General features: G+C 43.9%; 2 protein-coding genes across 7 annotated transcripts; both read left to right on the plus strand.

Annotated features, from left to right (window-relative positions):
* The first annotated feature begins 43,014 nt into the window (after window positions 1–43,014).
* Window positions 43,015–94,990, plus strand: NAP1L1 (nucleosome assembly protein 1 like 1). 6 transcript variants are annotated; one of them, XM_073327717.2, is made up of 16 exons: window positions 43,015–43,135; window positions 62,222–62,258; window positions 63,218–63,306; window positions 65,675–65,777; window positions 78,761–78,902; window positions 79,367–79,447; window positions 79,721–79,849; window positions 80,406–80,477; window positions 81,195–81,334; window positions 83,020–83,165; window positions 83,257–83,276; window positions 84,701–84,823; window positions 89,029–89,061; window positions 89,564–89,614; window positions 93,434–93,489; window positions 94,271–94,990. In XM_073327717.2, the coding sequence occupies exons 2-15, from the start codon at window positions 62,242–62,244 to the stop codon at window positions 93,476–93,478; spliced, it is 1,191 nt and encodes a 396-aa protein (XP_073183818.2). In that variant the 5' UTR covers window positions 43,015–43,135; window positions 62,222–62,241; the 3' UTR covers window positions 93,479–93,489; window positions 94,271–94,990. The 6 variants fall into 6 exon arrangements, with proteins under 6 accessions (XP_073183818.2, XP_073183819.2, XP_073183815.2 ...); XM_073327718.2 differs by lacking the exon at window positions 43,015–43,135 and adding an exon at window positions 43,440–43,508; XM_073327714.2 differs by lacking the exon at window positions 43,015–43,135 and adding an exon at window positions 50,925–50,949.
* Window positions 94,991–105,633: 10,643 nt separating this feature from the next.
* PHLDA1 (pleckstrin homology like domain family A member 1) lies at window positions 105,634–107,764 on the plus strand. The gene has a single exon (XM_073327732.2). The coding sequence runs from the start codon at window positions 105,924–105,926 to the stop codon at window positions 106,368–106,370; it is 447 nt and encodes a 148-aa protein (XP_073183833.1). The 5' UTR covers window positions 105,634–105,923; the 3' UTR covers window positions 106,371–107,764.
* Window positions 107,765–144,179: the final 36,415 nt, after the last annotated feature.

Raw genomic sequence — 144,179 nt, forward strand, 5'->3', positions numbered from 1 at the left:
ATTACCCCTTTTTCCTGATCATTTATGAATATGTTGAATAGGATTGGTCCCAGTACAGACCCCTGGGGGACACCACTAATTACCTGTCTCCATGCTGAAAACTGACTATTTATTCCTACCCTTTGTTTCCTATCTTTTAACCAGTTACCAATCCATGAGAGCACCTTCCTTCTTATCCCATGACAGCTTGCTTTGCTTAAGTGTCTTTGGTGAGGGACCTTGTCAAAGGCTTTCTGAAAATCTAAGTACAGTATATTCACTGGATCCCCCTTGTCCACATGCTTGTTGACCCCCTCAAAGAATTCTAGTAGATTGGTGAGGCATGACTTCCATTTACAGCAACCAGGTTGACTCTTCCCCAACAAATTATGTTCATCTATGTGTCTGACAATTTTGTTCTTTACTATAGTTTCAATCAGTTTGCCCAGTACTGAACTCAGTCTGTAATTGCCAGGATCACTTCTGGAGCCGTTTTTAAAAATCCCAGCAGCTTGTGCTTGTTGGCAGTCTCTGCAGAGGCCAAGGAATTAATGGCTCCAAAGAATGTGTTACCCTCTCACCCTTCACCATACAGATAGGGTTGAGCCCCACTGGTTTGACAGATTAGGGAGGCAAACAGGTGAACAGAAAAGCTTAGTTTCCAAGGGTGTCAATTTGCTTTAAATTCAAAGCAGGTAACTTTGCTACCTATCAACCTGCTCCAATTAAATGCCTTTTGGTAGGAACTTCCATTTGAGTAACTTTAAATATGAGAGACAACCACAGTGTTTCAAATGGAATAATATATCAGTTCTTTTTTGTCAGGGGAAAAAATGAACTGGCAAAAAAAATTCTAGGAGAAAAATATAATTTAATCCAAATAAAATCTTCTATATAAATTTAGTATTATTTCCTTTTCTTCTGAGATGTGATTGGGATAGTTTCATCTGAAGGTTATGCAAGTTGTGAATTAAATAGATCCAGGCAAGGCTAATGTATTTTCTATTGTCCAAGAATGTGTATAACAACATAAATCTACATAGGAACAATGGCAGAACTACTGCAAGGGCTGAGAGGCTAGAGGGTTGGGATTACAGGGTTTTAAAGTATCCTCTGACATCGGTGGTTTGTAGTTAATGAAATGAAGACAACAGAATTAATCATATTTTTTTTAAAATACAGTTTGCTTACTTATAATAACGTATTTCAGCATGTGACTACATAGCTTTTGTATTAGAGTAAGAAAGACGTGTTTGATGGCTATGCATAAAGATAACTAAAAGATACAGGATCTTAGATGGCAGTCCTTATTCAGGAGGTTTTCCCATTGAACTGAATGGACATATAGCTTTGAGGACTACGGAAGCAGGTTCACATTTTTAATGGAAGGAATCCTTGGTTGAGATGAAGTGATCCTATCCTTCCTCATACATGTTAATTAAAAGAGTTTTTAATTAATATGTATAAGTACTGCACATATTCTATTTTATAGCATATTTTCACATGACCCATTTTTTTCCTTACCCTCCATATCTGTATGGGTTTGTACAGTGTGAAAATCTTAGTGCAAAATTTAAGCTGAAAATAAAACCTACACAAGCAAGTGTCTTGACCTGCAGAAAACCTTTCCATCTGAGCTCCATGGAAAACTCAGCATGTAGCTGCCTCACTCCCTGGTCTACACTGGGGGTGAGGGGGGGATCGATCTAAGTTAAGTTAAGTGAATAACGTAGCTGAAGTCAGTGTACTTAGATCGACTTACTGTGGTGTCTTCACCGTGGTGAATCAACTGCTGCCGCTCCCCTGTCGACTCTGCCTGTGCCTCTCACAGCACTGGAGTACAGGAATTGACGGGAGAGCCCTTGGGGGTTGATTTATCGCGTCTAGACTAGATGCGATAAATCGATCCCCACTGGATTGATCTCTGCCCACCAATCCAGCGGGTAGTGAAGACAGTAGTATTTAACTGAACCTATAAAGCCATGGCATACATTTGTGTGAAAAGGGCACATGGCATTGGAGAAACATACTCCCCCTTTTTCAGCAGATGATGGTTGCATGCAATATTCCATTCAGAACAGATTAAGGTCCTCTGTATACACAAATATTGGGTTACACAATATACCCATAGAGACTACTGAACATGGGAGCAATAGGAATGTGAAATAACAAAATTCTATGCTCCAATCTTAACTCATATGAGTAATCTTTGTTTATGCAATTAGTCTAATTGAAATCTGCTCATGTACATATCTTCAGTGCAAGGAGGTGATGCAGGACTGGGCCCTGGTCCTGTAAGGTACTTACTCTGTCATAATAATATATAACTGTAGAAAAGGGATACAGGGAAACAACACTGAATTCTAATTTCTAAGCAATGTGTATCTACCCAAGTACACAGAAAATACATGATCATAGAAGTGTAGGACTGGAAGGGATCTCAATAGGTCATCTAGTCCAGTCCCCTGCACTCAGGGCAGCACTAAGTAGACAAACACATGTCAAGAATGGTCTAGTTATTAACCTGTTCTTAAAAACCTGTAATGACAGAGAGTCCACAAACTCCCTAGGCAATTTGTTGTAGTGCTTATCTACCCTCACACTTAGGAAGTTTTTCCAAATGTCCAACTTAAAACTTCCTTGCTGCAATTTATACCCCCATTGGAGGAGGAGAAAAACAATCTGATCACTGTTTGCTGATTAAATATATTTAGCCTCGGGGGTGGCATCCTCACGCCACTGAAATCAAATGCAAAACTCCCATTAACTTCAATGGGGCTAGGATTTCATGCATGACGTGCTATTGCAAAAATATTGCAAATCCGTTTTCTGCTGACTTGTTAGTTCTTCTGTGCTGCTGTGCTCTCAACAAGATTACCTAGGGATTATGAGTCCATTGTCTTTCTCCACAAGGTAGCTAAAATGAGTAGCACTAAGCAAAACATTCCCCAATTCATTGTTCACACTTTGTATATCACAGAACCAATGTTGCTTTCATCTGGAGATGGGTCCCAGATGCCAAGTTTGGAGCTGGATCGGAATTGTTTTGGATTTGATGTTTTGAACTCTGCTTTAATCATAGAAAACATGCCCTTCTGAACAGAGTTGCTCCTGTAACTAAAATCAAAATGAAAGCAGGCCGTTTTCTCTTGATCCCTGAAAGCAAGAATCCAGTAACATTTTTACCATGAGCTACTTCCCTTCATCATCTCCCTGAAGTGCCTGAGGAATTCAGCCAAAATTCACCCTCAAACTTCCCTGCTGCTTTGGAGGGAGAGGTTTTCTGGCAATGAACATTCTTCCCCCAGGTTCCCTACAGCTCTGGGGAGAAGAGGGACAGTGTTAGGATCCTAGGTGAGCTTCCTAGGTGAGGATCTCTGCTGTTCTTGGGGGAATGGAGAGAATTAGGTATATAACTTCTTCTGAGAATCGCTGTTGCTCTGGAAGAAATAAGGCCTTGAGTAATCTCTCCCTGAGGATCCCTGCTGGATCCCTGCTGTAGCATAGTCTATCGGGTTATGATACCTAATGTATGACTTGTTTCTATATATATAGCAGTATTAGACCAAAGTCATATCTACTTATCAGCATGGGTAATGTGGCGAGACTTCAGTGTATCTAATCAGTAGCAGGCTGCACGCTCTAAAGAGCATAATTTTAGTCTGCTAAGGAGCATGCTGTGGTAAGTTCCACTTATCACACTGCTCAGGTAGGTTGTAACTCAGGACACAGTTTAGGAGAGGTTTAGTAAGGTGTGTATGAAAGGGTTTGGCTAACTAGGGGAACAGGAGAAGGGTACCCAGTCCTCCTACAGCTGACTGAAAATTTTCAAATTTTGAATATTTTTGACAAAAAGCAAACAATTTTTGGTGTCACAAATGATCCCACTTTTTTACTAGCTCTACTTTTGCAACCAAGTAACACCCACCTCTTCCTCCAAGTCATTCTCACAACCCTTAGCCCCTCCTCTTTTTGGAATAAGAACCGTGATAGGTTTCAGCTAAAAGGCATAATAGAAGGATTATAGTTTTCACCCCCCTGTGTCTCCTTCTATGTTCTCCCAGACTCAGTTCTGTACGTATTTTCTGTCCTGTATTTGAAGGCTCAGATCCTTTTCTTTTAGGGATCTCCCCTGTTTAGAGTCCCATCTTCCCATCTCCCCAAATTTCCTGCTCTTCTCCTTTGGTTTCTATACTCTCCTCCTGGGTTTTCTCTTCTTATACTTTCTATGCTGCTTCGTCTTCTTTTTCCTTTCTCTACCTTTCCACTCTGCTTCTTCCTTTTCCTTTTCCTCCCATCCTTTGAGCTCCTCTCACATTCCTTTTCCTTCCCTAGCTCTCACTTGCCTATCTCCCCTTCACTCTTTATGTGCCCTTTATCTGTTGCACATTCACTTTCAGACTTTTGTTTTCTTCACTTCTCCTCTCATCAGAAGTAGGTTCTCTTCCGTCCCTCTGTGCCTTGCCGCAATGTGATGTTCATCTCTTGTGCAGGGGAGGTCAGAAGAGACATAGATGATGGCACAAGTTGAATCAGTCGCCACCTGCATACAGACAGGTTTCAGAGTGACAGCCGTGTTAGTCTGTATTCGCAAAAAGAAAAGGAGGACTTGTGGCACCTTAGAGACTAACCAATTTATTTGAGCATGAGCTTTCGTGAGCTACAGCTCACTTCATCGGATGCATATCGTGGAAACTGCAGAAGACTTTATATACACAGAGACCTGCATACAGTGACTTAGAGGCTGTTCTAACTGCTGGCAGCCTTACTGGCTGTGTAGGTATGAATTCGGATACAATCTTTGATTGTGTGATTACAAACTCTTTGTTTCACAGGACCCCTGCCTTATTAGGACAGGACCCCTGAAATAGGCAGAAGGTTGCAAGAAGGGAAATAATTTTGTTTTGTGTATAAGACATTTGACTATGACTCAGAAGAACTATGCTCTGTTCCTGCCTCTGCCACAGCGTCCCTATGTGATGACAGGAAAGATGTTGGGCTGAATTAAGGTTGCATAGGCAACCTTTTAGTGTATCCTGAAAAGAACTGTCCCTACTTAGAATGATGTAGATTTCCTCCAATGTCTGGTAGCACTGATCAAAATCTAAAGGCTGAACACTGAGCTCTCCTGTTCAACCAGATGTATCACATGTAAAATGTATTCAATACAAATTAAGGAGCAACCCGTCAGAGGGCTCTTTGGATAGTATTTTTCCCTCTGGTGTTGTTAAGACATGGGGTGATCATCTTTTCAGTGGGTGTAGGTAAAAGACAAGGACATCATGACCTGGTCTTGTCGTCTCCTGTTTGCACAGAGGGTTAATATGGATCAGTAATAAAAGCAGCAGTCTGAAAAATTAATAATAAAGTGCTGAAGTCAGAACTTAATAATCGTTTGCCTTGTGTGTCTAGTTTCTTTTTATTCCCACCCTGCTTCAACATGAGCCCTCCTGTTTTGCTAGCCCCACCACAGATATCACCATGACCAGCAATAGAAGTCACCCTGAGCAGGGAAAAATCCTTACTCCCCATGCTCATTTGCTAACCTAAACGTCAACACAGAGCCAGTCTGGGCTCTGTACCGGGAAATCCAACTCAACTGCAGCTCTGAGTTGCCTGCATCCCCTCTAGGTTCTGGGCTTGATCCTGTGCCCCTGAAGGCAAAGCTTCCAGAACAGGATGTCTACACATGAGGGAGCAGGAAGAGAGACCTGCCAGCGGAGGTGGGCTGGTAGGAGTTCAAGTGGAGACCAAGGAAAAGGGCGGCTCTTTCCTGGCAGAGAGAGAATGGGTTCTCTTGTGGCATATTGTAGGCAGGAGTCTACACCTGGCCTTGTTTCCCAGATGCCTCCTTTCCCTTCATAGCACCCCTTAGATAATTACATTCTGGGTACCTATAATGCCCCTGTGGTTTCAAGGGAAATGGTATTTTTCTCTTCTTGTCCTAAATTCTTGTGTAGTGTAACACTGTGCTGGGGCAGTGTTGTCATGTTTCACCCCACAGGTAGCTACACTCCAGTAATGGGTGAAGTGACTCCTATATATAGCTTGTAAAGCCCATTGAGATGCTCCTGGCTGAAAGGCACTATAAAATGCAAGGTTCAAATCACCTCAAAATGCTCCAAAAAGCATGTAACAAAATTAAAAGATGTATACGAAAGGGGACACACGTCCAGCAAACCAGCACCCCATGAAAACAGACTAACAACCGCTAGTGAGCATCCATCAGATGGTGGAATCTCCTGCTGCACAGTATGTCCATAGAAGGACAAAGGGATGAGAATTAAATTATTGTAAAGCCACCATTAACGTGTCTGCAATTAAAAACCTCCATCCCCTAGAAGAAGAAATCACTTTGGCAGGACACTTGGTCATACAGAGTAATATGTTATACCAATAAAATAAAAACCAGCAGGATCTTATTAAAGGGGAAAAGGCAAAATGCCACATTTATTGTGAATACAGAAAGAATCATAGTAAGCAGTTAGTTATAGCTATAACATTCCATTCAGTTTCATATTTATTCACACATTCATTCATACACACACACACACAGAGGTTCTGCAAGGTTGTTATCATAGTTACCAGCCTTAGAGTTGCTCATGCCAAGCCACTGGCTAGGTAGCCTGGACATGAGGAGGCAGCAGGGCCTTGTCAGATGCTCAGCTGATGCTCCTGGAAGTTGGTTTGCAGAATCAGACCCCTTATGTTCTTTTAGCAAATTTGACTAAATTGTCCAGTCAAATTATTTTAATCAGTTTATTTTTGCCTGGCTAATTTACGGACATTCTTTTGGAAAAGGGCCCACTTTTCCTTCAGAATGGCTGCAAAGAAACCAAGAATGCTCTTTCTCTAACACTTTTCCTTTTTAACATTTTCACAAAGTTTAGCTGCTTAATTCCCTCCAGCCTCTGCAGAGTTAACATTTTCACTCTCTTTTCTTTTTGTAATTATGCCTGGGGGTGCCGTACATAGGACTTTCTCCCCCTTCACCTACTGTAATGGCTGCTACCTGTTTAGAGGCAAAGCCCAATTTTTGTCTCAGACTCTTAATTAGTGATTCACAACGACTATGATTTGCGGGTGCTCTGCCCTGCTTCAAGGTTAATTTCTTTACCATACCTTGGAGCACAAGATTCTCTCTTTCAGTTTTCTCAGAGGCTTTAGCTTGGTCTGCCAAGAATCATTCTCTCTCTCTTTTTGCATTCCGGGAGTGCCTCTTTCACTATTTTCAGCTGACTTTGGGTATTTGTAGCCAGCACCTTCCAATTTTGTCTGCTCCCTTTTCCGTTTGTGCCTTTTCCTCTTTAATAAGATCCTGCTGGTTTTTATTTTATTGGTATAACAAATATACCTGGAAACAATGGAGCAGAATGGCAGCAGTGGTGTTCAAACTGTGAAGGCAAAACTATAAATTCAGCATGTGGGACTGAAGATTGGAAAGGACCATGAATTTGTTTAACTGCACACCATTATGCTATGGGTCATAGTGGACCTCTGCAAGTAACTCACAGTCAGCAGTTATATAGCACCTCCATGGCAGATGAAACAAGTAAAACACAGACACTCATTTGAAAGAAGAAATCAGCTTTAATTATGCTGTTCCGTGGCAATAATCTCATTGCACATAAGCTGCATACAAATGTACCAGCAATGGCAAAGACATGAATAATAGAATGAAAAATAAAAATATCTATGTAACCAAGGAGAATATCTTAGATGTTGTTGAGTGATGATGAGTCAGTCCAGCAAATATATGTAAGTATTTTTGAGGGGAAGGGCAGAAGTATTCAGCTAGCTTCTTCCCTTCAGCTGGGCATGCATATTACACATAGGTTGCACACAGATATGGATAAATTGCTAAGGATAAGTACAAAAGAATACCAGATGTCAGAAAGGCTAAGACACAAAATGAATTATACCTAGCCAGGGACATAAAAGTCAACAAGAAGAGGTTCTATAAATACATTTGGAGCAAGAGAAAGACAAAGGAAAGTGTCAGTCCACTACTTAGTGGGGAGGAAGAAGAACTAACAAGAGATGACATCAAGAAGGCTGAGGTGTGTAATGCTTATTGTGCTTCAGTTGTCCACAGAAAGGTTGACTGTGACCAAATGCTGAACACAGTTAATATTAACAACAACAACATCAACAGGGAAGGAACATAAAAACCAGAACAGGGAAAGAACTGGTCAAATTGTATTTAGATAAATGAGATGTAAAAACAAGGAGTCCGGTGGCACCTTAAAGACTGGGAGCTGCAGGGCTGAATCCTGGAGCCCCAAGCCCTGTTGCTCCCTGTAGGGCAGAAGCCCTGAGCCCATAGGTGGTGTTGGGAGGGCACAGGGGCATGGCACCCCCCAAACTGAAGTGCCAGACCCAGGGGCAGCTCCACATACACACACCCCACCTCCTCCTCTCCCTTCCCCTGAGGTCCCACTCTTTGGCCAAGTCAGAGGCAGGAAACTGGAGCTGGTCAGAGCAGGGCAGCTGCTGCTCCGGCTGGTGCCATGGAGAAGGCAGCTGTGGTGTTCCCATGTCTTCTGCTGGTGATGGTGCTTCTCAGCTTCCAGCCCCCTTTGACTACTCACACAGCCAGAAAGAGCTTCCCAGGCAGGGGACCTGGCTCAGTGGCTGGAAGAGCCCTCAGGGAGCAGTGACCGCACACACAGCCCCTAGCTAACTCTTCCCTGCACCTTGAGCTACCCCCACACCTGTACGCAGTCCCTAGCTACCCCCTCCCTGCACCCTGAGCTACCTCCCTGCCTGCACCCTGAGCTGTTTTCAAACTTTTTGAGCTGAGTCCCCTACCTTTGAGTTATAATTTTTGGTTGTACATGTCCCCCTCCCATGACCCAGACAGGCTGGGTGACCTGTTGAGGTGAGTGAGGGGGTGGAGGTGGCACTCCCTCCTCAAGCCCCACTGGCCCCTGCTCCCCCCAAAATAGAAATCAAACAATACATATACCTGAGCACCCCACCAGCCCCCCACTTCCTGCTAGGCCCTGGAGTTTTTATAGCATGTGGGGTCGGGGAGCTCAGTAAGAAAAAAGTTGAGAACCCCAGCTGTAAGGGGCTGTCCTGGATCTGGTACCATTTCATTAACGACTTGGATAATGGAGTAAAGGGTGTGCTTATACTATGTATGAATGACACCAAGCCGGGAGCGGTTACAAGCGCTTTGAAGAACAGGGCTAGAATTCAACATGATGAAGTTCAATAACAAGTGCAAAGTACCTTGACTTAAGAAGAAAAAAATCAAATCCATAACTACAAAATGGGTAATGACTGTTTAGGTGGTACAACTGAAAAAGATCTGGGTGTTATAGTGGATCACAAACTAAATATGAGTCAACAATGTGAAGCTGTTGTGAAAAAAGGTCATATTCTGGGGTGTATTAACAGGAGTGTAATACGTAAGACATGGGAGGTAATTGTGCTACTCTACTCAGGACTGGCAAGGCCTCAGCTGGAGTACCATGTCCAGTTCTGGAGTCCACACTTTTAAAAAGATGTGAACAAATTGGAGAGAATCCATTGGAGAGCAAGAAAAATGATAAAAGATTTAGAAAGCCTGACCTATGAGGAAAGTTAAAAATATTGGACATGTTTAGTTTTGAGAAAAGAAGACGGGGCCAGGGGGGAGAACACCTGATAACAGTCTTCAGATATCTTAAGGGCTGCTACAAAGAGAATGGCGATCAACTGTTCTCCATGTCCACTGAAGGTAGGACAAGAAGTTATTGGCTTAATCTGCAGCAAGGGAGATTTAGGTTAGTTACTAAGAAAAACTAATTCCAACTAGCTCTCTGGTGCCTGGGTCTCTGGCTCAGGGTTTGGCATGCCAAAGAAATCTTTTGCTTTGAAGCTGGTCCTCGTCCCAGGAACGGCCCTGTCAGCTGGTTGTACATCGTGGCATTTCAGCAACTGCTGTTCAGATGGGACTGGGCATGTTTCTCTTCTTGGAGGGCAAGAAAGTCCAGGACCTCTTGACAGGTCCACATGGAAACACAGGGTGTGGCTGCTATAACTGGTATGTGGCTCACCCCAGGCTGGACTCACACAGGGTGTACGTAGCTATGTTCCTGTATTTAAACAGGGAAGTGACATCTGAACAAGATGTCCCCAGAGCAGTGGAAGGTACACAAATAAACAGACAGACTGATCCAGTGTGAAGGTAAGTAGTGTGGGATAGGAGCAGGAGGACTGCCAGAAACAGAATAGTTAATCAGAAATATAGATGTGTCCACAAGAACCTTAGCTCAAAAAACCTCATTCTGGAATAGAGTTTCCAAAGCAGATTAATGTGAAATAACACAGCAGACAATAACCAACAAAAACAACAACAAAAAGGCCACTTCTAAATGTAGACACAAGGCTGCTTATACTGAAAAAAAAACAACAACTATATTCCAAAGAAATTTCCTCTGTAGCCAAGGCCTATCTACTAAATCTCTGATATTGTTTTGTTTTTTTAATAACTGACCAGGAGTCTTAAATCCATCTCCAATGCACAATGAAAAATAATAAAATTTAATATACATCATTTATAAGCATTAATCATTGGCAAGACCAATGTGGTTAATAAGAACTCCTGGTCCCAATTTTGGTAAGGGAAAGGAATTGTGAAAATGCAATTGCATGATTTCTTCTAAATTCAGCTAATTTTTCTCTGTGATTTAAGTATCTTTCAAATGATTTTTACACACTTTAAGCACTCAGTAAATTCTGGAACTTACCTACCATTCAATGTACATTATGACAAAGGCTATGATTTAGTCACGGAGGTCGTGGAAGTCACGGAATCCATGACTTCCAGCAACCTCCATGACTGGGAGCTGCAGGGTCCCCCACCGGCCGTGGGGCCGGGAGCTCCGGGGGCCTCCAGAGGTGGCAGGGATACCCCGCAGCTCCTGGCTGCCACAGGCGGTACCTCCGCAGTCCCTGGCATTCTGGCAGGGTACTCCTGCAGCTCCCGGGTTGCATGGGGAGTGGGGGAACCCCCGACCCCACAGGAGTCAGTGCGAACTGCCGAGCTCCTGACCACAGCGAGCCCCCGGAGCTGTAAGCGGCAAGGGTTCCCCACAGCGCCCAGCCCCCTGTGGTTCCAGCCCAAGCCCAACCATCTACACCACAATTAAGCAGCCCAGCAGCCCAAGCCTTGTGAGCCCAAGTCAGCTGCCACGGGCGTCTAATAGCAGTGTAGACATACCCCTAGAAACCACTGGGGTTGGAACTGTGGACCACTCCAGTGTATGGTCTCAATAAGGGAACAAGCAGGTCATCTTCATTGAAACCCTGTGACTCAAGCTGTAAATCTTTCCTGCTTGATAAACACCATTATTTATCAGTGGCATATTTCATGATTAAAATTTCTTGTTTTCTTTTTAGTTCTTTGGCTTGTTTGTAATGAATTAAAATTGCACTGGAAAAAGTACTATAAGGAACAATTCTGTGATAGCAGGAGATGGACTTTATGACCCAGTCATGAATTTTCATTCTATAATTGCTATTAATTTATCTGTGTTTGGGATTGACTACTGAAGCTTTCATGACTGCTGTACATGAACCATGTTGTATTTATGTTGCCTTATTTAGATAAAGAACAAAAACAATACAGTAATTTATTGTTAAGTTAACCTAGATGCAATCAAGCATTGGTACCTTATATAGGACGGCAAATAAAATACACAAAATATTACATTTTATAATAATGATATTATACTGTTTTCAGCTATTGCTCTTCTGTATTAGATTGTTCAGCTGCTGTTGTTCTGTTAGAATATTGTAATTTAAAAATTATACAGTACTTTATAAAATTAAAATTGAATAATTTTAACACATTATCTGATGTCAAAAGCTTAAAGGATTTCAACAGAAAGGGCCACATTTTCAAAAGAGCGGCTTTTCATTTTGCCAGTGTTTTTGCACTTTTAATTGAATTGTGAACACAAGTATTAGTATTTGTACAACTACCAACCTGATTTGCTGGCACAAAATTTGCAAGTCCAGAGAAGGGAATTTAGGACTCAACCCTTTGGAATTTTACACCACAGTACTGGAAAGGCCTATTCCATTGAATTAGGGGAGGAGTACAGGAGAAAAAAAATAATTAGTTCAAGTATAGACTAAATATAACCTCACAGGCAAATATAATCTCCCAGTATTTACAAATATGCTACTGATTATCTGAAATGATCAGCCTTACTCCTCCCTTCCATCCCTGCCCCTTACAAATGTGGTTCATTCGAATTGGCAAAATATCAATGGAAGCAATATTGCTCGACAGATTTGTTTTCTTGGCATCCAGAACACAGCAGGAATCCAACCTTGCTAAAGCAGACACAAATGATACTGTGAGATACTGCGGCTATCCCCATAAAAGATGTGAGCGTTTACCCTCTTACAGGATCAATAACTATAGCATCTAAGTACAGACTACCTTATTAGTGTGACCCATAATTGATATTATAACCTACCTTGAGCTGCAAATGTAGGGCCAAAGAACATCAGATCAATACTAGTGATGTAAGCTTAATCTATGTATAATGAAACATGTCTTCAGGGACCATTCCAGTCTTAGGACTTCTTGGAAGATTATATGTAATTTTTTTTTTTTTTTACATGCAGGATAATAAAAAACTTTCTGATGAACCTACCCCTTTCCTCGCTCACATCTCTAGATTAGAGAGGGGTCAAGGTGGACACACAGAGCAAGTGAGAGAGTTTCCCACTCCCTGGGACCACACTGTATTTCCCTCCGCAGATTTGGTCTCCTCTGCACCACACAGCAGGGGAAGCAACTGATCTGTAGTGGCCAGTGTCATCTTCATCATCAGTTAATATGATCTAACAGTAGGTAGAATGTACGGTTAAATGGAAAGGATGGTTCCCTGCAACTGTTATTACAAATGAAAATCCCACACATCTTGAAGTCAGCTGGGCAGCTACTATCCTCCCACCCCTTTTCCCAGGATACCTAAAGCTTCCTCATGTACCACATTTTCAAGTTTCTCAACAGATACGGCAAAGCTCTTTGCCATCTCAACTGTGTCAGCCACAATAACTTCTCAGACAGTTCTTTGCTGCCATCTCTAAGAGATTAATTTATTTGCTCATATAGTCAATCAAGTTTAGGCCGTTGCAGTCTATCAAAATACAACCTCAATGTTTTCATCATCAGTCTCACATATATGAACTTTATTTTGTGTCCCTGATCAAAGTTTCAACGTGTTGAAAAAAGCAGAGGCTTTCCATAAAGATGTCCTCACAGTGACAGCGTGTGAATAACAGACTTGAGCCCAGATTCCTAAGGGTATTTAGGTGCTGTCACGGGGTCCTCAGTCACCGCAGGTGGTACCTCCTCCTGGCCACTCTGGGGATTAGCTCTTTCCAGATCCAAAGTATAGACTAAATATAACCTCTGCTCACTGCACATCCTGCTGCTGCTGCTCTCTCTCACTCTTTGGGACTTAGGGTGCTCCCTCTTTATGACTTCGCTTTCCAGCCAGATCACTACGCATATCTACCCCTTCTGGAGTAACAAAGTCTTTCCTTACCAGTAGTCTTAAGGAGTCTTCTCATTCATTGCCCCTATGGTACCACTTCCCCAGTTGCTGGTAGGGGAACCCAGGCCTGCCCTCTACTCCAGGTTCCAGCTCAGGACCCCTCTAATCAACAGCCAAGGTCTGTTCCATCCTGGATCTTACTGCCTTTTCCCTGAGCCTTTCCTTACCTTCTGGTTCTCCCCCCTTCTCTGGGTTCTCCAGTCCCAAAACTCCCTCCTCCCAGAGAGTTACTGTGAGCCACTTGCCTTCGTAGCCCCAAACACACCTCCCTTGTCCCAGGGAGTGACTGCACTGCAGCCTCTCTCTGCTATCAGCTTCCTAGCATTACAGAAGCCCTGCCTGTTCCTGCATAGGTGAGCTTTCCCTAATTAAGGCTTTTCTCTCAGCCTTAATTCTCCCAGATTGCAGACTAATAGATTAATTGGCCCATCTGATCTCCATTAACCCCTTCAGGGTGAGTGTGGGGTGAACACCCTATCACATACCCTTCTACTCAAGACTGCAATCCTCAGGGGTGCAGGAACCTGCTACCGCGCTCTTGCCGCAGCCGGGCTCCCAGGTACTCTCTTTCTTGTTTTATGGTCCCTGACAATTAGCCGCAGCCTGCCCTGTTCCTCCATTGCATCTCTGAAGTTTTCTTTATGAAACTCCTTATCCTGAGTTTGTTCAGCAGCTCCCAGTTTCTCCTGCAACTGCTTCATCTGCTCCACCTGGTCCCCCAGCACCTTCACTCCCAGGGTCTCAGTCCCCCTCTCGCCACTTTATAGCTCTTTTAGTCCTCCATCTTTCAACTTCTTCTCTCCTCTCCTGCTTCTTCTCAAATTCTGGTTTTACCACTTCCTTGGCTTTCTCTGCCGCTTCAGTGGTCTTGCTACAGGCCTCTGGTTCTTCTTCACTCTTTTTCCTTGGAACCGTGCCCTTGTCTTCCCTGCTCCTCTTTTTCCTGTGGGGTCAATGTCTCTTTATATGTCCTCTTTCCCCATGCCCCCAAACAGATCCCCTCCATACCTAATCTTCTATTGGGTGGGATTCTCCTAGGCTTTACATCAGTCCTTACTTCCTGTCAAGATTCCTTATTGCCGTAGAAGTAGGGACAGTCCCTCTACAGTTGTCCCTGCTGCCCACAGGCATAACAATACCTCGGCTGGGCCTCTGTCCTCCTAATCCTGGAATCCCCCTTCTGTTCCTGGCACTTATGGCTTCTCCTACTTTCTTTTTGCAATATTGCTGTTGCTTAGCTACCCTCATTAAATAGTCCTGCAGGTGTACTTGAATTTCCCACAATCTCTGCTGGTTTTCCAGCACTTGCTTCATAATGGCATGGACCCGCTCCTGTTCTTTACCCGTTCCCCTCAACAGGAATGGCAACTCTGAAGTCCATCCCAGGAGGGAGTAACTTCCCTCCACCCTAGGCACCTCCATGCTTTCTTCCTTTTCTGGCATCTCCTACTACCATCCCCCTTACTCCCCTTCTATCGGGGTTTGACCTGCTTACACAGTCTCTGTCACAGTCCCCTTACATCAAAGGCGACCAAGTGCTGGCATTTCCACCATGTTGTCATTGGATCCACTCATTGCAGGTCGTGTCTCCTCCTGGCCACTTTGGAGATTAGCTCTTTCCAGATGCAAGGTCCCCTTCTGTTGCTTGCTGCACACCTTGGTGCAAGAAACCCCATAATGGAGAATTATGCAGTAAAGTGCCCATTCGGGACGTTTCTTTGGAAGCCCAGGCAGTTAGTGGTTGGTTTATATCCTGAAGCGTAAGGGTTTATATCCCCTATACATATTTAACCTATATAATGCAGCTAAATGGATAAATTGGCATTTAAAATTTGCTGGATTAAACCATACTTCCATCAATAAATTGAAGCAGCACTTGGATAATATTATGATGGGGAAAAAATGAAGACTGATAGAGAGAAGCTATACAGAGCAACAGTAGGAAGTAACAAAGGAAAGAACAAGAGAATATAGACTGAAAAAAACAGGATAGGAGAGGAAAAGTACAGAAGAAAAATAACTGAAAAAAGGGAGAGTGAAAGGAAAGAAAACAGAAGAGAAAGCATATTCAAGAAGATTAGACAAAAACAGAAAAAATAAAAGACCAAAACAGAAGAAAAGGAAATATAAGAGAAAACAGAAGAGAAAAGAGGTAAATATACAAAGGAAAAACAACAGGAAGAGGAGAATCTTGCTGGAATTGATGTCAGTCCCTGATGGACTTTTCCTTCAGAAGTCTTAACATAAATTACAGAACAAGCAAGAATTCAAAGAGAAACTGAAATTACTTGACCTATGCTCAGAAATCTTTTGTGAAATAAATAACCCTTGAAATACCAAAGCTACAGAGGAAGAAATGAAGGGAAAAAAGAAAGAGAACAGAAAGAATGGTTGTTACAGTTCTTTTGTCAATAAAACTGTTTAAATCTGGATCTTTTTCTATATAGTAGAACCTCAGAGTTACAAACAGTTTGGGAATGGAGGTGGTTTGTAACTCAGAACAAAACATTATGGTTGTTTTAAAAGTTTACAACTGAACATGGACTTAATACTGCTTGTAAACTTTACTATGCAAAAGAAAAATGCTGCTTTTAACCATCTTAATTTAAATGAAACAAACACAGAAGAATTTCCATACCTTGTCAAATCTTTGTTTTTAAACTTTCCCTTTATTTTCTTTGGTTTCAGAGTAACAGCGGTGTTAGTCTGTAGTTTACATATAACATGCTACTGTACCGTATTTGCTTTTTTTTTTTTTTTTCTCTGAGCTGCTGCCTGATTGCATACTTCCGGCTCCAAATGAGGTGTGTGGGTGACTGGTCAGTTTGTAACTTTGGTGTTCATAACTCTGGCTATGTCTACACTACAGCCGGGATCGATGCTCTGATATCGATCCACCGGTGGTTGATTTAGCAGGTCTAGTGAAGACCCGCCAAATCGACAGCAGATTGCTTTCCAGTCAACCCCTGTACTTTACCCCGACGAGAAGAGTAAGGTAAGTTGACAGAAGAGTTTCTCCCATTAACCCCCCTGCGGTGTAGACCTCATAGTAACTCAACCTAAGGTACGTCAACTCCAGCTATGTTATTCACTTAGCCCTGGTCTACACTAAGACTTTAGGTCGAATTTAGCAGCGTTAAATCAATGTAAACCTGCACCCGTCCACACAATGAAGCCCTTTATTTCGACTTAAAGGGCTCTTAAAATCGATTTCCTTACTCCACCCCTGACAAGTGGATTAGCGCTTAAATCGACGTTGCCGGCTCGAATTTGGGGTACTGTGGACACAACTCGATGGTATTGGCCTCCGGGAGCTATCCCAGAGTGCTCCATTATGACCGCTCTGGACAGCACTCTCAACTCAGATGCACTGGCCAGGTAGACAGGAAAAGAACCGCGAACTTTTGAATCTCATTTCCTGTTTGGCCAGCGTGGCAAGCTGCAGGTGACCATGCAGAGCTCATCAGCACAGGTGACCATGATGGAGTCCCAGAATCGCAAAAGAGCTCCAGCATGGACCGAACGGGAGGTACGGGATCTGATTGCTGTTTGGGGAGAGGAATCCGTGCTATCAGAACTCCGTTCCAGTTTTTGAAATGCCAAAACCTTTGTGAAAATCTCCCAGGGCATGAAGGACAGAGGCCATAACAGGGACCCGAAGCAGTGCCGCGTGAAACTGAAGGAGCTGAGGCAAGCCTACCAGAAAACCAGAGAGGCGAACAGCCGCTCTGGGTCAGAGCCCCAAATATGCCGCTTCTATGATGAGCTGCATGCCATTTTAGGGGGTTCAGCCACCACTACCCCAGCCATGTTGTTTGACTCCTTCAATGGAGATGGAGGCAATACGGAAGCAGGTTTTGGGGACGAAGAAGATGATAGCTCACAGCAAGCAAGCGGAGAAACTGGTTTTCCCGACAGCCAGGAACTGTTTCTCACCCTAGACCTGGAGCCAGTACCCCCCAAACCCACCCAAGGCTGCCTCCTGGACCCAGCAGGCGGAGAAGGGACCTCTGGTGAGTGTACCTTTTAAAATACTATACATGGTTTAAAAGCAAGCATGTGAAAGGATTACTTTGCCCTGGCATTTGCGGTTCTCCTAGATGTAGTCCTAAAGCCTTTGCAAAAGGTTTCTGGGGAGGGCAGCCTTATTGCGTCCTTCATGGTAGGACACTTTACCACTCCAGGCCAGTAACACGTACTCGGGAATCATTGTAGAACAAAGCATTGCAGTGTATGTTTTCTGGCATTCAAACAACATCCGTTCTTTATCTCTCTGTGTTATCCTCAGGAGAGTGAGATATAATTCATGGTCACCTGGTTGAAATAGAGTGCTTTTCTTCAGGGGACACTCAGAGGAGCCCATTCCTGCTGGGCTGTTTGCCTGTGGCTAAACAGAAATGTTCCCCGCTGTTAGCCACAGGGAGGGGGGAAGGTTGAGGGGGTAGTCACGCGGTGGGAGGAGGCAAAATGCGACCTTGTAATGAAAGCACATGTGCTATGTATGTAATGTTAACAGCAAGGTTTACCCTGAAAGAGTGTAGCCACTGTTTTATAAAATGTGTCTTTTTAAATACCGCTGTCCCTTTTTTTTTCTCCACCAGCTGCATGTGTTTCAATGATCACAGGATCTTCTCCTTCCCAGAGGCTAGTGAAGCTTAGAAAGAAAAAAAAAACGCACTCGCGATGAAATGTTCTCCGAGCTCATGCTGTCCTCCCACACTGACAGAGCATGGACGAATGCATGGAGGCAAATAATGTCAGAGTGCAGGAAAGCACAAAATGACCGGGAGGAGAGGTGGTGGGCTGAAGAGAGTAAGTGGCGGCTGAAGAGAGTAAGTGGCGGGCTGAAGAGAGGGCTGAAGCTCAAATGTGGCGGCAGCGTGATGAGAGGAGGCAGGATTCAATGCTGAGGCTGCTGCAGGACCAAACCAGTATGCTCCCGTGTATGGTTGAGCTGCAGCAAAGGCAGCTGGAGCACAGACTGCCACTGCAGCCCTTCTGTAACCAACCGCCCTCCTCCCCAAGTTCCATAGCCTCCACACCCAGACGCCCAAGAACGCGGTGGGGGGGCCTCCGGCCAACCAGCCACTCCACCACAGAGGATTGCCCCAAAAAAAGAAGGCTGTCATTCAATAAATTTTAAAGTTGTAAACTTTTAAAATGCTGTGTGGCGTTTTCCTTCCCTCCTCCACCACCCCTCCTGGGCTACCTTGGTAGTCATCTCCCTATTTGTGTGATGAATGAATAAAGAATGCATGAATGTGAAGCAACAATGACTTTATTGCCTCTGCAAGCGGTGATCGAAGGTAGGAGGGGAGGGTGGTTAGCTTACAGGGAAGTAGAGTGAACCAAGGAGCGGGGGGTTTCATCAAGGAGAAACAAACAGAACTTTCACACCGTAGCCTGGCCAGTCATGAAACTGGTTTTCAAAGCTTCTCTGATGCGTACCGTGCCCTCCTGTGCTCTTCTAACCGCCCTGGTGTCTGGCTGCGCGTAACCAGCAGCCAGGTGATTTGTCTCAACCTCCCACCCCGCCATAAACGTCTCCCCCTTACTCTCACAGATATTGTGGAGCACACAGCAAGCAGTGATAACAGTGGGAATATTGGTTTCGCTGAGGTCTAAGTGAGTCAGTAAACTGTGCCAGCGCGCCTTTAAACGTCCAAATGCACATTCTACCACCATTCTGCACTTGCTCAGCCTGTAGTTGAACAGCTCCTGACTACTGTCCAGGCTGCCTGTGTACGGCTTCATGAGCCATGGCATTAAGGGGTAGGCTGGGTCCCCAAGGATACATATAGGCATTTCAACATCCCCAACAGTTATTTTCTGGTCTGGGAATAAAGTCCCTTCCTGCAGCTTTTGAAACAGACCAGAGTTCCTGAAGATGCGAGCATCATGCACCTTTCCCGGCCATCCCACGTTGATGTTGGTGAAACATCCCTTGTGATCCACCAGAGCTTGCAGCACTATCGAAAAGTACCCCTTGCGGTTTATGTACTCGGCGGCTTGGTGCTCCGGTGCCAAGATAGGGATATGGGTTCCGTCTATGGCCCCACCACAGTTAGGGAATCCCATTGCAGCAAAGCCATCCACTATGACCTGCACATTTCCCAGAGTCACTACCCTTGATATCAGCAGATCTTTGATTGCGTGGGCTACTTGCATCACAGCAGCCCCCACAGTAGATTTGCCCACTCCAAATTGATTCCCAACTGACCGGTAGCTGTCTGGCGTTGCAAGCTTCCACAGGGCTATCGCCACTCGCTTCTCAACTGTGAGGGCTGCTCTCATCTTGGTATTCATGCGCCTCAGGGCAGGGGAAAGCAAGTCACAAAGTTCCATGAAAGTGCCCTTACGCATGCGAAAGTTTCGCAGCCACTGGGAATCGTCCCAGACCTGCAACACTATGCGGTCCCACCAGTCTGTGCTTGTTTCCCGAGCCCAGAATCGGCGTTCCACAGCATGAACCTGCCCCATTAGCACCATGATGCATGCATTGGCAGGGCCCATGCTTTCAGAGAAATCTGTGTCCATGTCCTGATCACTCACGTGACCGCGCTGACGTCGCCTCCTCGCCCGGTATCGCTTTGCCAGGTTCTGGTGCTGCATATACTGCTGGATAATGCGTGTGGTGTTTAATGTGCTCCTAATTGCCAAAGTGAGCTGAGTGGCCTCCATGCTTTCCTTGGTATGGTGTCTGCACAGAAAAAAGGCGCGGAACGATTGTCTGCCGTTGCTCTGACGGAGGGAGGGGCGACTGACGACACGGCTTACAGGGTTGGCTTCAGGGAGCTAAAATCAACAAAGGGGGTGTCTGTACATCAAGGAGTATTTCAGGCAGGACTTCACGGAGGGTTCCAATAAGAAATGGTGCACCTAAGTTATCGTTCTTATTGGAACAAGGAGGTTAGCTTGGCCTCTGATTGATACATGGCTAGATTTACCTCGCTGCACTTTCTCTGTGAGTGACTGCAGTGTGACCTAGAGGAATGAGTCCCCTAGACAGGGGAGGAGGCAAATGGGTACAAAACAAATCTGGTCTATTTCTTGTTTTGACCCACTCCATCTATCTTTTACATCTTTGGCTGGCAGCAGACGGTGCAGAAGGACTGCATGCCATCCACATCTCATGGTTGCTCGGCAGAAGATGGTACAGTACGACTGCTAGCCATCCTCATCTCTTGCCTGCCTGGCAGAAGATGGTACAATACAACTACTAGCAATCCTCATCTCTTGCCTGCCTGGCAGGAGATGGTACAGTATGACTGCTAGCAGTCCGTATCGCCTGCCTGCTCACCATAAGACGGTTCAATAGGACTGACTGCAGGACTAAAGAGAATGACCTGGTCAAGTCACTCCAAATTTAGTCCCTGCGCCCATGTCTGCCCAGGTGCTCCCAGCCGACGTGGCCAGGAGCACCTCGGACACGACGAGGATGACTACCAGTCGTATTGCACCGTCTGCTGCCAGAAGGCAATGGGTTGCTGCTACTGTGCAGCAAAGCCATACCTGATCTGCCAGCACCCAGGAGACATAGGGTGACGGTTACCTGAGCGGGCTCCATGCTTGCCGTGGCATGGCGTCTGCACAGGTAACTCAGGAAAAAAGGCGCGAAATGATTGTCTGCCCTTGCTTTCACGGAGGGAGGGAGGGAATGGGGGCCTGACGATACGTACCCAGAACCACCCGCGACAATGTTTTAGCCCCATCAGAGTGCTCCATTGTGACTGCTCTGGACAGCACTCTCAGATGCCCGATTGTTTGCCGTTGCTCTGATGCCGGGAGGGGCGACTGAGGACACGGCTTACAGGGTTGGCTTCAGGGAGCTAAAATCAACAAAGGGGGTGGCTTTACATCAAGGAGTATTTCAGGCAGGACTTCACGGAGGGTTCCAATAAGAAATGGTGCACCTAAGTTATTGTCCTTATTGGAACAAGAAGGTTATCCTGGCCTCTGATTGATACATGGCTAGATTTACCTCGCTTTACCTTTTCTGTGAGTGACTGCAGTGTGACCTAGAAGAATGAGTCCCCTAGACAGGGGAGGGGGGAAGCAAATGAGTACAAAACAAATCTGGTCTATTTCTTGTTTTGATTCACTCCATCTATCTTTTACATCTTTGGCTGGCAGCAGACGGTGCAGAAGGACTGCATGCCATCCACATCTCATGGCTGCTCGGCAGAAGATGGTACAGTACGACTGCTAGCAGTCCGTATCGCCTGCCCGCTCACCATAAGACGGTTCAATAGGACTGACTGCAGGACTAAAGAGAATGACCTGGTCAAGTCACTCCAAATTTAGTCCCTGCGCCCATGTCTGCCCAGGCGCTCCCAGCTAACGTGGCCAGGAGCACCTCGGACATGACGATGACGGCTACCAGTCGTACTGTACCGTCTGCTGCCACAAGGCAAGGGGTTGCTGCTACTGTGTAGCAATGCCGTACCGCGTCTGCCAGCACCCAGGAGACATAGGGTGACGGTTACCTGAGCGGGCTCCATGCTTGCCGTGGTATGGCGTCTGCACAGGTAACTCAGGAAAAAAGGCGCGAAATGATTGTCTGCCCTTGCTTTCACGGAGGGAGGGAGGGAACGGGGGCCTGACGATATGTACCCAGAACCACCCGCGACAATGTTTTAGCCCCATCAGGCATTGGGATCTCAACCCAGAATTTCAATGGGCAGCGGAGACTGCGGGAACTGTGGGATAGCTACCCACAGTGCAACGCTCCGGAAGTCGACTCTAGCCTCGGTACTGTGGAAGCGCTCCGCCGAGTTAATGCACTTAATGCACTTAGAGCATTTTCTGTGGGGACACACACACTCGAATATATAAAACCGATTTCTAAAAAACCGACTTCTATAAATTCGACCTTATTCCGTAGTGTAGACATACCCTTAGCTGGAGTTGCGTAGCATAGGTCGACTTACCACAGTAGTGTAGGCATAGCCTCTGAGGTTCTACTGTAGGTGCATTCAAAATATCCAGCTTATGCATTTTCTTGCCTTAGCATCTCTGCACCTCAGTTTTTGCACCTATGATTGTCCCAGCACTGGGAGCTACATTCCTCGTTGAGGTGTTTGTTTTAGAACGCTGAGAGAGCTCTCTCTCAGCGCGGCCCTGTGACCGCACAAGGCACGTTAAAGCACTGCCGCGGCAGCACTTTAGCATTTCCCATGTAGACTAGCCCTCACAACAGCATAGCTATGTCTCTCAGGGGAGTGAAAAATCCACATCCAGGAGAGGCATAGCTATGCTGATCTGGCCTTAGGCCATGTCTGTGTTACACAGTTTTGTTGACAAAGGGGAGTTTTCATCAACAAAACTATGGCAGTGTACATACTGCAATGCTCCTTCCGCCGATTTAACTCCCCTGCTACGCTGATATAATCAAATCAACTCAGTGAGAGTCATAGAGCTTTTTGTGATGAAGTTCAAGTGATGCAGTTTGAGTGAAGGCACTGTGCTTGCTTATGTCACTCTAAGGGGCCTTCAGGAGGTGTCCCTCAATGCCCATTGTGACCACTCTGGTCACCAGTTTGAACTCCGCTGCCCTGCAGCCAGGTACACAGGCATGTGCCCCTTCCCCTTTAAAGTCTTGGGAATTTTTGAAATTCCTCTTCCTGTTTGCTTGGTGTGGAGAGTTCACATAGCAACTTCCCAGCTGACCATACCGGCTCCCTACAGCAAACACGCTCCCGCCTCAAGTATACTAGAGTTGCTGGATCTGTTGGGTGTGTGGGGAGAGGAGGCTGTGCGGTTGCAGCTCTGCTCCAGCTGTAGGATCTTTGATACCTATGGGCAGATTACTCGTGGCATGGAGGAGAAGGGGCATGATAGGGACATGCAGCAGTGCTGTGCTAAGATCAAGGAGCTGAAGCAGGCATACCAGAAGGCAAGGGAAGCCAATTGTTGCTCTGGTGCATCGCCAAAGACATGCTGCTTCTGCTAGGAGCTGAATGGCATCCTTCACAGCGACCCCACCTCCATAACCAAGAGCCCCATGGATACTTGGGGGGTCTGGAGACAGTTGCCAGCAGAGTGAACCCTGAGGATGAAGTGGTGGACAAGAAAGTGGAGTTGGAGGAGGATGGGGGACAGGTGACAGGGTCATCTGGTGGTGTGGTGAGCCAGAACCTCTTTTTATCTCTGAGGGGTCTAGCCATGAGCACATAAGATGGGCCATACTGGGTCAGACCAAAGGTCCATCCAGCCCAGTATCCTGTCTACCGACAGTGGCCAATGCCAGGTGCCCCAGAGGGAGTGAACCTAACAGGTAATGATCAAGTGATCTCTCTCCTGCCATCCATCTCCACTCTCTGACAAACAGAAGCTAGGGACACCATTCCTTGCCCATCCTGGCTAATAGCCATTAATGGACTTAACCTCCATGAATTTATCCAGTTCTCTTTTAAACCCTCTTATAGTCCTAGCCTTCACAACCTCCTCAGGCAAGGAGTTCCACAGGTTGACTGTGCGCTGAGTGAAGAAGAACTTCCTTTTATTTGTTTTAAACCTGCTACCCATTAATTTCATTTGGTGGCTCCTAGTTCTCATATTATGGGAACAAGTAAAAATTTTTCCTTATTCACTTTCTCCACACCACTCATGATTTTATATATCTCTATCATATCCCCCTACTTAGTCTCCTCTTTTCCAAACTGAAAAGTCCTAGCCTCTTTAATCTCTCCTGATATAGGACCCGTTCCAAACCCCTAATCATTTTAGTTGCCCTTTTCTGAACCTTTTCTAATGCCAGTATATCTTTTTTGAGATGAGGGGAACACATCTGTACCGTGGTGTGATGAGCCAGGACCTCTTTTTATCTCTGAGGGGTCTAGCCATAAGAACATAAGAACGGCCATACTGGGTCAGCCGTTCTTACATCTGTATGCAGTATTCAAGATGTGGGCACATCATGGATTTATATAAGGGCAATAAGATATTCTCTGTCTTATTCTCTATCCCCTTTTTAATGATTCCTAACATCTCGTTTGCTTTTTGGACTGCCGCTGCACACTGTGTGGACGTCTTTAGAGAACTATCCATGATGACGCCAAGATCTTTCTGCTGATTAGTTGCAGCTAAATTAGCCCCCATCATATTGTATGTATAGTTGGGGTTATTTTTTCCAATGTGCATTACTTTACATTTATCCACATTAAATTTAATTTGCCTTTTTGTTGCCCAATCACTGAGTTTTGTGAGATCTTTTTGAAGTTCTTCACAGTCTGCTTTGGTCTTAGCAGTTTAGTATCATCTGAAAACTTTGCCACCTCACTGTTTACTCATTTCTCCAGATCATTTATGAATAAGTTGAATAGGATTGGTCCTAGGACTGACCCTTGGGGAACACGACTAGTTACCCCTCTCCATTCTGAAAATTTAACACTTATTCCTACCCTTTGTTCCCTCTCTTTTAACCAGTTCTCGATCCATGAAAGTATATTCCCTCTTATCCCATGACAACTTAATTTACACATGAGTCTTTGGTGAGGGACCTTGTCAAAGGCTTTCTGGAAATCTAAGTACACTATATCCACTGGATCCCCCTTGTCCACATGTTTGTTGACCCCTTCAAAGAACTCTAATAGATTAGTAAGACATGATCTCTCTTTACAGAAACCATGTTGACTTATGAACAACAATTTACGTTCTTCTACATGTCTGACAATTTTATTCTTTACTATTGTTTCAACTAATTTGCCCAGTACTGACAGACTTACTGGTCTGTAATTGCCAGGATCACCTCCAGAGCCCTTCTTAAATATTGGCATTACATTAGCTATCTTCCAGTCATTGGGTACAGTAGCTGATTTAAAGGACAGGTTACAATGTCTCTGGCTCTGGCTCTCCAGCTCTCTGGCTCTGGCACACCTGATGCAGGAAAGAGGAGTTCCAGTAAGCACTCATTGTGCTTTGACACTGTAGGAAGACATGAGATAGAGCGCAGCTGCTGAGCCAGTTGTTGAAGCGCTCGTTGTTGGTTTCTGATGTAAGGCTTCATGAGCCACAGGAGCAAGGGGTAGGCTGGGTCCATAAGGATCACTTTGGGCATTTCCACACCCCCAGCTGGAATCTTCTGGTCTGGAAAGAAAGTCCCTGCTTGCAGCTTTCTGTACAGGCCAGTGTTCATGAAGATGTGTGCGTCGTGCACCTTCCCTGACCACCTCACATTAATGTTGGTGAAAAGACCCTGGTGATCCACCAGAGTTTGCAGTGTCAGAGTAAGGTATGACTTTCTCTTGATGGACTCTATTGTGAGGTGGTCTGGGGCCAAAATGGGGATATGCATGCCATCTATCACCCCCCCCCATATACAGTTAGAGAATCCCATTGCCGCAAAGCCATCCACTATTTCCCGCACATTGCCCAGAGTCATAGTCCTTCGTAGCAGGAGGCAATTAATGGCCCTGCACACTTGTATCACAACAACCCCCACGTTGGACTTCCCAACTCCAAACTGATTCGCAACTGATTGGTAGCAGTTTGGCGTTGCCAGCTTCCACACAGTGATCGCCACTCACTTCTCTATCATTAGTAAAGCTCTCGTTTTGGTGTCTTTGTGCCAGAGGGCAGGGATGAGATCCACACACAGTTGGTGTCATTATCAGATTTGCAGCTCATGAAATACTGCAGGATCGGCCATGTTGTGTTCATAACACTCATCACAAGACTGGTGAGCAATGCTGGATCCATGCTCTCAGGCAGCAATGGTGGGTGCAAAGTTTACAGTGGCTGTTGAAAAGTGGCACAAAACATAGAAGCTTATAGAATGATGGGATGGAGAAAACTGCATCAGGAGATGGTAAGCCTGCCTCCATGATCCCTTCCCAGAAGTACCAGTAGCAGATGGTGACGAGTTGCCCAGTGGGATAGCTACCCACGGTGCATTGCTCTCTGTTGATGCAAGACCACCAACTGTGGATGCGCTCTGCCATCACAAGAAGAATTGTGTGGACATGCAAAAACGGTTTAATTACAGTGGTGGATGATCGTCAACATAACTTAAGTTGACTTAATTTTATAGCGTAGACATGGCCTTAGATGTAGACAGTGCAAGGTCAATGGAAGAATTGCAGGTTGCAGCGGCAAGGAAAAAAACCCCACAAGGTTAACCTTACAGAACATACATTGCTGAAAACAGAAGGTTAACTCTTGCAATGAATGAAACGCTTCACAGCAGTAAATACATTCCCTGAGGTACATGGCCACATTTTGTCTTTTAAAAGAAGCACGTACCAGGAAGGTACAATGCACGGTAGAGCACTGGGCAGCAGATTTCAGTTTGCAGGCAGGCATGGTAAGCACACAAGAAAAGGTAGGAGGTGTCAGGGCACACCCGGGGACATTTTTGGTGGGGAAACTCTTGGCACATAAACAGGCTTTTCCGGGGAGCACCCTTTGCATAGCTGGACTGGCCACCACTGTATCCCAATTGTTTACCGCCGATTAAACATTAACCACAATTGCATTTAACCTCTGTAGTGTGATTACAAGTGTGCAATCACCAGACGTGCCTTCCCCACCATCATGGTCCCGCTGTTGGATCATATTAAAGAAGTTCTGTATTAAAATCACAAATGAGTTTGATTCCCCAGAGTTTAAATTCCAGGGTATTACTAATTAAGAGGTCTCTTGGTTTTTGGTACTGTTTCTCTCCCTCTGTGTGTGAAACTTGCAAGCTGCTAATTGTGTTAGTACATTCTAAGACAGAGTCTGTTCTCAAAGCAATTCACAGAGAGAGAGACTCAAAGCAATACTCTAACAACAGAAACAGCACCCAGAGACTCCCCGCCCTTTTGTTGTATTAACAATTGTGATTAAAATAGAGATAGAGGATGTATGTGGATGGATGCTTGGTGTGGATAATAACTGAATGATCAGGGAGGTGCCAGCCTAAGAATCCAGTGTCCATCGGCTGAAGAAGGCGTCAAGAGGAAATAACCAGAGGACCCCCGGAGGGCAGACTGGAATCCATCCAACAGCCTCAAGAATGGGAGAACCAAAGAACAAGATAACATCTGTCAGCACGGAGCCGTCAGGAATGTGACATCTGCTGATTGATTCAGCAACAGCATGATGAAGCAATTCCCATAGACTGGCATAGGAAGAAATTCCTATAAAAATAGACTCTAAAAAGTGAGAACTTTGGGGTCTGATTCTGCAAACCAACTTCCAGGAGCACCAGATGAGCATCTGACAAGGCCCTGCTCCCTCCTCATGTCCAGGCCACCTGGCCAGTGGCTTGGCATGAGCAACTCTAAGGCTGGTAACTATGATAACAACCTTGCAGAACCTGTGTGTGTGTGTGTGTGTGTGTGTTTGTATGAATGAATGTGTGAATAAATATGAGATTGAATGGAATGTTATAGCTATAACTAATTGCTTACTATGATTCTTTCTGTATTCACAATAAATGTGGTATTTTGCCTTTTTCCCTTTAATAAGATCCTGCTGGTTTTTATTTTATTGGTATAACACCGCAACAGTAGGCCCTGGGAGGGGATAGGCTCCAGAGTTAGGGAAAGGTCTGGCTGCTCGTTGAGAATGGATCCTTCGCTTGCCTGCTGCACATTCTCCTCCTCCTCCTCTTCCTTATCAACAATGTCCTCCTCATTGTTGCCCGAGGCCACCTGGGGCCCTTGGAAGGTATCCATGGAGAGTGTTGGGGTACTGGTGGGGTCCCCGCCTAGAATCGCATACAGCTGCTCATAGAAGCGGCATGTCTGTGGCTCGGAACCAGAGTGACTGTTCGCCTCCCTTGTATTCACGCGGCACTACTGTGTGTCCTTGGTGTCGCCTTTGTCCCCCGTGCCCCTGTGTGATTTTGGCATAGACATCAGCGTTACTTCTGCTGGTTCGGAGCTCTGCCTGTACAGACTCTTCTCCCCACACAGCAATCAGATCCAGTGTTTCCTGTATGCTCCATGCTGGAGTGTGTTTGTGGCCCTGGGCAGGCATGGTCAGCTGTGCTGGTGAGCTCTCCATGCTGATCAAACAGGAAATGAAATTCAAAAGTTCCCAGGGCTTTTCCTGTGTACCTGGCTGACGTGCAGTGGAGTTGAAAGTGCTGTCCAGAGTGGTCACGTTGGAGCACTCTGGGACACCTCCTGGAGGCCAATCCTGTCAAATTACCCATTGTTGTGTCTACACTACCCCTAATTCGACCCAGGAAGGTTGACTCTAGTGTTACGCCTCTTGCTGAGGTGGAGTACAGGCGTCAATTTTAGAAGCACTTTAGGTCAATGGAAAGGGCTCGGTAGTGTAGACACACACATTATAAATTAGACCTAATGCAGCATGTGTCGACTTAACACTATGGTGTAGACCAGGCCTCAGGGAGGTTGATTAACTACAGTGAAAGGAGAATCCCTCCCCTCACAGCAGTGAGTGTCTGAACTGAAGCACTACAGCTGCGGGTGGTTTAAATGTAGACATAGCTGAGACAGAGAAAAAGGAAAAGCAGATGAAGGGAGGAGTGAGTGGGTGTTTGTGTGTGTGTGTGTGTGAGAGAGAGAGAGAGAGAGAAGGAAGAGTCATAGATTCATAGATTTTTATGGCCAGTAGAGACCATTAAATCATCTAGTCAGACCTCCTGTGTCTCACTGGTCATAGAATGTCATCCAGTGACCCCTATGTTGAGCCCAATACTTGTGTTTGATTTAAATCTCTTCCAAAAGGAATCCAATCTTGATTTGAAGACTGTCTGGCTTCTGCTCCCAACAGTGGTTCTTTTTATGCCTTTCTCTGCTAGATTACACAGCCCTTTAGAACCTGTAAATGTATTTATACACTGTAATCAAGTCACCTCTTGATCTGCTCTTTGATAAACTAACCAGATTGAACTCATGCAGTTTGTAAGGCATTTTTGCCAGTCCTGCAATCATTTCTGTGGTTCTTCTTTGCACTCTCTGGTTTTTAAAACAACCTGATTAAAATATGGACAGTAGAACTGGAGGCACGTAGGGTTTCCTTAATACATTTTTGGAGGGGATTTCCAGTTCATGAGAAATTTCAAAAAGTCAGAACTTCTCAGGACCTGCAAAACCCTAGTGTCACCCAGCTCTAATAATGCCTTATTTAGGTAATATTAGAGGCAGGTATTGAAAGGACACCATGCAGTGCAGGAGGGAAAGGCAGATAGAATCATAGAATATCAGGGTTGGAAGGGACCTCAGGAGGTCATCTAGTCCAACCCTCTGCTCAAAGCAGGACCGATCCCCAATTAAATCATCCCAGCCAGGGCTTTGTCAAGCCTGACCTTAAAAACTTCTAAGGAAGGAGATTCCACCACCTCTCTAGGTAATGCATTCCAGTGTTTCACCACCCTCCTAGTGAAAAAGTTTTTCCTAATGTCCAATCTAAATTTCCCCCACTGCAACTTGAGACCATTACTCCTTGTTCTGTCATCTGCTACCACTGAGAACAGTCTAGAGCCATCCTCTTTGGAACTCCCTTTCAGGTAGTTGAAAGCAGCTATCAAATCCCCCCTCATTCTTCTCTTCCGCAGACTAAACAATCCCAGTTCTCTCAGCCTCTCCTCATAAATCATGTGTTCCAGTCCCCTAATCATTTTTGTTGCCCTCTGCTGGACTCTTTCCAATTTTTCCACATCCTTCTTGTAGTGTGGGGCCCAAAACTGGACACAGTACTCCAGATGAGGCCTCACCAATGTCGAATAGAAGGGAACGATCACGTTCCTCGATCTGCTGGCAATGCCCCTACTTATACATCCCAAAATGCCATTGGCCTTCTTGGCAACAAGGGCACACTGTTGACTCATATCCAGCTTCTCATCCACTGTACCCCCTAGGTCCTTTTCTGCCATAACTGCTGCCGAGCCATTCGGTCCCTAGTCTGTAGCTGTGCATTGGATTCTTCCATCCTAAGTGCAGGATTCTGCACTTGTCCTTGTTGAACCTCATCAGATTTCTTTTGGCCCAATACTCCAATTTGTATAGGTCCCTCTGTATCCTATCCCTATCCTCCAGCATATTTACCTCTCCTCCCAGTTTAGTGTCATCTGCAAACTTGCTGAGGGTGCAATCCACACCGTCCTCCAGATCATTTATGAAGATATTGAACAAAACTGGCCCCAGGACTGACCCTTGGGGGACTCCACTTGATACCGGCTGCCAACTAGACATGGAGCCATTGATCACTACCAGTTGAGCCCGACAATCTAGCCAGCTTTCTATCCACCTTATAGTCCATTCATCCAGCCCATACTTCTTTAACTTGATAGATAGAGAATGGGTCTAGAGAATGGGTCAGATAGGGTTTGTCATGTCTAGCTAATGAAGTGAACTGTTGAGCTGAGTGAGAAATTACTCATAACTGCCTAATCTCTAGATTTTGTGGAATTCTTCTGGCCCTCAACATGTCAGGGCTCTCAGTAGTGCAGCTGTGAAAATGGCACTGAATAAAACAGAAGAGGAATAGAGAGATTGGTCTTACTTAGTCAAGATGGAAGACTGAGCTTGAGATCCACTATTGTCTGAAGTCACTTAAAGAAAGAGGCTATATTATTTTAATTGTTTAAAAAATGCATTTCTTGCATGTCTTCTCTTTTTTTTTATGGTAGAGAGGACAGGAATGCATGGAGCAGCCAAAATAAAACTCTCAAGATTTTCCATTTCCCGCTGTAGGCACGCATGAAAACACTCCAGTGGGGGTGACTGTAAATTAACCACCAATGAAGGAGAATAACTGTTGGGAGGTCTTATTACACTGGCAATGTAAAAAACAGAAAACATAAGCATTTTTAGTCCCAGTTACTTGTTAGTCCCCACTGCAGCTACTGTTTTTACCTGGAGAATCTGAAGCCAGGAATGCAGGATATAGCAGAAGGCCCCAAGTCTAGGTGGTGAGTTTTGTTGGTTCCCATTATAGAAGATGGCAAAAAGGACAGTATGGGCTGGGTTCCATGAGATTTTCAGCCCCCATGGGACTTCCAGTATGTTCTTGAGGTTTCATGGGATTTGGCAGGAGATTTGGAGCCATGAGATCTTGTGGGATTTAGCATGGGATGAACCATAGATCTTGAGGTATTTGGCATGAGATTTGGAACCTTGGTAAGAACCATCTGCTCAAGGCCACTTCCTGTTTGCTGGTTTCCAGCAGTCAGCCATGAGTGGTGCATAGCATAGGCTGGAGAAGGCAGTGCCTCCCCAAACAGCCTCACGTGGCTGCACCCATGTTCTGCCCCAAAGCCCCCTCCTGCTTGCCGCTGGTTGCCCCAGCCCAGGCAGGCTGCCTCCTCTTCCGGGAAGCCTGCTGGGTGGGGCTGGGGCTAGGGTGGTCGGCCTGTGGCCAGAACTTGGGGTGGCTGGGACTGCCCAGCTCTGGGGGACCCCCAGCGCTAGGGTCAAGCCACCCAGTACTCTGGGATTGGAAGGGGGCCATGTGACATCCACCCACACTCCAGGGCTGGAGGTGCTTGGGTGGCCTGGGGCTATGGGGCTGGCAGCCACGGCAGGTGCGTCTGGGCTTTGGCAGGGGAAGGGGGATGGCAGGGGCGGGGCCTCAGGTGGAAGGGGCGGGCTGGGCTAGGAGCTAGCGTCCCTGTGCCCGTGGTTCACCCACTGCCCATGCAGTCAGCCCACCCTCCATCCCTTTACTAGGTCCCTTTGGGCTACTTGCCACTTTGGGTCTGGGAAGGAATTTTTCCCCATACCACCAGATTGGCTGAGGCTGGTAAACTGTTTGTGTTTTTTTCCTTCCTCACAGCAAAGCCTAGGATTGGGTCTTGGGCAACCAAAGGGCTGGAATTTTCTTCTTCCTAGAAGTCACAGTTTAAACTTATGCGAGAGTTGTTTAGTTGTTACAACTTTTGGCAGGTGCCCAGTGCTGCAGTACAGGAACTTGCTGATTTAGGCTCTAGATCCAGACAGCTAAGATACAGTAGTCGGTATTCCGAGGGCATCTCCTTACAAGATGGGGTCATTGGGTAGAGCGGCTACACTAGAGAGCTTTCAGTGACACAGCTGCATTGGTGCAGCTGCACCACTGTAAGCTCTCTAGTGTAGCCATAGCCTTGGACATCTTCTTAACACCCTCATCTCTTAATTTTGGCTCAGGGCTGCAAGGACTACTACTAGTTAGCACAGTGTCAACAGCTCTCTATCTGCACAATCCTGCACCCACTGATGTCAATGGAAAAGTTTCCATTCACTTCAGTAGTTCAGGATCAGCCTTAAGAGTGATTGGAAAGGAAATGATGCTGTACCAGTTAGTGGTGCTGAGAAGATCTGATTGAGAATTTTCCAATAAAATGTTTTTTTCATTGGCAACTACTGGTTCATTGAAACTGTTCACAGGAAAGTGTTGGTTTTGACCAATTATCTGACTCAAAAATGTTGAAAAAATCATTTTCACATTTTCTAAATGAAATATTTGGTTTTCCAGTTTGAAATGGCTTTTCATTTTGAAATTTAAGCTAATCATAGTCAAAATTGAAATGAAATGTTTTGAAATTCTCAGAAGAAAATGTTTCAATTAACCTGGACCAAACTAGTTTTTGAATATTCAGATTATAGCGATTTTTGTCCTGATTCAAGATAGATTTTTTTTTTTTGATATCGCAAAAATTTTCACAGGATGAGAAAACTGTTTCTTGCCAAGCTCTAGTGCTGACCCCTCCAGGGCAAAGTACACACTGCACTCTCTCCCATGTTTGTGCAATGACTATTTCAGGTGGGGTTCCTGCAGCACGGGCTTACCGTGGATTCTGTTGCAGTGCAAAAATTGAAAACAAGTTGGTCTACAGTGAAAACTTACAGTGCCATAGCTATGTCTCTCAGGGATGTGAAAAATCCACCCCCCTGACAGATGTAGCTATGTCAACCTAGCTTCTGGCGTAGACAGTACTCCAGCTACTGCCTCTTGGGGTGGTGGATTACCTATGCTGAGAGGAGAATCTTTCCCATCACTGTAGTGAGTGTCTACACTGAAGTGCTACAGTAGTGCAAATGAAGCTCTGCAGCTGTGCCACTGTAGCATTTTAAATATAGACATACCCTGATCATCAAGGAACCAGCCAGATAAAGGCTAGTGAAAAGTAAAGTAGAGTGAGAAAGCTAGATGGTCCTCACACCTTTACATAATAAATTAACCACCTATTTAGGAGTTGTTCCCAATGCAGTCACACCCAGGACCATGATACCACTCATATCAGATGAATCTTAACTGCATCACAGTAAATACCCAAAGGCACTGGTAGATTGTGATGCTGTCTGGAATATGGGTGACCATTTATACTATTATTGATACCAATATTAAAAAATTGCTATTAATCTTACAAGATATGCCATGTAAGGTATCAGTGGAAAACTTATGATTGCTAAATATGATAATCATGTTTATACATATGTATCATCTTTTTTTTGTGAGTTATAAATACATGTGATGTATTGATATCTCAAACTTGTGCTGTGTATCTGGGTGACACCCTCAGACAGACTGGCATCAGCATTATCCAGACTGCTTGATGGCTTATTGAGGGCAATCAGCTATCCAATGAACTCATTGAAAAAAGCCTGGGGCTACACTTATGAGTCAGCCGAACATGTAGGGACATGCCTGTGGACTGAGGACTCCAAGTGATTTTCCATGCCCATGTGCTGTGAGCTTGTGTTTGGGATGAAGGATATACAAGCCACATGGAAAAGGATATAAAAGGGCAGCTGCATCTTCTCCATTTTGTCTACAATCCTGCTTCTCACCTCTGGAGTAACTTCTCTACAAACTGAAGCTCTGGACTGCTAGACCCATCCAAGCTTTGGATGTATTCCAGAGAGAATTTACAAGCCAGTAAACTCACTAATGCAGCTTAGAATCTGATATATGGATTCTGAAGTCATATGTTTGTATCTGATTGCTTTGACCATTTAACAATTCTCTTATTGTTCTTTTCTTTTATAATAAAGCTTTAGTTTTAGATACTAAAGGATTGGCTGGCAGTGTGGTATTTTGGGTAAGATCCAAACTAGTATTGATCTGGTAATGTGGCTGGCTCTTTGGGGATCAGAAGAACATTTTGTATGGCGAACAGAGTTTTAAATAACTCCTCACCTTACTGGATGCGCTGATTGGGAGCCAGAGAACTGGAATGCAATAGAGGAGTCTGTGTGATTTCTTTGTTTTAGCTTCTTGATAATCAGTGTGGGGGATCAAGAGGACAGTTTGTGATTGGTTGGTGAATTGAAGGCCCTGTCTACACTGGCAAATTTCTGTACAGTAAAGGGACCCAGAGGCAGAGGACGACTCAGAAGTCAGAGATGCATGCAGACAGGAGCTCTTTTCTACCCCAGAGGAGGCTAGCCAGTCACAGCTGTTGGACCTGGCAAAGCGCAAATAGGAGAGGAGGCCCCTGGTAAGTGGATTTGATTTTGGAAATCGCTGAAGTGAGTTGTTGGGGGCAGGAGGATTGCAGAAAGCAGCCTTGTGTCTGTATGATGTGCGTACCACCACATGCCTACTCTGAGTGGCGGAACAGGCTGTTGATTGACTCCCTCACTTCACTGGGACACTGATAATCTTCACAGAAATCTGTCTCAGAGATCTCCTGGCTCCAGTCTGTACCCGCGACATTCCACTCCTCCACCATCACAGTCCAGCACTGTGGACTCCCAGTACCCACTGCACTCAACACCTATCCCTCTGCAATTTGGCCCTGCTGAAGTACAGTACCCGCTGCACTGTACTCCAAATGAGAAGGTTGGATATGATCCCTGAACATACACAAATCTTTAACTGTCCCGGGACCCCACCTCCTCCTGGGACCTTCCCTTTCCCCATCCCCCTCAGTGCTGATGTGGTTTTTTGTTTGACTCTCTCCTCCGGTTGTTGTTTTTTAATAAAATAATTGTGTTGGTTTGAAAGCAATCTTTATTCTATTAATTGAAAACAAACAGAGCCCTGCAAAGCAACAGACAATTCTCTTAAACCTTCATATTGCATCATCTGCACCAATCACAATTACCTCCTAGCATTACAAGCACTGCACTCCCGAGCATAGCAACAAATATTAGTGGCTTTCAGCTTCAAATTGCTGCCTCAAGGCATCCCGGATCCTTATGGCCCCTCTAATAGCCCTGGTCTCTGGCTGTTCAAATTTAGCCTCCAGGCACTGAGCCTCAGCAGTCCAGCCCTGAGTGAAGCTTTCACCCTTCCCTTCACAAATATTATGGAGCATATAGCAGGTGGATATAAGCATAGGAATATTGTCATTGGCCATGTCCAGCTTCCCATATAGGCAGCGCCAGCGAGCCTTTAAACAGCCAAAAGCACACTCAGCAGTCATTCTGCACTTGCTCAACCTGTTGTTGAACTGCTCCTGGCTGCTGTCAGGGTGCCCCATGTATGGCTTCATAAGCCATGGCATTAACCGGTAGGCAGGGTCTCCCAGGGTCACAATGGGCATTTTGACTTCCCCTACAGTGATCTTCTGGTCTGGGAAAAAAGTCCCTGCTTGCAGCTTCCTGAACAGGCCAGTGTTCCAAAAGATGTGTGCATCATGCACCTTTCCGGACCAACCTGCATTAATGTCTATGAAATGCTGTCATAAACATACAGCTAAGTGTAGCATAAAATCCCTCCTTTACCTGTAAAGGGTTAAGAAGCTCAAATAACCTGGTTGGCACCTGACCAAAAGGACCTATAAGAAAAGAAGATACTTTCAAATTGGTGCGGGGAGGTTTTTGCTTTGTCTCTTTGTGTGGGTTCTCTCGGAGCCAGAGAGGGACCATGGGCAGGAAAAGCCATCTCTTAAAACCCTGCCTGAAATAAGATCTAGGATTACAAAATTGTAAGTAAAGCAAGGAAAGGTGTTAGATTATCTTTTGTTTTAGTTTGTGAATTTTCCCTGTGCTAAGAGGGAGGTTTATCCCTGTTTTTTGTAACTTTAAAGTTTTGCCTAGAGGGGAATCCTCTGTGTTTTGAATCTGATTATCCTGTAAAGTTATCTTCCATCCTGATTTTACAGAGGTGCTTCTTTTACTTTTTTTTTCTCTTTTAATAATAAAGTATGTTTTTTAAGAATCTGGTTTACCTATTTGGTTGGTATATTATTCTCAAGCCTCCCCAGGAAAGGGAGTGAAGGGACTTGGGGGGATATTTTAGGGAAACAGGAACTCCAAGTGGTCCTTTTCCTGAATCTTTGTCTAACTCACTTGGTGGTGGCAGCAGTACCCATCCAAGGACAAGGAAGGATTTGTGCCTTGGGGAAGTTATTAACCTAAGCTGCTAGAAATAAGCTTAGGGGGTCTTTCATGTGGGTCCTCACATCTGTACCCTAGAGTTCAGAGTGGGGAGAGAACCCTGACAAATGCCCACAGGGATCCACAAGTACCTGGAGAACCATTGAGAAATACCCCTTCCGATTAATGTACTTGGTGGCTAGGTGGTCTGGTGCCAGAATTGGAATATGCGTGCCATCTATCACCCCTGCGCAGTTAGGGAAGCCCATTTGTGCAAAGCCATCCACAATGTCATGCATGTTGCCCGGAGTCATGGTCTTTCAGAGTAGGATGCGATTAGTGGCCCTGCAGACTTCTGTCAACACGAGTCCAACAGTCAACTTTCTGACTCTGAACTGGTTAGCTACTGATAGGTAGTGGTCTGGAGTAGCCAGCTTCCACGGTGCAATCGCCACGTGCTTCTCCAAAGGCAGGGCAGCTCTCATTCTTGTGTCCTTGTGCTGCAGGGCTGGGGCGAGCTCATCACACAGTCCCATGCATGTGGCTTTCCTTATCCTAAACTTCTGCAGCCACTGCTCATCATCCCAGACGTGCATGATGATGTGATCCCACATCAGTGCTTGTTTCTCTAGCCCAAAAGCGGCATTCCACTCTGGTCAGCACCTCCGTGAATGCCACAAGCAATCTCGTGTCATAGCTAGTATGTGTGGCGAGATCAATGTCGCACTCCTCTTGCCTTTGTAGTTTAAGGAATAACTCCACTGCCACTCCTGACATGTTAGTTAGAGTGAGCAGCATACTGGTCAACATTTCAGGATCCATTCCTGCAGACCGAAGAGGCAGAGCATGCAGTACGCAAACCGTTGAACAATGGCGCCAAATGCGGACGGGAGGCACACGGATTGCTGGGATGCGCAGCAATCCATCATGGGGCACTGGAACAGGACCCAGGATGCCCCGCGACGCCCTCTGCTGTCCCACAACTCTTAGTGGCAGAAGAGGAAGCGATGCTTTGTGGGATAGCTGCCCAGAATCCACTGCTCCAAATACCATTGCTAGTGTCGCAAATGTGAACAGGCTATTGTGCAGGCAGCTGACAGTGTGAACACACAACAGCCGTTTCCCTTCAATACTCTCTGAGCAGCGCTGTAATTGCCGGTGCTGTAACTCTGCCAGGGTAGACAAACCCTAAACTTAAGTGTTAACCACCAGTTTTGGGAGAATCTGCTCTCTTTTCGCTGCCTGTCCTTTGACATTTTCAGTGTGGGCTACCCTAGGCACCTCGGGTCACATAATAGTGCATATCACATAATAGTGTTATATCTAATATTTTTCACTTCTGAAATTATCACGACAGCAGTGGACATCAGATCTTAAAATTTCTTCTCATATTTCAACTTATTTCTGTTGTTTTCGTTTTCTTGAGTTTGCCAACTTCACATTAAAGCTCTATCTTCTCCACATCCTGAGATTTATTCAGGTCTATGTCTAATGCCAATTTCTATTGTATTACTTTTTGGTTTCTGTTTTCTATCTCCATGAGCAACCCTAATGTAAGACAAGAATCACAGTTTATCCCTGGAGAGTTAAAAATATTGAGAAATGAAAGATGTTGAAAGTCTATTATGTCAACGGGTGTATAATCACACCCTAGCATTTCATTGTGTCCATACCATGTCATTTTCTTTTGTCGCCTATTACTGTATTTCAAAAGTTCCATACAGTAGATTTCTTTAATTTGCTGTTTCCACTGCTTGAAAATATGCTTCTTGTGGGGAAATTTGCTCTCATTTCACAGAAGCAGAAACAAATGCAAAACAGAAAGTTAGGAGGGAACTTCATTCAAATCTACATAGGAATTTGCATGCTTTGCTAGCTCTGCCATGTGACAGTTCAACTGCACTTCTGTTGTGGAGAAATGTTTATACACTATGGGTTTTTTCTGAGTTGGTTTTCTTCCATTGTTGCTAAAAAGACAGTCCATCTGAAAGTAAATAATAAGTGGGAGAAATAGTAACAGCTCTAACTTTCATCATTCTCTTGGCTATCCTTGTAACTTATGCTAATTATTCAATAAATGCTAAAGTGTATAGCTCTTACCACAAGAATGTGGTTCATTTTTTTGAAAACCTGCCTTGTGAGAGGAGACTGAAAGAGTGTGGCTTGTTTAGAAGGATGAGGGGAGATATGATTGTTTTCTATAAGTACATCAGAGGGATAAATACCAGGGAGGGAGGGAGTTATTTAAGTAAAGCACCAATGTTGACACAAGAACAAATGGGTATAAACTGGCTATCAGGAAGTTTGGGCTTGAAATTAGACAAAGGTTTCTAACCATGGGCGCCAGGTTTGTTTAATTTTTGGTGTTGCCCAGAACGGGTCCAAGCAGAGCCGTCCTGTCCATATGGGCAGGGACAACTGCCTCTGACCCTGCACTTTGGGGGGCCCCGCGCTTCAGGGAAATGCAGGGTCCAGGCAGAGCTGTCTCATTTATAGGACGGACCGGGGCAACCATCCCAGGCCCTGCGCTTTGGGGGGCCCCACGCTTCAAGGGGGATTCGGGGTCCAGGGCGGTCTGGCAATTTAGCGGGGGGCCTGGCACTGGCAGGAGTGAGCGACCTGGCCCCAGCCCGCCCCTGCTCCACGGCCTCCCTGCCCCCATTCCACCCCTTCCCCCAAACCCCCGTCCCGGCTCTTTCCAGCTTCCGCCCCCTCCCCTGAGCGATGCCACGAGCCGGCAGGGCAAGGCAGGCTGGGGTTGGGTAGTTTGTTGCTGACGGTGCCAGGCCCCCCACTAATTCCCCAGGCTGCCCTGGACCTCGCATCCCCCTGAAGCGTGGGACCCCCCAAAGCGTGGTAAGCCCAAACATTGGTGGAGCCGGGCCCACGTTCCTAAATATTGGTGAAGCATGGGCACCACGGGCCCATATAACTCGCCGTCTATGTTTCTAACCATCAGAGGAGAGAAGTTCTAGAATAGCCTACCAAGGGGAGCAGTGGGGGGAAAAAAACTGACTGGCTTCAAGACTGAGCCTGATATGTTACTCGAGTCAATGGTATGATGAGACTGCCTACAATGGCATATAGTCCATCTGCGAGTGCTAGTAGCAAATATCTCCAACAGCTTGTGATGGGACACTAGATGGGGGGGCTCTGACTTACTACAGAGAACTCTTTTCCAGGTGTCTGCCTGGTGGGTCTTGCTGAAATGCTCAGAGTCCAACTGACCGCCATATCTGGGGTCAGGAAGGAATTTTCCCCTGGGTAAGATTGGCAGAGACCCTAGGAGTTTTCTGCCTTTCTCTGCAACATGGGGTACTGGTCACTTGCTAGTTTAAACTAGAGCAAATGGTGGATTCTCTGTTTAAATCAGGATTTGAGGATATCAGTAACTGAGTCAGAGGTTATGGGTCTTTTACAGGAATAGGTGGGTGACGTTCTGTGGCCTGCGATGTGCAAAAGGTAAGACTAGTGATCATGATGGTCCCTGCTGGCCTTAAAGTCTATGAGTCTATTGTCTCTGGATGTATTATTTTCATTAGATAGAGGTACAGGTGGTGCTGCAGCCCTGCAGTTCATGGCCATTTGAAAGAGAACTAAGGAAAATGCATCCCTTTGTGACATCTGGTGAGTCTTAAGCTTTTTGGTGTTATTTCACAGTTGGTTCACAGTGCGACTCATCTCTTAGCCTCTTTAGTAATAGCTGGTTCAGAGGTGAGTCATCTCTTACCTGCATTAGTGAATGATTGTAACTTGGGCCTTGTACACATCCAAAAATGGCACCAATTTAACTAAAATGGTTTAGATTGAGGGAAAAAATCAACTTAAATTAAACAAGAATAATGCACTAATTTAAGGGTGTCCATATGAGAAGGTAGCACTAAGGGCTTGTCTATATACAAAAGTTTTAAGAGGTGCTCAGCTCCTCACATAATCAGACCCTAGGACTGAAACTGTGCAACCACCAGATGGCCATATTCAGACCCATATTAAGGCAACTTTGCACTTCCCTGGCTGCACAAAAACGGCTTATACAGACAGCTGAAGATTCTGCTGCCATAGAGGAATTCTTGGCTGGTCTAGCATCTCTTCCAAGCATCCATGAGGCTGCTCTAAATCATTCTAAGGGTCAGACCTGCACCTGGCTGGCCATAGATTTGGAGTGCGAGCAGAAAGGTGACTTATAGGAGCCACCTTTGCTTCCCACGTATTCCCAGGGCTGCTCCAGTGCACTTAGGGTTGCCAACCGTCCAGGATTGTCCTGGATTCTCCAAGAATTAAAGATTAATCTTTAATTAAAATTTATTTTGTGTGGTGAAACTTCCAAGAATACATCCAGCCAAAATTGGCAACCTTAAGTGCACTTGAGGATTGCATTCCAAATATTTAGTTGGTAGCAGGGTTCCTAGTGCTACCTAATTAATGTGAACAAGGATTTCTCCCCGGCCACTGAGGAGATCCTGTAATTAGTAGATCATCTGCTACTGCCAGCTTCACAGACGCTTGGACCGGTTGTGGGATGGAAAGTTTCATGAGGAAGAAATGAACTGGCTGTTTGAATGTTAGAAAATCACCACAGCAAGGTAACATAAGCCAGTATGTCTGCAGATTACATAGTTGCGGTGCCATTTTAGCTGCTTGAATAAAATTAACATGTTTACAATAAAATATAATTGATGTTGCAGAATAAATATTGATTAAATTACTTGTTTCTATTAAAAGTATGGCTATGCTATGGCAACACAGTGGGAGCACTGCAGCTATATCATTGTAGTGACATAGAGTAGGAAGGGGTTTTTCCATTGCTGTAGTTAATCCACCTCTTCAAGAGGCGGTAACTAGTCAATGAAAAAATTCTTCCGTTGAACAAGTGGCAACTACACCGGGCGTTAGGTTGGCTTAACTATGTCAATCAAGGGCGTGAACTTTTTTACATGTAGCTATGTCGACCTAAATTTTAAAGTGTAGACCTGGCCTGATTCTCACATTTCATCTGTTTTTTCAAAATTCATACATAATACAGATTGTATCTCAGTTGGTACACGATCCCTCCTGCTCCTTCCTCTGTCCTTCTCTGTTATTGTCATTTCCACTGTTAAATAACCTCATTTGGATTGCAAAATTTTTAGGGCATGGACATTTTTTATTTCTGTAAAATGCCTTGCAAAATTATAGCATTGCATAAATATTAAGTAAAATAAATAGTATCCCTGAGTTGTTTTTCTGGGAGCGTAGCCTATGTGAATATGATTTCCATACTTTGTTGCAGGTGAGTTTGGTCTGTTTTGGTACAGGGTGCTGCTATGGTGGCTTAAATGAACAGCCTTTTACACAGTGCATGCAGGAAGAGCAATACAATTTATTTAAAGATTTCCATGGAGTACCATGGCACTGAAACTCATTTAAGCATCCATAACAACAACTAGCCTAATTTGGTATGGGTCTGTCAGTTCTAGTAGTCTGGTGAAGTGGACCTGGTGTGGCTGGCCAGGAGAAGAGACGAGTCCCTGCCTGAGAGCTTAGGGTGCAAGTGTTACGTTTTGCCATAAGGGGGAGAGGTTTGGATGTGTTTGTGTGTGTCACCCTTCAGCCCCTGGGGTGTGTGTATGTTGTGTTTTGGCCTGGGGAGTGCAGGTGTCATGTTTCAGCCTGCGGGGGATGTGTGTGTTTTACACTCGGGCTTTGGCTGTAGGAGGTGTGCACACATGTATGATCACACTTGGGGTTTGGTGGGGTGGCTGCGTGTGTTCATGCTGGGTTTGTGAGATCATAGCTAGGAGCTGATGATGGCTGTGAGTGTTCACAGTGTGTGTGAGGGATCACACGTGGCCCTTGGGACTGTATTCGGTAGGTTTCAGAGTAGCAGCCCTGTTAGTCTGTAACCGCAAAAAGAAAAGGACCTGTGGCACCTTAAGAGACTAACAAATGTATTTGAGCGTAAGCTTTCGTGAGCTACAGCTCACTTCATCGGGTGCATGCAGTGTGTGTGTAAGATCTCAGACGGGGCCTGGGGGATGTCTCTTCTCCTGGCCAGCCACACCAGCACACACACTGCATGCATCCGATGAGTGTGTGTGGCATGAACACACTCATCGGATGCATGCAGTGTGTGTGCTGCTGTGGCTGGCCAGGAGAAGACCCGCGCGCCTTGTTGTCCGGCCCATGGGGGGCGGGGCTGATGCCGGACAGCTCCCGCCTCGGCGCTCACCCCGGCGCGCGCGCGTTGCCTGGGGACAGGGGCGCGCGGGGAGGGGAGGGGGAGGGGGGGTTACGTGGTGACGTTATTTCTATATGAGCGCGAGCGGCGGGAGCTCGGGTCTTTTTACCGCCAGTCGCGCGGCACCTCCTCCTCGCTCCTGAGTCACTGCGAGCCCCGGTTCGGCGCAGGTACTGAGGAGGGGGAGCGGCTGGCGGGGGCCGTTGCGGAATCACGGCGCCCGGCTCTGGGCGGGTGGGGGTCCGCTCAGCTCTCGGGGGAGGCGCCCCTCAGCCTGGCCGGGCCGGGCCCCTGTTCCGGGGTCGCCAGGCAGGGGTGGGCCGGGACCGGATGCGGCTGGGACTGGGCCGGGCCGGACGGAGTCGGTTGTCCCGGCGTCTGCGCGGCGCGGGGGCCCTCCCCTCCCGCGGGGCCTTTCTGCTTCGCCCCGGGGAGCAGCGCCGGTTGGTCGCCTGCTCCGGGGCCGCCATGGCCGCTGGGGTCGCACTAGGCCGCGCTGCCCTGGGCCTGGCGCGGGGTGGGGAGAGGTCGGTCTGCCTGGTAGTAAGTAGCACGTGGGGACGGGGCTGCCTCCGACCTTCCCCCGGGGCGCTGCCCCGCCCGATGCTGATGTGCGTGTGTGGGGTGGGGGGGAGAGTCGGGGTGAGCAGGGGAGGCTGTGCTGAGGTGGATTGGCCGGGGGGGGGGCGGCTGTGTGTGGGGTGTGTGTCTGTGGCGGGGGGAGGTTGTTGGCGTGGGGCAGGCGATGCCTCTGGGGAGGGTAGTGAAGGCCGCCTGGTGTGGCTCCTTGCTCTCTCCCCGGGGAGCGTCGAAGCTAATGTGCTGCGCAACTTGTTACTGACAGGGGGACCCAGCGATTCAGAGCCTGGCGGTGGATCGCTTGCGCTCCCTGCCTTGTCGAAGAGCTCTGTCCGCTCCGTTCCTAGCCTTCCCCGATGCATGGTATCTAGTGAGTTGAGCGCAGCCTGCTAGTCCCCTCTGGGCTTCGTTCTTGGCGCTTACTCACAATTCCATGTAAAGGTCGCGTTTAAAGTACCATTAGTGGCTGTAAGTGATGATGAGAGGTAGCTTCCCTTGTCAGAAAGGAAACTTGACGTATTAGTAATCTCCACCCCCGGAGCAAGTTTCAAGCAGTGTTGATGGGTTGTTTTTATACTGTTACCGGTTGCATAATATTACTGGTGATATCAGAATTTAGACTTCAAAAAATCCACTTACTCCAAGAAGCCAGGGAATGCACTTACAACAGGAATTTCTATAGAAATTCAGCTTAATAAAAAAAAATTCTGTCTCTATTTGGTTGATAAAATAACTCTCCAAAAGTGAACAGAGGGTAATCAATATGCTGATGTTTTCCTTAGTCTGTAGCCAGACATTCAGTGCCTCTGCAGCAGTAGCAAAGTGCAGTTCATAAGATTTGTTAGATTCCTTGCTGCTGTTTGGAACTTGGTGGAAGACTTTTGTACAGCATGCTGTAGTTCCTTGGGAAAAGTTACCACCAGCAACAGCAGAGGTAGACACTGAGATACTCACAGGGGAAGAGGAATCAAAAGACCAGGAGACTGGAGTAGTGGCGGAAGGGTACCAGAGAATTCTGCTCCTCCTCACATCAGGCATGAAGCTCCGGAGGGAGAGAGAAGTGAAGATTCTTCCCTTGAGAGCAGTTTAGAGGTTCTGGAAAGTGTATGGAAGCACTATTCTTAGCAGCTTTGGATGCTAGGTTTCTTACCAGGGCCTTGCCCTGTGTGTGTATTTTGTGTCTGGTAAACTTTTCAAGCTCTTATCAGAATTCTACTGAACTTAAAATGAAATTATAGACTTGTAAATTATAAATTTAGAAAATTTATTGTTTTAATCTGTCATTCACACAAACTTGTGAAGATGTTCTCTTATGTGAACTGATGACATTTAGCAGAGCTAGGCATTGTACAGGTATGTTGCAAAGCTTCCCTGCAGCACTTCTTTCTTGATATGAGACTTGGTTATTCTAGGCGGAGACTGCATTCCTGAGAATGTCGCCATATTCTATTAAATTGAATTTCTGCAAGTCAGTGACATGGTAAAAAGTTGTCCATTATCTGAACTTTCAAAATACAAAGTAACCACATGAAATAAACGTATTCATTATCAGAGAAATGTCAGAAACTAAGTACACCTCTACCCCGATATAACGTGGTCCGATATAATGCAAATTTGGATATAACGAGGTAAAGCAGGGTTCTGGGGGGCGGGGCTGCGTGCTTCGGCAGACTAGCGCATCAGTGTGTCTGGCTCCCACATGCTGCTGTGAGGGGCATGTTAAGGGTGCCAGGCCGGGACCGAGGGGTTGGATAATGGGGCCATGGGGGGAAGGGGAATGGGTTGGTTCAGATGGGGCTGTGGCGGGGCTCGGCCAGTCTGCGGCAACCCGGGGGGCTGCTCATGGCTGGAAGTTCATGCCCCAGCCCGAGTGCCTGCGGCCGGAGGGAGTGGGTCCGTGCTGTAGCCCCAGCTCCGCGCCCTGGCCGGGGGTGCTGTGTGCTCCACCGGGCTGGGCGGTTTTGCCGCCGCTTTGCTCAGCTCCTGCCTCCCTCCTGCGCACCGGCCAGAGGGTGCTGCGTGCTCCGCCAGGCTGGGTGGTTTTGCTGCCACCGCTTCGCTCAGCTCCCCCGTCCCTCCTGCGCCCCGCCTGAAACCCTCTGCCCCATTAACAAAAATGATTTAGTTTGCAAGCTTACAAACATTTTTATCCTAAAGGGATAAAAATATCTTTCCTAGTAAAATTTCAAAGCACATTATTTCTTTGTACACTCTAATCCCTCTACCCCGATATAACGTGGTTTCACTTATAACGCGGTAAGATTTTTTTGGTTCCCGACGACCGTGTTATATTGGGGTAGAGGTGTAGCTGTTAAAGTAATAAAAACAATTTTTGGAGCGGTTGAGTGTGTTGTGTGTGTGTTTTTTTTTTTTTTTTTTTTGCATTATCCCAAGGGATGCAAGACACGGCTTCCATCTATGGTTCATCGCTCAGGGAATGTCAATTAAGGTCCAGCAGATGTTGTTTCAAACATTTAGGTGTCTCTACTGGTACAGTGTTTGAACACCAACTGATTTTGTGGTCTGCAGTCATACGGCTTTGGGCTGTGCACATGTTCTATTTCAAACTAAACTGGTTTAGGCCTGGTCAATACTTGTATGGGGAACTTAAGAAACAGCTGGATGCTGCAGAAAGTGGTAACATTTGTTGTATTTTAAATATTGTCATCCATTATTCTGTGAGCATATACAAAATCCGATTAATCCACAAAATGGGTGGCATACTTGACTCTAAATTAATATTGAACCAATACTTCAGCCTGTCACTAGGGTTTAAGAAGGTGCCACCAGATGAAGTGTGAAAGCTGGTTCCTAATTGCTTGTGGTTAGAGCCCATGACTTTTGAGAGTAGGATGTTGAACTTGTTGTCTGGTCACTTCCTAGTTTGGGTAACTGCATTCTAACTACATTCCATCTGTCCTAAACTGTAGATTTGCTCTGCAGTATCTTACAACAGCTGTTAGTACATGTTGTAGATCAGTTTGTTTGCAAATTGCTTTGGGATTCTTTGCACTCAAAAGTTGTGTATAACTAAAGTTAGTTAACTAAAAATAAATTGTTAATGCCACTAACTGACCCTGGCCTGCAGAAGCATAAGGTTAATGAACTAACACTCATTTCCACCTAAACCACATCTAGGTTTTAGCTTTTATATACAAATGCTTTTTTACATGTAATCCAATCAACATATGTATGGAAGATTTTACAGAAGGTGCTTGAAGACGTCTCCATTTTAGCTCCTGATTGACTTAATTGGATTTAAAAACACAATGTGGGCAGCCTGTTGAAGATTTCTTATGTGTTTAGCAGATTTTGTAGATGCAATAAAATTCAGTGCAGAGGAGGCATGTAATTGTACAGCTTAGGCCTCATGTACTCCCCAGCAGGCTGGACCTTAAATTTGCAGAAATATTCCTGAATTTTATGATAGACTAGAAACTTTGCAGCAGCATCATTTATTAGAATTGCCCAAGCATTCTAGGGGGCACCAGGAAGCTGAAAAATTCTGTTTTGGTTCTCTCAAGCTATATGTTTTTTCTTAAACCCTTCCCGTGAACTTTTTCATGTTTTTGGTGGTTTGTCCCAGTTCAAGACACCCCCCCTCTCTCCCCCCACAAAAAAAGAAGGAAATCTTTCAGATGTGAATTTTTCTCGACAAATTTTTTTTTTCCTGGCCAGCGCTATTTAGAGCTCATTCAAGTGTGTGAACAGTTCAGAACATTTGAATTTCACCTGCCATTGTGTTGCCCATTCACCCAGCAGGTATCACATTAAAAGTGGGAACTTCGGAGCTCTCTCCTAATGCTGGTGCTGCGACTACACCATGCGGCAGCACTTTAATGTTGCAAGTGAAGACATACCCTAAGACAGCAGTAACTTTCCTTAGACTTCAACTCTCAAATTATCTACAAGCAAACTACCATTTAAGAACTCATGGAGCTTCAATTTCGCTCCTACTATCAAGGATAAACAAGAACTGCTCAGATTAATAAAGGACAAATATCTACATGGGCTTGTACAGAAGTCTTCTGGGCAACTCCTGGGCTGGTTCTAACAAAAGGGTTTGATTTTTTTCTACATAAAAAAAGCTTCTCTTGCAAGTTTCCATCAGATAATAAACAATTCCGTCAACAAGCGCTCAACAACCCCTCTGCTAGTTTGTAGCATTCTGAGGCTAGGTCTGTATGATACTTTACATCAGTGTAACTACGTCACTCAGGGGTGTGAACAATCCACACCGTTGAGCAACGTAGTTATACGACCTAGTCCTGTGTAGACAACGCTATGTCGGGAGGCGACTTTCTCCCACAGACATAGCTACCACTTCCTGCAGAGGTGGATAAACTATGCTGATGATAGGTGCTCTCCTGTCAGCACAGGAATGTTTTCACTTATGTGCTGCAGCTGTGGTGATGCAGCATTTTAAGTGTAGACCTGCCCTGAGTGCTTGTAATTTACCCTTTCTGGGAAGATAGAATAGGATCCCAGACTCTGGTCAAGTGAGTAAGGAAATGTACTACAGAATTAGTTTAAAACTATGACAGACAATTAATTCTACCCCTTTATTCTATTACGGATTCAGACTCTCTGAACTGGTTCTAAAAGTGGGGTAATTAGAATGTAGGGACCTAGAATATAGGCCACACGCTCTCAATACTCGCTATACTGAACAAGCTTTAATTCTATATTAATAGAGAAGTACCGTATAATCTAGTGGTCTAAAACTAGAACTAAGAATCAGGGACTTAAACGCTAATTCCAGTTTTAACAGACTGCCTCAGTTTCTCCATTTCACCATCAATAAAAAGGCAATAATGCTGATCATGAAGGGATGTTGTGAGGGCTAGTTACATCATGTATTGGAAAAAATAACCCAAACTATCAAATATTCATCCAAAGACTTCAATGTATTGTTTATTCTCCATGCCTAATTCTGCAGAGGAGTTATCTGGGAGTTGGCAGAGATGCCAGAAAGGGATACGCACAGTGGAGCAATTTGGCAAAACAATTTAGGGCAGCTGGGGTCAGTTTAATAGTTTATCTGACAAGATCAGTTCATACCCATTTCAAAACCAGCTGAAGGAAAGGATAATGTCAGCTGGCTGTTGAGGTCACTTACAATCAAATGCGACAAAGGTTGACAATTACACAGATATCTCATATCTGCAAGCCTATGGAGCAGGGGTATGGCCTGCACGTGGCCTATCAGGGTAATCCGCTGGTGGGCCATGAGACAGTTTGTTTACATCAACTGTCCGCAGGCATGGACGCGGTTTGCTGTTCCCGGCCAATGGGAGCTGCGGGAAGCAGCATGGGCTGGCCGCCGTTTCCCACAGCTCCCATCGGCCAGGAATGGCAAACCGCAACCACTGGGAGCTGCAGGCAGCAGTGCCTGCGGAAGGTCATTTACATCGACCAATCTTGTGGCCTGCCAGTGGATTACCCTGACGGGCCAGATGCGGCCCACCACTGCTTTGGAGCATTGTGCAACATGAAGGTGGATTTTCTTCCGCTCTCTTATAGTAAGCATATTTTTAACAGCTGTACCTGAATAAAGCTTTTTAAAAGTCTCTTAAAATGTTGAAAAGTGCTTCAAAATTAAGTTCTTCAAAGAAGTCTTTTGAAACCTAGGCAGAAAACTCAACAGCTCCAAGCCTGAAGCCACTGAGTAGCTAACTCCTCTACTGCTGGCTGCAGTTCATTCCTGTTCCCATGGAAACTAGTCTTTTAAACCTGATTTTTAAAAAGAAACCTTTCCTTTTTTCAGCAACCAATTCACTGTTTGTAGAATCAGAGAGGGTAGCCAGCAGCAGTCTTGAACTTTTGTAAGTTACAGTTACTGCAGCCTGGAAAAGCCACTATAGCAATAAACCACAACAAAAGCATGCACATATTAATTGTAAATGTCAAGTGACGAGGTCCATGGCAGAGTAAAAAGCACACCACTAATCTACTAATGATGGCCATGTTCCAGCTTTATTACAGAGTATGGCTCATTTGCTTAAAATTTTAAGAGATTCTGAGGTGATTATGGCACACAACCTTCTGCTATGAAAAACCGTTCTAGTATAACAAACTAAGTGTGGCATATAATTGAAGACTTGGAAAAGATTCCAACACTTTTACAGATTTTCCCTCTCCCACCCTATGTTGCTTCTATTAGCTTCTGTTTTCATGCCCCAAATAACATTTCCCACTCACTGATCTAACAAATGGCAATAAAAAGCCCTAATTCACAAACAAAATCCTTAAGCACTGGTGCATGGGGATGTGAGCAAAAATATCTGAGGAGCCCGCCATAATGGGGTTTTGAATCCTCTGTAACCTCATTCATAACCATAGTTGCTAAAACCCATTAGCTACCAAGTGTTTTGCAGCTTTATATTTTTAAAGCTTATTACTATTTGGCAGCGGGATAACTCAGTGGTTTGAGCATTGGCCTGCTAAACCCAGGGTTGTGAGTTCAATCCTTGAGGGGGCCATTCTGCCTCAGGCTGCTCTCCCAGACAGCAGCACAGTCTGTTGCCAGCCTGCCCCTTGCTTTCCCCTCCTCTCGCTCCATGAAGGCAACGGCCAACAATCGTCATCCACCAGCCGGTTCCGCTCCCACTCTGTTCTCCTGCTTGTGCCATATCACGGCAAGCATGGAGCCCGCGCAGATCACTGCAGCAGTTGAGACAGCTCTAAACACCACGTGCAGTATATGCAGAATGAGAACCTGCAAAAACAGGCGAGTAGGCGACGGCAGCGCAGTAAGGAGAGTGATGAGGACATGGATACAGACGTCTCTCAAAGTACGGGCTCCGGAAATTTGGCCACCCTGGTGTTACTGGGGCAGGCTTATGCTGTGGAACGCCGATTCTAGGCGTGGGAAACAAGCACAGACTGGTGGGACAGCATAGTGTTGCAGGTCTGGGATGATTCCCAGTGGCTCCGAAACGTTCGCATGCGTAAGGGCACTTTCATGGAACATTGCGACTTGCTTTCCCCTGCCCTGAAGCACATGAATACCAAGATGAGAGCTGCCCTCACAGTTCACAAGCAAGTGGCGATAGCCCTCTGGAAGCTTGCAACGCCAGATAGCTACCAGTCAATCGGGAATCAGTTTGGAGTGGGCAAATATACTGTTGGGGCTGCTGTGATGCAAGTAGCCAACGCGATCACTGAGCTGCTGCTATCAAGGGTAGTGACTCTGGGAAATGTGCAGGTCATAGTGGATGGCCTTGCTGCAATGGGATTCCCTAACTGTGGTGGGGCAATAGTCGGAACGCATATCCCTACCTTGGGACCGGACCACCAAGGCAGCCAGTACATAAACCAGAAGGGGTACTTCTCAGTGGTGCTGCAAGCACTGGTGGATCACAAGGGATGTTTCACCAACATCAACGAGGGATTGCCGGGAAAGGTACGTGACGCTTGCATCTTTAGGAACTCTGGTCTGTGGGAACGGCTGCAGCAAGGGACTTACTTCCCAGACCAGAAAATAACTGTTGGGGATGTTGAAATGCCTATAGTTCTCCTCGGGGACCCAGCCTACCCCTTAATGCCTTGGCTCATGAAGCCATACACAGGCACCCTGGACAGTAGTCAGGAGCTGTTCAACTATAGGCTGAGCAAGTGCAGAATGGTGGTAGAATGTGCCTTTGGACGTTAAAAAGCGCGCTGGCGCAGTTAACTTACTCGGTTAGACCTCAGCAAAACCAATATTCCCATTGTTATTACTGCTTGCTGTGCTCTCCACAATATCTGTGAGAGTAAGGGGGAGACGTTTATGGCGGGGTGGGAGGTTCAGGCAAATTGCCTGGCCGCTGATTATGCGCAGCCCGACACCAGGGCAGTTAGAAGAGCACAGCAGGATGCGCTGTGCATCAGAGAGGCTTTGAAAACCAGTTTCATGACTGGCCCGGCTATGGTGTGAAAGTTCTGTTTGTTTCTTGATGAAAACCCTCCCCCTTGGTTCACTCTACTTCCCTATAAGCCAGCCGCCCTCCCTTCCCCCCCCCCTTTGATCACCGCTTGCAGAGGCAATAAAGTCGTTGTTTCACATTCATGCATTCTTTATTAATTCGACACACAAATGGGGGGATAACTGCCAAGGTAGCCTGGGAGGGGTGGGGGAGGAGGGAAACACCAGGTGGAGTGGGGGAGGAAGGGAGGACGGAAGGACAAGGCCACACTGCACTTCAAACCTTATTGAATGCCAGCTTTCTGTTTGGGCAGTCCTCTGAGGTGGAGTGGTTGGATGCCCAAAGGTCCCCCCACCGCTTTCTTGGGAGTCTGGGTGAGGAGGCTATGGAATTTGAAGAGGAGGGCAGTTGGTTACACAGGTGCTTCAGCGGCAGGCTGTGTTCCTGCTGCCTTTTCTGCACCTCAACCAGGAGGAGATTAGTCTTTAAAAAGAGACATTTTAGAGAGCAATGGGTAAACTCTTTCACAGTGAACCAAGCTGTTAACATTACATAGCACGTGTGCTTTCTTTACAAGGTTGCATTTTGCCTCTTATATCGAGGGCCTGCCGGTATGGTGTGAGAGATCACGCACGTAGGGCCGGCGGGCAGCAGAATTCGGCTTGCAGGCAGACCTGGTAAGCCACAGTCTTTTGGCTTCTTTAACCTTCCTAACGTGTGGAAATGGTTTCAAACAGCAGCACCCTCATTTTGCATACCAAGCACCGTTGGGTTGGCCCTTTAAAATGGGTTGGCCATTTAAAAGGAGGGGCTACAGTTTTCGGGTTAACGTGCAGTACAAATCAAACTAAGCCTCCCTTCCTCCCCACACCCAATTCTCTGGGATGATCGCTTCACCCCTCCCCACACCGCGTGGCTAACAGCAGGGATGACTTCTGTTCAGCCACAGGGAAACAGCCCAGCAGGCATGGCCACCTCTGAATGTCCCCTGAATGAAATTCCCCTATTTCAACCAGGTGACCATAATATCCCTCTCCTGAGGATAACACAGAAAGGTAAAGAACAGATGTTGCTTGAATGCCAGCAAACAGCAGGACCATACGCTGCCATGTTTTCTTATGCAATATTCCACACTACGTGCTGCTGGCCTGTTGTGGTAAAGTGTCCTATCATGGAGGACAGAATAAGGCTGCCCTCCCCAGAAACCTTTTGCAAAGGCTTTGTGAGTACATCCAGGAGAGCTTCATTGAGATGTCTCTGGAGGATTTCCGCTCCATCCCCATACACATTAACAGACTTTTCCAGTAGCTGTACTGGCCGTGAATGCATCCCAAATCTTCAGGGCAAATTAATCATTAAATGCGCTTGCTTTTAAACCGTGTATTATATTTACAAAGGTACACTCACCAGAGGTCCCTTCTTCGCCTTCTAGGTCCGGGAGCCTGCCTTCGGTGGGTTGGGAGGGTATTGTCTCCGGGGTGAGAAACAGTTCCTGGCTGTCGGGGAAAACGGTTTCTCCACTTGCTTGCTGTGTTCAACCTCCTCCTCCTCCGCCTCCTCATCTTCCCCGTCCCCAAAATCTCCATCCCAGTTTTGGAGAGTCCGTTGACGGAGTCCACGCACAGGGCTGGGATAGTTGTAGGGGCACCCCCTAGAATTGCATGCAGCTCATCATAGAAGCAGCATGTCTGGGGCTCTGACCCAGAGCAGCTGTTTGCCTCTCTGGTTCTTTGGTAGGCTTGCCTGAGCACCTTAAGTTTCACGCTGTCCTTCTGCAGGTCCCTGTTACAGCCTCTGTCCTTCATGCCCTTGGAGATTTTTTTCAAATATTTTGGCATTTTGTCTTTTCGAACGGAGTTCTGATAACACGGATTTGTCTCCAGTACCTCCCGTTTGGTCCATGCTGGAGCTCTTTTGCGATTCTGGGACTGCCTGGTCGCCTGTGCTGATCAGCTCACCAAGCTGGCTAAACAGGAAATGAAATTCAAAAGTTTGCGGGGCTTTTCCTGTCTACCTGGCCAGTACATATGATTTGAGAGTGCTGTCCAGAGCAGTCACAATGGAGCACTCTGGGATAGCTCCCGGAGGTCAGTACCGTCGAATTGCGTCCACACTACCTCAAATTGGACCCAGCAAGCTCGATTTCAGCTCTAATCTACTCGTGGGGGGGGAGTACAGAAACGGGGTTTAAGAGCCCTTAAAGTAGCAAAAAATGGCTTTGTAGTGTGTACAGGTGCAGGGCTAAATCTGACCTAAACCCGTAGTGTAGACCAGGGCTAAGATGCTGATGTCCAAAGCTAGCACACGGCCATGGACTTTAAGGAGCTCAACTGATCTCTGACCTGCCATTGAAACTCTTGACATATCTCCAGTCTTACTGCTAACTCATTACAACAAATAGAGTTGTTACATGCAGATTAGCTGTAGAGGACGGTGTTTGGTTCTGTCCTCTGATCTCAGTGGACCTATTTTAATTACCTGAGCTACTGACCTAACTCTTTTTGTAAGTGTATATAATAGAACAATTGGACACAAAAAATTAATAATTTTGATTATATCTGATGAGTTATGTTTGTAGACTATACATAAGATTTCACTGATTTTAATAATATGGAAAATATAAAGCCTGCACTCCTTTTAAGATGATTCAGGAAAAAGACTGATGCAGATATTATTTAATGAGACACAACTTTTAGTTTTTTTACTCAAACTAATAAATTGAATTTGCTGAAAACTAACAAATCCTTCTGTACTCAAAGCATAAGAACTATAAACTTCTGGAGGATAATCCCATGTTTTTATAATACAGAGTGAATCTATGCTTTAAATGCAAAACAGAATTCAGCCATAACTATGGAGCTGCATTTGGCACTTCCATACTTTGGTTATGTAACATATTTTTCTTTGCTGTGAGACTTTAATATTTCTAGCATCGTGCTCATTTAGCATGAACTCACATTTTAATCTACTAATTTAGTCAAATGTATGTTAATGACTTCAGTACCGTTTTTGGTTAAAAATGTTTTTCGGCCACTATTAAAGTACCAAAACCAAAACTTACCAGTGTTTCAAGTGTAATTGAAAACTGTCTCAATTGTTTCATTAAATTTGATGTTGAGATCATATCCTCTTTCTAAAATCTTCTTGATTTTTAGATTCCTTTAAAATAAAACCAATCAGACTTGTGAATTTATGGATTGAATGTGTTTGCAGGCAAAATACACTTCAGTGCGGAAAACTGTTACTCTGAAGCAACAGCAGTTGCACAACTGGAGGAAGGGGCCACTGAGCCGCCTTGCTTGCATGTGAAGTCAGGTTAGGGGCAACTGTGACTACTTGTCTCCAAAGCAAAGCAGCAGCATACCTCATGAACTTTTGAGTATTAATAACACCCCTGATGTCAGAGTTGGCTTTCCTAATTCAGTTCCGTAATCTATCCTACCTCTACCTCATCTATCAGCTCTTGTTTCTTCTCCATGACCCTTCTACTGCCCATAAGTAAATTGCTCCTATGGAGAATGTCTTTCCAGGACCTTTACACTTGTACCCTTCTATTTCCACCCAGATAAACCTTTTTTTTTAGTTTTGCATATCATTTTTTATTCCCACACACAATGAAGTGTGCGCATGTGTGTTTTGATAGATGTTGATTCTTGAGTGAATGGTAACCTTGCAGCAGGTTAGTTTCCATTGCTGAAGAGAAACTGAGGTCACAATCAGTCAGAGTAAAGTGAGTTCCTAGTTTTTTAACATAGATTTACTGTTACAGAATATACGTTTCTAACCTCTAAATTGGCTTTAATTTCAAAATGAACATATTTCAGAGGTCACATTCATTGGATGCAATTCAGTGGGAAGTTGTGGGACACTTGATGAAATATATGGGGTTCCGATGAACCTCAACTCTACCATTTGGACAAAGTGTTATCTTTTTACTGACTACTTTAATATTAGAGTTTAATGACTTGGCCAAAACTTTGTTCACGTAATTTTCATATTTGTAGTTGGCTAAATTAGTGTAAACTCAAGTTGACTAGATTCTTATGCCTGTCCTAAAAGTGAACATATTGTCCTTGTCTTACTGGAACAGTCATGGCGGCCCATTTCATCATCGTAACAAAAGTTTTTGTTGTTTTTAAACTAAAATCTTTGACCTTGCTGTAGGGAATAGAATGGGGGTGGCCAAACCATGGATTGCAAGCCACATGTGTCTCATTTACAGTTAAAAGGGCAGCTCGTGGAGCCCACCATGCGTGGCCCCCCTTCCCCCCCCCATTCTCTGCCTACCAAACAGGTGGATGGTATTCAGAATCCTGTATGTTGAGGATGGATTCTCCTACACAAAATAAGTCAATGCAGTTATTTAATTATTATTACCATACTGCTCATTTAGTATTACTCGTATTACTCGTTGCATTCACTGATACTCAGTATTACTTTAAAGGTGAAATTGTAAAAGGATAATTGGCCTATTTCAGCTATTTATTTTTTTTAATCACAACTGCATCTAAAATGATAGTACCATAGAGTAACAACTATATTTTTTGCTCAAACATGAGAATTCAAAAATAGTCCAGAAGAAAGACAGGCAGTCCTTAAGAAAGAAGTATGAAATAAAAACATTTACCAACCTGCATGTTCAGACATGTTCCTTTCATCATCTTCAATGCAGCTTCCGCCATAGAAGGAACACTTCTCATGATGTTTCATTCAAGCAACTATGCCTTGCATTTCTTTGTTATGCTGTTCGTATTTTGCATGCATGCCTATCTTACCCACAGGTAGAGGAACTTCATTAAAATATTCCCAGACTGGGTCTCTTTTAAGGCCTGCTGCCATTATAGGTTTTCCCTTCTAATGATAAAATGGTATGGTAGATCTCAAATCCAATGAAGGCTACGCTACATTCAGAAAGACCTTAAGACTTCTGGAATGTGCTGCTCAAACAGTTTCACTTTTGTTTCTACTGCCTGTCCCTCCCTTCTCAGATTTATCTCCAGACTTCTTCTCCTTGTCCAGATCTATTTCCACCCCCAACAATCTTCTATTCATTGAACTTTTTGAAACTTTGCACTTTTAGAGAGAGGTCAGGGATTGACTCTGTACACAAATTTGCAGAGGGACAGTAGGGTTGAGGTCTGTTGTTTCTCACCTCTCTGTATGTTTATTTAAAAACATTTTTGCTGTTATCTCTGGAGACGCAAATCCACAGTTGGCGAATTGCAAAACTAAGCATCTCTAATGGTATCTTCTAGACTGAGCACTGAGTCCCATTGGGTAGATAAAAAGATTAACCTAAATCTATACCGAAGCCCCTGGAACCCCATAAAATTGGGTCCCTAATCCATGAACTATTGGAACTCATTTACAAAGCTTCTCTTAAACATTACATGAATATATTGTTTCATACTATAGAATTAGAATTTATCATCCCTATTCCATGATCAGACATTATGGCTCAAAGATGTATCTTAATTAAAACTATAGATAAAATGCTTTTTGATAAAAAAAAAAAAACTACCAAAAAATCTGATTTAAATCAAAAACAGATTAATTTTTTAAAAAAAAAAATTCCTTGATTTTTATCCATCCTGCTGAAAATTAAAAAGGAATCATACAAAGAGTGGAAACATAGTTTAGTGACTAATGCAATGTTAACTATGTTGGTGAGGATAGTGTAGGCCAGCTATACCTTGCAGCCAGTTAGCAGTATTTTGGACCTTATCCAGTATCTATCATCTGGGGGTTAGAAGGGAAAGATAGTGTACCTCCCTATCCCGTGATGCAAATGAATAAAGAAGAGAGAAGAATAAAGTAAACAGATGATAGCTTTTATTTAAAACAGAAACAGTGAGATGTGGTTTGACCATTTGGATTTAAAATCCAGGTCCAACCAAACAGACACCTTGGCAATAAACAAACCTAAAACAAAAATACTCCAGATACTGCACCATTTCTAGGTGTTGATAGGCAGTAGATGGTACGACACTATTGTCACAGGCAACTGATGGACCTTGGGTCTTGACTGCTTCTTAAGAGAGGCCTGGTTCTGCCATCACCCAAGGGTGAATGATCAACAGGACCTCTGTACCTTTCTCTGAAAATGATGTGGAGTTCAGAGATTGGTAAGCACAGTCACAGTTCTTAATGCTGATGTCTTCAGATGCTGGTCTTTTGATCTTCCTGTCCCCGTAGCCATGCAAATACAACGGTACTGTGGCTGCTGCTAGGATGGACAGCAACTAGGCAGCGGACGCTCAGAGTTTATATAGGCACAAGTGTGCCAAAGTTCTGAGGTAAAACTGGCAGTTTCCCTGCTGGAACCTGTTTGAACCAGTTCTGTGCTGACTGTTGGCTGCCTTTCTTGCTAGAGTTCCAAAAGGGCGTGAAAACTTCAACAAGAAGTTAAACAAAGATGGAGTCGAGCTGTTTGGCAGGCACGCCATTTTGAATTTTAGACTCCATATCGAATACATGGTTAACCAAGTGTAAAGGTATAAAGTATAACTTATTCTAAAGCACAAGACCATTTATAATCTTTCATATACAAAAACATTCTTACAAGGCGTATAAAAGAATAACCCAAGCATGTAGGGACAAAATTAGAAAGGCCCAGGCAGAAGGTTAATTACACCTAGCAAGGGACATAGAAGGCAATAAGAGATTCTTTACATTAGCAAGAGAAAGATGAAGAAAAGTGAAGGTCTCCTACTTAGTGGGAAAGGAGATCTAATAACTGATGACATCAAGAAAGCTGAGGTGTTATGCTTAATTTGCTTTAGTCTACACTAAAAAGGTTAATGCTGATGAGGTAGTTAACCGCCAGGGGAAAGGAATGCAAACCAAAATAGGGAGAGAACAGATTGAAGAATATTTAGATGAGTTAGATGTGTTCAAGTTGGCAGGATCTGATGTAATTCACCCTAGAATGCTCAAGGACCTAGCTGAAGCAGTCTCAGAACTGTTAGCAATTATCTTTGAGAACTTCTGCAGGATGGTTGAGGTTCTGGAAGACTGGAGAAGGAAAAACATAGTATCTGTCTTTTATAAAGGTGAATAAAGAGGACCTGGGGAGTTATAGACAAGTCAATTTAACTTAGATAACCTGTAACAAATATTAATCAATTTGTAAGTGCCTGGAGAATAATAGGGTTATAAGGAATAGCCAGCATGGAAGTTGTCAAGAACAAACCATACCAACCCAATTTCCTTATTTGACAGGGTTACTGGCCTAATGTGATGTCTTGGGTGTGGTTTTTTTGTTTTGTTTTTTTTTTTGGGTAAAGTGAGGCATTTGACAGTCCCACGTGACATTTTCAAAAGCAAGCTAGGGAAATGGTGGTCTAGATTAAATTAGTATAAGGTGGGTGCACAACTGGTTGAAAGACCGTACTCGGAGTAGTTATTAATGGTTTACTGTTGAACTGGGAGGTTGTCTAGTGGGGTCCTGCAGGGTCTGGTGGAATTTAATGAAAATAGTGACGACTTGAAGTGGCAAGTATGCATATAAAATTTGCCGAGAACACTACGTTGGGAGGGGTTACAGCAAGCACTTCGGAGGAGAGGATTAGAATTCAAAATGACCTTGACAAATTGCTGCGTTGGTCTGAATTTAGCAAGATGAAATTCAGTAAAGGCAAGTGCAGAGTGATCGCTTGAAAATTTAAAAATCCAATGCACAACTATAAAATGCGGAATAACTGGCTAGGTGGTAGTACTGCTGAAAAGGATCGGGGGTCATAGTGGGTCACAAATTGAGTTTGTCAACAATTGATACAGCTGCAAAAAAGACTGTCATTCTAAGGTATATTAACAGAACTGTCATAGGTAAGACATGGGAGGTAACTGTCCTGTTCTTGGCACTGGTGAGGCCTTAGCTTGGATTACTGTGTCCAGTTATGGGTGCCACACATTAGGAGAGATATGGACAAACTGGAGAGAGTCCAGATGAGCGCAACAAAAATTATGAAAAGTTGAGACAACCTGACACATGGAAAAGCTGCTTTTTTTTTTTTTTTTTTTAAAGGGACATGGCTAGTTTTGAAAAAACAAGACTTAAGGGAGACCTGATCGTAGTATTCAAATATGTAGAGCTGTTATAAAGAGGACGGTGATCAGTTATTCTCCATATCCACTAAAAGTATGTAAAGTAGCAATGGGTTTAATCTGCAGCAAGGAAGATTTAGGTTAATATTAGGAAAAACTGTCTAAAAGGTAATGAAAGACTAAAATAGTCTTCCAAGGGAGGCAGGGAAATCCCCATCACTGGAGGTTAAGAACAGGTTGGACAAACACCTGTCAAGGGTGATCTTGGCTTAGGCCTGGTCTACACTTTGGGTTAGGTCAAATTTAGCTGTGTTAGGTCAATTTAAAAATGACTGGGTCCACTCAACCAACCCTGTTCCATTGACCTAAAGAGTTCTTAAAATTGACTTCTGTACCCCTCCCCGATGAGGGGAGTAGTGCTAAAATCGACCTTGCTGGGTCGAATTTGGGGTAGTGCGGGTGCAAATCGACAGGATTGGCCTCCAGGAGCTATCCCAGAGTGCTCCATTGTGACTGCCTTGGACAGCACTTTGAACTCCAATCCACTAGCCAGGTAGACAGGAAAAGCCCCACAAATTTTTGAATTTCATTTCCTGTTTGTTCAGTGTAGCGAACTCAGCAGCACAGATGACCATACAGTCCCCCCCGCAGAATCGTAGAGCATAGAATGTTTCTACACTCCCCCTATCATCTCTGTCCCTGATTTTATCGCAGATTAGAAGGCGGGAAAAAATGTACTCGCAGTTGCATGTTTTCCGAGCTGATACAGTCCTCCCGCACTAATAGGGTACAGCTTAATGCATGGAGGCATTCAGTGGCAGAGACCAGGAAAGAATTAGTGAGTGCGAAGAGCGGAGGCAGGACGCGATGCTGAGGCTAATGGGGGAGGAAACTGACACGATGAAGTGTCTGTTGGAGCTGCGGGAAAGCTAACGAGCACAGACCCCCGCTTCATCCACTGTATAACCGCCTACCCTCCACCCCATGTTCCAAATCCACCTCACCCAGATGCCCAAGAACGCCGGGGGGGGGGGGGGGGGAAGGCTCCAGGCACCCAGCCACTCCACTCCAGAGGATGGCCCAAGCAACAGAAGGCTGTCATTCAAACAGCTTTGATTTTTAGTGTGGCTACAATAAGCAATGTGGCCTTGTCCTTCCTTCCTCCCCCCACCCCACCCGGGCTACCTTGTCCGTTATCTCTATTAATTTAAAAAAAAATAAAAATGCCTGGTTTCAAGACAGTAGTTACTTTATTTCGAAGGGGGATGGCGGTTAGTTTACGGGAAATTAAAATAAACAAAGGGGGCAAGTTTGCAGCAAGGAGAAACACACACAACTGTCACACTGTAGCCTGGCCAGTCATGAAACTAGTTTTCAAAGCCTCTCTGATGCGCAGCGTGCCTAGCTGTGCTCTTCTAATTGCCCTGGTGTCTGGCTGCTCAAAATCGGACGCCAGGCGATTTGCCTCAACTTCCCACCCTGCCATAAATGTCTCCCCCTTACTCTCACAGATATTATGGAGCACACAGCAAGTAGCAATAACAGTGGGAATGTTGGTTGTGCTGAGGTCTGACCTAGTCAGCAAACAGTGCTAGTGAGCTTTTAAATGTCCAAAGGCACATTCTACCACCATTCTGCACTTGCTCAGCATATAGTTGGACTGCTCCTTACTACTGCCCAGGCTTCATGAGCAATGTGAGCAAGGGGTAGGCTGGGGTAGGTGCAACCGTGCAGTGCTGCCGGCTGGGAGAGCAGCCTGAGGCAGAAGCCTCCAGCTTGCATGATATTCCAAGCAGCATTGAATCTCCATGAGACAAAACTTAAAGAAGAGAATGACCTGGAGTTTCTGACTCCCATTCAGTGCTCTAAGAGGAGGATAGCCATGTTTGTCCAGGGGCCCCTGGTTGACCTCACCGAGGTCTGCCAAGAGCACCCAGGAGATGTACGATGGCTATCGGTCCTACTGCACCATCTGCCGTGAAGGCAAGGAGCTGCTGCTGTGTAGCAATGCAGTACCGCATCTGCCAGCGGGACCCAGGAGACGTACGGTGACGGTGAGCTGAGTGGGCTCCATGCTTGCTGTGTGTCGTATGGTGTCTGCACCGGTAACCCAGGAAAAAAGGCATGAAACAATTGTCTGCCTTTGCTTTCACGGAAGGAGGGAGGGAGGGAGGGATTCGACATGTACCCAAAACCACCTGCGACAATGTTTTTGCCCTATCAGGCATTGGGAGCTTAACCCATAATTCCAATGGGCAGCAAAGACTGCGGGAACTGAGGGAAAGCTACCCACAATGCACCGCTCTGTAAATTGATGCTAGCCACAGTAGTGAGGACGCACTCCACCGACTTAATGCGCTTAGTGTGGACATACGCAATCAACTGTATAAAATCGGTTTCTAAAAATCAATTTCTATAAAATCAACCTAATTTCGTAGTGTAGAAAAGGCCTTAGTGTAGACAAGGCCTGTCATAGCACAGGGAGCTGGAGTTGGTAGCTTGAAGTCCCTGCCAGTCTATTGTGAATCCGTGCAATGTGCACTCCTAACAAATGGGTACTTCTGTGACGTCAGCATAGTAACTATTTTGTAAACTACTGATAAGCTTTGAAAACTATGATAGTATGTCTTATGCAGTTCCTAAACTTCATTTTTAATATATGTATTTGGTGTACATAGTCTCTGTACATAAAATCTAACACTAATGTTTTTGGGGTTTTTTAAGGCTGTCTGAGGTCTGAGAACATGGCAGACATTGACAAGTAAGTATACTCTTTTGGACATTGACTTTGACTAAAACTGTCTCACCATGTATTTATTAATCCTGTACTTGCTGTGATCTCTAAGTAACTTTTTCTCTTTAAGGTGTATATATTAGGTTGGTGTAAAATGAGCAAATATGCAAACGGATTCATGTTCGTTTTATTATGTGCTCACTTAGGATTTTAACTGCAGTAGCTATTAAGCAAAATGTAAACTAACAATGTTCTAGTTAACTACAAAATAAAATTCAACTAATGTACTAAATTACTAAAACTAGCAGTATCACCTGTTCCACTGTCATGTTAAACATTACATTTCTTTTCCCTGTCTCTTTTTGTCAGTGGTTCTAAGCCAAAATGTAGTCAGTCTGCTTCCTCCAAACATATTGTCAGTTACTAAACATACTACAAAAGTGATATTGTAGATTTAAAGTGTTGCAAAATCTTACTTTAAACAGGATACGGGTGAAACTTATGTCATTGGGTACAAAACAGTTTCAGTGATTTAATAGTGCTGTGGCGTTAGTCTCGTTTTACAGAGGGAGAAATGCTGGGACAGAGGTAGAGGTTTAAATGATTTGACCAAGTTCAGAGGGCATTTCTCCCCAGGATAGGATTAGAACTCTGATTCTTGATTCCTAGTCTTGTATGCAAACCACTAAATTTATTATTTGTTCATTAGGATAGTAAAAGTGAAATTGTTGTTGTGGAAAGTTTCTAATTTGAATTTTACTATTTTGGTCAAATTTACCAGTGGAAAGAAGTTACAAAAGTTTAAAAAAAAAATCAAATACTTAACCACAAAACAGAATACATCAGTTTAGTTGTCACACTGGGAACTAATACAATATCTGTAACTGCAGCTTTTTCAGGACAAGTTGTATTGGTAAATAAGTCCTTTAGCTTAAAAGAAAAAAACAAAACAAACCCTCAACTCTTGAATTGAATGTTTCTACTAGCAAAGAACAGGCTGAACTTGACCAACAGGATATGGAAGATGTTGAAGAGGTGGAAGAAGAAGAAACTGGCGAGGATGCGAACAGTAAAGGTAACACTGTAACATGTTTAAATCGAAAGAAATGCTAAAGGGATTTCACGTCTCAATTTAAACTGAATGCAAATGATGATAAAACATGATTTTTTTTTTTAATGCTTTTTAAATTCTGAAACCTGAAGAGTATTGCTCATTCAAAGGGATTTTTAATGATCATTCACTTCATGCTTGTCTGCTTATTCTTTTTTAATCATGAACAGCAGCAGTTCACGAAACGTTATCCCTGTGAACCAGTCATTGACCAGTCAGTGCTTCTGTCAGTACTTTCAAATGAACTTTACTGCTCACTTAGCTTAATTTCATAGACAACCATTCAGCTTCAAAACGATTCAGTCACTATTATTAGAAACCCACAAATACCTAAAATTGGTCCAAAAAAAAAAAATTAGAAACCCAGCATACCCATTTATATCTATATTGGGAGGGAGGGATAGCTCAGTGGTTTGAGCATTGGCCTGCTAAACCCAAGATTGTGAGTTCAATCCTTGAGGGGGCCATTTAGGGATCTGGGGCAAACATTGGGGACTGGTCCTGCTTTGAGCAGGGGGTTGGACTAGGTGACCTCCTGAGATCCCTTCCAACTCTGATATTCTATGATCTAGTTAGTAGTACATTTGCATGATACACAATTCAAAGTAAAAATCAGCTATTATAGCTGAAGACTGGGGTAGCATATGTTGCAGGGAAGTTCAGTACTAGGCAAACTTGGCTGAAATAATTGAAGTTCTAAAATACCCAGATGAATATATCCTAAGGACTGGCCAGCAGAACTACAATAGAATAAAATTATGCTTTTCTCATCCTATTGGACTTTCCATGTAAACAAAATAGTGAGTGTAAAAGAGACCTGTTTGATATAATTTATTTGGAATTTCAAGAGCCTGTTGGAAAGTTTTTCACTGAATACTATTAAGGAAACCAAGTAGTCTTGGATGAGAGTTGGAAGTTCTCTCAGGGATTAAAAAGTTTTAAGAGTAGGAATAAATGATCACTTTTCAACATGGTAAAAGACTGTCAGTTGAGTGCCCTAAAATACTGTACTAGAACTGGTGTTTAATATATTAATGTGATAAAATTGCATATGTTTCAATTACATATATTTTAAGTCTAGAGAAGATGGAAGAACTAGAAAGATCTAAGAAAGTTGTCTGAATGAACAGTTCAATGGCAAACCAGTCATTGTTGACAAATGCAGGGTAATCCCCTTTGGAGAAGTAACTTGAACTACTTCTGCATGTTACTGGCATCTAAATTGCAATCACTCAAGAAAGGGACTGAACTGCTGTTGTGCATAGCTCTCTGAAAATCTCTGCTCAATATATAAATGCAGTCAAAACAGTGAACAATTTTAGAATGCATTAAGTATTGGACAGAAAATAATTTGCAATTTCATGCAAAGATAGTACGACCTCATCTGAAGTATTGTGTTCACTTCTGGGGGAGATTAAAAAGATTGAGACTTTGTTTAATTTAGAGCACAAAAATAGGAGGGGTGTAGGTAGGTAAAAGGGAAATCTTGCGCATTTAGGAATAATAAATATGTGGAATTCATTGCCACAGGACATTGAGGCCAAGAGCTTGGTAAGAGTTAAAAGATGAATATTAATATGGATAATGAGAACACTTACAATTACATTTGACAAGACAAATTGTATAGGATATAAACTTCCCTGATTCAAGGTATGATGGAGGTTAGGAAGAAGGGTCTCCACTGGCGAAGTTACTCTTATTTTATTTTTTAAGCTATAAAATATGCGATTAGATGAATCGCTGGTCTGGTCTGGTATGACCGCTTGTTCCAACTGCACATTAAATTTTTCTGCTTACTAAGTCACTTATGCCTTATTTTCACTAGTATTTTTCAGTGAAATCTTGTCTAAATTAGAGGCTTGTAGGGCAGCTAACTGAATCCAATTAGAGTTTTGATAGTTGTACAGAAACTGTTGTTTTTTTGGAAGAATATTGACTTATTGCACAGTCCCTGCCTCTGCCCAAAGCAAAAAGTACAAATCTCAGTATCTTGCATTTCTTTTTATCATTTCATTTGAAATGTTAGACAAAAAATGCTTTTTTAAAGACAAACATTTTTGGTGACCCCTTGTAAACCTGTGTTTTCAGCAAGAACTTCTAATGACTGGGTCAACTTTTCATAAAATAAGAATCTCAGAGCTTTGTCTTCCTTTTTCTAAAATGGTCAACTTTTAGATTTTCCAAATGCTCAGCTGTCTTTCAAAATGATCAGCATAAGATGGATCTTCACTAACATTTTTAATAAGATACTAAAATAAGTTTATTTCCAGGTTGGCTACAAGATTTAGCATAATGCATTTGCAAAACCTCTCCTCTTCTTGGTTTTACTTAGCTCGGCAGCTGACTGTGCAGATGATGCAAAATCCTCAGATTCTTGCAGCCCTTCAGGAAAGACTTGATGGTCTGGTAGGAACATCTACAGGATATATAGAAAGGTACAACTTGTTCTCATTCAGTAGTTAAGTGTCTGTCTGTTTTTATAACCTTGTTCTCTGTGGAAGTGTTCACAACACTCAGTCTCTTCGCTTTGAGACAAATAATTAATACATCCTAAATTACCTGCCGGGGCCAAATATATCTGAGAACCTGACCTTTAGAAGAGAGCAGGAACTGAGTTCTTTTATGTATTTTTAATTTGAGGAAGGGAAGTTGGGAAGCTTGGTAAAGAGCTTAAAGTAGAGCTGACCTGTTAAAGTGACTTGCAGAGGTACATTTAAGCTTAACTTAAGTTTAAGTTTAATTGTTTGAGGTTGCTTGCAGTCTTGTAGCATTTATTACTGAAATAATTAGAGCTATTTTTTTTTAAAAGCATGGATCTGTTCCTGTAATATGGTTGCTGTGTTGTTTCCTGATATCTTTGTTACAATATGATCAGAAAAAACTTTTAGAATGATTAAATGGCATAAAACTTCATTAATGCAGAGTTAAGGTTGCCCAGCTGATAGCTCATGCACTTCCAGAATGTCAAGTTCAGCAAAATAAATTTCAGAAAGCCAGGAAATAAGAGTTAAGGTAAATGCTTGCACAGCCTTAACTCTGCCACCTGGAGCTGACAATAGTCCCCTGGGAATTATCTGCATGGACTACATCTAAATTCACTGTTAAGTATAGCTATATTGAAGGGTGGAAGAATAAGTTGTGATATGAGGAGAACTGGATCTGTGTCCATCCCCCGCTCCCCCATGTATATTGTCAAAGGAAAGATACACATGTACCTTGAGGTTGTACTCTGCATCACTTTAATACAGAATTTGGTTGGTTGTGTCAGTAGCAGAGCTCTAGGGTCTTCTTGCCATGGGTGTTGCCATCAGATGGGATATGAGAGGAGCTGGTGGATATAACGATGGGGTTTGGGTGGTATGTGCAGGTGTCAATGGGTTGTGGAAGGATATGAAGTGGTTGTTAAAGCATGGTATTCTGTCTGGGGAGTAGTCTGAGTTTGAGTGTAGGGCAAGGGCAAGTAACATCTATTCATTACAGTGACAAGGCAGAGTGCAGGTATGTGTGTGTTATGGGCATTATGGGGCATTGTTCCAGTCATGTCAGTAGGTGGTCCCTTCCCTCCCACCCACCCCGTACCCAGTGCAGGAGTGTTTCTGATATGGGCACAGTTAAAGTTGCATTGTTTACCTTAATTCTGTATTTCTTGTTTTTCAGAAGTTGAGTTTTTCTGAACTTCTTCTAGAAGGGCCTGAGCTACCACCAGGCAACCTTAACTCTGGGTTCATGGGTTTTTTTTTTTTTGCCACTTAATATCCTAGTTTTTTTTTTTTTAAACCAAAAAATGTTTGTTAGTGGCCCTTTGGGTAGTTGTAGTTTTACCTAGGTTTGCAGTTGATAAGGTACTGTAGCTATGTAATAATCAAAGGCCTAGCTTTATATAGTGCTTTTCATCAGTAGATCTCAAAGAACTTACATCAGTATCTCCATTTTTTACAGATGGGAAACTGAGACACAGAGGTGAAATGACTTGCCCACAGTCACCGAGTAGGCCAGTGACAAAGCTAGGACTAGTCCCAGTCAATATTTTCACTAGGCCAAATGGTTATGATGTGATTTCCTCAGTGTTCCTCCCCGCTCCAGGATATTTTGTGGGGATAATAGTTGTGCATTGAAATGTTTGCAATGCGTAGTTGCGGACAGGGCTAGTGTGAGAAATCTCATCCATTATCTATGTCCCAAAACCTTGACAGTCTTATTACTTGGTTGTTACAGTAATTTAGGGCAAATCTACAATTATAATGCTGCATCAGCATACAGTTGATGTAGCACTTTAATTAAAATGCTCCAAGTACTCGTGAGGGCATTCTGTGCTAAAAAATTAAATTCTGACACAATATTTTAAAATTCTGCAAGTTTTATTTGTCAATAAATAAATGCAGGAGCTCCAGCATGGCAGTGGGGAGCACAGGCCACTGGCTGCAGAAAGGGGGGAGATCACCCTGCAGCCCCCACACCTCGCATCCCTAGGACACAGACTCAGTAGTGAGGCTGCACCTGACCCTGACACAGCACAAGGCCTGGGCCTGCCCCAGAAACACCCTGGGACCCTGTCCATCTGCGCCAGGTGCACGAGGTGTGGGACAGGCAGGCTCGGGCAGGCAGGATCCAAGGGTGGAGGGGCTCAGTGTGGGGGGGATTCAGGTATGGGCTGAGAGGATTCTGTGTGGGACAATCTGGGTACAGGCAGCTCAGTGTGGGGCAGATCTGGATGTACAGAGGCTTGTTGGGGAGGTCCAGGTGAAGGTGGTTGGGGCTCAGCAGAGGGGTCTGGGTATGGGGGTCTCAGCAGGAGGGTCTGGGTGCTGGGGGAGTGGGGCTTCATGGGGGAAGGTCTGGGTGCAGGTAGTTGGGGGTCAGTGGCATGGGGGTCTGGATGTGGGGGCTCAGTGGTGTGGGGGGGCATCAAGATGGGGGTTTGAATGCGGGGAGCTCAGTGGGGGGGGTGGCCTCTGGATGCAGGGGTGGGGGTCAAGAAGCAGGGGTTGATGTTCAGTGGGGTGGGGTTCTGGATGTACCGGGTGAGGCTTGGCAGGGGTCTCTGGGTATAGGAGGTATGGATACACAGGTGTTGGGTGGATGGGGGAGCAGCTCCCCTTACAGTGACCCGTCCCACTACAGCTGAGGACTGATGGGGCTAGGAAGATGGGGAGGATACTGAGCTTCCTGCAGCTGTGGGAGGTCTGACATAGCCCCAGCCACTCCTTGGAGGGGAAGGGTATGTCCTGTCCTCTCCGGCCTCCAGCCCTGATGGGACTCTCAGCTAATCCCAGCTCAGGGTTGGAGCCACTGGCTAGGGTGTCCCCAGCTCCACCATGATTTACCTCTCTGCCGGCTGCTTCAGGTGCCTGAAACAATGTACGGGCGCTGCTAGGGAGTGGTGCGTGACTTCTTTTGCAGCTTCCCTTTGCTTCTCTGTCATTTTTCTGCAGGGAAGCAGTCTGCAGGGGCCACGAATTCTGTGCACGTGCAGTGACATAGAATTCCCCCAGGAGTATAAGCTGATGACAGAGAGAGAGAGCGCATGTGCTCTATGTAGTTAGCTACCACCTCTCGGAGGTGGATTATGTCAGTGGGAGCTCCCGATAACAGTGCTGTCTATGCAGTGGCTTTCGATGGTATAACTATGTTGCTATAGGGTATGAATTAATGTAGACCAGACCTCAAAGCGTTGAAAAGATTGGTATTCTTCTCTACACCCTCCTTGTTTCCAGCTCCCCCTCTCCTTCCCATCCCATTATGCTATTAGCTGGCACTGTAGAAGCCATTAACTTGTAAGAAGTTACTCCTTGCTGTCTCCAGACCTATGCCACTGCGTATACATCACGGCAAAAGCTTACTGGAGGGCCATATGCTGCTGTGGTTATTAGGTAGCCTGAGCGGCATACTGAACTTGGCCCCTCACTCCCACTACCCACCTCCTTTGGCACTCCTCTCCCTGCTTCTGTCAGACTTCCCCAGGCATGTCCCAGGTCTGCTCGGTCTGCCCTTCTCCCAAACACTCTGGCCAACTGTCCCCTACTCCTCCCACCTCACACAGGGCTGATACATACCTTAACTAGTTATTTTATGGATTTCAGATATTTAAATTTGCATTGCCTTCATTTCCCCCTCTTCTCTTCTCTTTGCCCGCCCCCCCCCCAAATCCCATCTCACAAGGAAGGGCAGGGAGAGGGGCTCAGACACTGCAAGAGGAGCAGGATCTCCCATATCCTGGAATACGTAGTGGGCAGAGGATCTCGGGTCCTTGCAGAGATGTTAAGGCTTCCTAGATCCCAGCATGCACACACAAGGGAGAGTTCAGTGCTGACAGGCCCCTCCAACTCTGAACCCCCAACTCTCTTTGCTACCCTTCATATTCTCCAGCCTCCTATCTTCCATTCCTACTTAGCCCCTTCCCCATAATCCCTTGCTGCAGACCCAACCCCCTGTTACCACACTAATCACCCCATCCCTTCCAATGATCATTTACTTGTCTAATTTATCTCATTCTCAAAAATAGTTTTAGTACCTTCTGAATATTCTGCTGTACTCAGATTGCATTTCTCCGCAATAAATTTTAAAAAGAGGGGGGGGAAAGGCAAATCCTCTCCTCCTTCTTCCTTCCTCTTTTCCCCTCTCCCCCTCCAAAATGTTTACAGTTAAATCTTACACTTCTGCCCTGGGTGGATCTCAGACTTCAAAGTTACAGGCTCCGCGACATGTTAAGTGATTAATCGCAATGAGATGTTCTCAGATGAAAGAATACCCAGTGGAGAGGAGTACAGATTGAAACAATAACTCTGAGGCTTTGTCTACACTAGCGTTTTTGTTGGCAAAACTTGTTGATCGGGGTGTGAAAAAACACACCCCTGACCAACATAAAGTTCACTGACAAAAGTGCCAGTGTGGACAGTGCTATGTCGGGGGCAGAGCATCTTCTGCCAACATAGCTACTGCTGATCGTTGGGTATGGTTTAATTATGCTGGTGGGAGAGCTCTCTCCCACCAGCATAGAGCACCTACGCAGGAGACCTTACAGCAGTGGAGCTGCAGCGGTATAGCTGTGCTGCTGTGAGACATAGTGTAGACATAGCCTGAGCCACTGCTCCAGTCATGTCATTAGGTGTTCCCTTCCTCCACTCTCCCCGGTGCAGGAGAGTTTCTGATGTGTGTCAAACAGACCAGTTCTCAGCTCTTCACTCCAGTCTCAGCAGTATGTTCTTTGCATGCTCCGAGCATGCCTGTTCTAAGCTCTTCACCCAGAGGAGCAGGGTTTTTCCAGATTCTTGCTCACAGGGGTGTAACGGAGAAGGGTTCAGACTTCCCCATAAAGGGCAAGCCCTGAAACCTGGTTTATATGGGAGGCAAGGGGGCAGACCTCTACAGATACTGGTTCTCACAGGAGTAGAGGAAGGGGTTCAGACCCCAGAAAAGCAAGCCCTCCCAGAAACTGGCTCACATGGGATGTTGGAGGGGGTTAGAGCGCCATAGATGAGCAGCCTCCCAGATTCTGACACACATGGAGGCAGAGTGTGGGGCTTAGACACTACTGGGGGGAACTGACCCCTAGATCCTAGCTCACATATGGGGGGGGAGGGGGCAGGGAGAGGATCTGACCCCCAATCCTGACATACAGAAGGGGAGAATGTGGTGCTGACAGGTGCCCCTGCCACTTACCCCCATGTCCTCTTCCCAGTGTCTTAGTCCCCCCAAGCCTTCTCACCTCCCTTGCACCACCCATCCCTATTATCCAGTGCAACCCCTAACTCTGTCCCCTAAAATGTCCCCCCCTTCAAGCATTCAGGTCTAAAAAATTTTTCCAGAAATACTTTGATTATTCTCCCTCTCCTACCCCAAAAATGTAACCCTCCAAAATCCTGACTGACAGATTTTAGCAGTATTCCTCCCAAACTTTTCCAGATGTCTGCCCAAGGTGAGTCTCAAGTTGCCACTGGTTGGTGGGTCTTGTTTAAACGACTACTGTTTATCCCCTTGTGGTGTCCAGCTGGTGGTGAACTTAAGGCTAACATCCTGTTAACTCCTCTGTCCATGTATGCTCAGTATAATCTATCAGGAATGAGGATAAGCAGGTGAAGCTTGCAAAGTCCTTTTCAAATGTTTAAATTTGATTTCCTCTAAAGGGCTGGTGGGTGCCGTGGACACTCCAAATGGTTATTTTTTGTAAGCAGGCTACAAATTCGTCTAAATTCTTTTTTATAAGACCTTGCCTGAAATGGGAATACCTTGTCCACGGGGAACTTCAAAAATCCCCTCCATTCAAAACTGGGAAGAACAATTTTGAAAATTTCTGCAAAGAACAAGAATTTCAAAATTCTGTTTTGAAAAAGTGGAAACATTTTGTTTCAACCTTTTCAGAATGTTTGAGACTATAGGCATCTCTGGGCTTCTGGGAGCCCCAACTCAGAGGCAGCCTGCTGGAAGTCTAGGCTGCTGAGGAGCTAAGCAAGCTGGCAGGAAACCAAGCAAACTTCCATTGGAAGTTCTGTTGGAATTCAGTTGAAATCAATACATTCCTGTGGAATGTTTGGATTTTGACAAATTGGCATTTTCTGATGGAAAAGCATTCTATTTGGCCAAGTCTAGGTAGTACTAGTTCGGTTGCAACCAGTCAGTTGCTCCTCTGTCCATGTTTATACTAATTCTAATGAAGCTTGACTCTACAAGCTGATCTGAAGTTTTTCTGTAGGTCAGACAAACCTCCTGAGGAGACTCACCCTGCTTGTCATTTGACCATACATTCATTAAATTGGCTTGCATTCAGAGGACCAAATGCTAACTGGGTATCATCTTGTATCTGTTTGTTCCTTCAGCTTTGATTCTTTTGGACCTGTTGTCTTTCTTTGGAGCTATTGCATAATATTCTACCTTTTATAAAACTACTTATAGGTGACACTTCCTGTGTGAAAAGACAAGGCATGTAAAGATAATGGATATATAAATCTCAACTGAAGTTTGAAATGAGTTGCACTAGCAGTTCTGCATTTTGTTTTTATATCCAATATCATAGAATATCAGGGTTGGAAGGGACCCCAGAAGGTCATCTAGTTCAACCCCCTGCTCGAAGCAGGACCAATTCCCAGTTAAATCATCCCAGCCGGGGCTTTGTCAAGCCTGACCTTAAAAACCTCTAAGGAAGGAGATTCTACCACCTCTCTAGGTAACGCATTCCAGTGTTTCACCACCCTTTTAGTGAAAAAGTTTTTCCTAATATCCAATCTAAACCTCCCCCACTGCAACTTGAGACCATTACTCCTTGTTCTGTCATCTGCTACCATTGAGAACAGTCTAGAGCCATCCTCTTTGGAACCCCCTTTCAGGTAGTTGAAAGCAGCTATCAAATCCCCCCTCATTCTTCTCTTCTGCAGGCTAAACAATCCCAGCTCCCTCAGCCTCTCCTCATAACTCATGTGTTCCAGTCCCCTAATCATTTTTGTTGCCCTTCGCTGGACTCTCTCCAATTTATCCACATCCTTCTTGAAGTGTGGGGCCCAAAACTGGACACAGTACTCCAGATGAGGCCTCACCAATGTCGAATAGAGGGGAACGATCACGTCCCTCGATCTGCTCGCTATGCCCCTACTTATACATCCCAAAATGTCATTGGCCTTCTTGGCAACAAGGGCACACTGCTGACTCATATCCAGCTTCTCGTCCACTGTCACCCCTAGGTCCTTTTCCGCAGAACTGCTGCCTAGCCATTTGGTCCCTAGTCTGTAGCTGTGCATTGGGTTCTTCCGTCCTAAGTGCAGGACCCTGCACTTATCCTTATTGAACCTCATCAGATTTCTTTTGGCCCAATCCTCCAATTTGTCTAGGTCCTTCTGTATCCTATCCCTCCCCTCCAGCGTATCTACCACTCCTCCCAGTTTAGTATCATCCGCAAATTTGCTGAGAGTGCAATCCACACTATCCTCCAGATCATTTATGAAGATATTGAACAAAACCGGCCCCAGGACCGACCCTTGGGGCACTCCACTTGATACCGGCTGCCAACTAAACATGGAGCCATTGATCACTACCCGTTGAGCCCGACAATCTAGCCAGCTTTCTACCCACCTTATAGTGCATTCATCCAGCCCATACTTCCTTAACTTGCTGACAAGAATACTGTGGGAGACCGTGTCAAAAGCTTTGCTAAAGTCAAGAAACAATACATCCACTGCTTTCCCTTCATCCACAGAACCAGTAATCTCATCATAAAAGGCGATTAGATTAGTCAGGCATGACCTTCCCTTGGTGAATCCATGCTGGCTGTTCCTGATCACTTTCTTCTCATGCAAGTGCTTCAGGATTGATTCTTTGAGGATCTGCTCCATGATTTTTCCAGGGACTGAGGTGAGGCTGACTGGCCTGTAGTTCCCAGGATCCTCCTTCTTCCCTTTTTTAAAGATTGGCACTACATAGCCTTTTTCCAGTCATCCGGGACTTCCCCGGTTCGCCACGAGTTTTCAAAGATAATGGCCAGTGGCTCTGCAATCACAGCCGCCAATTCCTTCAGCACTCTCGGATGCAACTCGTCCGGCCCCATGGACTTGTGCACGTCCAGCTTTTCTAAATAGTCCCTAACCACCTCTATCTCCACAGAGGGCTGGCCATCTCTTCCCCATTTTGTGATGCCCAGCGCAGCAGTCTGGGAGCTGACCTTGTTAGTGAAAACAGAGGCAAAAAAAGCATTGAGTACATTAGCTTTTTCCACATCCTCTGTCACTAGGTTGCCTCCCTCATTCAGTAAGGGGCCCACACATTCCTTGGCTTTCTTCTTGTTGCCAACATACCTGAAGAAACCCTTCTTGTTACTCTTGACATCTCTGGCTAGCTGCAGCTCCAGGTGCGATTTGGCCCTCCTGATATCATTCCTACATGCCCGAGCAATATTTTTATACTCTTCCCTGGTCATATGTCCAACCTTCCACTTCTTGTAAGCTTCTTTTTTATGTTTAAGATCCGCTAGGATTTCACCATTAAGCCAAGCTGGTCGCCTGCCATATTTACTATTCTTTCGACTCATCGGGATGGTTTGTCCCTGTAACCTCAACAGGGATTCCTTGAAATACAGCCAGCTCTCCTGGACTCTTTTCCCCTTCAAGTTAGTCCCCCAGGGGATCCTGGCCATCCGTTCCCTGAGGGAGTCGAAGTCTGCTTTCCTGAAGTCCAGGGTCCGTTAGTATATGATTTATACTAAGGAACCCAGATGCTCGCATAAAATAGGTTAACCTGCATTAAATTACTCTGGCTTGAATTTGCATTCGGTGTCCAATATTAGCCTGACAGCCTCTGATACAGAGAAACAGATGTGTATCTATTTGTTTCTTGATGCTTATATGTACAGTTGCTAGGACCTGTCCAGTGTCCTTAGACTCTTGCAAAATGTTACTCTAGTGACCTCAAATGAGTGCTTATCATATGCTGTCTCAACAAGTCTTTCTAATATTTTTCTATTAACATCTTTATACAACTAACCTTTTGATTTTTCACCGTACCATTCCTTCAAGTTAAAATTGCAGTGGAGCATTAATGATAAATTTGACCTGAAATTTTGGAACATTTCTTTTAGAGAGCATGAAAGTAATATAACTGAATGTAAATGTCACATTGGGTGGATTAAAAACTTTTTCTGAACTTTCATGAATAAGTTTGTTTGGTATTACATATTGCGTATCTCTACTTTAGCAAAAGCTGATGCTAAATTATTGGTGACTTATGGAAAACTCACTTGTTTGATGTTAATTGACATCTTACTAGTCATGGCTGGTACGTTCCTGTTAACCCTAAGAATGATCGTGAGGAAGGGTGGTGATTTTGCATTTTAAAAGTAAGCTAGCGTTCCAAGAGTCTAAGAACCTGTAAATAATACAGTATGAGTAGAGCAGTGTTAGATACTTAAGTTGTCAAATTACTTAATTTAGTCACATCCAGTGCTTAACAGAGCCTTGAGTTATCTCTCCCTTCTTAAAGCTGAAGGTGAAAAGAAGAATAAAAGCAATCTTGCTATAGTCTGTTCTGATCAATGTGGCCCACCTCCTTAATAAAGTAGGCAAATGCTAATACACTCAATCTTGTTGTAAAATAATTTTATGTACACCCTCCTTTTGCGTAGACAGTCTTCCAAATTTTCTCTTTGTGAAAGTTCATAAAATATTTTTTAAATATCCAAGCATGAAATTCCTATTTTGTCAGTGATAGGAAGGCAATGGAAGGGTTTTAACTTTTTGCTTTTTGTTTGTCCTGTGTTGAGTAATTAATACTCTTTTTTTTTTTTTTAGCCCCCTGGGGGTTCTCAGCCTTTTTCGTGCTGAGGCTCCGCTCAACATGCTATAAAAACGCCAAGGCGCAGTGCGGGGGGGTGGGAAGTTCTGGGCCAGCGTAGGTCCTTGGGCATAGGCATAGTTTTACTTCTATTTTGGGGGAGCAAGAGCTGCCAAGGCTTGAGCCAGCTCCACACAGCAGGGTTCAGGGACGGAATGCCACCTCCACCCTCTCACTCACTCAGGAGGCCACCCAGCCTGTCTGGGCTGTGGGAGCACGCAAAAATATAACTCAAAGGGGAAACTCAGTTCAAAAAGTTTGAAAACCGCTCAGGGTGCAGGGAGGGGATAACATGGGGCTGTGTATAGACAGGGGGGACTCCTAATGCAGCTCCTAGCTTTGGGGGTGGGCACTGGGGATCCCGGTTTTAGCCTGCCACTGCTCCCAGTTTGTGGAGGGAGGTTTGCCGCCTTCAGGCCCTCGCCACTTTGAGGGGATGGGGTGGCTACTGCCTTTAGCACTGCGCCGCTTCCAGCTTCAGTGCTGGGCCTCAGGGCAGCGGCTTTCAGCCACGGGGCTCTGTGGCCCCGCTGGTGAGAACCACTGCTCTTTCCCACAGATTAATTAGCTCAGACCTTAACCCAGTTTGGATAGCCATATAGAGTAAATGGCAAAATTTAATTTTGTACTCTTAGACATGTAAATATCACTGTGTATAATTCTTACAAATTGAGCACCTTCCTTAAGAATATACCCCATCATTCTCCGATTCAAGTAATGTACATTTTTTTCATAAAGTTTACATAAAATACTTGAGTTCAGATCCTCGGTTGTGGCATGGCCAATTTGTGCTCCACTGCCATTGGTTCATAGGCATGAAGCCAAGTGGCCCCAGGAAGATCACTGCACCATAATAGGATCCTGTGGTATATAGGCTCTGACACCCTGCACTCTTATGTCGGTTTAGAGGGCAAAGCTAGGCCTACCGTACATTCTGCTGGCCAGCCCCTGGGCCGCCAATTGCAGTTAGCCAGTGTAATTTAGAGAGCTTGCTGTAGCCTAATGCTGGGTGACTGGGCCAGTGCACAGCCAGTCCAGGATGGGAGAAACTCGGAGGCCAGCTTTGCAACCCACCTCCCCCACAAGCTGCACTTTATCCACCTTAGCTATAGCTGAGCCTCTGGGCCTTAATCTTTTAATGTTGCATCATCATTGGAGCCCAGATGTAAGGAGAGCATCCAGTTGATTACAAGTAAAGCTAATAGCTTAAGGAGATGCAACTGATTAGTATATTTTATAATCAGGGTCACTTCAACACTTTTCCAACATGTTTACTTAATACATTGGTCTGTCTAGGAAAAATCTTTTTAATTCATGGGAATAATATATAATATGTTCTGAAATGTTGCACCAGCCTCTTGACTCTCAACTGGCTCACATACAGATGTAAATCCTGATGTTACTTGATTTTCTCCAGTGAAATAAGAAAAAAAGCTTGTCATCTTGATGCGTTGGCCCATCTTTGCAGGGGGGAAAAAACACTATCCTGACAATCATTTGATAAATTACTTTAAATTCAGTGAATACTCTACTATTTAGAGAGCAGCCTAACATTATTGCAGGGGTTGGCAACCTTTCAGAAGTGGTGTGCCTAGTCTTCATTTATTCACTTCAGTTTGAGGTTTCGCATGCCAATAATACATGTTAACATATTTTAGGTCTTTCTCTATAAGTCTATATATTATATAACTAAACTATTGTCGTATGTAAAGTAAACAAGGTTTTCAAAATATTTAAGAAGTTTCATTTAAAATTAAATTAAAATGCTGATCTTACATCGCCGGCCCGCTCAGCCTGCTGCCAGCCTGGGGTTCCGTTCACCTAGGCTGGCAGCAGGCTGAGCGGGGCCGGCAGCCGGTACTCCAGACCGGCAAGGGGCTGAGCGGCTCAGCCCACTGCCACTCAGCCTGCTGCTGGTCTGGGGTTCCATCCGCCGGCTCCTGCCAGCCCCACTCAGTCTGGGATCCCGGCCCTGCCCACATAGAGTGGGTACCTACCTTCTCCCTGGTTCTAGCCCGTTCTCTTCCTCTCTGTCTGCACTGAACTGAGGGTGGGAGTGCACTGAACACAGGGCTGGGGGTGAAGGAGCAGGCTGGGGGTTGGGGTGTAGGGTCTGGCCAAGAGCTAAATGAGGGAGGGGCTCAACTTTGTGGCAGGAGGTTTGGGTGTGGAGTGCTTACCTGGGCAGCTCCCATTTGGTGCGAGGGGTGCAGGTAGGAATGTGGGGGGGAGGGTGCAGGAGCTCCTATTTGGTGCTCACAGTAGAAGGGGTGCAAGAGTCAGGGGACGAGGTATGGGGGGTATGTGTGTGGGGGTGCTGGGGTCAGGGCTGGGGTCATGGGGGGGTGCAGGGGTCAGGGCAGAGGGCTGGGTGTATGTGAGGGGAGTGCAGGGGTCAGGGCAGAGGGCTGGGGGTGTGGGCTGGGATCATGATGGTGCTCTCAGCCCCCTGCCCAGAGCGGCTCATAGCAGGGGGCTGGAGGGGATATGCCCTGATTCCACCCCCTTCCCCAAGACCCCATCTCCACCTCTTCTGCCCCTCCCTCGCAAGGGCCATCAGCTGATCGATTGGTGGCAGGGAGGGAGAGGAGGAGGGGCAGGCATGCAGCACAGCAGGGGGAGGGGGGAGCTTGCCTGCCCTGCAGCAGCAGCCGGCAGAACCAAGCTTCTTCATCCTGCTCCCGGGGTAGGGAGGCGGATAAGAGCGGCCCGGGGTATGAGCTGGCGTGCCATTGGTTGCTGACCCCTGCATTATTGCTTTGAATCTTTAGGCAAAACCTTATGTAATTAAACTTAATGTTTGTCTCAGTTCTTTGGAATACTTTAATGAAACCTCAGCCTTAATGAAGCCTCAGGTTAGTTTAAGAGTTGCATTAACCCTGAATCAGCATGATTTAGTGAGTCATGTGTTCAGCTGTTCTTCTGTCCAAAGCTTAAGTATGAAAAGTATTGTAACATAGCATAAAACAAAACCAATCTGTACTATGGAAGGTGGCTATGGGATGGGCAGGGAGTGAAGGGGGTTGAGAAGATTGAGAAGGGGGTCAGTGTGTTTTATGGAACACTTCTGTTAATAGTAATCATAATACTGTATAACTGAAACTTTCAGCTTGCCTAAGGTAGTTAAGAGACGGGTGAATGCTCTCAAGAACCTTCAAGTTAAGTGTGCACAGATAGAAGCAAAGTTCTACGAGGAAGTTCATGAGCTGGAAAGAAAGTATGCTGCTCTCTATCAACCTTTGTTTGATAAGGTAACAACTCTGTGCTAGTATGACTTTATTTGTAAGCTCTAGTTAACTAAAATCCCAAAAGAGAGGATTACAATGGGAATAAACATCAGTGGTGCATATCTGTAGCTATATGGTGTTACAGTTCCATGTGGGGCCAGATGTGAACCCCTCAGTCTCTTGAGTGAATTGATTCCAATAGGACCACCCATGAGAGTAACTAGTGTGATTAAGGGTCTCAAAGCCTGGGTGGTTATTTTTGATGGGGATAGGAGTAAAGTGTAATGTTACTGTTGAGTGTCAGATGAGGTCAAGAAGCAAATGGAATGCATTCCCCAAAGGGAGAGCTTGGATTACAGTAACTTTACTAATTGCAAAAACATACAATTTACTGGGAGGAGTGGTTTATTATGGGCATTACGTAGTTCAGATTCATTATTATAAAATTATACAGTAAATCTGAAAGACTTCATGATTTTATTTTCCAGCGAAGTGAAATTATCAATGCGATTTATGAACCTACAGAAGAAGAATGTGAATGGAAAGCAGATGCTGAAGAAGAAATTTCAGTGAGTATCTCCACTGTATCTGAAGAGAACAATTGATGGCATATTTCAAGCTTTAACACACTAAGCAAGACCCAATACTGTAGCAAAATTTAAAATGCCAGCAGTGAAATTCCCATAATAGCTTTTTGTGGCTCTGTAAAGTAGCTGCAAAGCTTGACTTCTAGTTACGGGCGCACTGACTTTATCATAAAATCATGTGCTTTACCGGAGTATCTGGTACTGGTGATAACTCTTATTAAATTTTAGAAAGTTTAACATTTTTATTTTATCAAGGAGGAAATGAAAGAGAAGGCCAAGCTTGAAGAGGAGAAAAAAGATGAAGAAAAAGAAGACCCTAAAGGAATTCCTGAGTTTTGGCTGACAGTATTTAAGAACGTGGACTTGCTTAGTGATATGGTTCAGGTAGGTGGTGACCTAAAGTTAAATGTAATCATAAGTCTTAAAATTTGTACTGGTCTGCTCCTAGAAATTGTGGAAATAGTGATATGATTTGGGTGTTTTGGTATTCTTCTGGTAGGATCAAATGGCTTGTATCCCATTTCAAAGTGCTTTGTCAATGGAATGATGTATCATGCTCCCATGCCTGTTCAGCTTGACACATCTTATTGTTTAGTTGCCAGTTACATTCCTTACACAAGTCTTCACATATTCAGTGATGAATTGCATATCAAATGATGAGAAACTGCCTTTCATGATTGAATAAGATTGAGGATGCTTATATAATTTAAATGATTTACTGTGCCTATTTATTACTTTACTATTGCCCTCTGCTGGTCAAATAATTGTATACAATATTTTCAAATGCCTATCGCAGGTTCTTATCTACTGTAAAACAAATATTAAATATACCTGTGCCCCTTTCACCCCAATGCTTTTTTTTATTTTGTAACTAGCTTAACTCAAATGCTGTTTGTATGAAAAATGCTATGCATTGATTTAAAATCATTTTTATTTAAAGGAACATGATGAACCTATCCTGAAACACTTAAAAGATATTAAAGTGAAGTTCTCAGAAGCTGGTCAGCCTATGGTAAGCTTAACATCATAGACAAACTGTATTTATTTCTGCATGATAAGATTAAAATTGACACTGGGGACATAGTGGTGGTCTGTGCCTGTCAAATATTTGATGGTGCCTTTTGGATTCTGAAGAATTTTTAGTCTGTTCTTCGTGAGAAATGGCACTAGCGTACTGTTAATACAGTCATATATAAAATGACCACACATCTCTTGTATTATGACAGTTTAATCAATTAGATACAAAATCTAGCTATAATCAGTATTTGCAGCTAGGAGTTTCTTTCAGATTTGGACACAATTTCAAAAATGTAGTTGCTGATAATTATGTCCTTGAACTGATTACCTATGTTGCTTGCAAGAAATTTAGTAGTAGTAGTAGTAGTCCAGAGGTTTAGTTCTACATTATAACACACAAATCACTGTTTATCTCACTTCAAAAGGTATGAGGCAGAAGATGAAAATCATAATCCTAGATGCCAGTATGAAATTAAGAAAACTTTTTAAATTATTGTAATTTGGGGATAGAAATTGTTTTAGAATTTTCAGTCTCGTATATTGGGCAAAATTGACATTAAGTAAGCCACTTTATTACTGGAAAAGGGGTGTACACTGATTTGGGATATCTGATTCTTGGATATTAGGAGTTAATCATTATGATTTTTGAAATTAAAGATGAGGAAATGTTGCTCAGTTGCTAATAACACTGTCTTTTGGTAATTGTTTTTAGAGTTTCACGTTAGAATTTCACTTTGAATCAAATGACTTCTTCACAAATGAAGTGTTGACAAAGTCATACAGAATGAGATCAGAGCCAGATGATTCTGATCCCTTCTCCTTTGATGGACCAGAAATTATGGGTTGTACAGGGTAAGTGTTAATATGTAGTTAACCACCTTCTCATGGCTCCTCTTAATATTTGGCTGAGCTTGCAATCATAAAATCATAGAACTGGAAGGGACCTCGAGAGGTCATCTAGTCCAGTCCCCTGCATTCAAGGCAGGATTAAGTATTAGTCTTACTTTCAAGCAATGGCCTTACATTCAACTTGCTGGGATTTCTGTTTGGCTATGCATGAAATGGGATAACTTTTGAACGCTGCATCCAATCAGCTCTAAAATTTCAGACCATGTACTAGGCAACAATGGTCAGAACCTTGTTGACTTTTGTGGGGGGAACAATAGGGTCATAAATGAGGGGTACATGAAGCCCCAGACAGTTCTTTAGTACAATCACAGCCTCAAACATCTCTGCAATTGTGTAAATAGCAAAAAGCTAGTCCCTATACCCATGAATAGAGTTAATATGTTGACACTCTGAATGTCTTATTTCTCAAATGGATTGAACCATTATTCTTTCTAAATTTTATATAGCATCATTCCTTGAATTGATCTTCTAGAGCAAATACACAGTTCAGGAGGACAGTCCTATAATAAGTGTTAAATTGAGACACCTCAAACGTATAACTTCTGGGTTTAGGATCACTTGCAATGTTCATCAAATATGGAGATCCATGCAATCAGTGCTTCAAGAATGAACATTTACTGACTTAATTTTTGTTGTTTGCCTGAGTTTTTGGGTCTTAGTGAAAGAAACTAAGTAAATGAACTTGCGTGGGGTTCGTCCCTTGTCTGTCCTTGGCAGGTTGTGTACATAGTAATCATTGGAACTGTCTACAAAGTACCATGAGCCCACATCTAAGTGAGTGTGCAGCTTTGCCGGCAGTCATTCTATTAGCAAGTAATAATTCTTATCCATTTCAGACTTGGCACACTTCTGTCACAGCTATATTTCCTTCTTCTAATTTTCCTCCTGTTTCTCCTCCACCCCAACCTAGTGGTATTAACATATTTGGTTGTCTTTCTCATGTCTCAACCTTTTTTGTGGCCTTTATAATTGAAAAGCCCTCACACCATCGTTGGTGCCAACTAAATTACTACCCCCTATTCAAATCGTTCCTGAAAAAGTACTTTGTCCATGCAACATGTCAATGATTCATGGAAGGAAAGTGGCACCTGGTCAGTGTTGACAAAGTTCATGGGATAGGCATTGTCTTCCATAGTCTTGAACACTGTTGAGCAAATTAAAAGTGTGTGATAGTCTTGTTGTAGAGTAAAACTGAGCTATGCTCTTATCCTTCCACATGCCAGGGCTTAAAAGTGAAACGTAATATGTGAGGGGCCCAAAATATTATTCATGCAGGAAATAAGTGCTGTAGGATAACTTTCTGTAACCTCAGTTTATCTTTTTTATTTCTGATGTAAATATTTTCAACCAGAAAAGTGGTGGGGGGGGGAGAAAAGCTCCTGATTGGAAGGAATTTTGGGAGTAGAATGAGTAATTCACCTGAAAATGAAGTACCCATGAGCGTTATGGCTAGCCCACAGTGTTTTCTCCAAATACATAATAATTTTCAAGATCACCTTAAAATAGACAACTGGCTGTACTTAAATATTTAACCATATCCTTAGACTAGGGGTAACTTTAGTGTGTAAAAACAATGTGAAATTGTAAGTATGTCCCAGTTTGATAGTTATTTTCCTTATTTCTTGCAGGTGCCAAATAGACTGGAAAAAAGGAAAAAATGTTACTTTGAAAACCATCAAAAAGAAGCAGAAACACAAGGGACGTGGGACAGTTAGAACAGTGACAAAAACTGTCTCCAATGATTCTTTCTTCAATTTCTTTAATCCCCCTGAAGGTAAGTATTGTCTGGATTAATTTGCGATGAATTATATGTAGTATTTTTTTTAAATTACTTATTTTTTTTTTCCCCCCCCTCTTTCTTACAGTTCCTGAAAGTGGAGACCTGGTAAGTTGAAGAAATTCAATACACCAAATTTGGAAAGAATGTGTGCTACTTAAGCTATAACTTGGGAAGATATTAAACTATTCTAGCTATTTCTTCATGTAATAAGGAACACTTCTCTAGTAAATACTGTTTAGCACGTATTCTGGCTTGCTTTATGGGAAGATCTATTCAGGCTGTATAAGAGCATTCTTAGTTGTAATTAGTATATTTTGGGCTTGTTGATGCTTGTGAAGGATAAACTGGAGTTGTCTTGTAAAGGTTAAAATTTGAATAAAGTTGGGACTCATGAAAGTGAGGAACCAATAATACCAGCCTAAGGTGAGTGTCAAACTAACTTGAACTACAGTCTCTAAAGGAGAAAGATTTAATTAACCTACTTATCTAGTTACCTCAGAAAAGATGTGCCTACTCTATCCACTTACCCTTTCCACCACTGCTAAAACTGGTGAAGCTCAGGTGCCCACAAATGCTTTCTCAGCTCTACTATTCATCTTGCCTACCAGTGGTGGGAAGCTTTACAGAAAAAGCCTTATCTGTGTGACAATGTCTTGAAAACCTATTCTCATAAACACTGAATGTAGATTATGCTTTTTATGTAATGGGTCTGCTTTTTATCACTGAATATGCTGCCAGAAATGCCACGGTTAGCATAAACTCAGTCCCTAGGTGTTTTGGCATCTTATACAAATTTTTAACTTTTTTCATTTAAACACTTTTTTTTTTTTTTTTTAAATCTAGCCCCTTTGGTTTGAAGATAGTTTTTCAGATGTAAACCAGTAGAGTTCTGTTTACCTGAATCTATGGACAACAGGAGTGAAAACTTAAGTGTTGTACCCATCTCATTGGGTTGTCAGTGTAAATCTAACTTAAATATCATGTTAACTGAATTATGGGTGAATTTATTACTATCACTGTGGTTGAATTAAGTGGCAGAGACATGCCTTCGGAGTAAGCAAAGAGTCTTTAAAGCATTTGGATATTAATGTATTTGTAAGATATTCAAGGGGTTTTAGTGCTTAACAGAATTTTAGCAAGGTCGTGAAGAACACTAAAATGATCTGGAGAAGCTAAACATTGGGGAAATGGGGAAACTTTCTTTTTAATACTAGTCTGGGTAAAAATGTTGACTTAAAAATGAAGGAACTGTATTGAGGTTTCTGTGTTAATTTGCACAAAATTTCAGACTTTTCAGGGGTTGCTTTTTTAAAACGTGGGGAGATGCATACATTGTGTATTTGCCCTCGTTTGCAAGTTGTCCCTTAAGTACGATCCAATAAATGTCAGAATCCCTGAACATAATCCCACTGTGCTGAATTCTCTTGAATATCTGGTCACCTCAATCTGACATTAGTTTGTGTTCAGACTCCTAAAACAAATGAGTTATTAATTTACCACTTGACTGTTTCTTTTAATGTCTTACACAGGATGATGACGCTGAAGCAATCCTTGCTGCAGATTTTGAAATTGGCCACTTTTTACGTGAGCGTATAGTCCCACGATCAGTATTGTACTTTACAGGGGAAGCTATTGAAGATGATGATGATGATGTAAGTCTGTTTTAAACTGGTTCAGTATGCTCCAACAATACTGTTAATATTTAAGATTCCTAATGTATAATTTCTGTAGTTTTAGTAGTGTTTGTGGGATTTTGTGCATGAATCTACTCTGTCTAGGTACTTCCAGCTCTGTTCAGAGTAGGGCCCCCACACACACATCATGTTACAAAAGCCTTGGAGGGCAGTGGTAGCCACTCTGTCTACACTACAAGTACTATACCAGCATAACTGTAGTTGCTCTCCTGTAGCATTTGCGGTGTAGACACTTGCTACAGCAACAGAAGGGGTTTCTCAGTCACTGAAGTAAATAATCTTTCTGAGAAGCAGTGGCTAGGTTAACAGAATTCGTCTGTCAGCCTAATTGCATCTACACTGGGGGTAAGTTTTGACTGAACTGTTTTGCACAGGGTGTGTAAGGCCTTAAAGGTATAGAGGGATATGACCTTGACTCTCTGCCATCAGGACATGACCCTTTACACAATGGCGTGAGCTCACCTAAGCTGGATGTAGGATCAGAAAATATCAACTACAGCATATGGCCCTGGTGTGCTGGAATATGGCCCATTTTGTTTTTATGTATTCTGTTCCAGCACAGGGCCATGTAGTGTGTGTGTGTGTGTGTGTGAGAGTGAACTGGATATTTTTGGATTCTGTCCTTGCTGTAGAGCTTCTATATGATGCAAAACAAATTATTTAAACCAAATGTTTCATGTGTGGTCACTAATTGTGTGTACTTCCCTTTCTGGGTGCCCAATATGGTATTGTAGGGTCTGATCTGAAGAAGAGTTGAGCGCTTCCAGCTGAAGCTGAAGTCAGTGGGAACTGTTTTGTACATATAAAATGCTGTATAATTCTAAGTACTCTGAAAAATCAGGACCTAGATCACTCAAATTGGGCACCCAAAATTAGGGTGAATTTGTAAACTTAATCTCTGTGCCTTGGCTTCCAATCCATAAAATGGGGGGGGATAAATAATACTCCATCTCAGAGGTGTTATGAAAATAAATTCATATTTGTGAAGCACTTGAATACTATAGTGATAAGCACTGTAGAAAAGCCCATGAGGAAACTATTTATTTTTTGTCTTCAAAGCAGGGTTTAAATAGTGTAAATGAGGGGGCCCACACTGAACAATGAAGAGAACCAAATTTTGAAATGCTGCCCATTAAGTGAGCATCATTCATTGTATTCACAGAATGAGGCAAAGGTCCTAAAAGTGTGTGATTGCATATAAGAGTGTCAGATTAAGGTTGCACAAGGAACCTTAATTCTTTCATTTCCTAACCTGAATTCTTGGTTTTGCAATCTTAATGTTCTCTTAACAAGTTTTTTTAGTGCAGAGCTTTCTAACCTTTTTAAAGCAAACTGGAAAAAAGTAAATTCCATCATACTAAGACATGGATCATCAGTAGTGTTGGAACCTTTAGATCCACTGCTACGTGTGCTAAGGAAGTGAATTGATAGCAACAGTAGGTTGTCATCCTCTGTATAGACCAGGGGTCGGCAGCCTTTCAGAAGTGGTGTGCCAAGTCTTCATTTATTCACTCTAATTTAAGGTTTTGCGTGCCAGAAATACATTTTAAAGTTCTTTAGAGGGTCTTTCTCTATAAGTCTATATCTTTTATATAACTAAACTATTGCCATATGTAAAATAAACAAGGTTTTCAAAATGTTTAAGAAGCTTCATTTAAAATTAAATTAAAATGCTGCTCTTACGCCGCGGCCCCGCTCAGCCCGCTGCCAACCTGGGGTTTCGTTCATCTAGGCCGGCAGCGGGCTGAGCGGGGCCGGCGGCCAGGACCCCAGACCATCAGTGGGCTGAGCAGCTCTGCCCGCTGCTGCTTTGGGTTCCAGCTGCCGGCCCCACTCAGCCCGCTGCCGGTCTGGGATCCCGGCCCTGCCCACATAGAGTGGGTACCTACCTTCTCCCTAGTTCTAGTGCGTGCACTCTCTCTCTCTCTTCACTGAGCTGAGGGTGGGAGTGCATTGAGCACAGGGCTGGGGGTGAAGGCGCAGGCTGGGGGATGGGATGTAGGGTCTAGCCAGGAGCGAGAATGGGGTGGGAGAGGCACGCTCAGGGTTGGGGCTGGAGGTTTGGGGGTGGCGTGCTTACCTGGGCAGCTCCCATTTTGTGTGAGGGATGCAGGTGGGAATGTTTGGGGGGGGGCGGTGCAGGAGCTCCCATTTTGTGCTCAGGGTGGGAATGTGGGGGGTGCAAGACTCAGGGCATGGAGCGTGGGGGCGCTGGGTATGTATGGGGGGTGCTGGAGTCAGAGCTAGGGGTGTGTGGGGGGTGGAGGAGTCAGGACAGGGGGCTGGGTGTGTTTGAGGGGTGTGCAGGGGTCAGGGCAGAGGGCTGAGGGTGTGGGCTAGGGTTGTGGGGGTGCTCCCAGCCCCTGCCCAGAGCAGCTTACGGCAGGGGGCTGGAGGGGATATGCCCTGATTCCAGCCCCCTTCCCCAAGGTCCCGCCCTCACCTCTTCTCCCCCTCCTCCCAAGGCTCCACTTCTCCCCCTCCTTGCAAGGGCCATCAGCTGACAGCAGGGAGGGAGAGGAGGAGGGGCAGGAACCTAGCATGCTGGGGGAAGAGGTGAGGGAGGGGGGAGCTTGCCTGCCCTGCAGCAGCAGCCGCCAGGACCAAGCTTCTTCACCCTCCCCCGACGCTGCTTCCTGCTGCAGTCCCGGCTGGTGGCCCCGCTCAGCCCACTGCTGGCCTGGGTTCGGCAGCGGGCTGAGTGAGGCCAGCGGCTAGGACCCGGCAGGCAGCAGCATGCCATTTAAAAATCAGCTCGCATGCCGTCTTTGGCACACATGCCATAGTTTGTCGACCCCTAGTATAGACCATCACTTGGATAAGGATGAGACGCACTTTGACATTGGGGTTCATAGATATTTGGTGACACTGGAAGAATGGTGACCTTCAACCTTGGGTTTCTTTCCTGACTCTGGAAGGGGATTGTGCTCAACTGGGCTCAAATTCTTCTACCTATACCCTATCCACCCACTGCTTCATCTCTTTTGCCCAGTCCACCCTGTAAGCTGACTCTCCCCTTTCCCCCCGACCCTATCCCTGCCTGCCTCCTTGGTGTTCCAGTTCTCCCTCCACAAACCCTAGTCCCTTGTCCAAACTGTATTCCCCATACTCTGGCTTGCAATCCCTATCTCACCAGATTGTCTCTATCTTTTCTCTCCTACCTTCGGTCCAACTTCTGTTGCCCTCTGCAGTCAAATTAGACTATTTCCTGAGAGGGGGAGACACACACCCACTCACTCCAGCACTTCCAGGTGGCCTCACCCTCCTCTCCTACACACACAAAAATCCAAGTGTGGAGCAGCACTTCCAGGGAAAGTTTGGCCTCGCTCCTGTAGCCCTGATCTGGGACTTGCTCTTCGGAATGGCACATGTGCCGTCTGGTCAGCACTAGAAACTATGAAGATTGAGCTATGATCAGTGAAGACAATCTTTGGAAATTCTACTTGTTAAACTCTAGCAAGTCTCTACTGAGTGTTTGCAAGCTTCAATTTTTCACACTTGCGACTTGGTCAAATTTGGATGTATTTTCATGGAGACACCAAAAGGTGCATCCCTGGAACACCCCTACCAAATTTCAAATCCCTGCTCCAAAGCTTTGAGAGCTATTCAAAGAAAAGGTCACTAATTTATTAACATGGACAAAACTGTATCTCCATCTAGCTGTATTCATTAAAAAAATTTATCCTGAGGCTGACACTTTGCATGGAAAATTTCAACCCAGACTGTTGTTTTTTGCAAAGTTATAAGCAACTGAAAATGCGGTTTTGTTAGGGGAAGTGTCAAACATTTGTAGTAGGTATGGCTTTCAACCCTGCCTTTAAAATATATGCGTGCAAAATGAATGTGTTAACACTTAACTATGAGTAGGTTTTATCCTTAAACTAGAAAACACCTTTCTTTGTCAAAGCTTATTTTAAATTTTCTGCTCAATGAAATGTCTTCAGTATTAATGATCTTGATCACTGTCACCCAGATCTAGAATTTTTTTTGACAAAGCTGAATTAATGTAAATTTACCCCTCTGAAAAAAAAATGTGTATATATAATATATATACACTTAATTTTAACATGAGAATTCTTTGGCTTCCATGTAACTTACACAAAACTGCTTAACATCTAGGGTGATGGCGTTTACAACATTGTACAATTTTTTTTTTCTCTTAGTATGATGAAGAAGGTGAGGAGGCAGATGATGAGGTGAGTTACAAGATGGGTTAGATGAGTAAAATGACACGCATATACTTCATTTTGGAGCAAGTTTTTCATCTTTGATGGAATGGTAGCTGAGCAGTTGGCAAGTTACTTAAGTTTCTTGTTTAGTTAACTATAAATGACAAACATTCTTTAGTATTTCTCCAATCTGTATAAAACATTATTGGTTGAGATGTTTTATAAATGTAAGCCTGAAGTGGTGATAAAAGTAAATATGCCAGATATTAGTCTGCCTTAGATTTGTACTAGTAGCACAAGTATATTTAAGAGCAGAGCTTTATCCTAAATGCAATGTAGAAATTTACTCTTAAAAGCGGAGTATGGCTAAACACCAAGATCTCATTCAAGTTCTTTTCTTTTCTGCACTGATGAAAACTTATGGAAAAAAAAATTACAAACATCAGAGGAACATTTAACCTGTTGACTGCATTCTGTGTATTTAATCTGAACCAAGAGTACTTTCTACTTGACACTTTCTATCTTTCAGGAAGGGGAGGAAGAAGCAGATGAAGAAAATGATCCAGATTATGACCCGAAGGTGACTAGTACCAATTAATGTATTTCATTAAAATTACGCAATTAATTTAAGGCAACACTTTTTAATGGGCAATATACAATTAATAATTCCTGTAACAAACATGCTTTGACTCAACTGCTCTCTGAGATGGTTTTAATACCCCACTTTTTACCTTCTAAGATTTGCTGAGCAACATAGTCACTCTAATTTTGTTTTTTAGTAACACTTTTAAATATGTGGCCAGGGATCTTTTTTTAAAGAAATTAGAAGTATTATTACAAAATGAGTTTTTTTTAAAAAATATACCTAAGCAACCTTTTTTCAGCAAGTAAAAGCTTTGTTATTCATAAAGAAAATACAAGTTAAATGATCTTAAATGAGGGCTGTTAAAATCTTTGATGTAGTTGGGCAAGTTTGTCACTGATGTATGTATTTTTGCTATTAACTGTGACATAAAGTGTAGCCTGCATTTTGCTGCACTATCAAGGAGAAACATATCCTTTCACTTGGGTGAAATTTCTTGAGTGGGGCTGAAGCTGTATTTTAAGACTTAACAGTAAGGAGAGGATTTGGGCTGTCTTCCCTGGAGATAATCATCCTCCTGTACTGAGCAGAACCTACAACAATGCTCTAAAGAAAACGTAGGTGTAGCTGACGTGCACCCCTTTGTGGTGGGGAATATATTGCTGGGCTAAGAGCCCATCTCATTCCAGTCGTTCCCCATTTTTGGGAAGAGGATGTACAGGGGAAAATACAGATGTTTACTATGTAGAGAGCAGAGACTTCAGGATGACTTAAAAGGAGGGCAATATGGATGTGCAGCAGAGATGGTTAATCCTCTGTTTTGCATACTCCCAAATTTATGCAAATTCTCATAGCTTAGTTTGGGATTACCAGACATCTGAAAATTCATCCTCTACATTAGTCCCTTTATTCTAGATGAGCCATTGGGATTTTTGAAACCTAGTTGTCATAGTAGGTAGCATTTATCCAGCTACTTCTGGGGCCACAAGCACTGATCAGGAAGCCAAGCCAGGTCATTAGGAATTGTGAGTGGGAACCAAACCAAACTGAAATATACATGACATCGGAAACACCACTGTTACTCAGGTGACACTGGGTAGTTGGTTATATCAGTTACATGATGCCTGCTGGGGCTAGTTGTAGAAGAAATCTTGCAGGAAAGGGGACTACTCATCAGATAAAAGGCAACTATCATTTTGGGGAGAATGTATTATAATTTGTTATAAAAAATGCTAGATTATAATGGGAAATGTCACTGGTCCAAAAATTGTAGGCACCCACAATATGGTAAGATCTACTCTGATCTGCAAAAGCTATGTGATGGAGATGGGCAGGTACTAGGGATGCTCTTGTTGCAGATACACAGAAGCAGAATAATTCTGTAGATAATTTTTCTCTGCCTTTCCCTCCCTGTCTGCTAGAAATCTCTAAACAATGTGCAGAGAGTTATCAGCCAACTTGGCAAGTTGAGTTGTTAGTGTCAGCCCACATTGTAGAGGAATTTACAGAGCGTGCTAGCTGCGGTGGGCGTACGTGAAGGAGGGCTTTCCAGAACACACTGAAAGATCAGCAGGCTATATGGATACATCAAAATTGCTTCTCAGCAGTGTTGGCAGGACTTAGACCAAACCAATAATGGTACATCAAGCAAGGTCAAACAAAACTGTTTAGCATTTGCCATGTTGTATCCAACCAGCTGTATTCCACTGTACCCTTCACTGCCCATGACCCAAAAAATTAGTTGTTATGGAGAGCAAAGTAATGCACGTAGTGCCCTTCCTGCTGAACTGCTTTAACCTACCCTGACAGAAATATCAACAAATTGATTATTTGCAAGCTGAGACACGTAGGGCTCATGCACCTGCTGTGGGATATGCTAATTGTCTAACTCTTTGGCCTTGTAGGCTGGTCAGATATTGGCTGTTGCTAGGTTGCAATATTTCAAATTCTGTTTGAGGCAACTGAGGGATGCAGCCGTTTTGTTGCTTAGCCCAGCATAGGGCACAATGGAGGGAGTAGTGTTCAAATGGATACGCAAGTCCCCTTGCATACAGTCCTGTGCAGGTCTAGCCTCAGTATCCTTATCTGTATATGTAAGTGATCTGTTATCACATGTTTGTGCAGACCACACTTGACTGAATCTTCTCCCTCTTATGCTACCTACTGAGCATGGCAAGATGGCAGTTGCTATTGCTGCAGCACCAAGAAATGGAACAGAAACAGGGCAAGGGTCTGGACTTGTTAGTCATCCCTGTGGTCCTAAATCATAAGTGGTGGGGGAATGAGGGGAGAAAGATGTCATCAAGGCAGTAACACTCTTAGGCAGTGGGACTGAGCACCTCTGTTCCCCAGAAGTAGCTGCTTTAGAGCCAGATTCTTAAAAAAAAAAAAAAAAAAAAGTGCTGTGGGACGATAAGGTGGGAAGCTAGTAGGCCCTTAAAAATGGGAGCGGGGAGCGAGACCTGTACTAAGCAAAACAGAAGGTTGTACATGGCCTGGCAGTGGGAATCAAGTTGATAAGATGAAGAGCAAGTACATGTTAAAACACACCTACAGGCCATTCCCATGTGCACTACCATGGGAATTGTTCAGCTGCACACAGTGAGAAGCCAGGAAACAATTATTTACTCACATGCACCTGGAGTGTCACTAAGGGTTTTTTGCTTCTGCTTCACTCCAAAATGCACAACAGTCATGTATGCTTTACCACTTCCCACTGAGCAATCTTACAATCCTGCATGTCATCATTCACCAACTCTTCTGCATGTCGATGTAGCACTAAATGTTGTCGTCAAAGCCAATTGCTGAGTTGACTAAATGTTCATCTCAGATTTGCTTCTGTCATGGTTTCACAGATCCATCTGTTTACTCATGTTTGGCTGTCTGAGCAGCGTGGGGCTAATATAAACTTGCAAGAAGATGCTCTAAGCATTTACTTCCGTTTGATGTTTAAGTAGATGGAGTCTCCAGCATCTGTTCTAAACGTTGTCAAGTAGCTGGTATACAGACAATGCAGCAACTTACAATCTCCACTAGTTCAGTGGTTTTCAGTCTGTGGACCTCTGGGGATCCACAGACTGTCTAAGGGGACTGCGAAAATAAAATTTCAGATGCCAGAAAAGGTATACTTTTGATTGACCAGAAAAACAGAATGTGAATACCCCACTTTACAGGTCAAAACCCAGAAGTGTTGTCATTACCATAAAAGCCCACAGTTCAGGGCCCTTTCTCACGCTGCGTCCAGTGCCATGCCAGAAATGTGCAGCATTTATAGTTGAATTCTGTTCAGTTTTCAGTCTAAGACTTCAGGGTCTGCGGACCACAAGGTGAATTTCCAAAAGCGTTCGTTCACAAATGAAAAAAGGTTGCAAACTTATGCCCTAGATACTGTACTTAGTATATCCATGTAAATTTACTGGGATGGGTATGAAACCACCCTCTGCTAGTTCTTCCATCACCACAGTTGACTGAGACTGGTCCTTGGTTGAGACTGTTACTATAATGAAAGTACAGTCAGTGTTAGGAAGGCTGATTCTCAGTGTGCCATATAATCCAATATACATTTTGCTACTCGCCCTACCATATTGTTTGTAATTTTCTTTAGTAATTCTCACTTCCCACTCGCAAATTAGCTATCAGCCTGTGTTTGATGTCGAGGGGCCAGGTTCTGCTGGCTCATTCAGGTATGCCATCACAATCTAGTTCCATCACCCCTCAGGTGGCTCATTAAATCACTTACATACGAAGGGTATTCAACATGTCATCTCAGCGACCACTATCCATTTTCAGGATTTTATGCTTTTGTTAATTATGCAGGTCAGGAGCCAGCTTTCAAAGTGTGACTTGTCTCCTGAGGGATGACATTAGAGCAAGTAAGCTCTCCACTACTGGTATTAATGTGAATTTTTGCCCTTTTTATGAGGAAGATTTGGCTTCCCTGTTAGCCCAGATGACACAAATAATGGGTCTACTGTTCAACAGTGCAGACAGGAATTAGTTTGCATATACATCAGTCATGACAGGTGCTGAGAAATATAGCCATAGAAGCCATAAACGCCATGGAATAGATGTTATTTCTGTAGGCTTTATACCTTGGGAGCCTTGATGGGGACTTAAGTGTTACCCTCACCAGTTTACTGCTCACATCATGTCATTATACAGATACATGATGACCTGTGCAGTGAGCCTGTATGTTTGAGCGGTCTGTGCTCATGGGGTCAAGGAAAGTCCTCCTTGGCTAAGACTCTTAGAGTATATGGGCATCTCTTCCATTTCGGTGCCAGGCCAGTTTTGTTCCCATTTTCTTTCCCTCAATTTTTTTTCAGGATATACCACCCTACTGTAGTCAGAAGTTCTGTGTTGCTGCCAATGGCTAGTGCAGCCCCCACCCAAAGGAAAAACTGAGGCATCCTCTTGAATTTGGCTATTCAAAGATATCCTTAACTTGCCTAGTGCACAGAGATTTGAATACAATGTGGTATAGTATTCACAGGGTGGATAAGGGAGAGAAGATGCAAGATTCTTAATAGCTAAACTTGATTCTTAAGAGCTGTAATTGAAACTAGAAAACACTTGCTTGACAGCTTTGATAAGTGGCTTAGAAAAATAACGATGTGACATCTGTACACTGACCTTTCTTTTATTCCTCAACAGAAGGATCAAAACCCAGCAGAATGCAAGCAGCAGTGAAGCAGTGTGTATGTGGCCTTGAGGATTACCTGCACTGTAATAGCCTAAACACAACTATTAGTTACTTACAGCCTTATGTTTTGTATCTTCTTGGTAGAATTAAGTAAACAATTTGTTAAAATGAAATCAAACACCTAAGTACCAGTTTAAAATGTAGGTTCATTCTACCTAGCATTTTAATAGTATAACTTTCTGCCAATATGTAGAATGCAGTAAATCCCCTAAAGCATGAATGTTAATTCATTGCTACATAGTTTGGTTCTTGTGAAGTCTTTCGTCATGTAGCTATTAGACTGCAGCTGTGAAGATTATCAGAACTGTTAACTGAGACCAATATTTGTTTAGAGAAAATCCTCTCCTGAAGAACCAACCAAAGTCTTTTCAGCCCAGTAGTTTGAATGGGTTTGTCTGCTTGCACTAGCTGTGCCTTCCATTACCTTGTTAGAGAAATGGCAGTGACTTGTACTAACTAGGAGATGATGCATTTTTGGATTTGACTACTTCAGAAGATTAGTATAATTCATTTAACTTCCAACAAGACCACATTAAATGTTCATAACTGTCTGCTTGTTTCTGCTATGGGTTTTGTATTTTATGTGACAGCGATCTACAAAAGAAACCTAGTAATCATATTAAGGTTATTGTTTACCACTGGGGTGTGAATAAAACCTAGTATTTTCAGAAGTTAGTCTTGTTTTATTACGCTATGTAAACTGTTGACATATTACATGCTGCAGTTGATTTTTTATTTTTTTATTTATTTTTTTTTACTAGACAGTCATTTTTGAGAACTTTTTATAAGCAAACTGTTTAACACTCAGCAACATAAAACATCAACTCAACTGCACTATTCTCCTTCCTGGACAGTTTTATCTAGGCTTTTCATAGTCAATATAATGGGGATAATAAGGTCATGTTGCCACTTGTGAATTTGAGTTACATATTTCTTTTCCCAAATGACATGTTGACTAGTCAAACAAATTCAATTTCTGCTGCAGTTCTGTATTTATAGGCAAGTCTGGAACCATGGAATAAAGATGTACAAAACTCTTTTCATAATGCCTTAGTGAATTTCAGAGGTCACCACTTGATCAAATGAACTCTGGCTTATATTTTAAATTGCTGTATAGACTTAAAAATATATAGATTCCCCTAAATACCACCTGGATAGAGGAAATAGTAACCATTTTAATGAGTCAGTATAGACAGTTCTCCAAAGTGGGAAACCATCACTACTGGGCTCAGGGAAACAAGCACTGAGTGGTGGGATTACATCATGATTCAGATATGGGATGACAAGCAGTGGCTATGGAACTTTTGGATGTGCAAAGCCACCTTCCTGGAACTGTGTGCAGACCTTGCCCCTACCCTGCAGTGCAAGGACACCAAAATGAGAGCTCCCTTCACACTGGAAAAGTGGTGATCACTGTGTGGAAGTTGGCAACTCCAGACTATCGATCAGTCACAAATCAGTTTGGCACTCACAAGTGCGTGTATGTCCAGCTGTCATTATGAAACATATCCCTAGAGATGGAGTGCAAGGGTTAGTGTGACAGGCCAGGAACGTGCAAGGAATGTGTGGGAAGAGTTTGGTGATGGCATGAAAGGCAGTTCTGTATGGGCTGCAGGGGAAGGTAAGCACCGATTTGTTCCACCTGCAGTGCAGTCAGGGACCTCAGCATCTCTGGTCCTCCATTAGCTTTATCATCTGCTCCTGCTCCTATATTGTCTGCTCCCACTCCTGTCTCCTCTCCTGGTTATCCATTCTGAGGTTGTTTTTTTTTGGTCTCTGTCTGTCTCTGCTTGTTAGCAGGAGCAGCAGATTGCAGCTCTTCCCTAAACGTTTCCTCCTTATGCCTCCTGGTTCATCTCCTTATCTGACAGAGCTGCTCTGCTGTTGTGTAGGAGGTGACCCTCAGGGGACATCTGCAGAAGCTAAAGAAACAAATAGTGAGAGCCCTGAGCATGGTGTGTTTGGCCCAGAGGGTAGGGGGAAGATGGTACGAAGAGTTCAGTGGCTTCCGAAGGGGATAACTACAAGCACCTAGGGACACTATTCTGAATACTGGCACAGTTTTCCACAAGTGAGGGTGATCAAAGCTGATATCTCACTCCTGAGGGTAACCAAGGATGCAAGAGTGCGTCTCCTGCACGTATACAGCTTCAGACTGGGTCTGTGTGCTTCTCTGGTGCCTGTAGATGTAAATGCCAATTGGTGTGGCAAAGTTTCCACAGCGGGGGGTGGGGAATAAGGCAGCTTTACCAAGGGACCTTCAGCAGAGGATTGCAAAGTACTTCCAGGAAAGTTATGTAGAGATCTCTATGGAGGATTCCCGGGACATCCCGGTGTGCCTAACATTTTCTGCTAGGGTTCCCACTGTAGTTACATAGGGGAATGAAAAGCAAATGTGAATAGTGCTAGTGTTAATTTTTATCCCTTATCCCTCTTCTACCCTCTTTTTAAAAAAGAGCTCTACCTCATGTGGTGATGTGCAGTATCAAAGCAAAATGAGTACTTACCAGAACTCCCCTCTCCTGCATCAGGCATGCCAGAGCTGGATGCTGGGACTGGCTAGACCCCTCCAGAGTCAAAAAGAGGTCCTAGCTTGTCACACTACTGGATGATCCTGTTGTATATCCCAAATGCTCCTCGAACTCTGCCTCCTCGTCCATCACTTCGTCTGCAGGGTTCACGCTGCTGGCTGGAGCCTCTAGCGCCCCCCCCCCCCCCCGCCTGATGGAGTCGCTGCCGAGAATAGTGTGCAGCTCTTTATTGGAACAGCACAACTTTGGCAATGCCCCAGAGTGACAATTAGCTTCCCTTGCTTTCTGTTATGCCTGCTTCAGCTCTTTGATCTTAGCATAACACTGCTGTGTGTCCCTTTGTGCCCCTTCTCAGCAATCTGCCCACGTACATATCAAAGTCCTTATGGCTGGAGCTGAGCTATGATTGCACGGCCTCCTCTCCCCACAGACTCAGCAGATCCAACAACTCTGATGTACTCCAGCTAGGAGCACGTTTGCTGCGGGGAGCTGGCATTATCAGTTGGGAATATGCTATGTGAACTCTCCATGCCAAGCAAACAGGCAGAGGAATTTCAAAAATTCTCAGGGCTTTAAAGGGGGAGGAGTGCATGCCTGTGTACCTGGCTGCAGGGCAGCAGAGTTCAACGGGTGACCAGAGTGGTCACAATGAGCCTTCTGAGACCCTTCCTTGAGGCCACTTAGGGCAACATAAGCGAGCACAGTGTGTATGCTGACACTGTGTCTCTTGAACTTCATCTCCAAAAGCTGTGTGCCTCTCGTTGAGGTGGTTTTATTCTATTGGCATAGCTGGAGAGTTAAATCGGCCAGAGGAGTATTGCAGCGTGCACACCTCCACTGTTCTGTCAACAAAAGTTGCCTTTTGTCAACAAAATTGTGTAGCGTAGACATGGCATTCGACTATGTACACATTACAGCTTAAGTGGTAGAAATTCTATTCCTCAAGGATGTGAATAATAAGCCACCTCCCTGAGCTGCCTAAGCGCCAGTGTGGACGGCGTTGTGTTGGCGGGAGAGCTTCTCCCACTGACATAGGTACTGCTGCTCGCGGAGGCTAGAGTAATTTTAGTTTACGGGAGAGCTCTCTCCTGTTGGCTTAGAGCACCTCACTAGCAGCGCTACAGCTGCGCCTTTGTAAGCACTGTAGTATAGCTATGACCTAAGGCTGCTTCTAGGAGAATGGATTCCTTCCAAGTCAGGTGAGTCTTCTCATGCAGGTCCCAAGAACCATGCCATCCCCAGTATAGACATCAGTGCTGATCATGACCTAGCAAGCAAAAGGACCACTATCTGCTGGTACCAATCAAGAGCCCCAGATGGGACACACATCTTGTCCCTGTCCCCTAAGGCTCTGCCAACTTCTAAGTCTGTTGTGGCAGTGGATCCAGTGAAACTAACAACCAAAACCCCTCATACACTGGAATGGTTTGAAACATATATTATCCCAGAGGATATCTTCGCCCTACTGGACCCACAAACTTCTCTACTTTTGGACCCAATTCTGATGGATGTTTTGATCCCAGATGAGGATGCCACCTCGAAGAGAAGGAGTTACTCCCCTAAGCCATCTGTGAGATGGAGCGTCCTCCCGCCGACACCAGCAGTACCACTGATGTAACCAAGTCCCGCCACCTTGTCAGCTGAAACTTGGGTCCAAGACAAACCATCATCTCCCCCAACCCAGGGAGGTTTGGACAGCTAGGGCCTTGAGAGTTTCTTGGACCCATCCTCTGCTCAAGCAAGGTTACCCTCCAAGAGACTGCTGGTACCCAATGCCTTGGGCTGCCCTGACCACCTTACAATCCTTCATATTGTGGCCCTATTGGAATTCATGGAGTCCTCCTATGCAAGACACCCAGATTAGTGTGCTTTACCAGAAAGTCATGTCCCTCTCCTCCTAGACAACAACAACCCACTCCACAAGAATACATGCAGGAGGAAGCTAACTAACTGGATCCGCCAGTGCAGATATGGATATCATCTTCCTCACCGAATGAGGCAATTGCTCTATCTTCACCATCGCCACCTGATGATCATAGGCAGTGTCAAGAACTATTGCAGACTGTGGTGGCAGGACTTTAGATTCCATTAGAAGTTCAAGATACTCAACACAACCTCTCACATATGCTGCAGTCTGCTGGACACAGTCGGGTAGCTCTCCTGGTGAATTAGGCCATTTTAAAACCACCTAGAGTGGAATGGCATACATCAGCAATGTGTACCCTATCCTAAAAGGGTTGAGGAACATTACTTTATGCCTTTAAAAGGGGCAGAATTCCTGTTCATTTAACCTACCCCCAGCTCCTTAGTAGTATGAGCAGCCATGGGAAGATCCATGCAGCAACACCCTAAAACCACCACATGGACAAGGGAGCTAAATGGCGACCTTCTGGGGAGGAAGGTATTTATATCCACCAGCCTCCCATTCAGAATCTCCTAACTATCAGCCCCTGTTATCAAAATATGATTTTATGAACTACTTGAAGTTCCTGGTGTTGAAAGATGAACTCTTCCAGGAGGAAAAGGCCCAGTTCTAAGCCCTTGTTGTGGACTTATGTGGACATACTCATGGTTAAAAACCTCATTTCAAGATGCAGTGGATGCAGTCAACACTGCATAATGATCTATAGCCACTGCCATAGCAAAACAGCAAGAGGAGTTGTCTTCGAGGTTCCTCACAGAGGTTCAGAACACTACTGAGAACTTGTGCTTCAATTAAACCAATCTCTTTATTGAGAAAACAGAAGTCTTTGCACTTGTTAAAAGACTCCAGGACAGCCCTCCACTCCTTGGGCATTTATACCCTTGCCCCTAAGAGGAAGCATCATAAACGGGTATAAAAGGCAAGGCCTCTTCCACAGTCTTTCTACCACCAATGACCACATAAACTGCCACACAAGTGTCAACAGGTGCAGAGGCCAAGGTATGCAATCCAATTCACCGACTAAAGGTTACTTTTGATTGGATACTCAAGAGCTGAGACCCAACACAGATGCCATTCCCACCTGTTTCCAAAGTCTGCTTTGGTGGGGGCCTAGTATACTTAGCCCACAACTGAAGGGCTATAACAAAGGACAAGTGAGTGAGTACTAGATATCCACTTTGAGTACACCATTGAGTTTTTCTTCTCCAAAACGCCCTTTCTGGCTCCACTTCAGGGACCACTCTCATGAGATCCACTGAGAGGAGCTCGGGTCTCTCCTTGAACAAGAAGCTATAGAGCAAGTGGTACCTCAGTATCAAGGGAAAGGGTTCTACTCCCAATTTTTATAGTTCCCAAGGAAAGGAGAGGACAGAAGCCTGTCCTCAACCTATGTCAACTAAATATTTTTAATTGCAAATTAAAATTGCACATGGTTACATTGGCATCAATAATTCCCTCCTTGGAAAAGGACCCATGGTTCACAGCTCTCAACATGAAAGATGCTTACTTTCATGTGAATATCCACATGAGAGGTTCCTCAGGTTTCTGGTAAGACCGAAATACAACCAGTTCAGGGTACTCCTCTTCGGTCTGGCAACAGCTTCCCGGGTCTTCACAAAGATTTTTCAGGGGTGGTGGCATAGATGAGATGAAACAGCTACATTGTCTTTGGAGGACTGGCTTCTAACGAGCAGATCCCATCTGGAAGTTCAGTCGGAAACCTTGTCTTTACTCTACCTCATGGTATCCTTGGGAAGCTGCATAAACATAGAAAGTCTACTCTGACTCTTCTGCAGCTTATAGACTTTTTAGGGGCAACCCTGGACTTGGCCACAGCCAGCGCCTACCTTCCTGCACACAGATTGAATGCCATGAGCAGTTTGATAAACTAAGTCACTTTCACACCCTGAACAACAATCCAGGTCTCTTTTTGCTAGGTCACATTGCCTCCTGTACTTATGTAGTGTGCCCACTAGGCTCCATCATTGTGGTCTGGAAGCCTGGCTCTGGTCAATATAGATGCCAGACAGACAAAGCATGAACAGTGTAGTGACAATTGCCGTCAATGTCAGGGCATCATTCATCTGGTGGACAAACCCAAAACACGTGTAGTGGAGTATTTTTCTTACCTCCCAGACCTGACATCACATGACAATAATCATGGACACATTCCTTATAATTGGGGAACCCCCGAAGGTGGTCACACAACACAAGGTACGCAGATGCATATTATTCTCTTAAAACTAAGAGCAGTCAGATATGCATGCAATGTATTCCTCCAACCCCTATGATCCCGACATGTCTGGATAATGTTAGACAACATGATGACCATCTTCTATATAAACTAACAGGGGCAAAATCCCTCCCATTGTGCATAGAGGCAGTCAAATTATGGAATTAGTATATCCGCATCACAATTTCTGCAGTATACCTTCCAGGGGCTCAGAATGCGCTGGCAGACAGCCTTGGCAGACATTTTGTCACCAATCATGAGTGGAAATTACACAATTCAGTGCTGAACAACGTCTTAGTGGGAAACACCATCTCAGAACCAGTTTGCCCCTCAACTGAACAAGAAGTTCAACATATGGTGTTCCAGAGCAGCACAATATCAAGATGCCAAGGGTGATGCCCTCCTGTTGTCCTGGATGGGCCACCTGAAGTACACCTTCCCTCCCATCCCACTTCTACCCCAGTTTTTATGGAAGATTTGTTATGACCAAGCATGATCATTCCATTGTACCCAATTGGCCCAGACATTGTCCCCTACTGTGGATTTTCTAACTCAAAAGTGATTTCCTATTTAGCAGTGACAGTCCAATGTTCCAAGCTTCCAGAGTGTGAATGCCACTTGCTTCTCTGCTGTCAATGCAGCTCTTATTCTGGTGTCTTTGATTATGGTTTGTGGCCTGGACAATAAATACAGGAAATCTTACTTCTCCTCAGTCCACAGTGGATCCCTAACTGATATCAATGGGAGTTTTGTATGAAGATCAAGAAACCAGAACTCAAGTAGTAATTTTTATTTATTATTTATTTAGTACCTTGTCATGCTGTGTGAGAAAAGCTGAGCCCTGTTATGCCACTGCTACTTCTGCCCTTGTTTCTCTTCCTTTCCCATCTTTCTTTGACAGTTTCTCTCCCTTTTCTCTTTTTTCCCCTCTCCCAACAACTCCCTGTGCCCACCTCTTGCAGACTTCACTCTCAATGTCTTTTCCATTACATCTGCTTAATTGATCAGTAGTGGAATAGTTAAAGTTGATATTGAAAAGGTTATTACTGACTGTTATGGTTCACGCCCCAGTGCAGTTTATGGTGGACATGGGAGTTCTCACATCTGACTCTTGTGTTTCAGGCTGTCTGCAGATTCAGGCAAACATGACATCAGTTTGTACTCACTATACAATTGGAGGGTTATGTCTGCAGCCAAAAGAGCTAGGGCATGTCTGCACTTACCTCCGGAGCAATCGATCCAGCACAGTTTGATTTATTGTGTCTAGTGAAGACGCAATAAATTGACCGCTGAGCGCTCTCCCGTCGACTCCGGCACTCCACCCGAGTAAGAGGCATAGGCGGAGTCGACGGGGGAGTGTCAGCAGTCGACCTACCGCAGTGAAAACACCATGGTAAGTAGCTCTGAGTACGTTGACTTCAGCGACGCTATTTTCGTAGCTGAAGTTGCGTAGCTTAGACGGACTTAGCTCGCTCCCCCTCCTGCCCCGCCCCATAGACCAGGCCCTAGAAACTTACTTTTTTTTCCTTTCCTTCTATGGAATCTCAGATTCTGACGGTGTCATGCAAGCTAAATCTATGATACCCCCAGACAGATATTTATGAACATTTGAAGAAATAAAGTCCCTCCAGTAAGAGCCTATCATGAAACTCAAAACTTGCTATCAATTAATAAATTCTACCACCATCCCCTTTCTACCGCAGAAAGTACTGTAGTTAAGATCATCAAGCTTCATCAGAACAAATCTTGGGAGGAAACCAGTAGGGGAACGTGGAGCATTGCAGATAGTACCTTTTGCTTTTTCTGTCCTCTTTTTGAGCCCATTCTCTGTAGTTCCCAAAACATTGCCAGATTTCCCTCAAGCTTCACACAATAAGTACATTCTACAGGTTTTCAGGCACATCAGTCTTTGGCTTTCAAAGTTAGGAGCCTTATAATATTGTATACACAGGTGCAATGTCTGTACAACTGCACTCTTCTATCAGCAACCTCTCTGGGCAAGGGAAGAATAGGGGAAAATACCAGAAGAATGAGAGGGCTATCATTTATATTTTCAAGGATCAGGTTCAGAATCCTTCCAGCTCGCAATATTAAAGTTTGGCGCTAGGAGGCATCTGAACATCAGCTATAGCCAAAGAATTTAGCTAACAGGGCTGCTACTAGGAAACTTAGCAAACCTTGCATAGGATTTATTAGAACTACAGTAGAACAGGTAGAGCTTTGGATACATTTGTGAGACAGAGGCCCCTTGGCCCCTATTCCTTGCAAACAGCTCTCACTTCAGACCCTACAAACGTACTACACCAAACACATCTTACAGGATATTTGTCCCTAAAGAGTAACACCTATCTACAGAAAGCTTGTAACTTGTCAAGACTCTGAATCATTGTGAGATGTATGTATGGGCAATATTTAAGGAATAATGTATTTATATTGAAAACATGCTTTATGGACTGAAATAAAAATTAGCCACTAGAGTTCTGTGTCTCGGGGATGACCCGTTCATTCAGGGGGAGTTGTCACCCCACCCTGTTTAGCTGGGGAGGTAATGCAAAACTCAGTTGTTTGGCCTTGCTCCCTCCCAAGCCTACCACTGGGAAACCATCAGATATAACTACAAACAATTGAAACCACTTGGAAGTGGAAAAGGAACATTACAACAGAAAGAGGTTTGCTCTGTCTGAATAGAAACAAGAGGCTGTTTTCAGTATAACACACAGGGGGAGAAGCATTTTGGATCCATTCACTGAGGACATCCCCCAAGGGACATGGGGGCTTTCATGAACCGGATCCTGAGTCTTGTGAAACCAGCCAGCTCTACCACAGACTGAACTTTGCAGGGAAAACTTACTTCATATATTGATAAGTCTTCCAGGTTTGCAGTTTATGGTTTTTGTTGTGCTGTAACCTCTTGTTTCTATCACTTTTGTTTTTCTAGTTAAATTTTTATTCTCACTTGAACCAACTTTTGTTTTATTATAAGGGCTCACAAGTGCTGTGTGGTTTCCAAGAGTGATGGTTTAAGGTAAAACTTGTCAACTGGGGTACCCTGCACCTTGGGGTGTGAAGGATCTGGATTTTTTGTGAATAGCCAGTATCAGGGGCTGTAGATCATAGGGATACAATTCAAAGGGACCGGTGTGTACCTCTTGTTAACCTGCAAGGTGAAGTTAGGGCTGGAAGTTGCCAAGATGAGAGTGCTTGAGTGTCTGGAAGCTGTTATGCAGCCAGGGATAAGCAAGACAGACTCCTTCATGCTGGAGGGTACTTATGCAGGAATGACAGACTATAGGACAGAACTGTTGAGGCATCCAGTGTAGTTCAACATACTCCACCTTGTTCTTCTTGAACATTCATTCAAACAGCTGTAAAGGAGTTTTGTTTCATAAAGTAGTGTCTAATTCCAATTGCTCAGTCTAGGCACATGCATATTGTTCCACTTTGAAAGTAACTATTTGGATCGTCAGCTGTTCAGAATTTTGCGATTTTACTGTAGGTCCAAGTAATGTACAGCGGCTGTCTACACTAGGACTGCTACAGCAACACTGCTCCAGGGTACTGTGGTGTAGGCTATGGCTATCCTGGCACTTTACAGCGCTGCAGCTTTCGCTGTGCTCAGGGGTGTGAAAAAACACCCCCGAGTGCAGCAAGTTACAGCGCTGTAAAGCGCCAGTGTAAACAGTGCCCCAGCGCAGCGCTCTAAGCTAATCCCCTGTGGAGGCGGAGTACCAGGAACACTGGGAGCGCTCCCGGGGCTGCGGGCTTTGAAGCATCCAGCGTTGTCATGTCCCTTGATGCTTCCTCTGCTGATGGGATGTGGTTTTTCTGGTGCCCTAGTTAGTCCACCTGCCTGAGAAGTGGTAGCTAGGTCAACAGAAGAATTCTTCCATTGACCTAGCCATGTATATCTACACCAAGGATTAGGTCATAAATACTGGAATTAGGGCTGCGGCTTGAAGTGGTTTCCATCATACACAAGGTTTACAGTTGGGTTCAATGGCTCTCAGCGTCCCCACTATATAAATTGGTCCAGCGCCCCCGTTTACAGTGTGAGGGCCCCTGCAAAGCCCCACTACTCACTAATGCCAATGGACATCATTAAAGTAGGTTCCAGTACACAAACCTTTTGGGGCTGGGTCTAATTCACCTGAGAAACCTGATAAGAAAAAAATGTGAAATATGGCCGGCAGCATTTCAAGAGTGTTAATGAACACATTAATTGGCAATCTAACATACACTACAAGTATTTATGACTGTAAATGGTTTGAGACCTGCCTCTTAATAATAATAAATAATTACTAAAGCCACCTAGCTTTTCTAGGTTTCAGAGGAACAGCCGTGTTAGTCTGTTTTCAGCCTTAGATCGCGGTAGTTTGTGGCTCTGCTGACGTTGCAGCTCTAATAACTGAAACCGTTTAGTGGGTAGCAAACTGTAAGCAGAAGAGAAACCATCACCCCGACTGCAGGGGGCTGATGAAGGCGAAGTGTGAGCCGATTTCCCGGGGCGCTCGACCCACCCCAGGCCGAGCAAGCGCCAACGCGAGCAGGGTGACAGCGAAGGGAGGCGCCCGCCAGGAAGCGCGCCGCGAGGCAGCCCCATATTTGGAAGGGAAGCCAGGGCAGCGGGGGCGTGAGAAAGGAACGCGGCGTTTGCCGGAGCTGGGCTTCCCCTCCGCCGGGTGTCACTCGGGGCTGGGCAAGGCGCGCGGAGCAGCCAGAGCGAGCGCCGGCCCGGCTCCGGCTCCGCACGGCCGCCCTAGACGCCGCGGGAGGGTCAGGATCGTCCCGGCTTCGCCGGAGCCTGGCCGCTCGCCGCCATCCGCTTCGGGCGCGGGGAGGAAAGGGACCGGCTGCTGCCTGCCCCGCCGGGAGGAGGCTCGGCGGCCAGCAGGCGCGCGGCGCCCCATGCCGGGAGGATGCTGGAGAGCGGCTGCAAGGCGCTGAAGGAGGGCGTGCTGGAGAAGCGGAGCGACGGGCTGCTGCAGCTGTGGAAGAAGAAGCGCTGCATCCTGACCGAGGAAGGGCTGCTCCTCGTGCCCCCCAAGCAGCCGCAGCCGGGCCCCCCGGCCGCCGAGCCGCCGGCCGCCAAGATCAAGGAGCTGCACTTCTCCCACATGAAGACGGTGGACTGCGTGGAGCGGAAGGGCAAGTACGTGTATTTCACCGTGGTCATGGCCGAGGGGAAGGAGATCGACTTTCGGGGCCCGCAGGAGCAGGGCTGGAACGCCGAGATCACGCTGCGGCTGGTGCAGTACAAGAACCGCCAGGCCATCCTGGCCGTCAAGTCCACCCGCCAGAAGCAGCAGCACCTGGCCCAGCAGCACCCGGGCCACCGCCTCCGCAGCGCCTCCAACTCCGCGTAGGGCGCCCGAGGGACCGGCCGCGCCACAGCCCCGGTACCGCCCCGGGCGCCTAGGGGATCCTGCCCCCGCAGCCCCAGAACCCCGGGGGAGCGTGGGATCTGCGGGCCGCCACAGCCGGCTGCCTGCCAAGCCGGGAACCCCCCGGTCCCTCCCTTGGCCGGAGCAGGTGGGCTCCCGAGCGCTCTGGGGGCACGGGGAGCCTTTACAGATCAAACCAGCGCCAGCGTACCGGCCGGGGACTCCGGCTGCCGGTTTCTCTGCTCCCAGCGCCTTCCAGGAGTTTCAGAGGCAGCCGGGGAGCGCTGCCTTTTGTGCCGCGGGTGAACGGTTTCCGAGCCCTCGTAGGCCCCAGGAGCCCAGATGATCTTCCATCTCCTGCCCCTCCGTTTGTGCCTGGTTGGCCGTGGCAGGGCCGCGCACCCACCCCGTTTGTCATTGGGAGAGCTCGTTCCAGGCGCAGGCAGGTTGGCTACCTGTGCACACGCCCTTGGCCAGCTCATTCCGATGCCCTTCCTTCTGTGCTGTTGTATCGCAGGCTGAATCCAAGCGCCACTTCAGGACGTGAGACCGAGCAGCACCTTTCTGTTGTGAACACATTTCGGGGGCTCAAAACGCTTGGCAAACCAAGGAGAGCCGCGGAGCAGGGAGACTGGAGAGCGTCAGATCAACAACCTGAACACCCAGCGAGTTTTCTGCACAATCCCTCCCTTGGTGCAGGGAAAACATTTCAAGTCATATGGACTCTGACTACTGTTTATGAACCTTGGAAAGGATCATCTGGCATGGTGGGGCTTCTAGGACACATGATGTACTGTACATTTATTTTAAAGTATTGTATTTTATGGTTATTTATTAGGGATTATGTAAAAGGCTTGTTTGCAAGACCTTTCTGAATGTAGGCCATTATCCAGAAATCAAATTCCAAATAAAAATTCAAAGCACACCTCAGCTCCTGGATATATTTTGCAACCTTTGGAGAGAGGGGGAGGTTGTGGGAGAAGAGAATGATTTATATAACCATGAATTTTAGGGGGTTTTCCACATGGAATACAATAGTTTTCATTTCATTTCATTTCAAAATATTATTTGAGAAACTGTTGTTATATTAAGGTGAAAAGTATAATGCATGGTTTAGAATTAGGATAAAGATCTTAATGCTTCTCTCCAAAGGTTGGAACCTGATGTCAAGGTTATTATTCTTTTTTAAACATAAATATGGGGGAAGAGTATTACATTTTATATGCAACTCAGTTATACAGAAAGACTAATCTGATTCATTATTATTAGATAAAATACCTTTGTTTCATTTATCACCTATAGCAGTTGAAGAGGGAACTCTGACCAATTTGATTTGTGATATGAGAACATGTCACATTAAAATTATATCAATTTTATGTGCTTGCTTATTTTGTGTTATGAAAATGGTTGTGAGAGCTGAGAACTATTTATTAAAACTTCTGTACATTTGAGTTCAGGGCTCTCTTGGTACAGAAGGTTTATGAAAGGGCCATGTTCCTGACCTTTTTCTGACAGGTTTTAAATGTCTTGCATTGAAAAACTCCACAGTTTAAAGCCCATCTTGTACATGTCTTCAAGTTTTTAAATGAGTCATTTCAGTCATAATTTTCCTAAACTGAAAAATGTTATATTGCTGAGATAAACAAGTTTATTTTAGTGTGTAATATTACCGGATGTCGAGAGATGTGTTGGGACCTTGTCTGCATTATGTTAATGAACCCCATGAAGTTAGAAAACAAAGCACTAGGCATATGTGTCTTCCTTCTCCTGTTGAAATCAATGAGAGTTTTGCTGTTGATTTCAGCATATGGGGTGACTAGGCCCTGATCCAGAAAAGCAAGTTATGCCGGTGTTTATGTGCTTTGCTGGATTGGGCCCTTAATGTGGTGGGTCATTCCCCATTTTGCACTGCTGTAGTTAAAGCTCTCTGCTTTGAAATAAATAGTAAGTTGTCCTTAAAAATCTGATAGTACGGTACGGCCTGTTATCGCTAAGTCAAGGTACAGAGCCTCAGCCATGGAACTATTTCTTTTTACCAACTCAGTAGGGAAACTGCTCTGCCCGTTCATAAGCTGTACAAACGTAAACAGACTTAAAGTAATATGTTTAGAGCTTTTGATTTGTAGCTTCACCTTAAAAAAATGACACCGTTCATATTGTTTTTAGTAACTGGATAAAACAAAACATGAAAATGACACAGTGAGATCTTAAACCAAGCACTGCATTTGAAGGGTACCTTTTAAATTACTTCCCATCTCAAACTGAGGTCCAGTCCTGCAAGGTGCTGAATTCATTCTGCTCCCCTTTATCTTACAGGTCATTTAGGGTACTGAGCCCCTTCCGGGGTGATGGAACATAATTTAGCCCTGATCCTGCAAACATGTAAGTAGCCCCATTAATGTCATTGGGACTATGCATGTGAATAAAGTTAAGCAAGTGTTAGCAAAATTAAGGCCCAGTCCTGCAAACCCTCATGTGAACAGTCCCATGGGGCTATTGGAGTTCAGGTCCTTTGTAGGGACATATATTGACTGGATTGGAATGGCAGGTTACAATGGCCCTAAGAAAGTCATTCCTTTGAGGCTAATTGAAACAGAGAATGTTCAGCACCTTGCAGGACTGGACCCCTCAGTCTGGGACACAGGGAGGAAGGAGGTGAAAAGATACCCTGCAAGTGCAGCTGCAAGTTTTCACATCTCAGTTCATTTGCCATTCTCATTCTGCTAAATCTAGATGACTGTGCTGGAAGGGAGACTTACAAAATAGACTGTTATAGACTGTAGTGGCTCCTTCAAAACCATTGCCCTTGACTGTGTAAAACATCTACCTTTTAAAAAGTGCCAAAATATTGATTTGTGGAAAAATGTGATCTCTTTTTCAGAGCCATTAATTACAGTTTATCAGGTAGCTAACCCACCCTTTCAGATATACACCTATAGCACAGAAAATTCACCTATCAAAACATGCATTTAACCAGGTAAAGAATAAATGGAATTATTCAAAATGTGTCTCTGTGATCCAAGATAGGTATTTCCCTGGGAGATGCAGTCATTCCTATCCTACACAAACCTGATCCAAAGCCCACTGAAGTCAAGACTCCTTCTGATGCTAGATCATTTAATTAAATCATTTAATTTTATCATTTTCCCTCAAAGTGCTTGTGCTTTTAAAAACAAAAAAAGGACCTTTTTTTAAAGGTTTAAATAACATTAAGATTCTGTCTCAAACTGCTGAAAGGCAAGATTTTCAAAATCAAGTTTGATGGCATCATTAGCTCACACTTTGATACATCTGCCCTCCAGGTTGAAATCAAAGTGTCCTCTTTCACGTTGCAGTCTTGGTTTATGTTGGTTTGAGACAGACTCTTTCTGTATTATTTGAACATCTATCTTAAATGTAATAATCTTTATCATGAACAAACTGTTGCTTGCTTATATTGCCAGATGTGTTACTTATTTCCCGTTATGTTGTTTAAAACATTGCTGTCAGCCCAGGTGCTGCTGTGACAGGTGAGCACGTCACAAAATCCACTTCTGAGTTAGCATCTGTCCTTGTGGTCTGAGTAGAAGCTCCAGTCGTTGGCTGGGATGAGGGCGTTTGCTCCCTCAGCTCAGGATGGAGGCAGTGTGAGGGCAGCCTGGCATATACTGCTCATGCCATTCTAGTGTCAATGAGACTTCAATCTCTGGGGCATTCAATCTGGCAACTTTCTGAAGTATTAAATTTACTATGCTCTTCTTGAGAATAGTAGCAATACAGACCAAAAATTCAGCTGGACTTGTAAAGATACATGTTTATTTTGTTCTTTTCCTACTGAACAGTCTTCATTGACTCTACTTGGTTAAATATTGATTGTCACCTACATGTTCTTTGTCAGTGGTAACTACTCAAATAGGTCCAGTGTGTCCTGCACCATCCATGGCAGAACAACATGTATACTCCTACACAAGGTTCACAAGGGAAGTAATCATGATAGTCCCCTCCCTTTAATGGAAGAAGGATAGAATGGGTATACGACTCCAATGAATTTAATAGAAAATAAACTACAGTGCCAGTAAAACAAAAAGAGGTGCTCAGTGTAGCTAGCAGCAGTGTGGAAAGCCGGTTAATAAAGAGGTCAACCTTTTTTATGTCTTAGTAGAAGACATTGGTGCAAACTGAATATGCCTGCATGTAAGGAGGGGCAGAATTCGGCAGGGAAATTCAAGCTGTGGTGACCATTCTGTAGCTTAATAGCTTAGTATTTAGAAGCAAGAAGTTCAACCAAATGTGATCTCTGTTACATCCTGAAGTAGCTCCTCTTCCTTAAAATTCATGTTCTGTAACTGCCGGATTCTGACCATTAGCTGCAGTGATGTACCAAATATTTTCTAGCATATCTTGTCGTGAGCTGAAATATCGGTGTTGTCAAATTTGTGTGTAAATACGACTCATAAATGATTTCTGAGAGATGTGATTTATTTTTCATATTTTTCAAAATGCATTCCATTTCAAATAAAGAGGTATCTATTGAAATGAACTGGTGCCATGTTGAAGGAACTATCCTTTGGGGCTGTAGCTTCTTAGCTTACAAATGTTTAAGGGGCTGATCTAGAGCCCACTAAAGTTAATGAAGGTCTTTCCATTGACTTCAATAGGCTCTAGAAGAGGTTTGTGGGGTTTTTTGAAAGACAACATGACTTCAAAACAACTGTTTACATAGAGCTTTCCTAAAAGAATGGCCAATTGAATTAACATTGTCATCCAGTTACTTTTCTACATACAGCGCAGTTGTAAGGTGTTAGCTTGTGCATCTTGTAGCTTGTGTGTGGATAGGCTGCTCTTTGATTTCAGTGGGGCTCCACCTGGCACAGGAGTCCACTCACATGCAACTGTACCTAGCTGCAAAAGGGGAGGGCTGAGATTTGTGTTGTCACACCTCCCCAGACTGTAATCTTTATCAGTGAGTGTGGTAATCTCTATGTATGAGGTAGAGAAGCTGGGTAAGAGTCTAAAGAACAGAATGAGATTTGCCTTGTTGCTCTTCCATCAGCATCTAAAAGCATCTGATGGAATTTCAAGCAACCTTTAAGTAGCCCAGAAAGGACACTTCAAACATTCGGCGTATCCTCCGACAACAGCACTGGTTCCTTATATGTGGCAAGGAATGATGTGTGAAAAGAAAAATGTGCAACGGCTACTGTGGCTTTTCGAATCTCTGTGGAATGAAGGCTCTTCAGGTGTGTTGAGCTGCCTCGGTGAAGTTAAGCTGCGTTACAATGAACTTTGATATTTAGCACTGTCAGTTATATTAAGTTCAGTTGCACAATTCATTCTCTGGCTCTCTTGTCAGCATATATAATAATGCACATTTGCCAGTCTCTTTTATTTGTGAGTCACCAAAAATATCTGCTCTAATGTGTATTTCAAGAGATGTTTAGGCCAATATTTTCAACTGTAGGTACCTAAAGTGTAAGCACTTTGATCCATGAACAACTTTATTTTTAGAGGTGCTGAGTGCCCACTTCTCCCTCTGAGCTCCTGGTGCTCAGCTACTTCTAAAAATCAGGCCACTTTTAATTAGGTGTCTGTAGATTTAGTTGCTTAAATATTAAACTCCTAAGGTTGAGAATGTTTGTCACAGCTTTTAAAGGGTGACATCAGTTATTACCTTGTAATTGTAGCTTGAAAAATGTGTAAAGAAAAATATATAACAAAAAGGAATAGGAATACATAATAAAAGAAGAATTTTGAAAAGAAGCTCAATCTATTAGCTTGACAAAGAGAAGGTTAAGGGGTGACTTGTCATATTTGTCGCCCAGGTAGATACTTGTAAACTATTTGATACTGGGCTCTTCAGTATCTAACAGACAAAGGTATAGCAAGAGCCAATGGCTGGAAGTCGAAGCTAGACACGTTAACAACCAGGATTATTAACCATTAAAACAATTTACCAAGGGTTGCTTGTGGTGAATTTTCCATCTCTAGCAATTTTTAAAGCAAGTTTGGCTGTTTTTCTAAAAGATCTGCTCTGGTTCAAACAGAAATTATTTTGCGGAAGTCCTATGGCCTGGGTCATTCCGAAGGCCTGGGTCATGCAGACTAGATGATCCCAGCAATTCCTTCTGGCCTTAAAATCTATGAATTATTTGTCATTTTCAGTGTTTCCACTAAAGATGACATTTACCTTTGTGTATAGGGCACCATTTACAAGATCTATGCCCACTTGAGTCCTATGTAAGTCCTATAGTGCTGCCTCAAGTCTGACTTCAGTGGTAGATAGGCCTTGTGTGGGCATTGTGCACATAAGGGAAGTTCATCCTAGGTGAACTGGGCTGTTGTCTTCCTCCGCAGGGGCAATCATTTTAATAATGCCTTCCAGAGACAGTTTACTTTGATGTAAAGTAAGATGGAAAGAACACTATATGAAAGCATGAGGAATCATTGCAATATGTAAAGGTAGGATTTATCAGCCTGATCTGAAACCCACTGAACTCAATGGGAATCTTTCCATTGACTAAAATAGACTTTGGCTCAGGCCCTGTAAGCAGACTTTTGGTGTTGTGCATAAATGCATATATGCATTTAATTCTTTTTGTTTGTGTGTTTTTTGTTTTGGTTGGTTTAATTCCTTTGTGTGAACTTAAATTATTGAACCAGCTCTTAAATTCAGTCATTTTCTAAATGACTGAATTTAGAACAGTGACACTCTGATTCCTAAATGCTTTCACTATCACTTTGCCATTGTTGTGAAAATCATGGCTTCCCTTTTTTAAAACAGGACACTTTCCCCATGATTTATTCGTTTGCAGTTAGGTGCTGTGATGAGAATAACTTTAATTATTCTGGGTTGTTAGTTTCAATTTCTACAGTAAAACTTGGGCAAAGGTAACTGGAACATGAAATGACTCGTGTTGTTTTCTAAGTATAAAGGACCTTGTCAAAACGTAGCCATGTTGTACCAATAAAATAAAAACCAGCAGGATCTTATTAAAGGGAAAAAGGCAAAATACCACATTTATTGTGAATACAGAAAGAATCATAGTAAGCAGTTAGTTATAGCTATAACATTCCATTCAATCTCATATTTATTCACACATTCATTCATACAAACACACACACACACACACATACACACACAGGTTCTGCAAGGTTGTTATCATAGTTACCAGCCTTAGAGTTGCTCATGCCAAGCCACTGGCCAGGTGGCCTGGACATGAGGAGGGAGCAGGGCCTGTCAGATGCTCATCTGATGCTCCTGGAAGTTGGTTTGCAGAATCAGACCCCAAAGTTCTCACTTTTTAGAGTCTATTTTTATAGGAATTTCTTCCTATGCCAGTCTATGGGAATTGCTTCATCATGCTGTTGCTGAATCAATCAGCAGATAGCACATTCCTGACAGCTCCAAGGTGTTATCTTGTTCTTTGGTTCTCCCATTCTTGAGGCTGTTGGGTGGATTCCAGTCTGCCCTCCGGGGGTGGGGGGCGGTCCTCTGGTTATTTCCACTTGACGCCTTCTTCAGCAGATGGACACTGGATTCTTAGGCTGGCACCTCCCTGATCATTCAGTTATTATCCACACCAAGCATCCATCCACATACATCCTCTATCTCTATTTTAATCACAATTGTTAATACAACAAAAGGGCGGGAGTCTCTGGGTGCTGTTTCTGTTGTTAGAGTATTGCTTTGAGTCTCTCTCTCTGTGAATTGCTTTGAGAACAGACTCTGTCTTAGAATGTACTAAGACAATTAGCAGCTTGCAAGTTTCACACATAGAGGGAGAGAAACAGTACCAAAAACCAAGAGACCTCTTAATTAGTAATACCCTGGAATTTAAACTCTGGGGAATCAAACTCATTTGTGATTTTAATACAGAACTTCTTTAATATGATCCAACAGCCAAACCGTCTTTTCACCGACACTCTTTTAATAGCATCAAGAGTAATAAGAAGTGACCTGGGCTCTTCAAAGCAATGTTATTTAACAGTTATAAAAAATGTGGGGGGCCGGCGGAGGGGTTTTGTTTTTTTAATAAGTTTCTACCCACTGATTTCATTTAGTGGTTTTGGATTGTGAAATCTAGACATGTTACCAGCCAACTCCCAAGTTTGCTATGCTCACAGCACTGTTTTCTTCTTATGAGGGTGGAAAACCTGAGAACTAAAGACTAAGGAACTGGATCCTGCAAAGAGCTGAGTACCCTCGAGACCTACTTACTTTGAAGATGGTTGAGGATGCTCAGCACCACACACGAGTGCTCGGCAACCTGCAGGATCTTGCCCTAATTTTGCATTCTGAATTTACAAAGGAAATACCTGAATGATGTGTCAGGGTGGCATCATTTCATAAACAAGTGTCAGTGCAAGGAAATCACGTTGCCAGATATAATGCTCTTGGAGTACCTATACCATATGTATGCCCTGGCTTGATTGCCACACTTCTAAATTGTTGTTAGAAGACTTGGTAATCAAACCCAAGAAAGATGGTACTCCTCTATATAGTTAAAAAAGAAAAAATCAAACCCAACCAGAATCATTTATTCCTCAATAGACAAATCATAGCCACTTTAAAAAGACCAGCTGTATATACTTTCAAATCATTCTGATACATACTCTACTAGTGATATCCAGAGATTGGCAGGATATGTCTGTTTGGATATTATTTCGATGATTTAGCTTTTGTTTAAAATGTACTATGACAACACTGAATCTCTACATAAACAAAACAATTTGTATTGACCCTACTTTGCCATTTTATCTTGCAATAGCTAATATAATCTCGTATTGATGATTACACTAGTAAATATATATGGAATGACTAACCACTACAATGAAACATACAGTACTTTGTGGTTTGTATGTAAAGGAGCCAACATTACAACACATTTTGGCATAGTCCATTCCCAGTTTACAGCAAGATGAGGAAATCACTACTATTGTATTAAAAGTCTTGGCACTATTCTGTAAATATGGTATAGATGACTAGCCATATGTTTTCGATCATCACTTATTATAGTCAAATGTTGGGTCAGGTTATGTGTAAGATGAGATCATCAAACTGATCGTCGTCATTTTTTTTTTCCTGTGCCATATGTGACCGAACAGCCCAGGTTTTTTCCCCCATTAGCATCTATTGCAATTTGTGAAGATAAAATGCATTGTCTAATAAAAACAATGGTTCTAGAATTCTTTGAATCAAAGACCAGAAACAGATTAAAGGGCTGATCTGAAGCTGATTAAGGGAAAGATTCCCATTTACATCACTAGGTTTTAGCCCTGTGTATAATTCTTACAGGAGTGCCTTCTGTGCAAAGCCCTCATTCCATGTGTTTAGAGTATCACAATTTTACAGGTGAGGAAGCTTGGATGCAGAGCGTTTGTCACTTGCCCAAGGCCTCCCAGGAGTTGCCTATGTGGCAGAGGCAGGACTAGATCCCAGATCTGCTGGATACCCTGTGTTGAGCCTCTAATATCAGGTATCCTTCCTCTCCAGTCCTGGTGAATAAAATCATCTCTTTAACCGGAGAACAGGCATAGCACATGCAGCAATGCATGCTTCCTTACCCATGTGCTGCCATCCACAGTGATGGAGTAATTCATTCTCTATGCTTGTCAATGGACTGTTCCTTAGGCCATATTGAAGTCAGTTGAAAGACTCCCACTAACATCAAAGGTCTTTAGTTTGGGTCCGAACTAACGTGACTTTCTGCCACTTAGGTACCAGATATGAAATAGTTTGTGGCACAGATACTTGTCTGTTAGAAACTGGAGGGTGATAAAACTCAGAACAAGCATCAGAGGGCTTTAGGTTATGAAGTCAGCATCTGGTTATTACCAACACTAGCCACAGTCCGACCAGTGAGCTAGAGGTGAAAGGGCCTGTAGATGATTACAAGTTTCCTGAGTGATTAAAGTTCCTCCGTTTACTTCATATTCCAAAGATAAGTAGAGGTTATGAGCAGCATAATAATTTAAAATGATTATTCAGGTATGAATCCTATCCTAACCTTGCTTTTCCAGTCATAGAACTGATTGAACTAACTAAAAAGAAAATAGTTAAATAATATAGATTGAATATTTTCCATATTTGTTTTGTTTACGCACCCACCAGACAAAATTTGTCCAATTTGCTTTGAGCTATAAATTAAAAATATTGAGCTGAATTAATTTTGATGGAAACATTCATTACAAGTCTTCCCTCCACCCCCAGAAACAGTTGATAGAAACATAAGGTTAGAGTAGCTCACAGACAACAGGTTTATCTTAATCCACTGCAGAACATTAATGGAATTCTGCAAGGCTAGCTTGTCTGCTTTTGCAAACAGCCCCTTAAATTGTTTGCAGAGTTGAAAAATATTTCAGACTCTCTCCTGTGCCTGAAGTTACTCCAATGTGCAGATGACCTTCCTAGAAGCATTTTGCGGGGAGGACATATAAAATAAGATGAACATAATAAAAATTCTTGAGAAAACCTTAAAGGAAAAGTTAAACTTTTGTCTGCTTTTTAGCAGAATTGTATTAGCAAATCATGAGATGATGTCTTGAAACATAAATGCTCATAGTAGTCTGTTGTCTCATTTTATCATGGATTGTTAACATTTCCTGTTTCACTAAGTTATGTTTCCCTGATATTCATTCCTAGTGCTTGGCTCTTTAACAAAGTCACCACTCTTGTCACAAGACAGTGGGTTACATGCTTGTCCTTTATATAAGTGATGACTGAAAGATCAGCAATAGGGAAGTAATGCTGACAGCCTCGGTCTTTGACAGCAGATTGTCAGCATTCTTAACCAGGGCAGTGAGAGAGCCTGGGAAAAGTCTGGTATTTGTATGGGGTTTGCTAAAGAAAACTGTCCATTTGGAGCACAAGAAAATACAGAAGGATGGTGTGCTAATCAGTTTCCAAGTTGGAGACTGAATCATAAACATGAAGTATGTATTAATGACATGGCAGAGCTAAAAGTGATCATTTTCACAGACCACAAGCTGAAGAGTTAGTAAATATGAGATAGAGATATCTGATGGTTGGCAGTGTTATAATACATACTTTTATTTTCATGAGTCAGAGAAGGGCTAATAACTTGTAAGAGAGGAGGGGAAGGGCTCAGTTGATTTTACAGTGTATGCACTTGAATTAAGATGCCGTCACTGGTGGATCCCTGTTCAAATCTCTTCTTCCCCTCAGGCAGAGGGGGGACCTGAACCAGGGCTCTCCTGTATCCCAGCTGAGTGCCCCAACCACTGGGCTAAAAGTTATGAGCGAGGGCCTCCTACTCCCCACAGACATTCTTGTGTAAACTCACCTATAGGGGCCTAATCTAGTAGGTGAACTCTGAACACACTTACAGGGTTGGACCCTGCAGACGAGTTATGTGGAGGAATGCCATCATCCCCCAACTCAAGCATTACACTGGGGCTTAGGCACTCAGATGCCTAGAGAGAGGCAGTGATGCATGTGTCTAGTGGTTGAATCATAGGCACTTAGGGAACTTTTAACCTGGAAATTTATGTGCTGAGCGAGTTGAGAAGCCTAAGTGGTTCAGTGGCAGCTGAGTGGGGGGCTTTGTGCATCCCACAGGGGCCTGTATCTGGGACTCAGGTGTCTAAAGTGACAGTTAGGCTCCTGAGTCCTTTTGTGAATCTAGCCCTTAGTCCGTATTTACACACTTTCAAATGTTTTGTTGCCTTCTACCTTTAGCTTTCCCTCAGAATGGCCTGAATCAAAATGGTTACTTTTCCTAACTAAATACCATTATTGTAAGGATTTTTAATCATCAACGTCTGATATATACTCATTAAGATTAGCTAGGAAGCTCAAATCTAGCAAAATTATTATTATTATTTTATTATTTGTATGGGGTAAATAATTCAGCCTCCCCCCAGATTTGGATGTGTCTTGTTTTCTTCCTCCCTCCTCTATCCCTACTCTCTCTGAACTGAACACACAAGGTGCAGGGAGATGTCTGTAATACATAATGCTAACTGCTGTTCCTGAGCTCTCTTCTTGTGTGCTGCATTGATGAGCTTAGAGTCTCAGAAAGAAATCGTGCATTTTGATTGCCCTCAGGTATGCTGTGTGTTAGGTTTGCCCTTGAAAAATGAAACTTCAGCACAGCTGGGGCTTGCTCTTAATTCAGCGGTCACGTTTTCAGCTGGGGTAAAGAGTGGAACTGTCACCTTGCTTAGGGTTGGGAGGTGTTGAAGTTGGCTTAGAATCAGTGCTTAATTTGTGCCAGGGTTGGCCAGGGCTGAGTCCCGGCACCTCTGGGCTTGATGCATCAATGAATGTAAAAAAATTGCTTGAGCCCTGGCACCTCTTTCATTATAAATTAAGCGCTGCTTAGAATAGTCTTTTGGCATCTCCTCCTCTTAGGGAAGATGTTCCTGAGCCTCTATAACTACACTGTCTTTTGAAAGAAGAATCAAAAACCTGCATCAAGTGATTCTGGTGGAGGTAAAAATCCTACAATGACAATTATGTACTAGTCTCCTTCAGGGGTGGCCTATTTTCCACATCTGTAGGCGAGAGTTATTTAAAAGCTTTTACAAATACTAAAGAGACTGGATCACTCTTCCCTTCTCATAGCTGCAAATGTGCTTCCTAAGTGCTTTTGATGAAGGTGTAATCCATTTTGCATTTACAGCCCTCATATTCATTCTTCATTTTAACAGTGATGGCCATGGGCAACAGTAAATTAGGGGAAACTTAAAAGCAAGGAAGATTTTCAAAGCACTGTTTATTTGTTATGTGTCACTTTCAAGAGTTCCTCTAATCTTGTGCCTAATTCTTGCCTTTCTTTAACCTCTTGTTTTATGCATCAGTAGCACAAGGTTCAGAAGGTGCATGATCCAAAGCCCATTGAAATCACCGGGAGTCAAGATCTCGATGCATAAGATTTGGGGTACATTTTGGTAAGAAAATGCTGTTATAAGCCATACTATTCAGCAGTATATTTAGGGTATATTTATATACCCAGCTCGGCGGGTAGTGATCGATCTATCGGGGATTGATTTATTGCATCTCGTCTAGACGCGATAAATCGATCCCTGAATCGATGTCTGTACTCCACCTCGGCAGGAGGAGTAAGTAGAGTCGACGGGGGAGCCGCTGCGGTTGACTCGCCGCTGTGAGGACAACCAGGTAACTCGAACTAAGATACTTTGACTTCAGCTACACGAATAGTATAGCAGAAGTTGCGTATCTTAGTTTGAACCCCCATCCTAGTGTAGCCCAGGCCGTAGATATAGCGAAATACAGGATTGGGTGCAGCAGGAATAAGGGCCCTGATTCATCAAGGTACTTACGTTTATGGCATCACTTTAAGCATGCAAGTACTTCCTTTGAAGCCAGTAGGATTATATGTATATATCATGCTGAATCAGGGCCATGGAATCATACATACACAGTTCACATGTGTTGAGGCACAAGGAGAAAGGCTGCTTCCAGAACCCAGGAGCTAGCCATATAACATCAAAAAGCCACATTAGCAATTTATTGCTGTTGTTTTCCAGGAGTTTACCTAATGATTTAGCTGTAAGCCAGTCTGACTTTTGTGGGGGGTGTAATAACTATGCTGTTCTGATTGCTTCTCAGTCTAAACCATCACACTGTATCTTAGACATATGCAATAATTAATATAAACAGTGAATGGGCTGGAAGGAAACAACAAAATAAAGTATTGCTCAAAGGGATCAGTCTAATATATATATTTCTAAATATTATTGTCTCTTTGTAGTACAATAAATTGTACTCAGAGGGTTGTCTGAAAGAACAGTTTGTGCTGTGTGGGCCATCTGCTTTCCCACTGCCACTCATAATTTGCAGTAATCTGATGTGTAATTATTTTATAACTATATTGCAGCATCTAACAGGTCACATGAAGCTGTGTAATATATAATAAGTGATCGGCAAAGATTTTGGATGCTTATTTTAGTCTGTACAGTCTTCCTAGTAACTAATCTATTAGTCTGCCAGAAATATTCAGCCCCCAAGAGAGATTTTAGCCATGGTGGGTCTGTTGCAGCTCACAAAAAAGGGAATGGAGTTTCTTATCTGAACAAGTTCAAATTTGAAAATAATAAAGATTTGGGGCTCAATGCAGTTTTAGATTAGTGCTGAGGTTTAAGCCATATATAAAAATATATACAGTGTGTGTGTGTGCAAATATGCATGTGCATGTGGGCACACACACACACAAAATAGAAGCGCCTGCTGATTAAACCATTTTGAAGATCTTGCTGAAAATGACTTGATGGGGCCCATAAATCTCCTCAATATAAATGTGCTTGGCAAATCCCTCTGTGGGTTAAAAAGTACTGTCTTAAAGGTAAACCAGAAGCGGAGGATAATGCCAGTGAGAAGGCCACAAATACTAGTTCCTTTAACATTTTATGGAAATCACACCCTATTTGGCAGCTTAGATTTTTCTGTTCATACTCGTTTACACAGGGCAACCCTATTTCCTGTGCTCATTTAACTAAGAAGTGTTCAGGTCTCTGAGGAAAAAAAGTCTGGTATAGCCTCTGTGTGCTGTTTTCTGTGTGACATTTTTCAGATACGGTGACAAATGTTTAAATTATTTCTGGAATGTAGAATGCCTTGTTGTTACAGATGGCTACAGATAAACATCCCCTTCAACCCTCTATCAAAAGATGCAGGTAGTTTAGTTATGTTGAGTCATGGTGCAAATGAATCCAGACAGCACTGGTAAATGGTCACTCTAGATGCCCCATTGGGGCAGCTGAACCAAGAGCAGAAAAGAGGCTGTCATCAGTTTCACTGCTGGAGGAATTAAAAACTCTCCTGTGTTCTTTCACTGAGCTCTTCCATCCTCCAGTTTCACACAAAGGTTTTTAAGAGTGTGGGAATTCCCCTTAGCAGTTTAGTGTTTGTGAGTATAAGGCTGAGGAGGCTGAAGACACCCATTGCTCAGAATCATAGAATCATAGAATATTAGGGTTGGAAGGGACCTCAGGAGGTCATCTAGTCCAAAGCCCTGCTCAAAGCAGGACCAATCCCCAACTAAATCATCCCAGACAGGGCTTTGTCAAGCCTGATCTTAAAAACTTCTAAGGAAGGAGATTCCACCACCTCCCTAGGTAACCCATTCCAGTGTTTCACCACACTCCTAGTGAAAAAGTTTTTCCTAATATCCAATCTAAACCTCCCCCACAGCAACTTGAGACCATTACACCTTGTTCTGTCATCTGCTACCACTGAGAACAGTCTAGAGCCATCCTCTTTGGAACCCCCTTTCAGGTAGTTGAAAGCAGCTGTCAAATCCCCCCTCATTCTTCTCTTCCGCAGACTAAACAATCCCAGTTCCCTCAGCCTCTCCTCATAACTCATGTGTTCCAGTCCCCTAATCATTTTTGTTGCCCTCTGCTGGACGTTTTCCAATTTTTCCACATCCTTCTTGTAGTGTGGGGCCCAAAACTGGACACAGCACTCCAGATGAGGCTTCACCAATGTCGAATAGAGGGGAACGATCATGTCCCTCGATCTGCGGGCAATGCCCCTACTTATACATCCCAAAATGCCATTGGCCTTCTTGACAACAACGGCACACTGACATCCTTAGTAAAAGCCATGTGGCATCCTTAGTAATCTGATCTCCTACTCCAGCAGGCCATCTAAGGGGGAAGGACACTCTATCTGTTAACAGGACAACATAAATGTTTCCTTTGCCATACATGTCTTCCTTATTATAGTCCAGCAGCATATGGAGCATTTCAGTTCTGTGTGCTGGGAGTGGTGCATTTGTCAAATGGTTTAAGAAATATCGTGACTCCAGATGGTCTGACTATTCATTCGGAGGCTGTAGGAGCTCTGGTCCTCTCCCTCCCACTTGCTATTAATATAATTAGATCCGGTGTTAGTGTGAGAGGGAGCCTGCCTAAAGGACATCAAAACAAACTATAGAAATTACTGGGCCTCTCAGTCCTGCTTTCATTGGTTTAATTCCACTGAGTTCAGTGGAGTTACTCCTGATTTACACCAGTAAAGTGAGAGGACAATTGGGCCCATTGTATTCAGAGTTGAACCAATTCACAGTTGCTGGCGTTCTAATTACCACTGGGACACTATAGAGAATGACAGTCATTTACAAACTACAGTAAGGTGGTTTGCTCTTTCTGCTGAACATCTCAGAACAAATAGAGGGGGATTTTACTACAGAATGCCATCAGCGCTTTAATAGCAACCAGCCCACAAATGTGGGATTTATAACCTCAGAAGAACAAAATCTAAAAGAATCCTGAAAGGATTTAATACATAAATTTTTCTGGTACTGACCTTATGTTTGAATGTTTCTATATTTTAATCATAGAATATTTCCTATGCTTTGGAGAGAACTAGATTAAATGAATAAACCCTTCCAGATATTTAGGAGGGGCAGCCAAAGAAAGCTAATTGGGAATTCAGGAAAATACAGATTAAGTCAATGGCAAAACTCCACTGAATTCAATGGGGCAAGGATTTCACCCTAAGTATTAATTTCATTTTGCAATTTGTGATACAGTACGTTCTCAGCCTGTATAAAAAATACATTGTTATTTCAGATTTCTACTGTTAAATCTAATTTCATGGAACAGAAGAAAAACGGAGAATGTAATGGGGGACTTTCCTGTGCTGTGTAACTGAAACCTTTTCTGTTCAGATAAAAGGTATTTAATTTTGTTAAGAAAATGTCTAGACAGATGCAGAGAGCTGTATCTTCTCAGACAAAATTGTACATTTCACTTTGTGCCCTGGAAAGTGTCTTTTAAAGTCTGTACCTTGCTATGTAGATTTGGTTTTTTATCTGAAAGCTGATTAGAGCTTATTTCATTAAGCCATTTTCTTTTTGGCTTTCCTTAAGTGAGAGACTTAAAGCTAACCAACACGCACATGGTCATTGGTCAATTGTAGAGCAAGCCCCAGTTGCTTGATAGAAAGGACTGCGTTTTAAGTCTATTTGGTCTCCTGTTAGAACTTCTGAGTTCTGTCAGCAAGATGCGCAGGAGTGGTAGGCACCAAAATAAGTGGTCAGATTTTCGAAAGCTCAGCCTCTGACACGATGAGTTTTTTGGAATATCTGGTCATATATGTCACCCTGGAAGCTGCCTGAAGCTGAGCACTTTTTAAAATCTGGCTCTTGTTTTGGTGCCTACAAGTGGGAGCTGATTTAAAAATCTGTCTGCAGCTGTGTGTGCTGAGTACTTGAAAATCTAGACCTACATTGTTGTTCAGGCAGCACCCGCACAATGAGTTGCATTTTCCCAGTCTTCTGTACACACTCAAAATTGGCTTCTGATGATAAAATAGACACATGGCATGATTTAATAATTTATGAGCAATCTTTTCCATTATTCATGGCCTGCAAAACTAACAGGCTTTTTCCTCTTTTAAAAGGCAACATAACCCGCTGCTCATATGAGTTTCCTGCCACATCACTGACAAATAATAGTAGTAACAACATGCAGCAGCTTCAGATAAGCTTTATTATAAGGGGAACATTTGTGGTGGAATGTGCACTATGCAAAGACTGAGCCCTATTGCTCCCGTTAAAGTTAAATCTGTGCAAATCCTGATACACCATTCCCCCACCGATCCCTGCTAAACATGCACTTATAATAATGGCAGTCACCGCCATGCATCTCAGTCTGTCACATACCTTTGTCCCAGCTCATGGATGCATTCTTTGCTTTCATGTTGTAGAAATTAAAGACACCTGTGGAGCAAGACTTGTGCTGAGGAAAACCATAGGAATGCCCTGCTCCTCATGCCTTTTGAAAAAGCATTTATTAGTCTTCTGAATATTACCCAGAAATGGGCCTATCAATAGGGGTTGGATCCACACGTGGGATTCCTCAGTGTCCACTACATGGCATGAAATAATTCTGCATCCTAGCAGAACGTGCCCCTTCGACCTCGTTTCTCAGTGCACATGAAACATGTCAATGCAGCTAAGAGGAAAGCGAGAGTTCTGCCCTGGCAAAGTGTATGGTCAGACTCTGTGTGTGGGAATTTAATTCTATAATACAATGTGGGGGCATAGGAATCTATAATGTACTGACATCAGAGCCACTGTCACCTGGTGCTGTACTGAATAAAGGGGAAGAAATGATACTAAAACTTTAGTCCATTGGATATTATTCCCAGTCAGTCTGCTCATGCAGTTTGCCCAGCATGCTAGCTTTCCAGGAGCCATCCTTAAAATGTGATGCCTGGCTCCTCTTGTCAACTCCAGAGCAGAATAAAACCAGCCAACAGGCTCCTAACAAGTTCTTTCTCCATGCATCTTGGTAATTATGCTTTCTGTTCCTTTCACAGCCTACACGCTCTCTTTGAGCTCATTTATACTGGAATAAATCTTAGGTACCTCCTGTGATGCTGGTAGACCAAGTACCAGCTCTTGCCAAGGCAGTAGGCATCAGCTGAGCAGAGATAAATTCATAGCTGGAAACCAGACCAGCTCGCCTGTATGTTAGTATTGTTCAAGATAGGACTTGTAAGGATGTGATTAGTGTTTAGACTTTATAAATTCTTGTAAATTGCTGCATGCATTATTCTTATGTGTAATGTTTGTATCCCCTGTTATAAGAAAATATGTAAGTTTTGGTTTCTAAGTGTAAAAATGCCTGCTCTGATCTTGTGAACTCAGACAGGAGGAGTGGCTCACCTAGCCCATCAAGAAGGATTATCAAAACTAAGTGGGCCATTGTGAAACATCATGATACAAAGAGTGGGCTAGGCCCTCTCACAGCAGTAGAGGTGCTATGTGCAAGGAAGATTGTCCCATCAACTTGAATCCAGGAAGAAGGAAATAAAGATAGCTGACATGAAAATTCCTCATCTCTTTGCTGTTTGGACTCTCGCAGGGCTGGAGATAGGAAACAAAAGCAGAGATTCCCTGGGTTAGCCTAAAAGTCACTAATTGCTGACAGATTACTACATCTCTTTCACCTTTTGGAACCATAGACTGTAAGGTTTCAGAGTAACAGCCTTGTTAGTCTGTATTCGCAAAAAGAAAAGGAGTACTTGTGGCACCTTAGAGACTAACCAATTTATTTGAGCATAAGCTTTCGTGAGCTACAGCTCACTTCATCGGATGCATACTGTGGAAAATACAGAAGATGTTTTTACACACACAAATCATGAAAAAATGGGTGTTTATCACTACAAAAGGTTTTCTCTCCCCCACCCCACTCTCCTGCTGGTAATAGCTTATGTAAAGTGATCACTCTCCTTACAATGTGTATGATAATCAAGGTGGGCCATTTCCAGCACAAATCCAGGGTTTAACAAGAACGTCGGGGGGGAGGGTAGGAAAAAACAAGGGGAAATAGGTTACCCTGCATAATGACTTAGCCACTCCCAGTCTCTATTCAAGCCTAAGTTAATTGTATCAAATTTGCAAATGAATTCCAATTCAGCAGTCTCTCGCTGGAGTCTGGATTTGAAGTTTTTCTGTTGTAATATCGCAACTTTCATGTCTGTAATCGCGTGACCAGAGAGATTGAAGTGTTCTCCGACTGGTTTATGAATGTTATAATTCTTGACACCTGATTTGTGTCCATTTATTCTTTTACGTAGAGACTGTCCAGTTTGACCAATGTACATGGCAGAGGGGCATTGCTGGCACATGATGGCATATATCACATTGGTAGATGTGCAGGTGAATGAGCCTCTGGTAGTGTGGCTGATGTTATTAGGCCCTATGATGGTGTCCCCTGAATAGCTATGTGGGCTCAGTTGGCAACGGGCTTTGTTGCAAGGATAGGTTCCTGGGTTAGTGGTTCTGTTGTGTGGTATGTGGTTGCTGGTGAGTATTCACTTCAGGTTGGGGGGCTGTCTGTAGGCAAGGACTGACCTGTCTCCCAAGATTTGTGAGAGTGTTGGGTCATCCTTCAGGATAGGTTGTAGATCCTTGATGATGCGTTGGAGGGGTTTTAGTTGCGGGCTGAAGGTGACGGCTAGTGGCGTTCTGTTATTTTCTTTGTTAGGCCTGTCCTGTAGTAGGTGACTTCTGGGAACTCTTCTGGCTCTATCAATCTGTTTCTTCACTTCCGCAGGTGGGTATTGTAGTTGTAAGAATGCTTGATAGAGATCTTGTAGGTGTTTGTCTCTGTCTGAGGGGTTGGAGCAAATGCGGTTGCTTGGTCGCAGAGCTTGGCTGTAGACAATGGATCGTGTGGTGTGGTCAGGGTGAAAGCTGGAGGCATGTAGGTAGGAATAGCGGTCAGTAGGTTTCCGGTATAGGGTGTTGTTTATGTGACCATCGTTTATTAGCACTGTAGTGTCCAGGAAGTGGATCTCTTGTGTGGACTGGACCAGGCTGAAGTTGATGGTGGGATGGAAATTGCTGAAATCATGGTGGAATTCTTCAAGAGCTTCTTTTCCATGGGTCCAAATGATGAAAATGTCATCAATATAGCGCAAGTAGAGTAGGGGCATTAGGGCACGAGAGCTGAGGAAGCGTTGTTCTAAGTCAGCCATAAAAATGTTGGCATACTGTGGGGCCATGCAGGTACCCATAGCAGTGCCACTGATAGAATGTAAGTCATTTGTAATATATGTTGCCTGCTTTAACCCGTAAATAACTCACTCATTTCTTTTTCCTAGTTAATAAACCTTTAGTTAGTTTATTACGGGACTGGCTACGAGCATTGTCATTAGTAAGAGATCTGAGGTACAAGTTGATCTGGGGTAAGTGACTGGTCTCTTGGGCCTTGGAGCAACCTGAATATTTTGTGATCTTGCGTGTAAGTGACCATTTATTACTAAGTCCAGCTAGCCTCTCCAAGATTGACTGGAGAGTCTGAGGGGACTGTCTGTGATTCTATGGTAAGACTGTTATAATGTTTCAGGAATTCACATTTGTTACTGGGTTGATGAAATCTAATTACAGAACATGCAGCCAGTTTGGGGTGTCTGCCCTGCTTTTTGACAGTCTGCCCTCAGGCTGGCCCTCACGGTTGGGAACCACTGAGACAGAAAGACACCTCCTCTGAAGTTAGCGATTACTTTGCTCTCAATGGGACTAAGAGCAGAACAGTGCTCTTTAGCAGCCTCCACGCCACCTTTTCTCCTTCCCTCACAACTTTACGCTCAGCTCCAAGATCTAGATTTCCACTTAAAACCTCTCTTCCCTTCCACTGGGCTGATCTGTCTTCTCTAGTGTCCTCGCTCTGATACCTGACTGCATCCCTTACCCATGCTACAGCATTTTCCAGCTGCAACCCTTCTCTGCACCACTACTTACTGTTCCATGAATGCCCTTGGCAATGCCGTCCAGTGCTACTTCTTCCCCTACTGCCGCTCCCATCCACAGCAATCTGTCCAGATTTCTGATAGGAGGGAGGATTGAGCATCCTCCTTGCCATGAGTCACGAGGCCAAATTCACAGATGTCTCTAGAGCAGTGGTTCTCAAACTTTTGTATTGGTGACACCTTTCACACAGCAAGCCTCTGAGTGTGACCCCCCCCCCTTATTTTTATATTTAGCACTATTATAAATTCTGGAGGCAAAGTGGGAGTTGGGGGTGGAGGCTGACAGCTCGCGACCCCCCATGTAATAACCTCATGACCCTTGAGGGGTCACGACCCTCAGTTTGAGAACCCCTGTTCTAGAGGGAGTGTGGTGAAAAAAATTACATCTTTTTTTCCAGCCCCCTTCATTGTGTGCATTGCATAGATTTTATTGGTTAGGAGGACCCAACTGGCTGCAATGGGAATTAAACCTTTGTAACAGAGGGCAGAACTGAGTTCAGTAGGTGGATGTGACTTTCACATACATGCTCCTGACACACCACCTCTGAATTTGGCTCAGAATTTTGAAGCTAGGTGTTTCATAGAACAGATACCTTTGCAGGTTTAAGTTGTGTTTAGAGATGGACTTAGGCCAAAGACCCACTCCTAAACAGTGCCAAGCTTTGGATGGGTGGTTCAGAAAATGAACCCAGATCCAGATTTTACAGCGGGCCCCTATCTCTATAATGGGCTGAATAAAATTCTCAGTTACAAAGAAAGACTTCTGAAAAATGAGGTATCTAAAATGCATGTGTAGATCTATATACAACTAGGTGGACAGACAGTCTAGCTGGTCAGTAGTTGCAAACCTTAATAAGGGGGTTAGCATGGTTTGTCTTTACCATCATTCACTGCAGCAGCAGCAGGTCACGTGAAGTTCTTGCTCACTAGTTTTCCGTGACATTCCTGCCTGCTTAATGAGGTGTTTCTGATTATGGTTTTATTGGGCATGCTATGCATCCCTGGAAATTCTTCTCTTGTGTGGTGGCGATTAAATTCAGTATCAGATGGGGAAGGAAGAGAAATATGATTACCGCTGCTATTGCTCTGGGGTCTTCTAGTCTTTTGATTACCTGAGTTTTGAGACCCAGATACATACTTGGGATGTTAAACTGTAAACCATTCATGAGAGATCCTATTGGAAATGATACTTAATCTATTATTTGTTGGTTGATGGAGACAAGCCTTCTAATGGGGATCAAGAGTCAATATGACGGATGGCAAAAATGTAGTCCAAATTTGGAGTGTGGTGCAATCAATTCTTCTAAGTACCCCACAGTTGACCTGATCTTTAATACAGGGATTCAGCCTCCATTTGGATCTGAGAGGAAAAGTTCCACTGAGCCTCTCAGCCCAGTAGCACCACTTTCGATGCAAGTGCCTTGCTTTGCCTCTGCTGCCATTTGGAGCTCCCTATATCTCTGCACTTCTTTGCGTCTCCTGCTCCTCAAGTCTCAACTCAAAACCTATTTCCACCCCTTTTGGTTTCTCTCTCACTTTATTACTCTTCCTTTAACCGTCTATCTGTGTGAATTAGCTCTGCAAAGCATTCTGGGATGTAGCTTGCAGAAAAAACACTCTGCAAAATGTATTATTCCTTTGTATTAAAGACAAGGGCAGCTGCAAGCCACTCAGTTTTGTGCAAAGATTTCCTATGTCCCTAAGGATCCTGACAACAAATTGCTGATTTAACCATCATTTGTGCAAACTTTGGGCACCCTTACTAGAAAGCATGGTTTTAAAAACCAACCAAACCAATCTGATTTGGTTGGCTCCCCTGTTTTCATATTTTTGACTGTGTAACATTTCATTAGCAATAATAGCTCGTGGTGTACACACATCACTCTGTAAGATCAGAACTGGCCCGCTTGTTACACCTCATGTGTATTTCAGAATTTGGGAGAAGGAGAAAAGAGGAGATGTCAGTAACTCTAACTGGTTTAGCCATAGAGCAGATTTCTTGCCCTTGCTTCATCCTGAAGGTCAATACAGAGCCTCTCTAGAGGGAAAAGGATTTCAGGATTTAGGGCCCAATACAGCAAAGAACTTAAACACGTATTTAACTATAAGTTTGTAAGTAGTGCATGTGCTTAAAGTTAAGCACATGCTTAGGTGCTTTGTTGCATCTGAAGCCTTGCAAGGAGAATATGGAAGGAGATATAATGATGTCATTAAGCTCTGTCCACCTCATCCTTCGCCATCCATGAATGTCAATAGATGTGTGAAGTATTATTGCTGTGATGGATGGCCTCCTGTGGTAGCGAATTCCCTTGGTTGACTGTACCTTACTTCCTTTTAACTTCATCAGGGAAGATGTATAGCCTTGTTATGTATGGTATTAGGCCAAAGAATCAAAAGAAAGGATGGTTCAATTTGTGCCCTTGGAGGATAACTATCACACACTGAGGTGTAAACTGTGCAGCCTACTTGTCAGACTAGGAGTCTTGCCTAGTGGTCAGAGCAGAATCAGCGGGCAGAATCGGAGGCATAGTCTGGAGACAAGCCAATGGGCAGAGCCAGGAGTCAGAACAGAATCACAAGGCAGAGCCACCGTTGTGGTCAAGAGACAAGACAGTGAGTTACGAAGCAGGAGTTCAGAGGTCGGCAGGGACCAGGCAGGCTGGAGAGAAGTAGGCAAGGGCTGTACAGGAAGTGGGTCTGGCACAGCTCCGGGGTATGGAACACATTGGGCAGCCATAGTGCTGCTGTTGGTGATCTGTTACCTCTTCTGACCTATCAGAGAGCACAGTCACTTAATGAGGGTTTATTGGGCCCAGCTGAGCTCATAGGGTTGCTAGGCAACTGAGGGGGGCAGCTGTGTTCCTGCCAATATTTCTGTAATCTCTTCTCCTTCCAGGCTAAAGAGTCTGTTTTTACCAGCATTCCCCCAAATCAGTGAATTTGACTAATGTGCCCCATGTTACAGCAAACATCAGGCCCACAATTCCCATGGGGTCTTCAGCAGTCGTTGTAAGCCTCTGGTTTGTCTAGTTGTGATTGCCATGGCTCCAGTTCTATTAGTGCTGATATGTGTGGTTCATTTTGCGGGGGGGACGGGCAGAGGTAAAGGTCAGGGATTATGAATCATTTCCTGTTCATTGCGGCAATGAGCATGGTTTGCAGAATGAGTCAGCGAGAAGCAGCACAGAGCAGTGATATGCTCCAAGCAGAGACCCCAGGGCCATCGCTGACCCCTGGACGACATGGCCAAGGTCCTGATATCATTTCACCTTCCTGGTCACATAAGTTTTCTTTTATTTACCCCCACAGTACTGTAGGATATAACAGGTATGTTAAAGAAACCTGCTTCTTCTGGAGACATCCCTGAAGTTCCCTGATATGTGGGAGTGGGCTACTAAACCCAGCATTGCCCACAGCAGGCATCTGGGAGAATCTTAAACTCGTCCCCTTTTCCTGTTAGAATCAAATAGTGCCCTTACTGATGGTGAAAGTTGCATGAATAAGGACAGAGTTGAAGGAGATGGGGATAGCAATTGGCACCATGATTAGATGGCTACAGTCAGTGTGTATCATACGGTATGTTATCTCCACTGTCACGAGTGGGTTATTCAGCAATGTCACTTAAACCTACTGTTCATTCCAGACTTGATACTAATTTACAGTGAACACTGACATATCTAGGGGGTCTTCAGGAGGAAACTACTATATAAGTGCAAAAAGCATTGTCGTTTTGTTATGATAGTGACGACTGAGAACGGGGCTCCATCGTGCTAGGTCCTGAACAAACACAGATTAAGACAATCCCTGCACCGAAGAGTTTACAATCTAAACAGACAAGAGAGACACAGGCTAGGGGGCAGGGATATATCATACAATTAATTTTATTACATTTATTGTTGTTCATTTGCCAGAACACTGGTTAATTACCATCAAAGAGATGCTTAGAAAAAGCCCAGCGATGTCGCTTTAATTCAGATATTGGAAGGTGGGGTAAAAAAGTTTATTCCTTGATTTTTTTTCAGAAGATTTGGTCAGCGGCAGGATCTAAAATCAATAAAGCTTCCATATGGAAAGGAACCATTTGCTATTACTGGCCCTTTCTTTCCCTCTTGTTTTCTATTGCTGCATCAATTTGGTTGATGGCTGTGATTTGTAACGTAATTCTTCATTTTGACTAACTCAGTAGAACGATTTTTTGATTTATCCTTGGGCCTAAAACCTGCATTACTGGAAGTGGTGAAGATGACAGAAGTGAGCACAGCTAAACTTTCTTCTTAGGCATATTGTAGTATCCAGCAAAACTCAGCTGAGCAGCACCTGACTGGCTCAAACAGAGTCACATGATTCAGATTCTATTTTCCTACTTGCTGTAGGGAATCTTTAGTGAAAATACTCCAAGCCCATATTCCCTCAAACAGAAACTCCCATGTTGTAATAGATCTCGGCATTTGTAGCGATTAAGGGTACAGGTTCAATGTGCTAAAATCAGAAGGGAAGTATGTTGACTAACTAGAAGTACTGTAAGCCCATGGGTGAGTCTTTTCCAAATAATATTCCCAGTTGTTTCTCTAACAGGACATCAATCAAAACATTGTTCCAAAGCCACCCTCGGCTTTCCACTTGACCTTGTTTTCCAGCACCATGAGGCCCCCTGGCCTACAGCAGTAATTGTAAATGTAAGACAGGAAATCTAATTAGAAGGGAAATGAGGTACAATGGAATCCTGTATGATGTGTTCACTGTCACCAAGTGCAAAAGGCAAGCAAAGGCGAAGTCAATCACACTGCAAGCTTTGAGACACATAGAGAAGTTCCTTTTCCTACATCTCCATTGACACTGTAGATCCAGCCAATGTTAAAGCGAGGCTTGAAAGTATTTATTATGAATGAATTTTGTGCTCATGTAAGGTGCAATTTGAGAATCCTCTATCTGCAGATCAGGTGCAATAGTGGCAATAACAGCACAAGCTTTGGTGAACTTCCTGGCTAGTGTGCCTCTTCTCTGACTTCTAGCAACAAGAGGATAATTCAGCGCAATCTATGCCCAATCAGTCTTTGGCCACATTTAGTCCACCAGCAGGGGCAGTGATTTTAGTGATGTGGGCAGCTGTCCTGTAGGGCCAGTAGTGATTTAAATGCCCATGAGATCCACAGCTGTGAAATGGGAGGGACAAGCCAAGGGGGAGCCCAAATATGGCAAAGAAAGAGAAGATTTTCATTTAAAATTGAAAAATATAAAATGAAACCAATGTCTGTGATCTCCTGTACAAGCTGAGGGTGACCCAATAATGGTTCCAGTGAAAGAATGGAATTTCACTCTGCCCTCTTTAGAGACTGGCACTTCCTTAAAAATACACAGCAGCATTTCACAGTATTTCACAGATCTGAAGGCCAGATCATGCCCTCTGAAAGAAATCATAGCCAACGTCACTTGCTGTAGATAGACAATGATTATATTAGTGAAATAATGACACATGGGGAAGGGTTTTACTACTGGTGCCTTCACTATGATTAATAAGAAATAACTCCAAATCACAACTGTAATTGTCACTATATATGTAGAATCATAAATGTAGGGCTGAAAGGGACCTCAAGAGCTCATAAGTCCAGCCCTCTGCACTGATAGGTAAACCTAGACCATCCCTGACAGCTGTTTGTCCAACCTGTTCTTAAAAACCTGCAATGATGGGGGTTCCACAACCTCCCTTGGAAGCCTATTCCAGGGCTTACAGTTGGAAAGTTTTTCCTAATATCTAACCTAAATTTCCCTTGTTGCAGATTTAGCCTATTACTTCTTGTCCTATCTTCAGCGGACATGGAGATCAATTGATCCCTGCCCTCTTCATAACAATCCTTAACATATTTGAAGACTGGTTTCAGAGTAGCAGCTGTGTTAGTCTGTATCCGCAAAAAGAAAAGGAGTACTTGTGGCACCTTAGAGATTAACAAATTTATTTTATTTCGTGAAAGCTTATGCTCAAATAAATGTGTTAGTCTCTAAGGTGCCACAAGTACTCTTTATATTTGAAGAATGTTATCAGGTCCTCCCTCAGTCTTCTTTTTTCAAGCCTAAACATGCCCGGGTTTTTTACCCTTTCCTCATGTCAGGTTTTTAAATGTTTTATATCTTTTTTGTTCCTCTCCTTGGGACTCTCTCCAGTTTATCCAATCTTTCCTAAATTTTGGTGCCAGAATTGGACACAATACTCCAGCTGAGGGCTCACCAGTGCCAAGTAGAGTGGGACAATTACTGCCCACGTCTTACACACGACAATCCTGTTAATACACCACATGGTTGACTCATATTCAATTTGTGATCCACTATAATCACTAGATCCTTTTCAGCAATACTACTGTCAGACTCCCGGGTGTAGGTGGTGCAACCTAGCGGCCAGAACAAGAGTCAGACTTAGTGGTCAGAGTACAGCCAGAAGGCAGAACCGGAGATGTGGTCCGGAGATAAGCTGGTGGTCAGTCAGGAGGTTCAGAGGAAGGTAGCAACTGGGACTGGGGTGGGAACCAGCATGAGTTGAAATAAAGAAAGGTACAGGAAGCAGGTCTGGCAGAGCTGCAGTTGTGGAATGCATTGAGTAGCCACTATGCTACTTTTGCTACAAGGCTTAAATGATGATCTGCTGGCTCTTCTGTCCAATCAGGAAGCATGGTCACTTAGAGAGAGCTTATTGGGCCCAGCTGAGCTCATTGGGTTGCCAGACCACCATGCCTGGAGCCAGCTGAGTTTCTGACAATTACCACCCAGCCAATTAGTTCTCATTTTGTAGTTCTGCATTTCATTATTCCTTCGTAACTGAAGTACTTTGCACTTGGTCTTTGTTGAATTTCATCTTGTTGATTTCAGACCAATTCTCCAATTTGTCAAGGTTGTTTTGAATCTTCAGAAGGCTTGCAACCCCTCCCACCTTGGTGTTATCTGCACATTTTATAAGTCTACTCTCCATTCTGTTATACAAGTAATTAATGAAAATATTGAATAGTACCGGACCAAGGACTGACCCCTGTAGGACTAGATACACCCTCCTAGGTTGACAGCGAACCATAGATAATTACCCTTTGAATACAGTCTTTCAACCAGTTGTGCATCCATCTTACTGTAATTTCATAGTTTCCCTAGTTTGCTATGAGAATGTCTGTGCGACTGTGTCAAAAGCCTTTCTAAAATCAAGGTAGATAGACTACTTCCCCACTATCCGGTAGGCCACTAACCCTGTCAAAGAAGGAAAATAGGTTGGTTTGGTATGATTTGTTCTTGAAAAATCCATGTTGGCTATTCCTTATAACCCTATTATCCTTATCTCTGATGTTTTTATTTATTTTCCATGGCTGAGCGAATGGCAAAGCCTTTGTCATACTTATCTCTACATTTTTGGGTGGCATTTTCAGCAATTTAGGATACAATATTCTGTGCTTTTCATTTCAAATGTAGAATCAATAAAGTTAAGTGGAACTCATTTTTCCCTGTATGTGTATGGTCATAGCCACTGTCAGGTCATTGTTCATGTTGGATCAATCATCTTACATGGAAATAAATGCCAATTCTTTTAGTTCTTCCTTTAATTTTTCCTTTTTTCACTTGCAACTCTAGAGGGGGCTCTACAAATTTACATTTCTCTGGAGCATATCCAGGGTGGAGTGCTTCAGTTGTCCCGGTGTGTGTGTGTGTGTTATGTAAGTGAATATTTCTGAGGAAATGAATCTTGGCATTCTCCTCGTCATTCTTTTTTCATCTCGGAACTTGGCACTTTGTGTGTGAGCTGGAAGAGGAGTTCTGATTAGAGCCATGTGGAGGATGGAAGTTCCATTTTGTGAAGGATTATGAAATTTCAAAATCTGATTTCACCCTGAATTCGAATGAAACCCCCACATTTCAAAATTGTCTGGAGGAAAATCCCCCTTTCCCCCAATTTCCTTTCAGGTTGATCAAAATGCAATTCTGACTTCTTTATTTTGCTTTTTTTTTTTAGTTTGTATAATATAACACAAAATAAAAAAAAACCCTAAACAAGGAGTGATTTCAAAATGAAATATCAGAATGTTTCAGAATGTCAAAACAGAAAGACCTTTTGACATTGTCAGGACATTTCCCTCCTGGTTATCTTCCAAAATGAAATTCCAGCAAAATCGACCAGACTTTGCAAAGCGTTTTGATTTTGATGTCCTCGCATATTCTGATAGCATGTAGTTCCATCCAACTTTCTCCAACCAGCTCTACTTCTGGCTTAGAAAACTGAAAAAGTGGCAATACTACAACAAAAAAACTTCAAAAACAGACTCCAACGAGAAGCTGCTGAATTGGAATTAATTTGCAAACTGGACACCATTAAATTAGGCTTGAATAAAGACTGGGAGTGGATGTGTCATTACACAAAGTAAAACTATTTCCCCATGCTTATTTTTCCCCCTACTGTTACTCACACCTTCTTGTCAACTGTTGGAAATGGGGCATCCTGATTATCACTGCAAAAGGTTTTTTTTCTCCTGCCGGTAACAGCTCACCTTAACTGATCACTCTCATTATAGAGTATGGCAACACCCATTTTTTCATGTTCTCTGTGTACATATATATATCTTCCTACTGTATTTTCCACGCATGCATCCAATGAAGTGGGTTTTAGCCCACAAAAGCTTATGCTCAAATAAATTTGTTAGTCTCTAAGGTGCCACAAGGACTCCTTGTTCTTTTTGCTGATACAGACTAACACAGCTACCACTCTGAAACCTGAAATACATTGGTTGGTCCAGGACTTCAAAGAGTCTTGTGGTATAGTGAAGGCAATGGAACTCACAGGGATGAAGCTACTGATGCTATTGCGAATAATTACACTTAATTACACGTAAGGTGGCCATCGTCCCCAAACAACTATTTGGTTTCTTCTTTTTTCCTTTTAAAATGTTTAATGCCTACCTATGGTAAATTCACAAGATTTTTTAAAATTTACTTTCCACAATAGGGCCAATTTATGCTTGTTTTACCCACATAAAACAAACTGACTGGCACACTGAATTTCACAGCTCTTACATTCACTTCCTGTATGAAGGTAAGGATGGTGGGAGCTGCTTTGATGGCTTCTATCTACAGTGGGGGGGGGAGGGGGCTACAAAATTTAAAATATATTCTTAAAATTAAACACTAAAATGAATGCTGTTTAAAAACAAATAGGAGTAAACGTTTGGGCTTTAGGTGCAGAGGAGGATCAGCAATATTAAGCCTTAGTGATGTCAGCTAGTTAGACATACACTTGAAAGAAAGAAAGGGGCCACAGGCCAGCCGATAGTAGGGTGGGCAGAGTGAGGGCAGCCAGCTTCAGTGGTATTACTGGGCATGCTCAGTCCGTGTGAGTATGCTCGGTACAAACCAAGCAGCAAATCTAGGGGGGCTCGTGACCCGTATGCCCCCCCACATCGCCTCTGCACAGGTCCTTAACTATAGCTAGAAAGAGTATGAAGAATTGTGTATTGAGTCTCTATGTACATGAGTATGTGTGAGTGTGTTTGTGTGTGAGAGAGAAACAGAGTAGTTAATATTTTAGTTTAGTGGTAGAAGACATGTGGTAGAAGCTCAGAGACCTGGATCCTTGTCTCAAAATTCATACATCACTTCCTATAGAGTTCAGTGTATTTCCCCATGAAATTACTGTTTTGGTTGCTGTCCCCACTTTTGGCCTTGAAAAATATTGTCAGAAACAAGCATGCTGTTAAGTGTTGAAGTTGATTTTATATGGACAGTTCTGATATTTGGGGATTTGTCTTGCATAGGCACCTATTACCCCTGACCCCCGTCCCGATTTTTCTCACTTGCTGTTTGGTCACCCTATTTCTTAAGGTGGTAGACCCATCTCCTAATCTGATCAATTTGAGAGCTTTGATACCAAGTGTCATATGTGTCTCTTTTAAGAACATATTTCACATGTCGTTTCAAGCAATACTTAATCACAGTATATAAAGACACTCAAAGAGTGTTGGCTTGTTGCTTTGCCTCACAGAGAGGTTCAGTCTCTATGCGTTTGTAGGGCTCATTAGCAACCATTTTTAGCCTAGTAGGAAGAGGAGGAAGTCTCTTCAGCATAACTTTTGCCCATCATTGCTACAAAGTTTGGCTCGAGCCTTGCTCCAATTGTTTATCATTGTTGTCAGGGGAGAAAACAAAGCAATGATGGGACAAATGGGAGATGAGTCTCCCATAGCAAAAATCTCTCCAAGCAAAATATGCCCTCCAGTTAGCCCATGTTTACACAATCATACTAATGTTAGGCATATTTTTCATATGGTTAGTGACTAATTTCACCCATCCACTTGTAAGGAAGTCATTTAAAGAGAGACACTACCCTTAAGTGGGAACTCAGTCAAGTCTTACATCTCACTAGCAAATGTTTTCTTTTTCTTTTCTTTTTTGTCACTGCACAGTACATTGTTTCCTTGCACTGAGGAAAATGGTAATGCAGTGGGTTGGTAGAACACCTGTTGTGTAAATCTTTGTGATGCTTATAATATGAACCCCTGCTGGCAGAGACAGCTGTGCCTCACATTTAAACCGAAAGTATAAGATATCAGAGGAGGAAGAAGAAAAAAGGCTCAGCCCTATGAAAATAATACATCAGTGACCGGAATCTGTTGTCAAGATTTATAAGCTAAATGAATCACAGTTTATCTGGTATTAAAAGAAGCCTGCTTTGTTCCTAGAAGACAGAGTATGTTTTCTTATAGGCATTCTCAAAAGGATTTCACGTTTCTGAAAATGAACAGCTGGTCTGCTCAAAATTGGACACGCAAATTAACCTATCAATCGTGTTACAAATGGAGAGTATTTAACAAGCTGGGATAGAGAAATCGCTGAGGAATTTTGGCAGAATATGTCGGGATTTCCCTTTATAGAGACAATGCCTGCTATACAAGTGCCTCAGTCCCATTGTCTTCAACAAGATCACTTGAATGAGTAAGGCAAGCAGGATCTGGCCCCTGATTTGCAACAATCTTCAAGGATTTTGTCCAAAATTCATGGAGATATTTCTTGATTTTCATTCCACGTAGCCCTGTTCTTAATGTTAATGCCTGGTATCAAAGTAAGAACATGGTGCCAGATTCTGCCACCCTTACTCCACAAGTAGTCCCATTGACTTCACTAGTATTATTTGCAGAGGGGGCTCCTACTCAGCGTGAGTGGTAAGGATGGTGGATTCTGACCCACAGAGGGGATCATAGTAACAACATTTATGTGCCCTTGGCTAATGCAGGCCCATAGCAGGGTCCTTTGTGCATCCTGAATCACCACTGTGGTAATTTGGGAGAGCAAAGGGGTGGCACCCCCAAATGTTTTCCCTTGGGAGCAATTGGGCAGTGAGCAGGTAGAGTCATGGCCCCATCCCTTCAGCTGCCAACCACTGTAGCCAGGGGTGAAAGTAACTTAAATGACTTACTGGTACGCAGGGCGGCTGGGGTCCTGGTCAAGGTGGGGGATCAGCTCTGGGCCACTGGGAGGGGCGGTGCCTCGGGCCAAAATCCCCCAGCCAGCCCTTCAGAGCTGCCCAGACTGCGCCGCACGGGGCTCCGGCTGCTGGCGTGGTAGGCAGCGGCGGCCGGGAGCCCTGGGCCCTTTAAATCGCCACTGGAGCCCCAGCCTGGGCCTTTTGCCTGAGCCCCATCAGTGGCCCAGCCGGAACGGTCAGCACGTTCTTACTGGTACGCCTTACTGGGCCATACTGGCTTACTTTCACCTCTGACAGTAGCTGACTAGCCAAGCAGAAGGAGAGTACGCTGCTTTCCAGAAAAAGGTGTTGCAAATCCCTCCCCCTCTCCTCCATCCCAGCACAGTCAGGGAGCAGGAATAAGTGGGGGGCAAGGAGGAGCACTGTTAAAAAAGCACTGGAAGAGCTTTCCCCTCCTCTCCCTGGCTTCAGGAGCAGCGCACCGGCACCCACAGCTCTCCCTCCTACTTGGCTGGTGCTGTGAGAGCTCCCCCTGCTGTTTCAGCCTACTTGAGCAAGTGTCAGGGAATCTTGGCTGGGATTCTACACTACCCTGCACTCTCATCAGCGTGCTAAAAGAATGATCAAGCACTATTTTATTACACTGGACAACGATGTCCTGAGGGGTGGACATATGAAAAATGGATGTATCTTTTAAAAACATTTAAATCTAATCTGGGACTACAAACACCAAAATGATCGCATGGTTATTGCATGATGTCACCACAGGCCAGAGTTAAGATTGGATGCCTTAATTCCATATTTCCATACCTTAACATATTTGGATTTCCTTTAAGTTTAACCTTAACTCTGAATGTCCTAGGTTTGTGATGCTTGTTTTTCAGATGATTGCAACTTTACTGTAATTTTTTTACCCTCAGATGACAGATAAGTACTCTCAACTTTAGTTCTTCTTCACGCATGTTTTGTCTTGAAATATTTTTAAAGCTTTCCTCTAGAGTTATTCATTTATGTAAATTCTTTTATAAAGTTGTTGATCCTCATCAAAATAAAAAGTATTCCTCAGGGGAAGAAGAATAGCTGATAGGTTCTACAATTTATTGAACTGAGTGTCTAACTACATAGGGCAAGAGTCTGAAGAGACCTTGGTGCTTACGTAATTTAACCAGGATTGACTTTATGAAGTGCTCCATAAGTAATGTATTCTACTATCCTTATTTGAATTCTGGAGTGTGGGGTTGGAGTTTTGAGAAAGCTCCAAAAGTTTTCTTGAAAAGATCTGGGATACAGCATAGGAGACATTATGTGATCCATGAAATTTGGTGCTCTGAATAAAGACTTGGAAGGTTGACAGTACTGAACTAAATAATTGCAGCATATAGCCTCTTTTCACCTTTGTTCTTCAAATACACTTTTGAATGCATTTTCTAACACAGTTAAAACTGCAGATGCAATTTTTCACACCCAGGTGACTGTGCCCTCAAAAAAATCAGATTTGTTTGCACAAAGTGTACTTGTAAAAGTTATGTAGCTAAAGTGTACAGGCAAAAAGTTGGATGTGAGAAATTGCTCCTAAAATTTTAGAGAGCAAATTGAGGCCCTTTGAAAGTGTGGGATGAAATTCTGGCCTCACTGAAGTCAATGGGTGTTTTGCCACTGTCTTCAATAGGGCTAGAATTTCATCCAGGGAATTTAGTTCTGTAGAGGACATTTATCAGCTGCTCATGTTGTCCAAGAACCAAGTTCCCACATGCCACTACTAGACATGCACCTCTTTGGGCCTGAACTACCTCTTTGGGCCTGATTCTTTACTTTTATGCAGTGGGAGTTTTGCCTCTATAAAAACACAAAATTGGGCCCTAAGGGATTAGCCTTAAAAGTAAATTAAAATGAGAATGTAGATTTCATGATCACTAAGGAGAAGGTGATGTATGCATGATATTAAAATTTACAGCAGAATTATTGTGAACTTTTTCTAAATTTTTCCATTCTTTGTGTAATTGCTTAGATCTCTTTGTTTGTCAAGTTTACCAAAATATAGTCAGATAGTGGGCTCCATAAAGAGAGCCCAAATGTTAAAATACATTTATTCCCCTCATCCGCTTTCCTTTTCCTCTTCTCCTTCACTAGCACCAATGTCAGTTCAACAAATACAGTATGTGGGCAGAACAATGAAACTATTCTGTTGAAAAAGATTATTTCATTCTCCTGCTATTAAAGTAAAAAGGCCTTTTGTACCTTTTATATAAGTGTGTGTAATGATATGCTTGTATACCTCCAATCTCCTTAACTTCAGAGGAAGTGATTCATTTTGGTTTGAAGGACTGTCCGGATATGGCAAACTTCTATTTACCTAATAAATTCCTTCATGCAAGAGAAAATAATTCTCTACTTGTGAATAATGCAACATAAGCAGCCTGGAATCTGTTTTCCCCTACTAATAATTCCAGTTGTGTTCTGGGAGAGCCACTAAGAGCTTTCTATATGTTTGGATTTGGGTTTTAGGTATGCCCAATCTTCCTGCTTTAATCCACTTTCATATAATCTAGTTTTCTTTAGTTTGTACCTTCTGAATTCTTTGGAACAGAGTGGGAGGTGGAACCCTATAAGCAATGTATTTGATGTAGTGAGTTTGTCAGGTTTGAGATGAGAGGGTTTTTGTTTTTGTGTTTTTGCAAAGAACAACTTTGTTTGCACAGAGGAAATCAAAGCCTTTTCTGATTAAAATTCAAAATATTGGTGCTTTTCATATCTATCTAGAGTAACTAATTATAAAACAAATACCCCTTTTGATATCATCTGCTATATTTTTAGAGCTGGCAAGGTCATTTCTATTGCTATCCTAAATATTGGTTGTAAGGTCACACGATATACCGGTACACTGATACCATGAATTATAATCAGCTTTGATTTCCTGTGTCTGTGCATGGAGTGGCATTTGGATTGCTAAGAGTATGCAGTTTTTCTGCAGTTTTTCACTTTCTGCTTTTCACAGCTGTCCTTCACTCAGCCAGCTGGGTAGTTTGTCAGACTATGTATCCAGCTTTGCAGGGTATGCAGGACAGTGAAATAGTTTTGGCTGAGCCAGTTGCCCTCCCCGCTATTCCACATTAATGGCAGAGCTCCCTGTCATAGTTTATACCATTTATTTGACTATTGTAGGCAAATGGAAGACCTGACATTCATCCAGAACAGTGGAATGTTTAACGCAGCAAAGGAGTGCTGTACTATACAGTATTTTGCTGCTAATAATAGCTTTGCTATGGGGATACATTCTTGCAGCAGGCGAGGGATAAACCGCATGGTATCTGCGGTATTGCTTTACCCTAGCCATGATTATTGAGAGGGTAAACCTCTTGAGGGGGTGTGACACAAATGCCCCTTGGAAAATGCCCCTGTTCTTTGCAAATAACTCTTGTCTCTGTCCTGACAAACTCACTACATCAAATACATTGCTTACAGGGTATTTATCCATAAAGGGTAACATGTAAGGTCTCTATTGAAAGCTTGCAACTTTTTGATGTTCATAATCATGATATGATATGTGTATGGCTAATAATTAAGGAATAATGTAATTATATTGAAATTTATTCTCTTATGGATTTAAGGTTAAAAGACGTCACGGGGGAGGAATATTACTTGATGATAGCCTATTCATGCAGATGGTAGTTGCCACCCATCTAGCACTGGTTAGCCTGTGATGTAACACAACACTCAATTGTCTACCATTGCCCCATCACAGAACAGTCAATGGAAAACCCTGAAAGACAACTTTGAAAACCATCAAAACCACATGGAGGTCACAGCAACAGTATAACAGACAGGGAATTGCCTGCCTATGAATAAAGACAAAAGACTGTTTCAGGATAACACAGAGTGGGGAGAGGAACTCTGTATCCAGTCACTGAGGAGATGTGTTGTAGAGCAGGAATATTTTTCATGAAAGTTTGGATCCTGGTTCCTATAAAACTAGCCAGCTCTGCGGCAGACTGAACTCTGGGGGGAAACCTACTTTATTCACTAGGAAAGGTAACTATGAATAAGTGTAGGCCCTCGTTCATCTTTTATGATTTTTTGTTATATTGGAACCCTTTGTTTCCATCACCCTCTTTAGTTTCCAGCTGAATCTCTATTCTTTCTTAAATAATCCTGCTTTTATTTTATTATAAGTACTCACAAGTGCTGTGTGATTCACAGGACAGGTGGTTTAAGGTGAAAAGGTAAACTGAGGTACACTGCTGCTCTGCGGGCAGAGGATCTGGGATTTCTGTGAGTAGCCAGTGATAGGGACTTGATATCACAGGGGGATGCTTCAAAGTGACTGGGGAACTGGTGGGCACCTACTGTTAACCTGCAAGGCAAAGACTGGGCTGGCATAGCCCAGAGGAGTGCTTGAGTGGCTAATAGGTTGGTGGTGTTCGGGAGACAACACCCAGCTAGCACAGGGAAGCCTCCCTCTTGCTAGAGGCAGAGGGTAACAAGGTAAGTCACCCTCTTTGGTACACCAAGCATAGGCGCCAATTGTTGCCAGCACTGGTGGGTGCTCGACCCTCCCTACGCCCCCAGCCCCGCCCCGACTACACCCCTGACCCACCCCCATTCCAACCCCTTCCCCCAACCCCCCACCCCAACTCCGCCCCCTCCCTGCCCCTATTGGACCCTTTCCCCAAATCCCCGCCTCGGCCCTGCCTCTTCCCCGAGTGCATCACGTTCCCCCTCCTCCCCAGTCCTTGGCACCGCGAAACAGCTAGGGGGAGAAGCGGGAAAGGCGCGCTTAGGGGAGGAGGCAGAGCTGGAGTGGAGGCAGAGGTGAGCTGGGGCGGGGCAGGGACCTGCCAGTGGGTGCAGAGCATCCACCAATTTTTCCCCGTGGGTGCTCCAGCCCCAGAGCACCCACGGAGTCGGTGCTTATGATACCAAGAACCATCACAAAGGGCTATTTCACCTGTGAACATATTTGATTTTCCCATTGCTCTGTTCTTCTGCACAACCTCATTGTAGCTTTAAAATAAAAAACAATTAGCCTCTGACTATGAAGCCATGAACAGTGACATATTTTGCCTTCATATAGCTCCTTTCCTCCCAAATCTCTTCACTGACTGTATATGGGGGTGTATGG

The sequence above is a fragment of the Lepidochelys kempii genome, chromosome 1, assembly GCF_965140285.1.
Source record: "Lepidochelys kempii isolate rLepKem1 chromosome 1, rLepKem1.hap1, whole genome shotgun sequence".
Classification (NCBI taxonomy): Eukaryota; Metazoa; Chordata; order Testudines; family Cheloniidae; genus Lepidochelys; species Lepidochelys kempii.

What these genes read in the sequence shown, in the direction of transcription:
- PHLDA1 (XM_073327732.2), top strand. Translation starts at nt 105,924, where the DNA reads ATGCTGGAGAGCGGCTGCAAGGCGCTGAAGGAGGGCGTGCTGGAGAAG.
- NAP1L1 (XM_073327717.2), top strand. An exon ending in GAAATTATGGGTTGTACAGG is followed by an intron (nt 81,335 to 83,019) that starts GTAAGTGTTAAT and finishes TATTTCTTGCAG; the next exon opens with GTGCCAAATAGACTGGAAAA. An exon ending in TTCCTGAAAGTGGAGACCTG is followed by an intron (nt 83,277 to 84,700) that starts GTAAGTTGAAGA and finishes TGTCTTACACAG; the next exon opens with GATGATGACGCTGAAGCAAT.